General features: G+C 38.0%; 4 protein-coding genes across 8 annotated transcripts; all 4 read right to left on the reverse strand.

Moving 5' to 3' along the window:
- Positions 1-1454: 1454 nt before the first annotated feature.
- Positions 1455-18042, reverse strand: abca5 (ATP-binding cassette, sub-family A (ABC1), member 5). 2 transcript variants are annotated; one of them, XM_057358656.1, is made up of 39 exons: positions 17870-18042; positions 17290-17438; positions 15551-15740; positions 15241-15411; positions 15042-15139; positions 14445-14671; positions 14127-14268; positions 13443-13631; positions 13203-13350; positions 12619-12796; positions 12231-12289; positions 11761-11871; positions 11449-11624; positions 10888-11007; positions 10659-10797; positions 10487-10577; positions 10040-10179; positions 9509-9628; positions 9100-9301; positions 8828-8994; positions 8160-8287; positions 7941-8078; positions 7735-7848; positions 7430-7600; positions 7227-7340; positions 6964-7101; positions 6795-6863; positions 6623-6714; positions 6206-6329; positions 6002-6119; positions 5833-5924; positions 5564-5739; positions 5023-5098; positions 4854-4948; positions 4605-4724; positions 4322-4474; positions 4158-4237; positions 4014-4069; positions 1455-2644 (listed from the first exon to the last, which is right to left on the reverse strand). In XM_057358656.1, the coding sequence occupies exons 1-39, from the start codon at positions 17880-17882 to the stop codon at positions 2504-2506; spliced, it is 5025 nt and encodes a 1674-aa protein (XP_057214639.1). In that variant the 5' UTR covers positions 17883-18042; the 3' UTR covers positions 1455-2503. The 2 variants fall into 2 exon arrangements, 1 of the variants encoding a protein (XP_057214639.1); XR_008964795.1 differs by having other exon boundaries at positions 2601-2644; positions 4151-4237.
- A 748-nt stretch (positions 18043-18790) lies between these two features.
- On the reverse strand, positions 18791-52825 carry kif19 (kinesin family member 19). The gene is made up of 20 exons (XM_057359298.1): positions 52479-52825; positions 51214-51294; positions 31395-31505; positions 31067-31154; positions 29002-29138; positions 26529-26654; positions 26245-26439; positions 24796-24942; positions 24570-24692; positions 24201-24357; positions 23808-23982; positions 23524-23722; positions 22962-23232; positions 22520-22641; positions 22113-22276; positions 21646-21745; positions 21352-21475; positions 20596-20981; positions 20077-20236; positions 18791-19988 (listed from the first exon to the last, which is right to left on the reverse strand). The coding sequence occupies exons 1-20, from the start codon at positions 52515-52517 to the stop codon at positions 19858-19860; spliced, it is 3036 nt and encodes a 1011-aa protein (XP_057215281.1). The 5' UTR covers positions 52518-52825; the 3' UTR covers positions 18791-19857.
- A 775-nt stretch (positions 52826-53600) lies between these two features.
- dnai2b (dynein, axonemal, intermediate chain 2b) lies at positions 53601-58984 on the reverse strand. Its single transcript, XM_057358928.1, has 13 exons — positions 58907-58984; positions 58255-58445; positions 58011-58172; positions 57808-57929; positions 57307-57449; positions 57083-57196; positions 56541-56680; positions 56265-56387; positions 55948-56171; positions 55358-55493; positions 54642-54788; positions 54307-54531; positions 53601-53885 (listed from the first exon to the last, which is right to left on the reverse strand). Exons 2-13 carry the CDS (start codon positions 58435-58437, stop codon positions 53793-53795), a joined length of 1812 nt encoding a protein of 603 aa, XP_057214911.1. The 5' UTR covers positions 58438-58445; positions 58907-58984; the 3' UTR covers positions 53601-53792.
- Positions 58985-59692: 708 nt separating this feature from the next.
- ttyh2 (tweety family member 2) lies at positions 59693-102035 on the reverse strand. 4 transcript variants are annotated; one of them, XM_057359047.1, is made up of 15 exons: positions 101583-102035; positions 88105-88280; positions 77649-77760; positions 70514-70734; positions 69113-69208; positions 68557-68629; positions 65702-65771; positions 65534-65589; positions 64204-64296; positions 63757-63849; positions 63478-63620; positions 62831-63016; positions 62621-62699; positions 62147-62173; positions 59693-61638 (listed from the first exon to the last, which is right to left on the reverse strand). In XM_057359047.1, exons 1-15 carry the CDS (start codon positions 101709-101711, stop codon positions 61558-61560), a joined length of 1635 nt encoding a protein of 544 aa, XP_057215030.1. In that variant the 5' UTR covers positions 101712-102035; the 3' UTR covers positions 59693-61557. The 4 variants fall into 4 exon arrangements, with proteins under 4 accessions (XP_057215030.1, XP_057215028.1, XP_057215032.1 ...); XM_057359045.1 differs by having other exon boundaries at positions 64204-64308; XM_057359049.1 differs by lacking the exon at positions 62147-62173 and having other exon boundaries at positions 101583-102034.
- Positions 102036-144179: the final 42144 nt, after the last annotated feature.

The following is a 144179-nucleotide window of genomic DNA, read 5'->3' on the forward strand; positions in this document are numbered from 1 at the left end:
ACAAGTGCACTATACATAGTTTTCAAAATACAAAATGTGTGGCACACATTATATGCTCGTTGGTTGCATGTTTATATTGCAATAAGATCACTAGAAAAGATTCAGCAAATATGAAATGTTATTCCAATCCACCAGTCCAGAAGTTAACATTATCCTGAATGCAATTTATTTCCCAAACAATTATTTTTGCATACAAAGGGGAGGACTATAGGGGAAAAGAGTGCAAAGCGTTCTAAAATATTGCGTAGTTGTGGCTACATTCTACTGCAAGACACAATATTCACAAAGGGACAACAGTTATATTGCAAATGACACGGTCTAGATAATGCATTACTCACACAAAAAAGTACTCAGATATTGCACTTTGCAGGAAACAATGATCTTGGTTAAATAGATATAGCGTTCAATATAATTAAACGAATGGACAGTGTTCAGTGTTACAGAATCGCTTTATTTACATATATATATGTAAATGCAAAAAGGTACTTATTTCACTGTGTTTGTACAGTACACCAGCCACAAATAGCCATTTCTGTTGTGAAAACTAAAGTGATGTTCTTCTGGTGCTGAAAAGGTGGCTGAATTATTTATCCATTAATGAAGGTAGACAATAGAAGACAACAAGAGTTTGATTACATCACAACCTCTGTTCGGGAAAAAAAGTAGTTAAATGCAGTTAAAATGTCACACAAACATACATCCCCACAACATGCCACCATGGCATAGATTACAATTATTAAGAGCTTATCCACATTTTATTTACACCCTTCTAACATATAGAAAGGGTTGCACATCCTAAAAAATAATTTACCCCAAAAACAAAACAGGAAAGAAATAAATGACCTGAAATTAACTGAAAAATGAATACTGTCCCATCTGCATATCTAGCAAAAAGTGGTTCCACCACCAAAAGAAGCAACACTTGGGTGTAGCCATAATTTCAACACATTTTTTCCACATAAATGCTGTTTAAGAGCAAATAAGGAAAACTTAATTCTGTCCTTGACCAATTAAAATCGAGTGTTGATCAGAAACCCAACATTTAGAAGTCCCAAATGTATATTAATTTGCAATACAAGGCATTTTACTGTTTTAATATTCATTTGTAATATTTTTTATTAAGGTTAAACATTACCTATGTATATTATTTTATACATTTGTGCAATCTCATATTTTACCCCAACAAAAGAGATATTAAAAACTATAATCATTTTTAACTATATTAAAGTTTTATTATTAGTCCGGCAAAAAAAATGTTGCTTGCCATTTTATATTGAACATAAAAGATGCATGTATTTAAAGAAAGGGAAAGAGCCCATTATAAACGCTAGTGTTTCATTTCAGCTTATCTCTAAAAGCTTTCAAAAGATTTACAGTGTGCTACATGCCTATTTAAAAAAACACAAGTGAACTTCTCCAGCAGTACGACATTCAACGCTCAATGTCCAACACACTTTACAGTATCTGCTTTTATTGTTTCTCTTTTAAAAACAAAAACTTCATTCAGCAATACGTGACTAACTGGAGTGCTACATGGGTCAGTGCAGAATGTGGAAACTACATTCCTCAGTTACTAATTGACAACATTAAACAGCATCTAAAGGAAGGCCACCTGACAACGAGACAAAAATAAACAGTTAGTAACGGAGAGAAGCTCTTCACCAGTGTCATGCTACCATCATGATTTTATACCCACTGAAAGAATCGCTGTGAGCTCTTAGCCCTGTGTTTCTTTGGAGAGCTCTGTGTAAAAGCCTGAATCGTGTGCTGGTGGTCGAGAAAGGAGTCATTGAGATCTCCTGGGTGCAGCAAAGACGAAAAGGCTTTCATGCACCTGCAGGGCCGCTTTGCCCAAAATAGGATAATAAAGAACAAGAGCCACCCCTGCATGCTGGTAAATCTGTTGTGCACTGGCATTAAAAAGCTGAACAGGTGTCATGAGTTTCTTCATCTTGTTTCTTACACATCAGATAGAAATCAGTATGTTATGTATATATTAACATTTATCCATTATATAGCTGGAACACAGACTCAAGTTTATACCCATGCTACAGACACCAAAAGCATCATTTAGGCGTTGATGTGAGACTTTGGTACCGTTTCGATAATGTGGAACCTGCTCCATGCAATTACATTTTCCAGTTGTGTATGTGGAGGACGGTGAGTTTATGTCGGGTGAACCTCTTGTGAGGCTTGTGAATAGACGGTATGCATTAAAATGCTCTCACCTGCAGAGAGAGAAATAAAATATGAAATCCCTTCATAAAAGTCACTTTGTCCTAACAGCGGACACGCGAGCCATGTATAAGACTCCATCCGAGAACGTGGCAGTACCCAACACAGGTATCATGGCCCAAACTATGTTCTGTATGTGTAATAGTGGCCATTGGAGTCACCAAGGTCCAGTTTGCAGCGAGTCTCACCAGCGTGAGTCTCTTAAGGCAAAAGATGTCACATACAGACAGAGAGAGAGACAGAAGAGAGCAGAGTTTCAGGAACTGGCTCATAGCTGGTGTACTATGCTGTCTGTGTGGTTGATGGACACGGAACCGTCCAGTCTCAATCTTTGCCATTGAAAGGTAGTGCTAAGAGAGCCGACCTCCTCATCCTCATTCTCTTGCTCTTTAGCGAACTCCATGAAAACCTGCAAAACATGTACATACACTTACACGCGATTTACAGGAAGACGTGAGATAAGTACCTTATCGCCACACTAACAATGATGGAGATAAACAATGAATGAGCATGATATGTATCTTGAATACATATCTTAAAAATCAGTGTTACTTTCTCTTTTTATATGACATGACCTATTTTTGTGCCATCCATTCCCTCAAGGGCAAAAACACATTTAAGAATGCATGCACAGACTGATTGCCTAATGCTGTGGATAACCGGTTATAATGTTGTAAATAAAGTTCAGTTTCTCGCACAGATGAATACATTTGATCTTAAAACATACCGTCAGGAACTGTGTTGTCCGTTTTTGGGCGATTCTCATTAAATCTTGGTTTCAAGATGTCAGACATGATTTTCTTAAACACACTTATATCAACAAATGTTCTTTTTATTCATTAAAAACAAGGTATGACATGTTTAAAAGCATTCATTTAAAAACTTTTAGTGACATTTAAACACAACTCATTTGACAAAAACGGCCTTAAAAATATTCTCATTACCAAAACCGTTTAAAACAGTCAAACCCATAGCAAGTTTTGCTGAAAAATCGAAGCCATGATGCCTCAGCAAGTTTTTGTTAAGCACACGTAACATTCTTTTTAAATGCAGAAAACTACCTGTATCATAATGAGAATGAAAAAAGAGAATATTAAGGTTTTAACTAGAAAAGTAAAGTAATCTGTTAACTGTTAAAAGCCATTTGAAAGGTACTGTCAGATGTGTTTCTTCACATAAAATCAAAACTAATGTTAATATTATTGTGTGTGAACAGAGGGTGAGAATATCAGTCATGGATCCTTCTTTTTTCCACGGTTTCTTCATTTTTATTATACATGAATATTCTGTCAGTGATTGTTTTGTCATTATTTGTATTTTGAGAAAATCCAGTAGAACACGCAATTGATTTTTTTCAGAACGTTTTAGTTTTACTCTGTTTAAATTACAACATATAAAGCATAAATCGGGACGTGTTACGGTAATAAGAATTTCAGCAGAAAAAAATAATAAAATACATACATAATGCATTCCTTAATTAGAATTATGCTTTGTGCAAGGTAGAGAACACAATTATGTTGATTATGGTCATTTTTTATGCGTCACCAAATATTTTATAATTAAAATCTTTACTGCCATGACGTGGTAGTGGTTTCGTGAGAATGACCCATCTGCTTTTTTGACTCTCAAAATGATCGCAGCTGTGGACGCGATTTTTGAATCACAAAGGACCATGGTAACTGTTAGCTATTAGAAACGATGTCAGCCTCATCTTGGATGGCCTAAGAGTGAGCAAATTAATATCAAATTGAACAGTTTTCCAATTAAATGTCACCTACTTGTTCCAGAGTTGACTGGGAGAAGTTGTACTCTTCAAAGTTATAGGTTTGTTTAGCTGTGAAGTAAACATGTTTAGTGATTAACAACACTTCCAAGAAGCAGAAAGTACTCTTAGAACCTGTAATACACCATTTACATCATACCACTCTCTAGCTGGGCAAAAGACTTGGCTAGTGACGTCACATCTTCCGTTGGAATCTTATACACCATCAAAGTTGCAAAACTGCAAAGATCGAAGACATATTGAACATATTGTTTCTCTCAATAATTCAGGTTGATATCTAGGCCACTCAAACCCATATCTCACCTGTCTTGTCGGACAGCGTGTGGAAATATCTTCATTATCTCTTCATGCAACAGCCCTACTTGATGGAGACCCGTAAGCTCCTCCCTGAGATTAATTTCAAGGCTGTATCCTCTCCCAAACTTTGCCTTCAGGTGCTGAATGGAACCAATACACCTGCAGGGGGTGAACACAACATTTTAACATCCCCTATTTTGGTCTAAAATGAATTAAAGCAAAGACTAGCCATTTGTGCTTTTTCATTTTTAATGTTGTTTCGATCTCATTCACACCCTTCATTTCTTACCGTAGCTGACCGGAAACCATGATAGCCACACGGTCACACACAGCCTCTGCCTCCTCCATGTAGTGGGTGGTCAAAAGTGCTCCTCGTTGTTTGTTTTTAAAGGCAGCACGGATCGCCCTCCTGTCAGAATAAAAACCAAGAAATTCAGTAGCATCCCTTATAATACTAGAGCTTAAAAACAGTGAAAATATATCTGCATGTCTATGTATCAACATTTAACTGCAACACAAAAACTAAAACTGTAATTACCACATGCGCTGCTTTGATTTGGGGTCCATCCCAGTGGATGGCTCATCCAACAGAACTATCTGAGGATTTCCCAGCATGCTTAGTGCAAAGCACAACTAGAAAAGGAGAAAAACGCATATGGTAGAGTCTGTTTATTCTCATCAACACTTGATACGTTTTTTTGACTTACTTTCCTCTTTATCCCAGCAGACAGGTTTTTGGCCTGTTTATAAAGATGATCCTTCAGCTCCAGAGCGTTCACCACACTGAGAAGAGTCGAAACATAGGCAATGTAAACAACAATGCTAATGAACTCTACAATGCCAATGGCTGGTGAACTGAGAATATTTGCAGCCACAAAACTACATTTTGCATCGTTAAACCATTTAGTCATACAGGAGACGCTTTTATCCAAAGCGACAGAATATTTTTGTTCTCTAGAAAAAAAAGAATTAAGCATATCGTGTAATATACCACTACCAGTGGTGAGACTTTAACTAAAATATTTGTCATAATAAGCTATTTATGGTAAAGACATAGGATTCATATTTTGACACCATCTATTTTAAAACTTACTTCAATAATTGATTGGTTGAGCTTAATGAATGTATACTATAAAAGGTGTCAAATTGAGAAAATGGGGTTGACCAAGTGTTGGGACACCAATTTCTACACCTTCACGAACAGTGTCAGAACAGGAAAAAGCAGTGTCTTTAAAACAGATCTGGTACCGCTTAATGATGTTCGGGATGTCACGCTGATGTAGGCCCTTCATGGCAGCGTAGACCTCCAGGTGCTCCTGAAGGGTGATTCTTGGCCACAGGGGGTTTACTTGAGGACAGTACCCCACATGCTCCAGGGGGTTTTCTGATGGCTTAAACTCTGTGCCGTAATCCCCCATCAGAATCTGAAAATACAAGATTTTAAAAATGGTTTTGGAGAACACAGTCAGAACACCATATTACTCAGTATTATAACATAAGAAACACTGCACACAAACCTGTCCAGCAGTGGGTTCTGTGTCTCCAGAAAGCATGTGTATGATTGTGCTTTTGCCTGCTCCGTTGGGACCCAGCAGACCCAATACCTCACCTGCGATTGGAGCAAATGTTTTTAACGCTTGCCCTCTCTGACATAATCATTACCAGCTAATCCGAGGTGGATTTTACCTTTGCGGACACAAAAGGAGACGTTCTTCGTGGCCACATTTCTTCTCTTGCTGAGCGAGAAACCTTCTCTCCTGCATTTGTATCGTTTCCTCAGGTTACTCACCACCACCACTGGTTTCTGTGAGGTTATTTGTTTTTAATACTTTATAAGAGAATAAAGGGACATAAGACAGAGGGAGAGAGAGACAAAAAGTAGTAACACACTTCCTCGCAGCACTGACAGGTCAACGCCTCCTTCACTCTGGCTTTCTCCATCTGCACGTCCTCATCCTCGCTTAAGTTTTCCTCTGGGTTCCTCTGAAATTTATCTTTGGATTTGGAGGAAATCCTTTTGGAGACCGAGGAAAAAGAGACTGAGCTTTTTTGTGAGAGATGCTGATCATATCACATTGACACATCATGGCGTCCTAATATTACATTTTCATAGGTAACAGAGGCATCATCTACAGTATAACAAAGATGACACAAGAAGTTAAAAAAGGGAAGAAATATTATTATTGCTGTTGTTATCAAGAGTAACGGACTTTATTAGAAAGAACAAAGCCTGCGTACCAAAACAATTAAAATCTTAGTCTGTCAAAATGACTTAATAGATGCATGATTTATGGTTTGGATTCAGACCTGCAGAGTTGGTCGTTCATCATGATCTTCCCTCCGTATTTGATCTCCAACCATCTTAGAATGAAGAGCAGCAGGATACACTGAATGTACGGCTACAGAGACCACCACAAACATTCAGCGTATAAGAACACATCCTAACAGACTTTGAAAGACGATGAGATATTCAACTCACAGAGATAACAGAGATGAAGAGGTTCTTCCACAAGAAATCCACCTCATGCGTAGACGGAAGAAAGGTGGCCTGAAATGAGCAAACCAGACTTTAACTAGTTGGTATTTCCACTTCAAATGGCATACTATGCATGCTCATATACTTTTATACACTAAACGTAAAGTGTTACCGTGGTAATGCAGTTAAGGCAGCCCATAAGAGGGTGAAGCGGACTGAGGAAACACAACGCGTTGTGCAGAACACGAGCCAAGCCTGTGCTTTCGTTCACAAGAGCCAACTGGACTACGGATGCAGAAACTACACACAACTGTGGAAGAAAGAAAAATACACAAAATGTTTTGATACGCTTCTATAAAAACACTTACTTTTAAGGTCTGTTTTTATTAATGACTGCAGGTTGGAAGTTTGCTGGAGAGTTTCTCGAGGGCTCACCATCATGGAGACCACTGAGAAGAAGTCCCTGTTGCTCTGGACTCTGACAAACATGAAGGACACGCAGTACGTGAAGAGAACCATGGCTGGAGAGAAGCCGATCAGACACAGAGCCTACAATCGGACAAACATAATGAGTGGCGGCGCGTCAATCAATCTTTAAGTGTTCATATCCGTGAGCTCAGGATAAAGGATTTTCTTACCACGGACATGACGTTATGGGAGGTCAGCAGGTTTGTGGAATGGAAGGCAAACAGAGTGGAGGTCATACAGGTTAAGATGAGATAATAGAAGGGAACGTCAATGGCTGCCTGCCCGCACCAGTACGCGGACGGAAGGAGACCAGAGATCCTCAGGGTGGAGCGACACTTCAACTGATGCACAGCAAAGACACATCAGTTATATTAATAAACATGGAAATGTATCAGATAAAAACAAACAAGCGAAACCTCCGCGTATAATAAAAGTGAAACGGCATTTCATTTGGTTTTTTGCAGGCATGCCGTACCTCTCTGTCTCTTGTGTGGTCCATGGCAAAGTAGGCAGGCATTCCAGCAGCCAGCATTCCCAGAATGCCTGCCTCAATGTAAACCAGAGCGTAGGAAGTCTTGTCTGGGATTTGCTAAAATCCAGATGAATATAGTAGCAAACATGTTCAATGCAAAACAGAAATATTCTGAAGTCACGACTCGTTTGTTAATGTAGTTTGCTTACATAGTCAAAAGGTTTGCTCCATGTTCTGATGTGTCCAGTGCCGTTAAAGGCCTTCAGGAGGGCGTTACTGAGAACATTGACAGCCATGGGCAGAGAGTGCACTGTGGTGCTGTTGAATGCTAAAATGTATGTAAAATCCTGTTCGGCGTACAAAGAGAAAGTAAGTCAACATTCCGCAATGATCCATCGGATTCATCGAAAAACGCTAAGGTTTCTCACCTTACTGGATCCCGTCACATTGATGGCAGCACTCACAGGTGCAGAAGACATGTAATCTGGTTTACTCATCATTTCGACTTTAATGTCCTGGGACTCCACATTACGGATGAACCCTGAAATGTCAGAATCTACCACAACACACACATTTCAGATGAACCATATTCAAATTTCCTCAATTATAATTATCAGGGTTTTTCCCGCATATAAAAATTGGAGGCTCCATGCCGCCTCCGACTCTCATCAAAATTATGTTGGGTGTCTGTCTTTCACTCAATGGGACTGTGATTTGTAACTGCAGTTGCGGCATTACGCCACTTGGGGATGTGAATGAGCTTTGCTCATTTAGGAAGACTGATAAATTCAGTTGGCTCTTGCAGGCTAAAAATGATAAAAGCTTAAATTTGATTTTAAACCAATTTACTGTTTGATTGAATTAATTAAATATTTTCTAAAAAATGTTTTATTTAACTTAATTGACCTCTTTTAGAGCTCTTGATAAGTTGTTTTTAAAGTGCTTGTTTATGCCACTTAAAGGTACGGTAGGCCTACACGTGTGCACAAGATCAGGATGGCACCACTTTCGCCTCCTTTTGAGCCAGGAAAAACCCTGATTATGTCCTCAAAGCAGCTTTGAAAACATTTCCTAATTCAAGACTTCTGTTACTGACCGGTGGAGTTCTGCACGAGCAGGCTGGTGGCGTATTTGCGGGGAGCCTCATTGCGGTGCAGTAGGTATATGGGTGAAAACAGTCTTTCGGGAGAGTGAATCTGAATGTTTCCGGTGGCCACAGACAGAATCAGCATTGCAGACAAGAAGGCCAGGAATAGTGTAACACTGGAAAAGAAGAAAAAAACATTTCAAAAGCCATGAGTAAATGGGTGTTGACACCTCTCACACGTGCGTGTAATAAAAAAAAATCACTTGTCAAAGTGTGTTTACTTGTATACGATGGGTTTCCTCTCTCTGTGCAGGCTGAGCATGTGAAGCCAAGCCACTGTGCTGAACTGCTGCCTCCAGAGGGCACGGCCGGTTACTGCGTCCTGCCTGCTGTCAGAGAAGGTGAGCAGCCTTTGATCTGTATCATCCAGAGTGGAGGCATCTCCCTCTTCATCCACATTCTCCTGGTTAAACACACTGTAGTCTACCAATGAGAAAGAACAGACAGAGTCTGCATTAGACATCTGGAAGGCAAGTAAAAGTTTTGTTGCGCTGTCTCGTAACCAGATATAACAAAATTAAATGAAATATTATAAAAAAAAACATTATGCTGGTTCATTGAGAACCATATTTTCATCTTAGCACAGCACATGATCTTAGATAAGCAGGTTCGAGTAGGTGCTCTTCTTACCAGCCTGATCCACCTCTGCTTCTGCTTCCAGACGCAAAAATACATCCTCTAATGTTGTCATGGAGACGCCATAGTTAATCACACCCAGGTCGGGGCGACAGTCCAGCTCAGCAAAAAGCCCTGGAGGGCAGAATGAGATAAGTTAGATGGGTTTTCTAAACACAGAAGTTAACTGCTGTAACACCAGTTTATTATTGGGAATGGATTTTTAAGACCCGAATGCATATAGAAATTTCCATGACTAAGATTTCCTTTCTTATACAACAGCTTTTAAAAATGTTAAGTTCCTAGATACTTCTTCCTGGTCTTTCATGACTGAAGAAACCCTGAACTTTACCATCTCCTGAAGCCAGCCAATAACAGAGACTTCATATACCACGACTACATACTGTATATAAATCTATACAGCAATTATAAACAAATAAAATAGCATCCATAAAACAAAAGAGCATGACACGATCTGTTGCTCTCCGGGACATATGGCAGCGGGAGTGTGGCAGATGGTGACATGAAGGCCAGTTGAAGCGAGACCTGGGAAAGTTTCCATGCTCTCGAAAGGCAACGTGAACGTGAGCTCAGCCTCCTGCTGCCGTGACAACTGAGCCTTGGGAACATGCCGCTTGACCAGTGATGTGATGTTCTCCACCCCACAGCCCTCAGTAACCGACATCCTGCGGGAGGTTCAGGACCACAGTTTTAATTAGAGCTACAGCCAGAAGCCACATAAAAATAGACATACAGAACCAGATATAAATAGACGTAGTCTCAAAAGGGACACATCATGGGGGAAAAAATCTACCAAGGAAGAACTTTAACATTAAAAACATATGGCTCCACGCCCACAATTATGAACCGAAGCGGTTTTTAATAAGCAGTGCTGGACACCGAAATCTAGAAAATAGCAAATACAACATGAAACTGGAATAACATATGGTCCTTTCAAAGTAAAAAAAGCATTGTTCTGAATGTAGAACTGACCTAAGATGATAGCCAACCCCACACTTGGTCTTCAGGTACAAAGAGGAGCCAACACATTTCAACTGCCCTTGAGAAATGATGGCTTTACGATCTATGGGATAGAAAACAAGAGGTGTTTAAGACTGACACACAGGCGACTAATGAAAATGAAGGGGATGTAAAAAAGTACTACCTGCGAGTATATCAGCCTCGTCCATGTAATGCGTGCTGAGAACAGTAACCCTGCCTTCTCTACGGCTCTTCAGTAAGGACCAAACCTGGTGACGTGACACTGGGTCCATACCAGCTGTAGGCTCATCCAGAAGAAGTATCTGATTCAGCCAAAAAAGCAAATGAAGGATGACAAATAAGCACATGAACGATGCTGTCAAAAGCAGAGGTAAAAATGGAAAGACATTTACCTTTGGGTCTCCAAGAATTGCGATGCCCACTGACAGCTTCCTTTTCTGGCCTCCACTGAGGTTCTTCGCCTGGGCGTCCATAATCTTTTCCAAATCTAGATCCTTTAGAACCTGCATTACCTTAGTAAAAAGATAATAACCATTTGGGAGGTTAAAATTCTTTTTTTTATTTATAGAAATTATAAAGTATAAGCCTTTCAAGAGCAGTTATGCTTTCCGCAGATAAGCCACGCTATGTTGAATTGTAATTAGATGAATTGCCAAATTCTCAGTGAAGAACTACACTAGTCATAATTCTGAAGAGAGATCAATCAAAGAAGTTGATACAGAAACTAAAAGCAAAAGTGTACAGCATCTGCCATGTCTAAATGACATCATCAACACTCCTGACGCTGTTGCATTAAACTTAAGATGATTTTTACATTGATCTTGAGAATTACTTGGAACCATGTCATGGGTGGTCAATGCGAAATATAATAGATGCAATTAAATAAGTATCTTGATGCATTAGGGTCAAATATGCTCTTGCAGTGGTTTTCAGATCCACCATGAGTTACGTACCTCACCGTCGATATCAGAGGGCAGGATGCCTTTGATGGCAGCAAATATCCTCAGGTGTTCCACTACGGTGAGCACATCAAAGATGATGTTGAACTGGGGGCATATACCAACCAGCTGTTTCATCTCGGCTCCCTCCGCGATCTCCGCCACAGGGGAGCCATAGATGGTGGCCGTGCCTGGCCGTGAAACACAGTACACAGTCATATAGGAAAGAGAGCAGAGTAGTTCAGGGATATCCCTACTGAACTTAATCAAAATATATATTTATTTGGTGAAACATACAACGAGCATTAAAGCTTTTACATGTCTGACCTTCTGTTGGTGGGCAGATTCCACAAAGAATGTTCATGAGGGTGGATTTTCCTGCTCCGCTGTGACCTAGCAGGGCTGTGATCTGACCCTCATAGATGTCAAAGGTCAAACCTTGAGATCACATGAAGGAAAAAGAAGTCACCTACACATCAGATCAAGACCTTTATAAAACTAGCTTGTAAGGACCAGGCAAGTGCATTATGGGATTGTGTAATTTGGCCATAAGGTTAACACTGAATCCAAACAACCAAATGTACTTTCTTTATACATCTTTGTGATCCTGTGTAAGAAAATACATTGCACTGGATTGGGAATGTCCTTTTTGACTGACAACACAAACGCACCCTTGTTTTTACTTCAAGCTCTTTTTCTCCACTATACAGAAAAACAGTCTAGCTCTATGAACGCATAAATCCTGAGGAGAGGGATGCACACTGCACATTATATGAAAACAAATGAGAACATCTCACCTCTCAGAGCCTCCACCGTGCTGTCTTTATCTTTGTAGATTTTACGGATATTGCAGATTCTAATGAATTATAAAGACAGAAAGACTCGTTATGGATATTAAATTGCAGTTTTGGCAGCACAACACTTCTTTCCTGAAGGACGATGCAGCATTGACCCAAATCTCTTGGTTTGGGATGATTTCAGCACATAACTGCTTTAAAAACCTCTCTTTTTTCCCCAGCCACTGCCTAAATCACTTTATTGTTCTGATCAACGCAATATCGAGTGCCAGAGTAATAACTGCATTCAAAACACTGCTTCAAAAGCTGTACGATTTTTTACCCGTTGAATATATAAATGATCTCTAAGGAAACAGGATCGAATTATTTTTGCGATTGAAGTATGTACCTGATGGCTTCTTTGCCTCTAAACTCTGAGGAAACCGTCTCCACTGACTCGTTAGTCACAGGGGTTCCATTCACCTCCCCTTCATAGACGGAGCTCACCGCCACATAGCGCTTACTCCGCTTTGACCAATAGGACGGCTGCAGGAAGTACAACATGGAGCGCCTTGTACCAAACTCACCTGGGGGCAGAAATTGTGATGCGTGTAAAATGGTCGCGTTATCAAACCATCGAAACTTTGTTTAACTTTGCTAAATTGTGTTTATTCAAAATGTTTTGACTCTAGTGCAGTGGTTCTCAACAGGGGGGCCGTGGCCCACAAGGGCACACCTGCAGACTTCCAAGGGGACCTCAGGATGACTAATAATTTCAAATTAGACAAAATGAGCATTGAAATACATTTTTAAGATATTTCATATTTGTCCATTTTTATATTAATATAAACACTTTTCAAGTTAATATCAAGCTCTTAAATATTTTATTGGGTAGAAATTTTGTGAGCAGGAGGGGGGCCTTTGAATATTGTTGAATACAGTGTGGGGGGCCTTGGGATCAAAAAGGTTGAGAATCCCTGCTCTAGTGGTTACCTGGTAGCACCTGGTCCAGGTAAATGGCTAACAGCAGGTAGAGAATGGAGTCTAGAAACAGCATGACCATAGGAACATAAAGTGGATGAGGACCACTGCGCAGAGAGGAGAACACTGCCCCATCACCCTGAGCTTCCAAATACACCACCTTCACATGTGCAAGAACACAAAATAATGCCTAATTAAACTTCAATGTCTTTTTTCTGCGCCCAGAAACCTGCACGGGTCTGAGTGCATTACCTGAGCGATTCCGATGGAGAATGCACTGGGAGACAGAAGGCAGAGGAGCCAGACTGCAGATTGGGGGAAGTCTCTTATCAGAACGGTGAAGAGAGACAGACAGCCGAACACCACCGTCAGCATGGAGCCCACCGTACTAGCAAACTTGGGCTTCTTAAACAGGGGCGTCAACATGAATGAGAAGAATATCTGTAGGATGAAGACACAAGAAAACATCATCATCTTTCATCAAAAGGTAAGAACTTGCTCCGCTTTGGAAACAACTTTTCGTTTTGGCTGACATCATAAAACATACTGTCAAAGACAGATCCCTATCCAATCAGTTTCTGATGAATACAACCAAGATCTGTTACGTCAATTTTCATTTCATTTAATTAAATCATATTCATAAAAATCTTAACAACTTGGATTTCTGCATACATTTTACCGTTATGTCACAACCCTCTGACATTAAAGAAATCTATACGCAGGCGTCTGCCAGGAAAACGAAAAGCTGAAAACTAATAACGTACTTAACAGCGAATTCAAATTAGCCCACCACTTACATGACTAATCCTCACTGTATGCAGAAATGAATAAAGACATCAAGCCAAACCAGAGGATGCTCTCAAAATCATTTAAATGACTTGGCAACCTCTAATGCTTGGAAATGCAGGATTTGACCAGAGGGTTGCTAGGACTTACAGAGGATATTCCATAGAGAAAGATGAGGAGAAAAATGACAAAGAAGTTGCTGTTGGAGAAGAGCGGGGTGCAGGTTCCTATAACAGCCATGAGAATAGACATTGTCATCACCAGCGCGGCATAGAGGAGACCCCATGAAAGCCTGGTGAACAAAAAAAAACGCAAACAAAGAATAAACGCAAATATTTTATTATGTTTTAAGGTACACATTTTTCTAAAAGATTAAAAAGAAATGAAAATTTTCTTACAAAAAAATACTTAATTACTTATATTTTAAACATCAGCAATGGACAATTTTACATTAAATTGTGCACTAACCAGAACGCAGAGTCATACAATCCCATCATGCCCATAGTGTCTTTAAGTCGCTGCTCTTTTTCAGCGGCCACATTTACAATGAGGAAGGAGACGAAGGGTGTAAACGCCAGCACCAGGTAGATGGAGATGAGGGCATGAGGGAACTTCTGGACCTCTACAGAACCCGGATGTCCCATCATCACAGCTCGCACTTTCAATTCGTTCCAAACCGGACGCTTAGTTTGCATCTGGAGAGGAAAGAGAAAGGGTTTTACAACATAGCTGCCTTGATATCCACTTTGTAAAAGATCAATTTAACACTGCAGCAGAATACTTAAAACAGACATGTTTTAAAGGGGCTTTTACTTTGAAAGCATAGTTATTGTAAATAAAATCTCTGGATTCCAAAAAAGCACAATGGATTGTGCGAAATCGCTACAGAATTCACGCTAAAGGTTTGCACAACCTATAGGATTTATCTCCTACCACAGTGTATAGCTAACTGTATTGCTTGCGTAGATTGCAAAGGTCAAAGTCACATTCATCCCACACCTGAGGCAGACCTAGCCACACAGTATTAACTTGCTTAAATGCAATTCAATTATTCATGTAAATCACCTGTATGATGGCAGCATCAATGAGGGACTGCAGACGTATGAATCCAGAGTACCAATAGTTGCCAGCACGGCAGTTTACATAGTTTGTATAACAGCTTGCTGGAGATCAGAGAACACTTTTTTACTTTTTCTGAATAATTTTTCCATTAAGATGGCCACCAATGAATCAAAGAGGAAGTTGAACAGGGTGCCACACTCACTTATGGACTCCGTGAAATCGCTAGGAAGAGGAAGTTGGTTGTAGGGAAATCGAAGTCGGTACGACATGGAATCCAAAAAGACCACTCCCACATAGCCATCAGGTTCATAGCGACTGGCATTCTCCAAATCTTCCACGGTAGAAAATGTTTCCAAATGAGGCTCGTTCAAGCCTGAGGAATCAAAATAAAAACTGTGACTTATTCAAATACATTAAAAGCCTACTTTACTTAAGGTAGGGCATGTAAAGACGCCTACGGACTGCTCACAGACTGTTGGATACAAACTGTATCTGTAATTAAGGCGACTCACGCAGTTCCCGTATCACCTCCTCCATGATGTGAGTGGTGATATTGTTGATGGGAGTGTAACCGAGACCTTTGAGTGACAGGTCATGTTCATACTCCAGCTCCTTGGTGCTGATGCTGCCGTATGAGACGTGAGGGTTGAGGGTGCTGATGAGGATGAGAAGACCCAAGAGAAGCAGGGGCAGGATCAGTTCCTGTACACAAAAGGAACAGTTCCATCTCCATCAGCAAGAAATACAACATTATACAGAAAACAAATGTTTTTACATACCCTTGACTTAATGCCTTAGGGACATCGTAAACACATGACCACCATGACATGAGTGTACTTTTTTGGTCCTAGATGATGTTGTTTATCGTACCACAATGAGTGTTTCATTTTTTACATAGCAATATAAAAAAGATCCCCAAGAGTACATAACATTCTGGAGATTTTGGGACCCAAAAATAAAACGACCATTTTCTCTACTGCCAAACAATCCTTGGCAAAAAATAATAGTGGATCAGAATATCTGAATTCAACATCTACACTGACTACAAAGATAAAGACCATTTCACCCAACATCTCAGCACACAGCAACGCAACTTGCTTCTATATTTCCACCTCCAGGAAAATCAATACAGCTGTGAATCCGCTTGGCAAAGAGCCCAAGCATGACTAGTGCATAATTTACTTCGGTCCATTCTGAAAGCTTTTAATGATGGATCAAGCTTCCCTTTATAATGTCTGTTTAAAAACGCCAGTGTATTGATGGCAAGTGCAGATATTACCAACAGAAGAAAACACAATCATTAACCGCCTTTTAATTCTAAATGACTCTTATGTGGCCCTTCAATAAACAAGCAGGAGGTTTAAAGGCATTAAATATACATTAGAGAAAGTTACCTTAAATAAAATATACATGGACACGTGAGCAGAAGAATGGAGAGAACGCTGTAGGATGGGTAGGAGACGTTTTAAAGACTGCTGAGCCATAAATGTGTTTGCAAAGACATTGGAATATAATTTCACCAGTGGAAGCAGAATTACTAAACAATAGAATTAGGTCTATACTTCTAGATTTAGGAAGCAGGAAATTGTGTTTAAATCTATTAAAGTCAGTTAGATGATACTTTTATCCAGAGATTCATAGACATACTTGGACAAGTGTCTTGATCAAGACTCATAGCCGAGTCCACATAAAACGTACACCCACAGAACCCAAACAACCATCCTACCATTTAAAAGACTATGAAACTTCCCGAGTACTTTTACAGCTTCGTTTAAAGGTGAGTGGTTTTGTTTCTGCGCCACTGGTGTCACCAAACCGATACTGTAAACTAAAGATCAATTTCACACAGGCTTCCCTGCCTTCCATTGGTAGGCCAAACAGATCTCACCCCAAACTCACAGAACTAGAAAGAGAGAGAGTAATGTTTTGATAGTGCCACCGTTGCTACTTTCCTAGTTATTACAATACAAACAGTTACACACAGACTGAAACATAATGCACCATGTTTTTGCTGATTCCATTGTGGCGTCCTCTTGACATGTCAAACCAACAATCTTCCAGTTACACCACTGCATGGCTAAAAAGCTTAACATGTATAAAATCAAATTTACAGTTTAAATAAACATTAAAAGAAGAACACTTAAATTCCAGAGTGAGTTTGTCACTGTTTCCAGAAAACGCTTTAATAGTGCAACAGATAATAATGCACCCACAAAGGCAAGAATGCATGTGAGTGAAACATAAAAAGCACCTGAAGACTTTGTTGTTTGGTCCTCCATTTGATAAGCAGGTTTTTGTAGAGCAGGCTTCTCGTCTGATGCCAAACTCCAGCATCTCTTCTACTTACTGGCTGCATTCTTCCAGGATGCTTCAGCTGACTGACGCATGGATCAGACACGGCTACAAAACAAAACACCAAACATGTGACCATGCCATACAGAAGAACTAAGAGTAAAGGTGAGTGCAAAGGTATGCACAGATAAGAACGCACAAACATAGTTTATAATGTATGGAGAAGCGTGTTGCCGATTAACTAAAAAACACAGTTTCCAAAATTATTGTTGCATATCCAATATGATTGCGCCCCTGACAGGTTGGTCTTGCTCGCGCGGTTTACGTCAATAACGGCTGTACTGCGTTTTTGCCGTTTCATTTGTACTGGTATATATTCTATAGCTGTTACTGTGTTAGGGATTAACTATTAACGGCAAATACACAAAGTGTCGATGCAATAACGAGGTTTTTCCGTAGCTATCGATGTGTCAACAATAACGGCTAACGCTAACGAGCTAACAGCTACTCCTAAAGCTCAGAAAAGGACGTGTACTTACGTATGAAATACATTAAGACATGTCATTCCGTTCTCCCAAATGCACTTTTTTTCTCCCAAATGTCTTTTACCACTAATATTCCAAATAAATAAATAAATAACAATTAAAAACCAGTCAGATATCAACACTGCTCACGCCCCTGCCATCAGCTGGATCGAGCAAGCAGCCAACCAATCAGCTCCGCCCTACAAGTTCCGAGACTTGTGGTTGGTCAACGTTATGAGAACCAATCACAGGCCTCGGCAACTTGTATTGTGGCGCTGATTGGTCGACAACCGTCGAACTCCACCTGCACCTTCCAAGCGCGACCTACACTGGTGCACAGTAGATCCAACCGTATGTTTTATTAAAATAAAAATAGTTCTCCACATATTTTTTTTTATTTAAGAGAAAAGTCACATATGATTCTGTTTTATTCTTGTTAATTTGAAAAGGGTAAATGTTTAAAATAGTAAGGTTTTGCAGTGAGAAAAATGACATAAAAGAAATTGAATATTGTTAATAATAATGTTACTATTATTCAAAGTCATTATAATTTAAATAAAAAAGTTGAAATTTTGACTATTCTGTATCATTTTTTGTAAAATATTAACACTGACTCAATATTGACATGTAATCTTAATATCTACTGAGTGGAAGTCAAAAAGGAAAATATTATACCTTACAAGAGCTGACAGTACAGTAATGTTGTCAATATTATTGTGATCAGAAGCCTTAGATCACGTCTGAGTGATCATAGGCTTTTATAAAGAAAACATTTATTCAGTACTAAACTGGTTTTGTTTTTGATAATGTATAAAACACCAATCAATTACTTTTAAGTACAAATTTCTGCCTATAGCACTTTTAAAACAGTCATAGCTTCATATAATGTTGATCAGGATACATAATACATACACTAAAAGTGATCAATTTGTCAATCAAATTTATTTTGGTTACAAAAAAGGTATAAAATGAAGAGTAGAAAAGTGTCTATGCACGTTTAATAAGAAAAAATACACAAACTTTGAGAACATTTTTTAAAGTAAAGGCAGCAGTCATTTTTTTCTTTTTAAAAACAATGCATTGAGGGTCTGGACTTGGTCCACGCTTAATGAGGTGGGAGGGCAGGTTGGAGGAAGTGACATCTGCTGTTGGTCCTGTGGAGTTTGAATGAAAAAAGTAATATATGCCACCTCGTCTGGTACTAAGAACTAACACAAACCCATAAGGATTTTTGAAAAGAAAGCTATACCGAAACCTGAATGACAGTAAAGGCAAAATAACATTGATTATTACAGTAAACACAAAATGACATCGGTAATGGAGCAGTGTGCATCATCAGTATCACATTCACAGAAGCCAGACATTTATGAGTAATGTGACAGTACATTCATTGGTGCCAGGCCTGAGGGAGCAATACATTCACAGCCCCCGGCAGCTGAGAAATATATATTGTTCCCTGTGGAATGAGACGGGTATATGTGACTCGTCACTCAAATAAACAAGCATCTCCATTTTACTCCAGTAGACCAAAGTGACTTTTCAGCAATTGTTTTAGCGTTCTTGTCACCATACGGCCTGATATAAATATTTAACCAAAAGGCATTTGAGGCAGGTTTTATCCCCTGTCGAATTACAGTAGTTAGGGAACATTTTTGCATATCATTGTGGGAATATAGTTTTGACATAGATCAAGGCTGCTAAAGTCGTGGCAATTGTTTTTTGCCATTTGTACAAGCCAATACGTTTTAAAAATAAGCAGACATTGCAAGTCACATCCTGTCAGAGAAAAACTACAAGAATTTTAGCAAAACCTCAGAAACAAATGCAAATGACAACCCTGGTCATGCGCTTTTTCTTCCACGTCAAAAAGCTTGATGCCGTGGTACAGTTCTTCCAATGCGATAAAACATTCCACTTGGTCTCAGTCTTATTTTCGAAGGGGATCATTTGTGCGGGTGCGGAAGTCAGGGCGAAACAGTCTACGGAGAAAAGCATGAATACCATTAGTGTTTACGGGTGCGCTGGGCACCCGTCCCGGTGGTGACGTACAGGAGAGGCTGAAGTTGTCTGGTTTGGGGTCCACGCTTAATGAGGTGGGAGGGCAGGTTGGAGGAAGTGACATCTGCTGTTGACCCTGTGGAGTTTGAAAGAAAAAAGTCAACGACACATCAAATGGATATAGAAACATAGTTGGATAAAAATTTAATTACTGGAATTCTGACCTGTTTGGTGGATGTTGTGCCGAGCTTTTGTAAGCTGAGGTTGAGCTCTGTGTTGCGGACGCAGAAGGGGGGCAGGGGGGTGTCCATTGATGTGCATGTGGGGATCAGAAGTGCTGTCCAGGGGCCGAAATCTCTGGCTGGTGTTTTTAGCCTGAGACAGCTGGAGGGTAGAGAAAATTTACAGTTTCTTTAAATTAAATAGAAAAGTATTATGTATTATGTCGTTTTTATTTGTATAGTATTAAACAAATGTAAAACATTGTTCATTCTAAGTTATTTAGTTATTGTTCTTTTTTATTTTAAGCACATTCTTTCTCCTCAATTTTCAGCATATTTTTTTATTATTTACTTTTTCAAGCTATTTTGTATTACAAAAATCTGTTCATTTTGTGCTTAATTAATGAATTAATTGTCATTAAAATAATTTACAATAAAAATTAAATTAATTTAATAAATTAAAATTATAATAAATTATTTTAAAAGAAATGAAAAATGTTATTTTTATATCTGAAAACTCACTGCTTGTCCTGTGACCTCAAATGATCGAGATCTTCTCTTGCGCCTGCGACCCTCAAAATCCTGCTCCCTCTGTGCGGCGTTCTTCACAGCCTGACGGTTCCGTGGCCGCGTCCAGGTGCCATTGGGCACTGGGCCGTCTCCTGTGCTGCTGGACAGGTTGTCGTCAGAGGTGGCGTGGCGCAGCTCTGGGCTGGGTTGTCTCCCACGACGCAGAATCGGGCCTTTGGGGGGAGCATCGCTCAGAGACAGATTACTCATGTGCTTTTTTGGGTCAAGGGGAGACGGCGGAGGGGGTAATCGGAGGGCATCTAATTCCAGGACCTTAGAGCGGCGACGGGCAGCCTTCACTGCAATGTTCTGCACACCCCTTAAAATCTGCTGTCTCTCTGGTGGGATTTAAGAGATTTTGGAACAAATGAGAATGTTTGTCCAATAATTTCCACATAATATTAAAAGACGCAAAAGTCATGCAGTAAAACAATACTCGCCCAATGTTCGTAGTACAAAAAGGCAATACAAATGTTATTTATTGTTACAAATGTGGATCCTCTGACAACATTTTATCAATGGAAAATATGCCATCGTAAATTTATCTAGGATACCACAACTGACCAATCAGAATCAAGTATTAAAGAGAGCTGTGTAATATATATAAATATAAGGTTATAATGTACAGTCATTATAACCTTTTGTCATTATGACTAAAAACACCATCAGAGGATCAGAACGCAGATAAAGGAGCAGAGGAACACTTACCTTTGGGTGTCAATGGAGCGTCTGTGCTGTTCTCACTGCTGTCGGGTGAAGAATCCAGATGACTGCTCATACTGTGACTGAGATGACTGTATCTCAGAGCATCATCCAGGACAGATGGCAACAGCTGAAGAGATATAGACATGAATGAGATTTAATTACAGTACATTCATGATAAATTACAGAAACCAATATAAAGTCAAATATTTTTTCATAGTGATGTTAATATTTAAACAATGCATTGTGTTTGTATAGTACGGGTTTATTATGAACTAATATACTTCCAGAACTTCTCACCTCTCTGTTGCCAAGGCCATTTATGTGAATGGGTGGTGGAGTCATAACTTCAGAGCTCTTCATTTGTTTGTGACTGCTCTTAAATACTCGATTACTGTCTCTGTGAAACCCAGAGGAACATCATGACTTCAATACCAATCTCGGTTATTTAACCTACATTATCTTAAAAAGACTATAAAAAGTCCATTATCACTCACACATCACTACATAAGTGACACACATCACTACATAAGTGACACACAATAAAGCTGAAAAAGTTGAAACATTACATTATTTACATTTGGCAGATGAGATTATCTAGATTCTAAAGTGACTTACAGAGCACTCAAGCTATACATTTTACGTACTTTATAGTACTGTATGTGAATTCCCTGGGAATTAAACTATTGCACTGTTAGCGCAATCCTTTACCTACAGAAACACTACAGAACATCAAATAAGATGAAATAACTTTGCGTTCTTCTTACCCGTCAGACTCGGGGAATATCGGAGGCAGCGTGTGTCTCCTCACTTTCGTCCGACCTTGTCTGTTGTCTGAGCCCAGAGTGCGAACGCTCTCTTGATCTGAATCCATCTCCTGCAGGGGGTCACGACCTCTGCTGGGGAGGGTGATCTTGGGCAGGGAACCCTCCTTGAGAAACATATGTCAGATAATGTGTGAATATGTTCATGACCACAGGTGATTACTGTAATGTCCACACAGTGCATGTACAAATCCTGCATTCACACACCATTTTATCTCTGTAACGTAACAGTATTTTAAAGTATTTTATGAGAAAAGGGGTATGACTCAATTTATTGGATTGTGAAATGTGGAGCCAGCCCTGAATATAAATTTAAAGAGCAACGTAATAATGTTTTTTTCTTCATGTACCTTGAGAGTACGAATAGTGAATTTATCCAAAGCAACGACTCTGTCCAAGTTCTTCTCATCCATTTCCCTCATATACATCTCGTAGAGTTCTTGAAGATGTGGTGGGACCAGAAGACTGTGATCTGCAATAACATATAACATATATAAAACCAAAAGACAATGTGTACAGTACCAGCTATACGTTTAAACAACTGCTCATTCTCTTTTATCAATATGTGCTATTTATTATTATTATTAAAAAAATACTATAGTCATCAAAGCCACAAAAAAGCAACAAAAGCGTGAATTATAAATCAAATTAATAAATAAAAATCAAATTTTCTTTTAGCTTGGATGCATCTGTTGCACGCATGCATCATTGGTCGAATGAATGCAACAGCTGGTTCTGATTCAAATCTGGTCGTGATTCATGTTTCATTTCTGATTCTTGAAAATGACTCACCATCAATGAACTGGCGTTGCTGTTGGATGATCTCGTGGCAGAGGCTCCTGTGCTGCTCGAATCTCTGAACTACCACGTTCTTCTGCCGGATCATGTTGTCCTTTAGCAGAGCGCTGGACTGCATCTCCGCGTTCCCGATCTCCAGTTCGTGGACCTTACAGAGGAGGCACAGCACCTCTCGCTGCTCCTCTGAGCTCACCCGGCGGGGGAGAAGCTCCTCCAGACGCCGAGCTTTCTCCCTCAGCTCCGCCAGACGCTGCTCCAGCCCAGCCTGAGAGGATTGGGAGGATAACTATCGATACGTCTTACATTTTAAGGATTACTATCGATACATCTTAACTTTTATTATTACACTTGGGATTTGAGGTTTGTTCCAATCAGAGGCATCTGAGCAATATCTAGAGACCACAAGAACGTCTCATTTTTTACAAGGCAATTAAAACGTAACAGAAAGAAAATGTGCTGCTCAAACTAAATGGTTTGCTAAAATAAATTGTTTGGTCCCATGATATTGTTTGAGCGTCGGTGCTGCTGCCCCCTAGTGGCTACCAACACACATTACCTTCTGTTTTTGTTTTTTCTTCTGCTCAGCCATGAGCGTAACAAGGTTCTCTCTGGCGATGGCCACCTCCGGCGTCTCTGAGCTGTCCGGCAAAGATTCTGGCGAGTCTGAATCTTTCTCGCTTTCATCTTTATTAAAACTCTCCTTCCTCCTCTCCCCGCGCCACTTCTTTCTCCTCCTAAAGCGTTCCTGCTCCCAGCTGGACACAGAGAGAAGACATCTCAGTTGTGTGCTTTTGGGAGGGTTTCTGAATTTGTGGGTTTATGTGCAGAATGAAAACTCACTCTGCGATCGTCAGCAGGTGTTTGGACGTGTCTATCTGGATCTCCATGTTACTGTTGTCCAGCTCCATAAGGTGTTTTCTGATGTCCATCTGCTGTCTGAATGCATCGATCAGCTGCTCCCGCAGTTGGTCCATCTCTGCTCGACTCTTCTGAGAGGAATGCGCCTGCACCTCGGCTGAAAAAAATTGTTATGCTACACATTTATCGATCTGCAGGAGATCATGTTTTCTTTTATATTTTACAATCACTATTGACACATTTCAAGTTAAACCTCAATGAGTCATTTACTAATTCCTCATTTATATCACAACCTACAATGTAAATTCCTTAAAATGGTTATTTTGACCTCCAAATACAATAGATCCGCATATGAGTGTATAGAATGGATGTTACCTTGAACGTGACGGATATCTGTCCTGTCTGGGTTCGGCTGTCTGCTGGCCTGATCCGCTATCTTTTTCTTCAGTCTCTGAATCTCGCTGCGGAGGTCGGAAATAATGCTGGTGTACTGGGCGATGTGATAAGACACATTCAACAGGTTTCTTTTTACCTGGAAAGACAGAGACAGAGCTGATATGTAACGATCAACTTTTCTAACTCAAGGTGTCTAAAACAAAAGACCACAGAGTTTGAACAGTGATGCACAAAAATGTTTTAGGAAGATGTCTGTGGCTCCTTAAATAAGTGATTTATGAAAGTAAGATACACAAATGGTACAATATCTTTCAGAAATTCTCAGAGGTTGTGTATTTGTGAACGAACCCGTGTGCGGATGCTTTTGGCACGGTCGGCGTAGGTCAGGGTGTTCCGTGAATCTTCGAAGGCCAGAGAGGCGGGGCTTATGTGGGCAATCATCACTGTCCGACTGTTTCCTCCCAGGGAATCCTGTGTAGATCACATGACCCAGTAAAACAATCTCTAGAGATTTGCGACTTAATCTAATCATTCATTTTTTAAGTAAAAATGTTGTGAATCTGTTTGGTTGTACCTTGAGCAGTCGGGTGAGTTTGCTATCTCTGAAGTTGACAAATTTGTTGCCATTTTTTTCACTCAAGGCATTGATGCAGTTCCCAAGCGCGAGCAGAGATCTGTTGATGTGAGCGCCCTCTTTTAACCTCTGACCTCTGTTTTGTGTCTGAAAGACATGAGTAGTTATAGCATTATTTTATCTGATTATAGTGTTGATTCTACAATTCCATGGGCATACTTTAAAAATGTTGAAGAGTCCACGGACGGGTCAGTAAATCCGTTTATAATCTATATATTATAATATAGAAATCATTATAAAAAAAATTCACAATAACAGAGAGTCTCAATTGGTAATTCTGGTATTTGGTATTTTAATCTGATGGTGAATATTTTTATCATTACTTTAAAATACCTTATTTACTGTCCCTGTCAAAACCAAATTTTTATTGCTCAGAAGTTGCTCTTTTTTGAGATTTTTTGTTCTTAACATCTGATGATTTTGAGTTGTTTCGTTTAAGTATCAACCTGGTTTCAGATGTTTCTCATAAAATACAAGAAAAAAAGAGAAATACAAATAAAAACAAATGATACAATTGGTCAAATAAATTTGGGTATGGAGGTGTAAAATAAATGTAGATTTAATGGAAACTCTAATGGCGATTTCTGCATCTTTATCTCAGGACAAATACCTGAGATGGAAAAGAGACTCTTAATTTAATCTCATTTATATCTAGGGAAAAAAATTGAGATATTAAATTGATCTCATCTGTGATTTTTCTAACTGATCGGAGAAGAAAAGAAAATCGTAAACAATATAAGTGCGAGTAAATAACACAATTACATTACAATTACATGAGTTAAAGTAATGCTTCCAGCAGGTGGCGCTCTTGCTCGTCTTATTTGCCGTAGAGGTGTGTAACCGGCTTGTCTAAGCACTCTTGTTTCTGAGCAACAATAACCCCATAACCAGAAACAACCTGATCCGCTGTTTTTGTGCCTGTCACATGCATGTTTAAACCCACGGGGTGCCATGATATCCTCTCATGCTGTGCTGGAAAATGACACTTTAATATGATTCATAATTCCCTTTAATTACAAAAATATACATTGACTTGTGGCAATGTATCACCATACACATAATAACATCTAAACAATCACTTACTGTATATCTAACAACAGTTTTTTCAATTTAAAAGTCGTACATTTCCCCCATGCTTATGACCTACAGATAAATCACTCCTTAATTGTTTTCAAGTCACTGGCTGATATATGATTTTGAATATATTCGGAGCTGACTGCGCCAGCTTTTGTTTAAACAAAGACTGATACCTTCAGTATTCCTGATTATTGAATGTATGGATTGGACATAGATTTCTGATCGCCCACTGTGCTTGTCGAAAGCAAATGACTAAGCTTTTATGTAACTTTCCCAAAGATAAATAGCCCTTAAATCGATGCTCTCACACACCTGTGAAGCCCGCTCAGAGCCTGCCAGATCGATCATGAAGAGCCGTGCGAATCGCACTTCCTGCAGGATGTCTCGACATCGGCTCTGTTGCCGCACGGCCACCTGGAGCACAGCGTGAGACCTAGAAGACGTCTGATTGGCTGCCGTCGGCTCTTGGGTTCTTTGCTTGTTTCCTTTCATTAACAACTCCATTATCTGAGCGAGAGAGAAAAGCGAGAAAAACTCACAATGCAGCTTTAAAAACTGACATTTAGACGTGGATGAAAAGCATTTTTAAAACGCACCTCACGTGCGTTGATAGTGGAGACCTCCGTGATCCCAGCCACCTGTATTTCTCCCTTAGAATCCTCTCTTAGGTCGAGGAATCCAGAAGATGGATTCAGTAAGTCTCGAATCATCTCATTGTAGATCTGCAGCACAAAAATATAACAGACCTTGCAGACCAAAGTTGGACATTTATGCATTTGACAGTATAGAACAGTGAATACAAGCTACTGTTCACATCCTATCAGCCCAAGTGACATATTTCAGAGTAACACCTATTTAACAAAGATTTGTTGTTAGTATCTGTTAAAAATGAAACAAAGTGTCTGTTAAAAATGAAAGAAATAGTGTAAAACGCGTGTTAACTAATTAGATTCAAGAATTTAACAAAGCTATGGTATTAATGTTTACTTTTGTTTTTCCAGGATGTCTTTTACGGCTGAATGTGAACCTTGAGTATTTAACATTTCAGAATATTTCAATAGGCTTCATTCAACCCTGTTTAGAACAAGGCCACATCCTGAACGCTCCTCAAAAACTCTCAATTTAAAGTAAATGCAAACGTAACATTTCATCACTGCCAGTGAGGTCACTGTGATGTGCAGTAAGTGTGTGATAATTTTAGGGTGATGTTAACTGCATGAATAGAAGCCATTGACGGGGGACGGCGAGAAGACCTGCTACAGATACAGATGACGGAAAGAGAAAAACAAAACAGGATGAACTGGGAGGTCTGGACTTAAAACCGCAGAAGCCTAGAATAAAAAAGCTTTCTCTACAGGACGGCACCCCCTCATGCATTTGGACGGCCCAGTGTAAACAGGACTTTTTTAATGTGAGGGTGTAAGACAAGCACGGGACAGGAGAGCATTGTGCTATTTACTGCGAGTTGCTCTTTCCGTGTGTGGACGGAGTGGCTTACTCATACAACCTAAATAAGTCAAATAACCCAAACCATACAGCGTGTTTGTGTGTGTGTGGCATACTGAGTGTTTAAGTGCGAGTGAGCACAAATAAATGTATACGTATGTACAGAGTCAAGTTGTCTGTGAAACTGCCTGATTTAAAATCAGAATGTGTCACACAGGAGGACATGGTTTTCGGTGACGAAATTTAGAAATAGATGAAAAAATGATTTAATAAAATAGACACTTAATGTAAAAGAAATGAATTAATAAAAGTTGTTATTTACTGACAGTCACACCATAGAACAATTATGAGATTTGTCTCAAAAATAAAAAAATCTAATAACAGCAATTTTCCATTAAAGACAAAAAAAGTGTAACCATTTACTGCATTTCAAAATATGACAATACTAATTATATTCATTTTTATCTTGTGTGACAGTGAAAATGTTATGTCAACAACAGATTTATAGTATGGGATAACCTTAACTAAACTAATAAAACAGGGTAATAAAATAGTATGTTGTAATAGAATAATACAGTTCAAACATACATTTTTGCATACTGCATACAGTTTTACACAATATTTATGAAAAGCAATACTTGGCACAGTAGTATACGATACTTGGTAGTATGCCGTAAACAGTATTTATACTATTCCAAATACTCTAAATATGTCTAGGTGTGTATGTCTAATTTTTTGTAATTAGCAAAACTGTTTCGGTGGTTGCTAAGGTGTTGCTATGCAGTTGCTAAGGTGATCTGAGGTTGATAACGTGTTGTGATGTGGTTGCTGGCCCACTGATTTACCCTCTGTATTGTCTCCAAATACAAAGTGTTTCAAACTCACCACCTGTCGTCTGTTGTTGACAGGTGATGTTCATTCAGGTGATGAGTTCACAGGTACATGCTGAAAGCATCTCTTTTATTTCTTTTTTTGAGTAAAAAAATAAAAGTCAAATGTGGATGTAGATGTGTCTATATCTTTTCAACTGTCTTTTCGCTCATATTATCCTGTCAATCAAAGTCAGTTCTGAATCTTTTCCTCAGCGTGGAATTGTCACTTGACAGCATGTTATTTCACCCTTACAATAGTCTCTGTTCCCTACAGAGAGGAGAAGAAAATTACAGCAATATCCGAGGACACAGTGTTTAACTTCTATTCCCGTCCTTTTTGGAATTCCAGTGGACTATTCTTTCTGTTTCAACCTATTTCGACCTTGCACGTTTCCGGGCCGCGTTTTGCCAACAAGCAATTTGTCTTTCCCTTCTTAACGTGACACAGCAGAGCATTTGATGTCTAAAAGTGGCTTAAAGTGCGTTCTCATATCAATACAGCATAGCTTTATCTAAGATGCTGAGATAGTCACTAAGCCAACAAGTTTAGGAGACAAAAGCTGATAACCAGATGTGATATCAGTCGCTCCTCACGGGTGTGTTGATAATCTTATCACGTTACACGTGCGTATTACCCTTTTAAAGATGCTTAAAACTGAATGAGCAATTATTTTGATGTGCGGTTATTTAGCATGGCGAAAGGCCTGTGGGTGAAATATGAACCTATTTAACACCCAAATGAAGATCTCACCTCCAGGTAGGACATTGAGACGCTGTACTGCATGTCATCGCTGGTTTCTTCAATAGCCTTGAAGAGGTCATTTAAGGTGCGAACATAGATACCAGGTTCTCTGTCCGTTCCCAACATAGTGTACGTCTTCCCACAACCTATTCACAAACACACACAGAACCGCAAGTTACTCAAATTTAATAGCTTTCCATAATGCAATGATATGTTAATAATAACAAGATAAAAGACAAAGCAAAATCTTCTCCAAAAGTTTTCAATAATAATAGAAGCTAATTAACAAATCTTCATAAGGATGACATAAGGGTGAGGTACAGATGTGAGATGAGTCACAGGATGTGAAACATGATGTTTACAGGTGGCTTTTATTCCCATGGGCCTAAATAGAGATTTGGTGCCCTCTGAGCTTTATATAGCCGGTGTCACAGACAGGAAGAGTCAAGAAGAGTTTGAGGGCAGATTAAAACTCACAAGTACAAGAGAGCCACACAGACATGTGCTTTCCAGGAATTAAGCTGTTCTCAATTCAACCCAGCCTGAAAACTGGTCAATATAAAACAATAATGTGTGTAAGGTTATGTGTTGTCTATGCTCGGTCTATGCTGTTTGGGCAATTTGCACAGCTTCACATCTGGTCATACTTGTAAACAGGGCTTTGTAAACTGTACTTCTTGTTAGCTTATTGACAAAATGTTAAATGCTCTCTAATTTGTAAGTCGTTTTTGCTAAGTGAACAAATGTAAATGAAGAGTTTGGTTCCAAAAATTATATTTTTTATTGTGCATTCCAATGAATATCAATCAAACTGCAGCTGATTTGTTTTGATTTAAGCCATAATAACTAAAAAAATACAGCTAACAAACACAATAAAAACATGATAACATAATAAAAAACATGATTTTTGTACATTTTTATGAGTTATCTCATTTTGGAACCAAACACTTCAAATATAAACGGACATATTTTAGTTCGCTGAATAAATCCAGAATCCAGAATAAAAGTTTGTGTTTACATAATATGTGTCCGTGTATTGTGCATATTAATTTTGTATTTAAAAATACAAAAACACACATACATTTATATATATATTTATATATTTAAAATTTTAGGTGAACTATTTATATTTACCAATAATTTAAATTACATATAAACATTTATTAATTTTTATATTTTATATATTTCTTAAATATATGCATGTATGTGTATGTGTTTATAAACACAAAGGTAATATGCACAGTACACAGACATATATTATGTAAATACAAACTTTTATTCTGGAAACGATTAATCGCGATTAATCGTTTGACAGCCCTAGTTCATACTTAACATTTTTATTTAGTCTATTTAACATAACGTAATATATAGGACAGTAGTGTTGTCTTATGTGTTGTATTGTCTTATGTCGTTTCATTTCATTATGCACAAGCTTTATATGGCTGAAATGACAATAAAACTTCTCAGGTTTTACTCTAAATGTTGTTCACTTGTGTCTAACAACACCCATTAGTCGTGGCTATACATGTATATAGCAAGACCTTGTCTCGTTGCTTTTTAAAAATGCTTACTGAATAATCATAAGGACACTCATTTCTATTTCTAAACTTATGAAGCTCTTTCGGTAAAATAATTTAGTCATATATATTTAAACAACTTCTATGAGACCTGTGACATAAACGGTAGTCACGGTCAACAAAATGTGTTATGGTCAGCTGTCAATTCAGTGCATGTGACTGTGTTGTCTAAACATCTACTTTAAAAAAAGAAAAAGAAGATCAGGGTGTTGATACGGCTCGACTGTCCTAGTCTTGACTGACTGTCCGTGATTTGAACTACTCACACCATATGACCGCAAAAAATAAGGAAGGATTTATTTATTAACGTCTGAAATAAGTCTTTTATAAACGTTCTGTGTAAACTCCATTTAACAAAGCAAACTGAACCATATGATTCTCTGGCTCATATCCTATCTTATAGCTCAAAATGTATGTATTTTTTCTGAAAAAGCATCTTTTCAAGTGATTCTTCGCAGGAACCACACAGGATAATGTACGGTAATGTAGGTACTGACCTGTGGGTCCGTAGGCGAAGACCGTGGCATTGTACCCTGATATGAGACCTTCAATCAGGCCCTTCGTGGTGAATCTATACACCTCGTCCTATTAAAAACACACAAAACATGTTTACCACAGGCTTTTGTGCCCATCACAGTTTTACATCTGTGGCACATTCAGACGGGTGGACACACTAACGCATCAATGCACATCAAGGCCCACGAATGCCTGCACATAAGCACGACCTTTTTACGAACACAAAGCTTCATGATGTTTGCACGTACACGTTTTTAAATCCACCCGTCCCTACAAACGCACACCCACACGAACACAGAATGGGCTTGCCTGCGTGGCGGAATAATCGAAGCCCACGTCAAACATGTAGGTCTTCTCTCTGGATCGATGAGCGCGGAGGATATCATCTGGATCTTCCATGGGATCCATCAAAACCACCATCTGAGACAGAGGAGAAAACAGCATCGATGAATGTGTGATCTGATCTTTAAATACACAAAATCAGTATTGGGGTTTTGCAGTTCATGCCACTCAGTTTTGAAGATTTGTGCATTTGTGATTACTGCATTTTCAAATTCTGATTTAAAAAAAAGATATATATATATATATATATATATATACATGCCTGTTTACATGTATGAGATCCACCTACAGTGCATTCATTGTAAACATGTCATTCATTTGTGTGTTTAATACTATTAAAGGCTTTGACAGCTCAAGATATACTGTAGACATCTTGTCGTATCTAAAGCCCCACACGTGTCGCAGGGTCTCAGGTGTGGAGGGCCGTTTCCAGTCAGGTTCTCAGAAACACACACCCAACGTTTGATGACCCGCTCAAACACACACACGACTGTTCTCTCTTTGAAGCTTCTCAATTAAAATTCAGCAAAGGAGATCTGACTTTTAAAAGAGGCCAATTATAGCGGCTCACAATGCAAACATACGGTCTCTCTACAAACAGAGGAAGGAGACAAGACGAGGAGGAAAGAGAACTGCAAACAAGACGAAAAGTAGAAAGTCTTTTGCAGAGATTGGACAAAAAATGTAATGATTTGCAGGAAAAGAGTGTAACATTTATAAAATTGAAAACGTTGCAATGATTTTAATTTTTTTTATTTTACTACAGACCTGACATTCATGCATTTCCTTAGATACCTGCTTACAGTAGGTAACCTGCTCACCTTCAGAACACACCTTTATTTACAGTACTCAGTTTTAAAGAGTTTACGGTAAGTTATCGCAGTATTCCCGGCATTGACAGCTGTGGAGTGGCAGTTCGGCCAGTCTTAATGTTCTTAAGATACCAGTGCCAGTATAGTTTACGTGGTTTGAGAGAATGACGCACTGTAATCGGTACTGGATCTCTGATCGGGTTCCACTCACCTGAAATGATCCCTGCTTTTAAAAGCCAATACTGTACACCTGTTTGTTCTCATGCAATGCCACGTTTATGTAAAAATGACCTGATCGTGTTGGCCAAGTAAACAACAAGTAAACGTATTTGTGTTAGTACAACTTGAATGCATTTGAAAATATACTGTACATTTGAATAACTTTCATTGTACTTGTCTAATGTTGGCGTGTCAATTTGTTCATGTTAAACGGTTAAATTGTGATTATTATAGTTTATTGATATTAACAGTTTTTAATGATAAAGATTCATACAAATGCTATCCTTCCGAAACCTCGGATGTCCAAATTCACAGCTTTTCAGAAAAGGGAAAAACACTGTACTTTTTAAATGATCACTGTGTTGTCAAAGTTGACAAGCACTTTTTAACACTTTGTATTGGTTAGATACTTGCAAAACCATGTGACAAACATAAAGGGTGAGTAATAATAATGATTTATGGCATAAAAATCACAAAAGATATGAGGTTTCAAAAGGACAGCAGCGATACACATCTTACATGTACATTAATGCATTTGGCCGATGCTTTTATCCAAAGAGACTTCTAATTTAACTTACAAACAATTTACACATTTTTCCATGCGTGTTCCCTGGAAATCGAACCCGGGAATCCTAACGCAATGCTCTACCGAATGAGCTTCAGGATCACTTTTAAACAAAATTCTGTGCAACAATGTAAAGGTTTAGATTGGCTTCGAGTCTGTGTGCTCTCACAGATAAACATAACATACCAAGTGGATATTCGATCGGCTGTGCCGGGTGTGTCACGACAAACTGGGTGGGCAGAAAACTGATTTTCAGAAAACAGGTTCACTTTAAAATTCACTTACACTCTTAAAAATCAAGGTGCAAGGTTCACAGCGATGCTGCCATCAGCGATAAAGTTCTTTAAAGAACCATCTCTTTCTTATCTTTTTCTATTCTGAAAGACCTTTTTTCGCCTCAAAGAACCCTTTGTGAAACAGAAAGGTTCTTCGAATGTTAAAGGTTCTTTATGGAACCATTTTGACAAAAAAGTTTCTCCTATGGCATTGTGAAGCACCTTTATTTTTAAGAGTGTACTGGCACATACACACACAATGTCAGTGCAGTCATTATGAAAGCTAACAGGCGTATCAGATGCATTGTGGGGCAGAAAGACATTCGTCTTCCTCTGGTCTTTTAATTACTTTTTTCCCTACAGCCACTGTGTGTTCTTGTCTAATCATACCTGTGCAAATAAACCTTGACAACCACAATGAGAGCCACGGAAAAAGACAAGCCGATGTCAGTATACGTTTCATCGATGCCAAGCAACCGTTCCATTAAGAGACAAAAACAGGAAACCAATAAAGTGTGTCCAAATAAAACCGAAGCCTAATTTAAACATGCTTAAAGGGATAGTTCACCCAAAAATAAAAATGGTCATCATTTATTCACCCTCGTATCATTTAAAGCCTGACTCTTTCTTCTGTGGAACACAAATTAAGATATTTTGAGAAATGTCTCAGTGGTTTGTGTCCATACAATGCAAGTGGTCAAGGTCAATGTTGTTTGGTTAGCAACGTTCTTTAAAATATCTTCTTTTTGTATTTTGCAGAAGAAAGAAAATCATACAGGTTTGGAACGACATGAGGGTTAGTAAAGGATACGCACTGAGAGATACAAACGTATTTTGTTTCATTCCATCATAACAAAATATGTTTGTATCTCTTGAGTGCAAATCATTTTGTGTGAAGAAGAGTTTTGTAGATTAACGCACCACAACAACAAAAGAAAGAACAAGAAATGTCCTTTTAAGATTGATTTGAAATCTAAATGCAGTTAAACAGAATATAGCATCAATTAAAAATAAACAAATCCTCAACATATTACCCAAGTATCTGACATATACGTTCAACATTCTTTCAACATTATTGTTATAGCGGTAGCAAAGGCATAAGGGGCGTTTCACATTTCGCATCTTTTCCGAGCACAAGTTCGTTATTTTACATGTAGTATATATATATTACATTTACGCATTTGGCAGACGCTTTTATCCAAAGCGACTTACATTGCATGATACTATACATTGTATCTGAGTATGTGCAATCCCTGGGATCGAACCCATGACCTTGGCATTGTTAGCGCCATGCTAACCACTGAGCCACAGGAAAGATGTACATATATATATATATATATATATCCATACAGCATTTTGTGCGGTTTTCTTTCTTATTTTTTTTTTAAAGACTTTTTTTAGAAGAAAAGAACTCAAAATGTATCACAGCATCAAATAAGCTGGCCTGACCCCGCTAAGAAGAATCACAGATCAACCATCTGAAACCAACTGTCAGGGTCTGAGGTCTCCCCTCTCACTTCCACAAAAAGCAAGAGAGAACGAAAGAGAGAAGGAGAGAAATGAAAAGAGAGAGCCACTAAAGGGCTGATGGCTATCCGGGAAAGCCGTCTTTGGTTTCCACCTGCATAAAAGTCAGAGGGCCTTCACCTGCCAGGACACAAACTGCTTGACTAGCCTGCTGATTAATTCATACCTTCATAAAGGTGACATGACAACAGAAAGACCCTAGTTTTGTTCCCTAGTTTAAAAAGGCAGATAATGAGTGCCCGCAAGCATACCTGCCTGTATAAAACATTTCTCCAAGCCGATGCACAAAAACAAAACAAGCCGTGTGTGTGCAGAATAAAGCCGAGGGTGCTAAAATAAAAAAACTAAAGCACAGTGTTGAAATATTAACAAGCAACGAAGATCAGCCAAGGTCTGCGCAACAGCCTGCTAATGCACCGGCGTGAAATCAATTAGCAATATGGTGTTATTTAAATGAGCAACGATAATGGCACGGTTGTCGGGAGCGACAGTCCAAGATATGCGGACGGATGGAGTTACCAATTATCCGGGGTAAAGATTAGCATCAAAGGGAGGTGAATATTGAGATCTATCCAGCTGATTAAAACGCAGCAGTGGTCGTAATTTATCATAAAGGGGGATGTGTGGCTCCTGCGGGACGTGTATAAAGTCCTGTCAACTCAGCGAGAAGTCATGAGAACAGCTTTTCGTGGACTTCTCAGATAAATACGTTTCACACTGTGAGGCAGGCTAAAAAAGACGATAATTATCTTTTGTTAAAAATTCAATATAGCACAGCAGATATTTAATTCAAATGTATTTCTACTGTATAGTGCTTTCACAATTTAGAAAGCTTCTTTCCGTTTGTTTTGAGAAAAGAAATAAGGAAAAAGCAAAATATTAAATATATATGCAATTACAAAAATACATTTAAAATAATATTATACTATCTATAAAAATAACTAGGGATTGCAATTGGAGTTTAAATAAAATTAGTATATGGTCACGTAGTGAATGCTGAACGCATATACAAAAACGTCAAGTGTCAAAAAAGCTTCAGATAAAGACCAATGTATTCTGAAGAAAAATACTGCGTCATATTCAAAGTTTGACAAAAGACATGTCTATAATAATCTGTATCTTTTTAATATGGTTGCCTGAACCCTTAAAAGCACAAAATAGTCAACAGAAGATAGGAGAAGGTTGTTGGCACATCTGCACGTCTGATACGCAGACGCTGAATGCCAAGCCACGGCTTAGACTGTTTTTCTGTTTGCCCCGGCAGCATTATCCCCAGCGGAGAACAGGGTGGGCCGAATCTTAACAATTAAAACTTTACTCGTTCTGAGAGGTCAAAATTAAGGGAGGAAAGCATGACATGAAGAAAATAAAAAAGACAATGTGACTGCATGTTAAAGGTGCTGTGTTTTTTGGAGGATCTATTGACAGAAATGCAATAGAATATACATAACTATGTCTTCAGAGGTGTATAAAGACCTTACACAATGAAGCGTTATGTTTTTATTACCTTAGAATGAACTATTTCTATCTACAAACACCGCGGGTCCCCTTGCATGGAATTCGCCATGTTGTTTCTACAGTAGCCCTAAACGGACAAACTGAGTGTTTTGTAACATATACGTTATCTCCTTCAGCAAAGAAGCGAAAACGTGACGTCATCTTAGAACTGTGTCAGCCACCGTAGTGCTTCGAAAAGGAGGAGTGAGCGCTGAAGTGAGCCGTTGGTTGCAATTCGCAAACTCAAATTTCATACACTGGACCTTTAAGAAGTTCCATAAAGCTAGTGATCGTGGAGTCAGATACTCATCGTGATTATGCAACCCTTCGGCAGAGAGAGAGAGCGATACGATCCCTCCATATTATTGATTCAGGCATTGTGAAAGAAGTCAGCCATGGTTTAAGAGAACAGAGAGTTAGTTCTCCACAGCATCAAGTATGAAGCTGTGATGTAACACCTCTGCCTCAGCACAAACTAGGGAATATAAAACTGCCAAATCTGAGAGAAAGCGAGAAAGAGAGAATAGACATTAGCATATGAAGTATTTTAAACCAAGATCTTTGAACGCTGATGGCCCGTGGACAGATGCTTGTCTCCCTGTGACCGTCTCTCAATAACAAGCAGTTTTGTGTTTCCCTGTTACCCATAGAGATGCATGCGTGTGCACGCCGGTGATAAAGCATGCATGAATGCAGGTGTGTGTTTGCATCTTTGTGTGCACACGCATGTGTCTCTCCTCCAGATACAATCTCCCCTCCCTTTGTTATACGGTCCCTAGTGACACGCCAGTTGTCATGGCTACGGTGAGGTGGGTGTGGATCAACTCACAGACACCTGTTGCTATTAGCCTGATGGAGACAGGGGGGCTGCTGTAGGGGCCTCAGAGGGGTAAGATACACACACAAACAGGCAGGCAGGGCTGTAACTCACTGACACACACACATTGCAGGCAGTATATCACTGACAGATGGCTTTCCTGCTGCTCGGGCAAGGGTTTGGTGAGAACAGACCCTCAGTGATACAAAGAGATGATGTATTTTTGCTCTAAGAATCCTGTTTTCAAAATCGTGCATCTTCTGTCGTGACACTGTTATCTCTCAGATGGCACGCCCACTAACCACCTGGAGTGAAAACTGGAAGACTTTCAGATTTCTTTTATCTTCTGGAAGTAAGGTCATAGGGATTCTAAAGTACTGTACTTAAATGACTAGTTCGCCCCAAAATAAAAATGTTATCATGTCATTATTTATCTCATGTCATTCAAAACCTGTATGACTCTTTGTTCTGTGGAACAAAAACAGGAGATTTTTTGAGAAATGTCTAAGTGGTTTTGTGTCCATACAATGGAAGTCAAGGGGAGACCCAAAGCTGTTAGGTTATCAAAGTTCTTTAAAATATCGTATTTAATGTTCTGCAGAAGAAAGTCATACAGGTTTTGAATGACATGAGGGTGAGTAAATGATGAAATAATTATCATTTTTGGGTGAACTATCCCTTTAAGATTCTGTTAATACTGCTATTGTACCAGATTTCCTCACACGTTTATTACAAGGCTCTTTGGAATGCTTGATTCTGATTGGCCAGTCGCGACATTTGCAGGTTCGTTATTCCCAGATAACAACCTCTCAAAACTAGTAACACACGGTAACCCGGATTCAGCAAATCATTTTGACAGTTTTTTTTTGGACAAATTATGACATTATATTTACAAATGATTAAACCAAATTGCCTGTTCGTGACATTTGAACATCGTTTCTTACCTTGAAACCGAAAGTAAGCGGCTTTTCCTCACGGAAGGTCTGCATTCGGTAAAAACGAGCTAAACAAATATTTCAAATTCACATTTCATGTCCAGTTTTTTTCTCCAGTTGACGCTCTAAAAGGTGGGTATGATGTCACTGTATGCTTGAGTAAAACTGGAAAAGAACATGATAAATGGCCACGAAATTCCTAAAAAAAGATTAGATAGATAGATAGATAGATAGATGGATGGATGGATGGATGGATGGATGGATGGATGGATGGATGGATGGATGGATGGATGGATGGATGGATGGATGGATGGATGGATGGATGGATGGATGGATGGATGGTAGATAGATAGATAGATAGATAGATAGATAGATAGATAGATAGATAGATAGATAGATAGATAGATGATAGATAGATAGATAGATAGATAGATAGATAGATAGATAGATAGATAGATAGATAGATAGATAGATAGATAGATAGATAGATAGATAGATAGATAGATAGATAGATAGATAGATAGATAGATAGATAGATAGATAGATAGATAGATAGATAGATGATAGATGATAGATGATAGATGATAGATAGATAGATAGATAGATAGATAGATAGATAGATAGATAGATAGATAGATAGATAGATAGATAGATAGATAGATAGATAGATAGATAGATAGATAGATAGATAGATAGATAGATAGATAGATAGATGATAGATAGATAGATAGATAGATAGATAGATAGATAGATAGATAGATAGATAGATAGATAGATAGATAGATAGATAGATAGATGATAGATGATAGATGATAGATGATAGATAGATAGATAGATAGATAGATAGATAGATAGATAGATAGATAGAAATATACAGTATTACAGAATGTTCAATGTAGGTGAATTAACACTTCAATTTGACACCTGCTAGGCTGCGACTTCACATTGCAGTTGACTCATATGCACACACACACACGCACACACGCGCGCACAGACACACGTCACATGTCTTACACACCTTTAATGGCCCCTAACAGGTTTTGTCACAGCTCTGCAGGTGTGATGTCACATTACATTAGGTAGATCAATTTCACACCTTACACATCACTCTCCTTATCTCCCACACCAATGATGTGCACACAAAAATAACTGTAGTTTAACAACGTGACGCAGAATCATTTTTTCTTTTAAAAAAACGAAATCAGACAATTTAAGGGTGTGTTCACATTTGTAGTTCGGTTCTCTTGGTTATTTTGATCTGGACCAAAAATAAAAAATACATTTTAGTCCTGCTTTGCGTCCATACTGGCATTTTAAAGGGATAGTTCACCCAAAAATGAAAATTTTGTCATCATTTACTCACCTTAGAGTTGTTCCAAATCTGTGTAAATTTCCTTGTTCTGATGAACATCGAGAAAGATATTCGGACGAATGCTTATACCAAACAATTCTGGGACTCCATTTTTGTACTATAATTTTTTTGGTTCTGTTGAACACCAAAGAAGATATTTTGAAGAATGTAGGACAGCAAACAGCTCTGGGGCACTTTTGACTACCATGTCATTTTTCTTACTATGGTAGTTAATGGGGTCCAAGAACTGTTTGGTCACAAGCATTCGTCGAAATATTTTTCTCTGTGCTCAACCAAACAAAGAAATGTATACAGGTTTGAAACAACTAGACAGTGAGTAATTCATCAAAGACAGAACTTTCATTTTTGGGTGAACTATCCCTTTAAAGGGGTCATATGACACGGCTAAAACGAATATTATCGTTTGTTTTAGATTTAATGCAATGTGTATACACGATTTAAGGTTCAAAAACGCTGTATTTTCCACACACCGTGCATGTTTGCATCTCCTCTTTGCCCCGCCTCTCTGAAACGTGCAGATTTTTTACAAAGCTCATGGCTCTGAAAAGTGAGGTGTGCTATGATTGGCCAGTTAACCAGTGCGTAGTGATTGGTCGAATGCTGCAAGCCGGTGACAGAAATGTAACGCCTCTTACCATATTTGGAACATCAGGTTCCAAAACAATTGTACTGACAGGTCGCCCACCTTACTTGCGTATACATTTGGGCGGTCTTAGTCATACCACGAACTGAAGTAGATTTGTGGGGGTGTGGTTACACGAGGCGTTTCAGGCAGGTCTGGGTGAGCATTCGCTTCTAGATATAACGCATCTTTTGTTCCGACATTTTAATATTTGAAATTTTACATGTCTAATACATGCATGGGCAACTTATAACACACCAAAGACACAGAAAAACACGTGTTCGCGCCATGTGACCCCTTTAACAGCGAACCAAAAGATATCAAACTTCCGGGTCGTATCTGTAATCACTTTCTGTTTTTTGTTCAGTTAGATGCCTTCGGTACGTGTTGTGTTCATATTTCAATTTAAACCGCACCAGAGTTTGTCTGAACTTACAGTACACAAATAAACCGCACTAACAGAGCTAATGCATCAAACTTCGTTTAATCGAACCAAACATGCAAAATGTAAACACAACCCTTTTGTAAGGTTGCCAAAACACCAAAATCTATAAAAGTTCAAAGGTATGGGTACTGAAATCCTTAACGTAATCTAAAATGCTTAATGTCAATGCTAAATTGGTGTTAAAAGCAAAAAATCATGGTAATGGAAAAAAGTATTTTGTTTTTGGGCATTTTCCACTTTAGATGTATAGGGGAGAGTTGTAAAGATATGAATCTGATTTCATATCTTCGTTGTGATAAGAAACATATGGGTGACCTGTGGCAAAAATAGCCTTTTTGTTCCTCCTCAGAAGCTGAATGAACAGTTCTCAACCTTCATCAAGAAACGCCACCAGCCATGACACTTTCACACAGCACTGTGCTCTGGAGATAATACCGTCGATTCACAGAGCCGCTCGCTCAGACCGCACCCGTGACGTCTACAGACCTGACGTACGAGCCTGCGTCTAACAAAAGATCCGAACGGCTAAAAAACAAACCATGCGGCTCTGAGGCTGTGACCTTTGAGTGGCGTTTTCAAAGCCAAGAGCCGTCCTTTCAGAAGGTGAAAGCTATCTGATGGGCCGGTCATCCCTTCGTTTCACTCTTTCTTTTCACCATCCCTTCTTTCCTTCTCCGACATGGTCCCTCAACAATGCCGTCTCCTCTTACAAGAGCCTCCTCTGTTATATTGCTGCCAACTTGATACATGGTCACTAATGGTGCTTGTTTCTCTTTTTGTATTTACCATAATTCATGTACAGTCCATGGTGTGCTACTCAAGGCTAAAATTCTGATTTTTTTTCAATTGTATCTTAACAATCATCATTCCTGGTGTGAATGGACTTTTAGTCTTGGTTTTGACCACGTGCTTGCATTTACATTGTCTCTGGTCCGAGTAGCGTTTCCTGGCAACTTGCTAAAAACACTATAAAGATTAAGTCCATAAACAATCGTATGCATTCTTTTAACCTCAATATCGTCTCAATATCATCGTTATTGAGTTACCGAGTCAGCAGAGTAACAAACATGATTCTAAAAAAAGGATTGATTTAACACAGGTTCTTGTGCGTCAACAGCACGCACTGATGCATCAGGCCACGTAGAGGCGGAACACATCACCAAATAAACAGGCCCCGACATGCCCGGCAATAAGCAGGAGAGTCGCCAATCCAATCCAAGCAGAGATAAAAATTAAACCGGTAGCGATCACTAAACCATAGAGTATTTGCAAAACAGTTCAAGTCTTGTTGGTAAACAGATAACCAGAAGAACAACAAGGCAATATTTTTAGATTCTTGAGCTGCAAGCCTGTCTTACCAATGAATCTTAAGGACAATAAAATTAAAGGAGGTTTAAAACGACTAGACACAAACTACACACCACACACACATGCGTGACGGCCCGTGCTAATGCATCTTATTTGCCTGAGATTACCCTGGCATTTATACAACTTCACAGCTGGCATGACAGGAGCAAAGAACAAGGTCAGAGGTCACTTTCAGGTCAAGACATGGAGGTTGGCATTGCACAACAATGTGGGACAATGACCGATGGCTGAGACATCACATCACAGAGATTTCCACCCAAAGGCCTAGACAGTTTAAGTGTACTGTCAACAACACTTTTGAACAGAGCGCAGTAAAAGTCAAAGAAAAACAGTGCAGTCTGTACTAACACCAAAGGAGACAAACAAGATTTCCACCCGACACTGTACCATTGGCAGTTGAGGAATTCAAGCTTGGTGTTTTTCAAAGCCTATCATTTAATTTTGATATGTATATGGTTATGTTATTTGATATGCTTCTACATTAAAAAGTACATACACAATAAAAAAATGGATAGGTCACACATGCAGTTCTGATGGCATGAGTCATGTTTTGTAAAACAGATTTATTTTTATATTAACATGAAAATGAACTATCTGGCAAATTATACAAGCAATAAATATTACTTTGAGAAAAAAACAGTTTATTGACATTTTTCTTATTTATTATTTAAATCGTCGATCAATTCAACATATGGGAATTAATGAATTTAATTATATAGCTGTATTCAAATTGAGTTCAAATTCAAAATTTGCCTCTCTATTGCCATTGAAACAAAAATTGCAAAATTGTAGGTTAATTTGCATACTTTTCTTTACGTGGGTTCAATTAAATGATGCCAGACTGGTCTTTGCCACAAATTTGTACCCAACATCTGAACCTAAAAAAAATTGTCAAAATCATATTTTTTATTCTTTATTTTATATTTTATATCAATACTGCAGTTAGGTCGTTTTGTATTAATAACAAAACAAGTATTAATAACTCAAAACATACATCTAACTAACAAACTAAAACATTTTAATAAAAAACATGATTTTTGAAAATATTTGAAAATTTGAGTTACACCCTTCATATCATGATTTTAAACATATTTTTTATGTAAAATTGTATATTTTAGTCTATTTTTAAATAATTATTTTAATTATGCACAAAACAATCTTTGATCATATTGCTGTATATACTAATTTTAAGTAAAACCCTATGCATATAAAAGACATTACAATTATCTCTACATAATAATCCAATTAAAAGAAAAAATCTTCCAAATGAAAACAAAGAGGAACTTCACACTGGGCTGAAAGGGTGCAGCTGCAAGTATTCTGGGCTGTTCAGCTCGGATCAGATGTAATCTAGAAAGTGATGAGTTGTGCTTGGCTGAGCAGGTGCAAACTGACTACATCTCCAATTTTGTGTTCCATCAGCACGGGTCAATCCGACCTCACACAACCTTGTGAAAAAAAAACGTTCCTAAAATCATACAGAAACACGTGTTTTCCCTCACATTTCAAACTGACCAGGAAGACTTGCATCATGGATTAACTTAACATGACGGAAACAGCATTTCTTCAGAAGTCTTATTGTCAAGTATCATCTTTCATTAGTGAACGAACTCCAAACCAATAACGGTTAACTTTCAGGATATCAGTCACATGCACACACAAATTAGACACATCAGCCTGAGAAATATGCTTCTGCACCCGCGGGACGCAAACAATAAGAAAAACACGAGCGATCTTCCTCACGCTCATTTGGGCTAACAAGTGCAAAAGTGCGAGACAAACACGGGGCTCATTATGAATGATCATGCAGGACAGCTGAGAGGTGCTGAGGGACCGGCGACAGTGCCAGATAATACTAAATAACAGCCCATAATAAGACCTCAAAGACCACAATGAGCTTCAAAACAGCTTTATTGTCTAAAACAGCCATGATAACAATGCTGAGGGCTCTTCAGAGAATGGAGGAGTTCAATCTAACCTAAGAGCCCCACATCAATCAATCTATCTATCTATCTATCTATCTATCTATCTATCTATCTATCTATCTATCTAGCTCCAGTTAACTCACTGCGCAAGTTCAAGTCAAACGCAATCCTTTGCAACTCTGCACTAAGGCCATCCAAAACCAACAACACCAGACACGTGGGCCACGGACTTAATAAACACACTAATATGATCACATGTGTTGTTGATAACCAAGCTGTATAAGACTCATAGGGGAGGCCATTGTTTATGAAGTTCTGTTGTGCTGGGTCTAATATTTGGGTTCTCTGGTGTATTGCGCGACCAACAACATATTCCCCCTCAGTGCCGTGGTCATTTTATTACTTGTCTTAATTTCCCTGTTGTTCTCTTTCTCTATTCCTCGTTTGTCCATTATCCACATTCTAATCACACAAACTACTCCTGAGAGATGGAAAGAGAGTAGGCACAGTTGAAGTTATGCCAGACTTTAGATTGTGTAACAGTTATTGAGGGCCTCAAGAGATCTAAGTGACCCAGCTACATTTCACGTACTTGGACCAGAGAATTGGGCACGGTGCTGTGGCATTATTACTGATTCAATGATTAAACTACAAACCATATCGGCAGCAAGGTTATTTTCATGGTGAAACACATGGGACTAAAAATGTGAGGTTATATTTGTCAACGTAAATTTCAAATTGTGTCTACTGTATATTAGCCAAAACAAAAGCCGTACTGTATGCCAACCTCCAGATTATTTATCTAGCTCCATATTCATTGTGGACCAAAGCAGATCTCATGCATACATTACAGACAATCAAACGTTCAATGAGAAGGTCTCATGCTAAGAAAGAACTCTCCATCACCCTGAAATCCTCTTCAGCGTCTCATCAACAGAGCCCACCCTACTGTACATGATTAAGAGAGGAAGAGTGAGCGAGAGAGAGAGAGAGTGGAAGATCAGGTAACCAGTCCAGAATAGTCTGGGTCTGTACAGTACGTAAGTAAGTAAAGGAGGCATTTGTTGATCCACTTAAAGAAGACTACGGCGATCAGGATGAGCGTCTATAAGATCAGACAGTGTTTTAGTTCTACACAGCCACTCGACTTCAAGCTTGTAAACAATCTTTTTAAACACTGTAGTGTCACGTCTGATCATGATTTCAATGGGTTTCTTTCTTCCGCAGAACACAATAGAAGATATTTGGAAGAATGTTGTAAACCGAACAGCGAAGGCACTCGCATTGTGCAAAATAGGTTCAAACTATCTTCTTTTGTGTTCTGCGGAAGAAAGTCATACAGGTTTGAAATGATAAGAGGGTGAGAAAATAGTGGCAGAATTTTCATTTTTGGGGGAACTATGCCTTTAATACCACCTGCCTCATAGCAAGTAGAAAATACATACAAAAAGTTTTAGCATTTTAAAATTGGCTTGTCTCACCATTTATACAACAAAAGATCATTTTTAAAAGTCTGAATTAAAGTCATAAAAACCGAAGAGTGGAAAACTACAACATTGGCTGTAATAGCCCCGTGTACCCGTCCAAAGCTGCTGTACTCCAGTGATGGACATTTACAGAGCCGGCCAGGGTGCGTTCGCCATAAAACACAAATGGAGAAAGTCAACCAGTAAAAAGCCGCGTCTAACAGTTGGCATTTTCCCCAGCACTACTTCGACTAAATCTTGACTGTTGAATGCCGGTTTTGTTTGGAGAACTATTTCTCGGCCGAGCTGCGAGACTATTCAAACAGTGCGCCTGTAAAAGACACCAAACGCTATTCTGTCAGATTCTTCTCTAAGTCTTACATTTATTATTCCCGTACCAAATAACCCTGCAAAAAAGCAGCCGAACCCAGAAAATGTGAACCCGGAGGACGCACAAGGGAGCGCTTTGAAAGCCCATGACCGTAATTACAGAAGATATGAATATCTTTGATCCGTGCTTGAGAGGTGGGCTGGCGGGACGGACGCCGCGAGGGGGCTCTTTCTGTTAATTCACTCTCTCCGTTATAGAACTGAAGGTGAGAGCAATTTGAATCTCTTCACGGACACATAAGCAGGAATCTTGAAAGGCGACAGTAACCGAATACAGAAGGTCCAAAGGGGTGGTTTTGTTGCGCGCAAAGGGGAGAATTTGCCACGTTATCAGGTACGACCTGAGCTCGGATGAATGCAGGCCTTTGTTTACTTGCCAAGGTCTATAAAGGGAAACTTTGGGTTCTGTTCTTCCTCTTGCTTTTCCTCTTGTAGGGGTGAGATGCCCAAGCCACCTGTTGAGGAATCGTATGCAAAAACCCAAAAAAGATGCATCATGGGTAAATATCATCTGCACTTTCAATGCAAACCGGAAGCTGACTCCCTTTTCGTGAACTGTTGGTTTGAATAATCGATCAAGAAATGTACTGTAACAATAATCTCAAGTTCATTCTGCAATAGTTCAGTCGCGAGTTAAAGTTTTGTCATCATTAACTTCCCACATGTCACTCGAAAACGTTTTTCTAGTGGAATACAAATTTATACAGATTTTAAGGGAGTGTCTCAAAAGTGCACTACTGGCATTCATATAACGGTTCATATGTTTTGTTTGAGAGCATCGTTTGGGAGCTCAGAAGACCCACAACCATCAAGTCCATCAGCATTTACAGTCTTTGGCGAAGGGGGACGACAAAAGAGACCCGAACAATGCCCTGACCTTGTCTGTGTGTTGTCATGACGACAGGGCGCAGTTTGTAGGGTGAGTGGTTGAAAACAGAACCCTGCTGAGGAGAGCAGTTAACAACTTTTAAAAGGTAAAGGAGACACATCCCTCACGGCATCCAAAACTCATTCACCGCCAATGTCACCGGGAACATACTGAGTGTGTAATTACAGCCACGGTGATTTCTGACTTCCTCTGACATTTCGTGCTGCCAGTCTCGGTTTAATATCTTTCCCCAGGTCAGCGTTTGGAGATTCAACAGATTTAAAAAATTGAGAAATATCACAATGCATTTCGCCCTATGAGTGATATTTATTATTTGTCCAGTGTTATTTTTAATTACTGATATTACAAAAATGTAGCATAAAACATGTCCATTTTGTCAACAAGGATCCAAGAAAACAAGCAGCACTAAACGACGAGGCTCAAGATGAAGCGTTAATCGTTTATGATCCATAATTCACTTATGTGATTACAGAGTTATGGCTCTGTCACGGGCGCTTATTATAAGGTTTTGTGGAGGAATGCTTAGTAAACATCAATGAATGTGACGACTGTATGCATCTAAGCCCTCAGATAAACATGTATGACGTCAGCGTGGAACGCTATAGTCGTGTTGAACTCTTGAAAGCAAGTCACTGTAGACAGGAGAGGTGCTAAGTTGCCTCATTGATATGCACCATCAATGTATAATGACACACAGGTAAGAACAGGTGAAGGAAAGGTTCAGTCTTCTGAGGGTGTGTCTATACATGTATAAGAGTCTTAAAGGGACAGTTCACCCAAAAATGAAAATCCTGTCATAGTTTACTCACCCTCTTGTTGTTCCAGTTCTGTATACATTTCTTTGTTCTGCTAAACACAGAGAAAGATATTTGGAAGAATGAACAGTTCTTGGCCACCACTGAATAAAAAAGGAAAAATTACAATGGTAGTCCAAAGTGCCCCAGAACTGTTTACTTTACTAAATTCTTCAAAATATCTTCTTTAAAAATATCTTTACAAAAGAAAATCCTACTATGGTAGTCAATGGTGGCCAAGAACTGTTTAGTTACAAGCATTCTTACAAATATCTTTTCTGTGTCCATCAGAACAAAGACATTTATTCAGGTTTGGACCAACTTGGCGGTAAGTAAATAATGGCAGAATTTTTCATTTTTTGGTGAACTGTTCCTTTAAGATGCCCACATGCAGCAACTCAATTCTGAGTTAAAATACAGCACACAAATGATAAGTTTTCTGTTACTTTTAAGGCGCATGTTTATCCTTACAGTATATTGCTTGACAGCCCCAGTCCCCATTCACTGTCACTATATCGAACAAGAGCGAAAAATATACTGTGTTACAAAAAACACATTTCGTGTTCCATGTAAGAATGGCACAAGGGTAAATAAATATTATTTCTTTAAAGTGAATCGTCTAGGTCTGTTGGTGGTTCAAATAATTAAAGCCACACACTAATGCTACTGACCGCCACAGTAATGTGCAGAGGTTAATGAATACCAATTTGTTAAAGGCTTTTACTGCATCAACACAAAGAATTAGCTCATGCTTTGTGAACTATACAAAATGTTATCAAGCCTCTGGTTTTGTTATGTGTTTTGTTAACGAAGCACCATTTCAAATTTATAAGCTTTCAATCATTTAAATAAAGTCTAGCTCAAGTCCACCCATCAGATTCATCAGAAACTTTTGGTGCACCAACGCTTGCATGATCCTAAACCCGTCAGGTGGCTGGAGGTACAGAAGAGCAGGTGGCTGCTGTCTAAGCCATCTAAAGCCCATCTTGATGAGCTCATCCTCTTAAGGTTAACCCCTCCCTGAGCCTCGGCTGTCCAGAGGGAGAACGCCATCGACACTGATAAACAAAAAACATGTCTTACTCTACTTGTGGATGGTGACACCATATGGCAAGCTGGCTGTGAACAGATAAGAAGGGATCTTAGATTAGTTTGTAGGCAAATCTGGAGATGAGGTAGGGGGTGGGCTACATTGTGAGGTTATTTTGTGTTTAGATGGTGATGATTTGGTAGTTTTTGGTAATATTAATTGCAGTTTATCGATCACATTGGGTCTAATTTATTAATTGTGTGTCTTTACCAGAACAGTTCCACTAAGGTTTCTTATAGATTTACGGTCAAATTCAAACTACAAAAATCACAAGAAATGTCACAAAAGCTCCAGGTGGACATCAAATTAAAGAATGTGCATCATAGATCTTAATCTGGAAACTCTTCTGCATTAAAGGGACAGTTCACCCAAAAATAAACATTCTGTCATCATTTATTCACCCTTCAAGTTGTTCCAAATCTCTTAGTTCTGATGAACGCAGAGAAAGATATTTGGAAGAAAAGTACTTCGCCACCATTGACTACCATATAGGAAAAAATACAATGGTAGTCAAAAGTGCCCTTCGACTGTTTGCTTTCCTATATTCTTCTAAATATCTTCTTCTGTGTTCAACGGAACAAAGAAATGTATTAAGCAATCTCACCGTTGGGGTGAACTGATCCTTTAAAAGCTATAACAAATAAGAAAGGAACATTTCTGTGGAACACCTGTTGAAGTAAAGGACACCCAATGAGCGTGAATAATTGGCGTGTGTATATCAGTGTGTTTATGTGTTTTTACATAACTCAACCGTATCATATGTTGGTACTGGTACTTTTGTTCTGTTTGTCCTATACATGATGACTGCACAAACATAATACACAACACCTAAACCTTTCTTTAAAAGCCACTAATCCCATGAGCCCTTGCACAACCAGTTTGTATTGTTAAGTTCTTGATTGTAAACACGAACATATCAGCTGACCCACCACAAGCCAGTGTTATCTATTCAATGATATACTGTATCGAACTGAAAACAAACAGCCACAGAGATGAACGTTTGCTATCCATCATTAACTAGGTAGGCTAATGCGTTTGTTAAAGGTGCTGTGTGTCATTTTTTGGAGGATCTATTGACAGAAATGCAATATAATATACACAGCTATTTATTCAGAGGTGTATAAAGACCTTACGTAATGAAGCGTTATGCTTTTATTACCTTAGAATGAGCTATTTCTATCTACATACATCGCGGGGGATTCACCTACAGTAGCTCTTAACGGACAAACTGCACTACAGAGCGCGTTTCGTAAATACGTTATCTCCTTCGGCAAAGAAGTGAAAACGTGACGATATCTTTTTCCTGTGTCAGCCACCGTAGTGCTTCAAAAGGGAGGGGTGGAGTGAGCCGTTGGTTGCAATTCGCAACCTCACCGCTAGATGCCGCTAAATTTCATATACCGGACCGATAATATTATGTGGCACAGAAGCAGATAGCTAAACACACTGATGCCACGCTGAGGTTTCAGAGCACTAGCTAATTGTCTTTGTGACTCAGACCCTTGAGACAGACTAGCTGAGCCCACTCTTTTCATTCAACTAATACCGGATCTATTTAACCCTGATACCTAGGTTAGCATCTGGACATTACAGCCAATGAGAGCCCCAGAGACACTTAAACTAGCCTGTGATCTTCCTACTATTTTTCCATCAACAAGACTCAAAATTATTTTTTAAACAAAGATTTAAAATTAGACATGGAGATGAATGGACTTCGTGCCATTGAAGAGCACTTCACGTATGACAATATACAGTATATATCATGCATAATATCAATGCAGTTTGCACTAGTGTCACGCAGTACGTCCCTATAGACTGATGATAAGAACCGCCTGCTTAGACAGAAATAGTCTGACTGACATGTAAAACAACCAATCACAGTATGTTTTGTTTTTACATGCTGTCAAGGGCAGGGTTAATCTGAAATAAAAATGGCACAGTCTTTATGAAGAGATACTGTATATAGAACATTTACGTTAAAAAAATGTGCGCGTTTACAGAATTTCGGTCCATTCAAATGTGATAAGAACTGATAAAAGTGGGATTGAAAAGCATCAGTCTTCAGGGTTGTGCAAAGCCACCCAATCAGATTACAGTTTGCTAGATCAAGAAAGTGCTTTCCATATACATCAGATATAGGGTTGGACAATATATTGAATATCAGGTAAATATAGACATAATATTTTAACGATATTAAATTACTTATGAATATCAAATAATGTTCAAAATTTAGATTAATGTGCCAAGGATGACACCAATAGGCAATAGGCACCAAGTCTGTTAAATCTGTATCCCAGTTATTCATCTTAAAAAATACATAAAAAGCAAGCATACCAGTTAACATCGTAAGAATTCCTCTCTGAATAATGTAAGGACTGGACAAAATGTGAAGCTATATTGAGAGCTGATTTAAAGAGGCTCTACACAAGCGCTGAATCACCAGCCTGTGGCCATCAAACCAAGAAAAGCAAAGATCCAGCAAATGGATGAGGATCACAAACACAAACTCTAAAGTGAGCACAAAAGAGGTCCTCAATACAGATCGAGTACACAAACACACACGCACGCACGCACGCACGCACGCACGCACGCACGCACGCACACACACACACACACACACACACACACACACACACATTCTGCACACACAAACAGAGCAAATGTTAAACACCTGGACTAACAGGTACTGTCGACATATACATTTATATTGTGTCCATCTCTCTCTCGCTGACCGTCAGACACAAACAACAAACAAGTTTTACAGAAGGCTTTTCTTACCTGGTCATCTACTTTGTGGGCTATTATAGTGGCGCCTTCCTCCAGTTCTGCATCGCTCAATGGGCGAATTCGCAGGGCCACCTGGGAAATAGAAAAAATGACCACGAAAAGTTTCAAGTAAAGCAGTTTTTTACTTTAGTTTAAAGTTATTGAAAAACAGAAACCGTAAATATGAAGTCTGTTCTTGAAAAATGTTTTACATAACTTGGTAATTTAATGTGATGCTGTTGAACTCGAACAAAAGTCCATTGAATATCCAAATAACTGTTGGGGCCACAGTACAGCACATAAAGGCAGTCGTCACTAACAAGAGGCCATTATGAAACAAGCAATGATGTTTTCAAGGATGGTTCCCTCAGCACTCGGAACAAAAGAAGATAGTAGAGGGCCACTGATGAACACTGATGCAATTTCTTCTCATTACTTATATGTCAAGGACACTTTTGTTTAAATAATGAGGATCAACCACTGTGCATTGACAGCCGGTGATGCAAAGATGCTGAAATTCTAGTAGATTTAATAATATAGTAATTATTACAGCTGAAGGCTTAAAGATATTAAAGCTGAATGTCATAGCCTGATACAGTAATTCTGACATTGCTCATAGTCAATACTCTTGTGGTAAAGTTACCCCTTGATTTCGTCACCTATGAGTGTAACAACCGTTTTAGCTAGTCATTATTATTAGGATTGGTATGATCCGTACTACCCGTTAAAACTCGTGTAGGAAAAGTACACCAACGTACCCCATGTCAATTCTACCCCAACTAAAACACGAATGATGTCTTAGTGGAAAAAGAGAAAGGGAACTTAAACTGCCCCTGTGAATAATTAAGAGGGGGGCAAAGGATCACTAAAAAGCGGGTATTAAGCTCCCAAAGAGCCTTTCTGTCAGACTGTCAAGAGTGATGTCATGTGGGTTTAAATGTAGCCTACAGGCAGTCTGAGAATAAAATGGGAATTTACAACAGATTACATCAATAGTCAATAACAAGCAGCACATTCAACTTAAATAGCCTAATTCAAATATTAACGGACAAAACTAAAACTTTGGAAAACGGACTTCTCCCTTTATTCAGGAATAAAACTAAAGATGTAGCCTATTAAACATTTTATATAGCCTGTGTATTTGCAGAACAGTCTAATGTACAGGTTAGCCTAAATATTATTGACATGACACACTGAATAGTCAACAAACTATCATTAGCATAAACGCATGCCAACAAGACAGATTTCAAAATTAAACGAATATTTACTGCACTTACAGTCAGCTGCTGATCTTTTGATTCTCCGGTGTCCTTCATCGTGATGTTTCGCTCGGTTATTTGTAAACTAAAACACACGCGTTACATTAGGAATGCGCAACATAGCCTACGCCACACTTACATAATAAATGTAACAACTCGCGTGCCAGGTTCTGCGCGACGCTCTGAATTCACCTGCGCTTCACTCGGTCATAGATGATAATACAACACTGAACGATAAAACACGACTCCCGAGACTCTTAAAGCCCTAAAGCTTAAAAGCCCGTGGAGTCTGTCCGGTCCATGTCTGAGCTGGATGTGAGTGTGGAGCTGAGCGCGTGCACGAGCGTGTTGTGTTTCTGATGTCCCTAGAGATCAGACAGCGGTAGCGGTGAAGCGCGCACTCACTGACACGCGTCTGACGCTGCAGCTGCAGGTGAACTTGCTGACTGTGGGGTTTTAGCGACACCTGCTGGTTATGTGAATGTACATAAGATAAATATACAGCCGCGGAAGAATTAATAGACCGTTTACGACAATTTTAAGTTTTTCACAGATGTCATGTGTCTTGTCATGCTCTCAGTGTTGCTGTTGGATGTCTTTATGCCACTTCTGAGGTTTGATTTTGTTGAAATCCTCTTGTTGAATGGTTTCTTAATTTTTGCATGGTAGTATCATGTAAATATAGGCTACTGTAGGGTTTATTCCATGATTTTATATTTGACAGTCTGAAGTAATCTTGCCTTCATGTCATATAAAGTTTAGTCTAGAGATGCATTGTATGAATGTATAATTTTTATTTTTCATTTATTTTTCATCTGATCTGTCAAACATGTCACATCATTGACCCATTTGAAGATTTTGTGTCTCATGTCATGTGTATGTGTATAATGACGGATGTAATTATTAAAATGTATTAATTATCAAAATAATTATTAAAATCAAAATATTGATGGAGCAAATAGGATATGATTATATTTTCCAGAACTCAAAAGCTATATTAAACGTTTCCATTTACAAAATAATCAGTTTAAAACATCTGAAACAACAATGAAATAATTGGACTAATAATAACAATCAGAATTTTTAAAGGAAAATGTATTTTATTTAATAAGAAATTTAATATATAATAAACATAGACTATGGAAAACATTCAGTTTTCAGTTGCATTAATTTCCTAAAGTCACTATAATATTGACCCTTTATACTCTCTTAATACACAAATCGGGTCTCATTGTGTACCATTCATCATGTTAGTCCCCTGCCCTACACTTTGGCTCCAGTCTGATAAGTGCCGCCCACTTTTTCATGGTCCAATCAACTATTAGACTCATCCTAATTCAACATGACACTTTTTCTTCTTGCATAAGATGCGACACCATTAGTTTCATTCTCCTGGATGTTTTTTTCGTCACAAACGTCTTTCTCCTGCAGGGGACAAGAACAGAAATAATCTTAGAACAAACATTCTGGTTGTTGCTTGTTGGAAAGGCCAAAGTTAAACTGTATCAGTTAACCCTGGTCATGCAGGTTCAGACGGATCTTCATCAATCTCAGAAGAGCATTCTGGGTATAGACACAGCAGACCTTACTGGTTTTTCTTTCTTTGTCTTTCACAATAAAACATTTTACCAAGGTTATATATAGAGCCCAGCACCCTTATCTTATTGAAGCAACGGTCCCAACATGAGGTACAATCTGATAAAGCTCCACAAAAGGGGGCAATTTTATTTGACGGGCTGTTTTCAAAAACACACATGACAACATCCATTAAACACACACATACACACAAGCATCTGTTTCTCTCACGTCACCCTTACAAATATACAGAATCAGTCCTGCCACAGACCTTGTCAGTTTCTTTCTCCTGATTCCTCTCGTTCTTCTTCTCGGCTTCCAAAATCTCAAAGAACTCTTTTTCTGCACGGGCGAGCAGCTCCTCCGCAGTCTCCTCCCCGTCACCCTCTTTCACTTCGTCCTCTCTGCTCTGTTCGGATCGGCTGCGTTCCTTCAGACGCATCTCTCTGTGTCGGGCTTCCAGAATCTTCTCTCGCTTGGTCTCGCGTTCAAACATCTGCAAACATCATTTATCTGCCAGTTGACTTTTTTATCCTTTGTTGATTTACAGCTTAAAATATTAAAGAGTGAATGTTGTTCAATGATGTGAATGTGTTTGTGTCTCACCTCTGAGACCAGGGCTTTCTCGTTCTTCTGTAGTGTACACAGACCTGCAGAAATCTCCAGCATTGTCACGGTTCCCAGCTGAGAGCCGCAGCCCAGGAAACGGCCGTTCTCTTGCACCCGGATGCTGTACAGAGCATCATCACAAACCTGTGAGCAAAACCAAATATACACAAATAAACTTTATCAGTTAAATAAGTGATGATGTACAGTCTGTCAGTCATCACATGCTACACAAGCTACTTAAAGGGATAATTCTGTCATCTTTTACTCACCCTCAGATTGTTCCAAACCTGTATAAATGTCTTTGTTCTGCTGAACACACAGGAAGATACCTGGAAGGTTGTCAAATCTAACCCCCTATTGAGTCCCATAGTACTTATTTTCGCTACTATGGCAGTAAATGGTGGGTGAGATCTGACATTCCTCCAAATTTCTTGCTGTGTTCAGCAAAACAAAGCAATGTATACAGGTTTGGAACAATCTAAAGGTGAGTAAAAGATGACAGATTTTGCATGATTGGGTGAAGTATCCCTTCAACAAAAACATAAAAACATTCAGGTATTAATTTGAAAAGATTGACTTTATTAGAAAACTATGCAGTTCAGCGCTCATTGTACAAAAACTGAGAACACAGTGTCCAATCAGAATCAAGCTTTATGCGATCATTTTAAAAGGTACATAGAAATGTTATTTATGAGGAGATATTTGGGACCCACTTTGACACCGAGAGTGGGGTTGTTCTGTTTAAAAAGGATGTCCCACACGTCCAGGGTCCCGTCCATCTTTACTGTGAAGAAGACTGAGGGTCTCACTGGACTCCAGCAGCCATCTAACAGATAGGCCATATGGTACCTGAAGAAATACATCAGAAACACAGCAGTAGTTTGGCATTTACTATGCAATGAAGAAGCCCAAACTCAGCTGATCTAACACTCTTTAACAAACTTAAAAAGAAAAGAAACGTAAAGGTCCAAGTGTGTAATTTTTTGGAGGATCTATTGACAGAAATGCAATATACTATACATAACTATGTCTTCAGAGGTGTATAAAGACCTTACATAATGAAGAGTTATGTTTTTATTACCTTAGAATGAGCTATTTCTATCTACATACACCACGAGTCCCCTTAAATAGAATTCGCCATGTTTTTACTGTAGCCCCATACGGACAAACTGCTCTACAGAGCGTGTTTCGTAAATACGTTCTCCTTTGGCAAAGAAGCAAAAACGTGACGACAAATTTCGTACCATAGACCTTTAAAATAGATTAGAAACTTGGAATAAAATAGATTCACAGAGGTTCTTACTTTGTCCACATGATGGAGGACTCTTTGATGTCTTCAGACCAGATGCGAGCGGTCCAGTCACCCACGGTCAGAAAGTTTTTAGGAAAGAACGGGTTCCGTTGGAGGGCATAAATGGGGCCGTGGTGTCCGCCGTATGTGCACACAATCTTTTCCGCTGGAGTTTTTGCTTTGCGATTGCAAGACACTACAAGGCCTTGCTCTGTGCCTACCATGAACTTAGTGGGCTTGTGAAATCACAAACAACAGAGATTTAAGTTCTCAGAAAAGAGCTAATGCTATGAGCCAAGAAATGAGAGGAAAAAAGAAAGAAAGCTTACCATAGTAGTCTCAAACTCCAGCGAGATGGCACCAAGAGCGTTGTCAAGGTTACCCTTCTTACAGGGGTCCAGCACCAGTCTTTCTGTGGGCTCGCTCATCTTTCGAATGTCCCACCACAATACCTGGTGTAATGTTAGAGTATCTTTCGGTATTTAATCATGTGAACACAATATACAGTATATATTACAGGGTTCAGCATCAAATTCATTTTGAAAGTTTCAGTTTGGTGACAATTCACGACTCGTGTTTGGGTTGTTGTGTTATTGCAAACAGACCTGACCATCTGTAGAAGCGGAAAATGTGTCCATGCCTGTTTTCGACTGTAGCCAGACGACCTTGTAGACAGGATCTCTGTGGCTATGCTCGACGGCAGACATCTCTACTGGCTGGCTCCCTTTGCGTGTGTCCCAATAAGCTGTAAATAGAACAAAGACATGGTGGTAGTACACACATTTTAGAAGTACACAGTCACAAATTTGCTTATTTCTTGCATCCAGAGATGTCATGATGAGACACTAAATACAAAATTCTATTCTATGCATTCAATGTCAAAGTCCATTAGTCCAGCCACAGACTATTAGACCTTGAGCACGTCTGAGTTGAATAAAATAGCCATGTCTGCCTTACATAACACATGCCATTCAGAAAAGGACTAAAGCACTTTTTGCATTAACCATTAATTTGAATGAAGCCAAGCTAACTGCACCACTGAAGTTGCTCAGAAGGTTCTGAGATTTTTCGAAGTCAATTAAATTCAAGCTCAGGTGATGAATCACACATCCATAAAGAACCTCCGGGGCCCGAGGATAAAACTCACCAATCTGTCCATTATAGCCTCCCCCAATGAGGATGTGAGAATCTTTGGGGTTGTACTCCAGACAAACAAGTGGAGATACGGGTTTCAGAGTCATCTCGGGTTTATTTGGGGTTTCTAAAGTTGGAAAAGAAATGAAATGCTGGGTGTTAAGACTAAAATCAGATCAATATGTGACCCTACAGGTATCACTAAATAGCTGCGTTTGAAAGCTGTGCACTTTATACCAATGTCCCATATGTAGGAGTCAAAGCTCATGTTTTTGGGAGCTTTTTGAAATTCCAGTGAAGAGTAGGCAACAGCGAGTTTGCGGTTGTCGTCTGGGTGCCAGGACAAACTGGTGGCTGTGCGCTTCACTTCATTTGGGTCTCTAAAAGAAAACCACATCGCAGAGATTGAAACAAATCCAGCAAACATTATGATTCAATAGATATACGGTTTCATCGGATGCACGCACCTGGCCTGAAGTTAACTTCTGGTCTGTGTTTGGTTATAATATCACAATTTATTATTTATTCATATTTTCTTGAATATGAATTGTATTAAATTAAATTTAAACTACTCAACAGTTATTGATTCGTTGTGGAGGTCTACCGGAAGTTAAGTTTGGGCCAAATAACATTTGATTCGTTTATTGACCAGCCCAACTCAGTTCTTTCTGATAATGTCAGAACAACCAAATGTTTGTCTTTTATTTTGCCTGGCTGATATATTGGTCCTTTGTTTACCTGAAGACATTGATTGTCTTAGCCAATGGCTGTTCGTCGGATTCCTCAAATACCTCTTCAGCTTCAAAATACTGCTGATAGATGTCAATGGCATTGTTCTGCTTGATACAGTGTTCCATGAGCTACAGAGGGACGAGACACAAGAATCAAAGTCAATTTATGACTCATTGCTCACTCCTAGTGTAACATACTTTATGACTCACACTAGCAATCTGCATAATGGTGTTCTGATAGTGCTCATCTTTCTCCACTTTCTTCCTGTAGCGGATGGTCGCCTCCATGTCCTCTGGGTTGAGATCTTTGTGCCATCCACCCTCCACATGGTTTATTCCTCTTGATTCAGATTCGAAGCGCTCTGTGTTGACCTGAACAGGCCGAGTTATATACACGTGTTATATTAACGTTATACTTAAATATATTTTTGCCTGTGTGGAATGGCTAGCTCACCTCATGTTCAGACGTGTCCTGGGCACACTGTATGGCTACATCACATGGATCTCTCACTATGAAGTTGGCAGCCAGGGAAGGATCGGGCAGGATGTCCACATGCAGCTCGGCAGGTCTGTCTGAAAAGTTACACTGGCGGCCAAACTCACTGCGCTTTTTTGTGTATACATACACAATCTCCATATTGAAAGCTTGAGAAAAGCGAAAGTGCGAGAAGAAGGTGCAGACAATGTTGGATCAATAAAGGAGCAGAGAGAAAAGAATAACACACTTAAATGGAAAATCAAAAGACAGAAATTATTGTGAGAAGTTAACAATTGTGTTGCTGTAACAAAAAAATACAACTGCAACAATAATGTAAATATTTTTTAAAAAGTGTTATACAGTGAATTATGTAGAATATTACACCTTTAGGTTAAGATTTTTCGTCATTTGCTGTTTAAAAACACTAATTTTTATCATTTATAACCAAAGGACATCACATAAATATAAATAAGGTCTTTAAAACAGATAAGTTACACGTGAGCAGTTAAAAGAGCTGTAAGTTAAGCCATAAACAAAACAAGCGTAACATATTAAGGCACGTCTTTTACAGCCACCCATTAAACTATTCAGTTCTTTATCTCTTTAAAAAGCCATTTTAATATCTTACCCGATTTCGTGTTTTGATATTTTTACGTGTTTAGTTCACAGGGTGAGTTTATCGTATCCTAGCAACAGCGGCGCACGTGACGTCGCACGTCAGGGAACGTGCCAAAATTATTTTTATGGTCAAAATGTTATATTTATATTACACTGTCCCTAACTTTCCCTTAAAAATAAAATTGAACTTTTATTCATTTCGATTTTGAAACAAAACGGAATCGAAAACCACGAGATTCTGTAAACACCGTGTGAAGTAACTTAGGCTGCTCCCCCTGGTGTATCATTTTTTTGTTATTATGCCTCTTTTGTGAAATATTTGTAGCATATGTCTATATATTTTAAATGAAAACGTCATGCATGATATAATTACATTGAGGAAAAAAACCGGATAATGCTAATTCTAATTATGCTAACTGCTGTATGATTAAAATATATAACGTTACATCTTAATTCTATTTAGTATAAAGATGGTACGAATGTGGTTTTAATGGAGTTTCGTTATCGAGAATAAATAGATTGATTGAATGAACGTTGTTTGCTTTGCTCAGGTATAGGCTACTACAACAGTTCGACAATACAATCGATAGAGGGCGCCAAATAACCGCTGCTCATGGAAATAAACTTGAGACCTCCGGTAAAAATACTACACAAACATGTGCTTTAAGGATTACAGCGAGTAAAATTAAAATTCCACTTGTTATTCTTTGTTTACTTTCAGTTTCTGTGCTAAAGGAATTACAAGTGTTCAATATAATGACGAGTGTAATAAAGCTTTCTCACACAAAGGTTCAATTCAGTAGTTTTATTCACCAGGTTTCTGTCTTCTAAATTAGACAGAAATCAACCACCCCTCAATGTCTTTAAATCAGTACTGCCCATGCATCCCAAGTATTAAAATAAGTTTGAAAACTGTATTTAAAAACAGTCTAACTAGGCAATAAACAAGACTGATGCCATGGACCCCTTTTGTAATTGTAAGACATTTTGAAATCCACATTAAATCCAAATGAGGACACATTGCTTTTCTGTCCATGTAGCTGAGTTTATCATCAAACAAGATACTGTGGCACACCAGAATGGACCCCAAAAAAGTAAAATTACACAAAATCTGTTATCATACAAGTTACAGTATTTACAGCTGGTCAGGTTATTACAAAGTGTATATTCTGCTATTAGACAAACATTTGCAACATGGAGAGTAATTGGCTCAGTGTGCTAGTCTAGACATAGAGGTTTGTCATTACGACATACCGGAAATGAGGTTGGTATATCACTTGAAAACACGCGAAACACCTTAAGGGTCACTTTAAACCCCCAGTGAACAGATTGTGCTTTAAAATGCCTGCATGACACAATAGCTTTTTTTTCATGCCCAATCCCTGCCATTCATAAAAACAACACAAAATTGATGAGAAATCAAAATAAAGGGTTTAAAGAACCTGTGAAATCTTAATGTGACCTTGTGGCTTTAAATTTGACATCTTTAAGGACATCTGAAGGAACAACTTGTATATTGCGTTTGTGTAAAATGAATTGTATAAAATGTTTAATGTTGTAGAATGTCCCTCATCTGACACTAGCTGACTCTGACAGCAAAGGGTTTGACAGGAAATAAATCTTGTTGATACGACCCCCTCGTTTCAACAGCAACACGTATTTAAACACATAAAAAAGAAAGCTGTCATGTAAATTCATGGGATCTTTAAGAGGCACAAAACATGCTTCCATTCTTGGGCACATAAAATATTCGGGTGGGGGGAGAGTTTCACTCAAAATAAAGAGATAAAATACAGGTACATTAGTATCTGTACGATCATCCGTCATAAAAAATGATGACATAACCATAAAGTTCATTCTGCACAGTAATCAAGACAGCATAAAAGGACTTTTCATGAGCAACAATCGCTTCGAAAAGTATCAAGCAAACCTACTGTTTCACCATTGGCATCCAATGGACAGAATATTCAGCCAGTGTCCATAATGATACATTTATTTACATTTTTTTTTTAACAAATGGCTAACCTTTTTTAGGTTATGTATTAGGTCCTGTAAAATGTGTTCAATTTTCTGTGTTCAAGGCAATAGAGCTGTTTAGGCTTTTGTCTAATAATCCAGAAAATAATGAGAAGTTAAATTTGTGATTACCGAAAACTTCACGTCTTGGTCTACAACATTAACATGCATCACATTCACATTAGAATTATGACTGTATATCCCAGGCATGACGGTGTAAGTAACAGGTTTGTCTACACATTGACTTCATGCCTAAACAGCTCTATAAGGAAGACCAACAGCCTACCTGACTGAAACATACATAATATAAACATACAAACAAAAGTTATTTCAGCACCTCACAGTAACGTGTCAGTAGATGCACCGCACCATCAGGATTAGTGACAATGCATTGCAAGCACCCTTGCAAACACATAAAAACACATGCGCGCGCGCACGCACGCACGCACGCACACACACACACACACACAGAGAATCAGTGCTCCTAAAATGATGTTCTTCTCTCACACTGTGGTCCGGCGAGTCAGATACAGTAAAACACAAAAAGGGGAGCGCACGCATGCTGGCATTACAGTTCTCCGTGCGTCCATGTTACCGAATCAAGCCAGGGGAAACAAGTGGATGACAGAGGGACGGAGATCAGTTCTATGCCCGGAAATCCTCCCCGAAGTGTCTGATCTGGTCCTCAGTCATGGAGAGGTAAGTGGCTCTCATGGTCGGAGAATACTGTGAAGAACATACAGTAAGAGCAGAGTCACAGACTGGCACCATTTAAAACATTTAGACCATTCAGTCAAATCAGAATCAAGTTCAATGAAAATGAAGCTTTGTGTACGTTTTTATAACGTTCATGAAGCTTAACTATTGTAAAAAAAAGGGTAACAAATGACAAATATCATTTTTTCCTCTTTTTGACTACTGTAGGTATGGCACACATGAGGATCCTACAGACTAAATGCTCAGCAGAGCTAATGAAAGCATCTGTAAGACATGCCGGTGGTCAGAAAACACGAAATATATATCATAACATCAGACCTCTCACCAATAGGAGGTATACAGAACAAGTGCGTTAACGTACAACGTATGGGTGTGTCCATGGTTCCATGCCGGGAGTAAAACAGGGAAAACATCCCACACATCATTTATGTAAAAAACAAGAGGTGAAATAAAAATTAGGGGGAGGATTATAGAACAGAAGGACTGGGGCATACAGTAATATCATAAGATAACTTACGCTGTTTCTATATGGCTGTGAGTAAAGCTCCAAAAACAAATTTTATTTCGGTTCAAAGAGAACAAAAAGAACAGAAACGTACAAACAGAGAAACATACGAACAAACAAAGAAAAACGCAAAAGAAGCTATTAGCAGAAGATAGCAGAAAAGCTATAAAGGGACAAATAGAAAAATTATGGCAAAAATAAATCGTCAATAAATAATAATCAAAATTGACCCTTTTTGCCTTCCACGTGCGAAGGTTTTTGTTATCTAAGTGCATAACGTGTTTTCACAGCTTGTGGGTGTTCCAAAATTGACTAGTGATGTCAGTCAAAAGGAAGATTACGATTCACAGAAGATTAAGATTAGATTTTGATTAAGGTTCCAAAAACAAACAATACTTTTCTTTGAAGGAACTGATGATAGAGTGTAAATAATAGTGTGTGTGTGTCTGGTCATGAAAAAGGCTTGACCTCTGGAACCCAACGCACCGAAGGAGGAGGAGATCCTCTCCCGATGAGAGGCACATTTTCATAGCGCGGGTTTCCACCAAACAGCGCAGTCTGGTTCCTGAAAAACGAAACGGTGAAAAATGAGAAACTTAAATGGAAAGCAAACTATACGTTTTATCAAACATTTACAAATATCTATTTGAACAAAATACAGACACGCATTAAGTTGACAATGTGAGCGTTTCTTACATGTACTCTGAGACGGGGGCGTTGGAGACGGTCTGTGTCTGTGTCGGGGGGTGCAGACTGGTCTGGCTGCCAATGCTACTACTGTAACTACCAAAACTGTGCATGTTGACCGGATGCGACGTCGTCATTCGTCGGCTCTGAGGGTTGAACGGGTCCCCATCATCCATGTCATCATAATCTCTTTCTCTGTGTGGGATGAAACGGTAGCATTGAGTTGGTTTACAGTGGGCAAAAAAAGCATATAGACGAAGGGATAGTTCACCCAAAAATGACAATTCTTTCGACATTTAATCACCCACATGTCATTCCAAACATGTATGACTTCCTACTTCGGAACACAAAAGAAGATATTTTGTTGAAGGTTGACAACATTTCACCCCTGTGACGTCCATTGTATGGACACAAAACCATGGAGACATTTCTCAAAATATATAGTCATATACAGGTTTTGTATGACATGAGGGTGCATAAATGATGAAAGAATATTCCTATAGAGTTTACCTGCAGCTATACTTAACACACCTGCTCATAACTCTCAACCAAACCACAAATATCTGAAATATTTTTGTTATGCCTAATTAGACTTAATTACCCCAAAGTCAATGTGATCAAATGCATTTCAACGCTGCGTGTGTCTGTGCATGCACCTGTTGGCGATCTGCCGCCATGCTCTCGGGATGGCACACAGCATGATGGAGAAGGCCGTAGCAGCCAGCAGAGAGAACAAACACAGATACAGTAAACCCTCCACACCATCATAACACACACCCATCAGAGCATCCAGGTAGTCCTGCAAACAAACACACACACGATGAGAGCAAATTTGAACATTCCAGATGAGATTTGAGGCTAATTCGAGAAATCTCATTAAGCTCACAGCTTCATTTAGATACAGACTGGTATGCGTGTATGTATGCGATCACAACCTTATTGAGTCCCCTGCAGTCCAGCAGGGCGGTGAGCTGGTGTAAACTGGCCTCTGAATTATTCAACAGATGCTGAATGTTCAGTAAATCCCTCTGAAACAACAACCATAAACAACAGCTATGGACTGACAAAAAAATCACAACATTAAAAAAAGGAAAAAATGATCACAGAATCACTGTATTGCAGTAATATGAATCGAATTACAATACCCATTAAGGAAATTAAAATAAATTAAATAAATAAGTCAAGGATTTGGACAAATTTGGTGAAATGCATGTACTGCATGTCGTGAACAATTTCCCATCTTTAAAGCATATTTTTGAAGTATATTAAGTATAGTATTTTTGACCTTGATGTATTTTCATGACATTCATTTAAATCTGTATTATTATAATTGATAGATTAAATAAATAATTAACGATTAACTTTCAGTCGTGCACACTCACCTCTGCTGTGGGAAACAGAGGCACAGCAAACTGTAGAAGACCCTGAATCTGCATCTGCATGGTGGTCAGGGATCTCTGGAAGACAGTCAGGGACTGCAAGACAAACTGATTCAGGATCAGTTCCTTTTGTTTAAGGGTTATCAAAGCTCAAAGGCTGTGCACAGCAGGTTCAATGCAACATGCAGTATCACTCTTCACCAGCAGAGGGAACTACACCATCCACACATGAACCACACTGTCTGACGTGATGATTTATAATAGTATAAGGATAACATAAAAGAACTGATAATAATAGACAGGTACATTTCATAAATACAAATGAATAAATAAAAAACTATAGAATGAGCTTTCTAGTAGTAATTTGTCAAATGTGCATTTGTAACAAAGCAAAAAATGCTCATGAATATAATGGAAAGGGACCCGAATGTTTCTTTGTGAGATTCACAATAAGCACACAATTATTCTAAACTGTTTTATATAATCAACTCTGAATGTGTAATTTCTCTTCTTGTGTTTAATGGAGCGATTCACTCAGAACACACCGAAAGAACAAGAACACGTGAAACAGAAGAGCCATTCAACTAAACAAACACGTCTGAGCGACAGAACGAGAGATTAAGAGACCCGAGCGAGACCGAACACACATGATGAGAAATCAAACCAAGATGGGACCAAGCAAGGACTATGAATAGAAAAGGGGTTATAGTGCGAGTTGTTGTGTAATATTGCATGACTATATGTTGTAGGTTGTTTTCGCAAGCTGCTGTTTTTTTTGTTTTTACTTCATTTAAAAATACATGTTTTTATTACTTGCATTAGGGAATGAGCAAAGATAGACAAATAGACGGATCAGAAAAATAGAAATGACAAAAACATTGTGTATCCATGTGTGTAAAGGTTGTGCTCCTAAGCTGTTGTTTGATCATCTCTGTTTCTCTTACAGATTCTATGGATCCTGAAAAGATGTCAACAGTTACTCTGAAACGGAAACTATAACTGAAGTGAATCGAGCAGTGATGTTGGACACTGGCCTTTAACTGCCCGACCTAAAATCCCTGAGAGACGCGCCGAGACAGATGAAGTGAGAGAGAAAGACTCAGGGATAGAAAGTCGCAGGACTGCAAGATCAATCAATCAAATGCAGTAAGTGACACAGATGGGAATCGAGAACCTGTTCGTACTGGCTCAGTTTCACATCCGAGTAAATGCTGACTACACGGGCATAGGTCATCATTCGCAAAGAGAGCAATCCCATAATGCATTGCGACAAGCTCAGAGAAATCATTTGTATGAATGGCAATTGTGTAATCATTTCTATTAACCATAGTACCTGTTGAAACGGGTTGGGGAGGGTCTGACTGCAGTACAGGTAATAGTGCACAATATCTAGAAAGAAATGAGTGAGTATATTATAAATAAATCAAAACTCTTTTATTACTTTGGATGTTTAAAGTCGTTTATAATAAACTATTCGCGCAAGGACAAAATATCTACTCACCTGAGCTGATGACATCTTTCGTCTGGTTCATCAGAAACTTGTCAGGTGAAACACAGAAATCGCTTGTACCCTAGACCGCAAAACCCACATACAGAATTTTTAAAAAGAGTTTGGGAAAATGCTTTATACAGTACGGTTATTGCATCTGATGGGTGTGTCTTCTACAGCAGTGGTTCTCAAACTTTTTCGTTGCAAGGCCCCCTTTGTGTAGAGTGCATCGCTTTGCGCAGACCCCCAAATAAAAAAGTATAATCTTAAACTTAGAATTTGAATTAAACCAAAACATATTCAGTTAAACAATGCTGAAACATCAATAATTTTAGTTGGTGGTCTAATTTTTCTGATGTTTGATTGCATAAAATCTATGATGCATTTCTATATTTCATAAAATGCCAGAAAATCTATGCCCCCCTGGATCCTTCTTGGGGTCCCCCAGGGGGCCACGGTCCCCAGTTTGAGAACCACTGTTCTACAGGATATTTGGAGCTACATGAATCCACACATACAGGAAATACACAGCGACACAAACACCCTGTGACCTTCAGAATAAACACACGTGTCCAAACAAACACCAGTATCTGCATGACAGGAAGGAACATTTAACATGTGCCAAGACACACACAAACAGGCAACAGGAAACATTGAGGGTCTCTGTGGAAATATGATCTTATAATGTCTGTTTAATGTCTGAAAAGAAACGCCAGAGCACACGCTCTCACACATCATCTGTACACAAACATCCTCAGACTGTGAATGAAACATGTTTTTGTCAGACATGCATTTGAAAACAACTATGACATTGTTTCTTCTATAGACAGTTTCGGCGGCAACAACATAAACAAGCGTTATGTGACCCAAACTTAACTTCCGGTAGACCTCCGCAAAGAATCAATAACTGTAATTTTATTTATTACAGTATACATACATTAATATGAATCTAAATTTTATATCAAATAAATTGTTATATTATAACCAAACACAGACTGGAAGTTAACTTCGGGCCAGACGAGTGCATCCGATGAAACCGTCTATATACTGTAAAATTCCCCAATGTGAGGAGATCTCCATCCAGCCATGTTTTCATTCTTTTTCATTTAATGTATGGATTATTGCATTTTGTTAAATTATGTAATTGCAACGAACAGCGACAGATGAGCAGAAAAAAGTTGGATCTGTGAGGATATGACAATATTCAATTTATATTCAAAAACTGGTTTTCACAGCAATGCCATACAACCACTTTTGTTGCCCCAAAGAACCTTTTCTAATATTTCTAATAATCAATATTTTTTCATTCAAATTTTTTTTCATTAATTCCTCTCATTAATCCCCAATTTTCAGCTTTTTCCAGATTCTGCAAGGGGTGTGTAAGCTTTTGAGCAGCATTGTATATCCTTAAACATTTTTAAGAGTCTCCACCATTAGACAACTGGGGCTTAAAACTCCAGCCATCCCTTGCAAAACTCTTCTATGTCCCAAAACACAGAGTTTAAAGTCAAATCCCCATCCTCTCCTGTGGCGCAATACCTTGCTTTATACGCTATATTAATTCATTAGCTATGAAGACAGGATCAAAGCCCACGTGCTTCTGTCTATCGCCAGGAGGAAACACGAGTTCATTACAGCGTACCGAGCGTGTCCACCGACACCGAGAAAGTATCAGATAGATTTCTCACTTAATGAGCATCTGATAAGGGAAATATTTGCTACATTGATGAAAAACGAAGCACAAAATCTACATGCTGTGTTCCAATGTGTGTATATTCGCATGCTAGATTGTTTTAGACTGTTTGGTCATGCTAGGCGTATAATTGGTTTGTGGGTAGCGGTACATGGGCATGCAAAAGCAATTAAAATGCTAGTTAGAGTTATAAGTAGGGGAAAATAGGAGCAGGTGAGTGAGAAATAGTCGAGAAGTGAAAACGGAGACGATTTAGAAGTTAAATGAATCACACTTGGGCACAAAACGTTCATATTGGCAATGCCCCTGGACTGCAGTATAGCTCATAAACCATAAAAAAAACCCAGTCTATTTAAACATGTTTGCAGTTGCACGGTTTTTCAGCATTAGACGAGTTTTAAAATGTGTCGAGAGACCCCGTGTCGAGTGTCCTATTCATTCCACTGCACTGCATCTATCCATTTTTAACAGGAAAAACACTCTGGATTTGGGTGAAAGTGGTTAAAGGAGGTTTAGAAAGTGCTTTTAGGGAGCAATTTTGACTCTTCTTACATGTTTCGTTTATATTCAACAGGACTGAAACAACAGGATTCTTCTACAGCATATCATCCTTTAAAATAAACTTAGTGAAAATAGGCTAGAACGATTTATTTCTGTACACCAGAAAACATCAGAGGCCATGTGTGGATTGTAAAATACGAGAAAGCCGATGGCAGTTTTACATTCTTTGCCCTTTTCACAAATGCCCAGCATTTCCTCTTCCTGCATTTATGCGGTTTAAATCACTGCATTTCAGTCTTTTTCTTTTACTACCGCACACACACACGCACACACATCAAAAGAAATACATTTGAAGTTTATCGCCTCCCTCGGGCAAGCAGACAGCAGTTGACTGTCATTTGTTATGCTTTGCCGCATAATCAAGCTTTTGATATCAATAAACTCACTGTGACCAGCCTCCTAAAAGTCCTAAAACCATGCACGCACGCGCACACGCACACGCACTGCACATACACATCTGTGAAGGTTTCTTCAACTATAGACCTTAAAAGGAGATTTTATTATATTTGCATTAGCAAGAAAACCTGCCTGACGTCTCTCCTATTGACCTGAAGTCTCAACATGTCTGATGATGATGTCATCAAGTCATGACTGAACATCAGCTGAAACTCACCACTGCAGTGGCCACATCCGCTCCAAGAGACGCCCAGCTCAGGATGAGAGTGAGAACACCAAACACCATCATTCTGTACCATCAAACACGATAAGAGAAATATCACGCGTCAAACCATTCACAGCGTTGACTGGGTCATGAACAAAAAACAAAAACAATGCAAATAATAAAAACAACCAAACATATAATTGTGAAACACTGGGAAATAATCATTTTTTAATGTTGTTAAGACAAAGCGGCCAATCAGCTTAAAAGCCATTCAAATTTCCATGACGTGCCTTCTCTATAAAAAACATCTAGAGAAAACAAACATCGCCAAAGTTTTCTCGTTTATTTGCATAAAACTATTTTTGTTTGAAATTTGGGGGAAAATATCGCCTCGACTTGTTTCTGTCAAAATCAACCATGCATGCAAGAGAGACAGGAATATTCTCCCACTGACCTTGTCGGACAGATTTTGTGACCCGTGAACAGTTGTTGTCATGTATTTTGTATCATTCTTTGTATAAGCGAAACTGAGCTCTACCCAGTGTGATGTAACGTTTTATGAACTCACGTGGTGAGCAGCCAGCGGGATTGTTTCGCCAGGCCGAGACACGCAACTAGACAGATAACCAGATCCAGGATCAGAATCAGCAGGTATGTCAACCACCTGCAGAGAAAAGTCACACTCAGAAAACACTAAACAACAGATGGAGGCTTTTGTACGCAATGAACAAACAGTGACATGACAAGAAACTGGCAAGAACCATTGAACACAACTTTTGAAAGTGCCACCCTCATGTCTTTCTTCTGCAGAACACAAAGTCGTATTTGAAGAATGATTTGGGAGAGTCATTTACATGTTTTGAATGACATGGGGGTGAATAAATGATTTGTATTTTTTGTAAACTATCACTTAAACTCCTTTTGTGTACAGTACTTGGCAATAAAGTGTTCTTATGCTTCGCAGAGCTACATCTGCACTTCAGTTTAATATGTTTTAATGTGTGCTGGTGTGAACACTACGGAAAGCTTTCCAACTCTCAAAATAATCCATAATAGATGAATGTGTTCTATAGATATTAATATTTCATACACTGAAACCTGGTCAGGGAATAGCTGGATGTGTCTCTTCCTATGAACTACACTTAGACACACACACACGCAACCAATGTTGTCAGTTATGTTGCGACATCATTTAACATCTATGTACCATAGATTACAGGACGTCAAATCCATAATTTCTGTGATACACAGTACTGTATCGACTCAAATATTTCACTTTTCACTCAAACGCTCTTATAATGTAAAAAGTCCAATTTAAAGGGATACTTCGGTCATCATTTACTCACCTTCAAGTTGTTCCAAACCTGTATAAATTTCTATGTTAAGTTGAACACAGAGAAAAGTATTTGGAAGAATGCTTCTAACAAACAGATCTCGCCCCCCATAGTAGGAAAAATTACTTAATAATTGTTTTGTTCTGTTGAACACAAAAGAAGACATTTTGAAGACTGTTGAACACAAAAGAAGACATTTTGAAGACTGATGAACACAAAAGAAGACATTTTGAAGACTGATGAACACAAAAGAAGACATTTTGAAGAATGTACAGCAAACAGTTCTGGGACACTTTTGACAACCACTGTATTTTTTCCTACTATGGTAGTTAATGGGGGGCAAAAACTGTCTGGTTTCTTCCAAATATCTTTCTCTGTGTTCATCAGAACAAAGAAATGTTTACAGCTTTGTAACAACTCGAAGGTGAGTAAATGATGACAGAATTTTCTTTTTTGGGTGAACTATCCCTTTAATAGGCGACATGCAATGTATGAAATATCTAATATTTCATAATGCTTAATAATAACTGTGTTTTTACACAAGACATTTTGCAGTATAGTATGTCCAGATATCATGTGGTTTCACGGATACAAAAATAACGGGAAACTCAAGATGACGGCTCCCATCTCATTACCTGTAATACTCCATGTAAGCCGTCTGATCTGCTATGGCAGCCAGGTCTACTTTTGCTTTTTCCCAATCAGGAAGTCCCAGGAGCTGTTTAATGACGTTGTCGGCCATCTGTTGCATAAAATGCAGCGTCTGAACGAAATCTCCCCGTGCTGCAAAGATCTCATCCAATCGGGACAAGTGATCTTTAAGGCCGCTCTGCATCCCTCCCATAGTACCAGTCACCTGCGTGGGCAAAAAACTCAAAATGTTAGAGATGCCAGAAATCCTTTGGTTGTGAGAAGGGGATATGCAACACATGAACTAACAGATTTTTTTTGTGCATCCTAAAAAGTCGACACTAAAAGCATTTTTAAAGCAATTATAATAGACAGCCTATTTAATTGAATCCTATTTTAAATGGATTCATCTGCATTGATTAAAAATGGCACTGTAAAGCTGTTGTTAAATGCAGATGAAAACACACCACACACATTCAACAATAACACTGCCAAATTGCTGCATTGCTTGGCAGTCCACAACATAAAACAAACAACATACAAACAGTCTAATAAGCAATATTATTTGACAAAGGAGCTGTTTATTTCGAGAATTACACACAGTAAATAACACGCTATATTGAACGTTTTGTGTTTATGTTGTCATGTTATGTAAGGTGTGATTTTACCAAGCATCTTGTGGCGCATTGCTCCAAGAATCAGGCCTCTTTAGCACTTAATCAAAAAGCTTTCAAGCTTTTTCAAGTTCATTTGACTTCAATAAATTGTGTTGAACGGTCATACGTGCATGATAAATGAACAATACATGTTTGGTAACACACAATCAACATCGTAACAAAACATAAAAGTGCTTTTAAATAAAAAAATGTAATGTTAGTGTGTTCCTGTTTTAGTTAAAAGGCAATGAGGAATAAGACCAATGCACACACTTTTTGTGTTAAAATAACACAACTATATTTTGTTGGTTTTAACACAAAATGTTTAAGGAAACACATTTTTGAGTTACTTTTAACTCAACCTTTTGGGTTCTCACTTATTTATTTAACACAAAATCAACACAAAATGAAGTCATGATATGGATTAAAATTCCATAACACAAAAGTGCTATTTAACACATTGAAAATGCTGAAAATTTATGCTGAAAACAGTGTATCTGTCCGAAAACCCATATTTTTATTAATGACTTTGTGCTTGATTTCTCATATATTGACTCTTTCACAAGTGTTTCTTTTTTCAGGCCATACAGGTGCATGCATATACTGCACATTCAAAATGAGAAAAAAACTAATCCAATAAAATTAGGGGATTTCCAAGCAAAAGCTCCATATCCTGATTCCTGAAACCAAATACTGATGGCTCAGACTAAATTCCCAGCAGACCTTCTTCTGGTTATGACATCACTGCTAAACAACACAGACTGATGTCATACCTAACACCGTGAGAAACTCAGCCCAACATTGTTAGCCTAGTTTAATCGGAACCCAGTGTCTTCTCTGAAAATGAGATTTAATCTTCACAACAGAGCTGCATTGTCCTGAAATCTTTGATTTTCTTGAGACACAGAATCCTTGATGTTTCAGACTCCGTACGGAACACTGAACACATCTTGAATGTTTCTTGGCAAATATTTATTGCGTGGCCACATCTGCAACAATCTTGGCACCATTTGAACTCACAGGGGTTCAATATCTCTGCCCATCATTCAGCTAATGAACAAAGCCCGATATCCGTGCGGGATTTCTTAAGCCACAGCTGTACTGCATACGAGGAAGCGGTTAAGATAGCAGATTTTTTTCCCTGCGCCGCGGCTCTAATTGATTGTCTCTGGTTTCTGTAGGCGCTGTGCTTTTGCAATTAAATTTGAATGGAAGAGCTGAAGCGTGAAATAGAGCACAAGCACTAAGTGCCTGCTCTATATCCAGATATGGATTTCTATTTCTCCATTAAACTAGTAGAGAAAAAAAACAGTACGACAAAAATGAGGTAGAAGGAGAGATGTCAGAAACAGCGTGATGACCTTATAGCTCACAGGTCCTGTCCTAATAACGCCTGCGGAAATGTCAGGAGGTTTGCCGGGGGAACTAGTTCAGAGGTTCTCAAGATAGCTACAGAGAACAAATTGAACATAAAAATCAAACATGGAAGATGACTTTAAAGGCCTCAACCCACCGCAACAGCCTCGGCTGCTCTAGACTCTGTTATATCCTCTCTTATACTTTTTAAAGTTGAGTTGTTTAAGTTCAGAGTTTTGGGTTAAAACGAAGAAGAAAAAAACATAAAACCTTCATATCAGAAAGTGAGATATAACAATCATATCCACTTCATCCTGAAATGCTTCAGCGAATGTTAGATTAACTTTCTGCCTTGCAGATGATGGATGAACTGATCTCGGCTTCAAGTCTACATTACTGTCATCCCATTTTCTCAGAAATGTGGTTATTTTTTGGTGTTATGTTTCAGTGAGCATATGGTTCTTTGAAATGGTAAAGATTCTCCACCAACAATCAGCAAAAACTTTCAAAACTATTTTAAACGGATGCTTTAGGAAGAAAACTTGTCTTGCATTTTAAACAGCTTTGAATACACAAACAAATTCTGAAGCACACACAAAAAACTATTTACTATTCTAGAAAGAAAGAAAGAAAAAGAAAGAAAGAAAGAAAAAGAAAGAAAGAAGGACAGACAGAAAGAAAGAAAGAAAGAAAGAAAGAAAGAAAGAAAGAAAGAAAGGAAGGAAGACAGAAAGAAAGATGGAAGGAAGGAAGGATGTAAAAAAATAAATAAAAGAAAGACAGAAAGAAAGAAAGAAAGAAAGAAAGAAAGAAAGAAAGAAAGAAAGAAAGAAAGAAAGAAAGAAAGAAAGAAAGAAAGAAAGAAAGGAGGAAAGAAGGAAGGAAGAAAGGAAGGACGCAAAAAAAGAAAGAAAGAAAGAAAGAAAGAAAGAAAGAAAGAAAGAAAGAAGGAAAGAAAGAAAGAAAGAAGGAAAGAAAGAAGGAAGGAAGGAAGGAAGAAAAAATGAAGAAAGAAAGAAAGAAAGAAAGAAAAGGAAAAAAGGAAGGAAGACAGAAGAAACAAATGAAAGAAAGAAAGAAAGAAAGAAAGAAAGAAAGAAAGAAAGAAAGAAGGAAAGAAAGAAAGAAAGAAAATGAGGGGCAGACAGCAGGTGTGTAGAGCACTGTGGCTTATAGTCTAATCCGAAGTTCACAACAAATGTGAACAATCACGTTCCACGCTCTTTATTACTCACGAGAAAAGATCGTTATTTTCACGTAGCCCGATTCGTGTCATTCGCACCGCCTGCCGCAAGTTCGCGTCTATACGCGTTTTTGCATTGACTTTGTATGTAATTTACTCGCGCAAAACGCTTACTTCGCGTTTGGTGTGAACCCAGTATTACAACTTGAACCCATACAAAATCGACCCTAAAAAACTCGCTTTTTTCTTGTTTTTGAGGGAGTTTGTGTTTAACCCTAGACAGGAATAATCACAAATGCGCATTTTTTTTTATCTACCCTGTCAAACATTTTATTCACTTCTACTCACTGAAAACCCAAACTTCAAATGCCTAAACTTGAGGAAAAATCCTTGTTATAGTTAAGAGGCTTGCATGGGTCCAGAAAAATGCAATCTAGCCATATATACAAATAAAAGTGACTAAACATTGTCCCTGATCCTCAAGTGCCTCTCTGCAAGCCAAACAGATTCAGCGGCGATCTCACAGTTCATTTGCAAGCACAGAGGGAGGTGGTAAACAAGAGACCTTATGGCCCAGAACCAATAAAGCCCAAACCCAAGCAGTCCACTCAACACGCATCCAAAAACAGACACATTCTGTGGATCACTTCTCCTATCTCATGTTCTCTTGACTCCCCTGAAAAAGCAGCCCAAACAGCGAGAGAACAAAAAGAAGCAAGCATGCATGTGTGTACGAGAAAGAACAGACATCTGCGTGTAATGGATGCCAAATTAAATCATTGTTTTCAGGCAGACAGGCACAACCATTGAAGAGACTCAATTGGGAAGTCGAAGGTTTCTGTGAGTGACTTCACCGAAGGCCTTTGTTGCAAGGCCTTTTTATGGCTAATTATGTGCAATGCATGCTGGGATTTCAGACCGTCTGAGACAGTGGACACTTTGTACCATTGGAGAGACCTGCTCTCAAAGGAGCGTCCAAAAACGAAGTGAGGAAATTTGTTTAAGGATCTCTGCTATTCTCAAGGGCTTATGGTAAATTGAGCTGATGCTTGAATAACTTAAAGGAATGGTCACAAAAAGCGAACAGTTTCGTCAAAGAAGAATGATTTTACTAACACAAAGAGTATATATATTTTTTGAAGAAATATGTTTTTTGTCATACAACCATATTTCAGGGTCTGTCAGTCATTGACAAAGACAATTCCAAATGCAAATACACTGTAAAAAATGTTGGTTTCACTTAACAAATTTAATGTTGTGTTTACTCATATTTTTAAGTTGATTAAACTCGAAATTAAGTTAAATTAACTAAAAAAGGCAACCAGGTAACTTTTTTAAGTTGAACCAACAAAAAACAAATAACTTTTTACAGTATAGAGGCTTAGTCCAAATATCAAATTTAACTACAAAACCACATTTTGTAAACCTCTCCTGAAGCCACATGACAACTTTTACTGAAGAACAAAATAAAGTTGTATGAACCGCTACACGATCTTTCAGTTTTCACAACATTGCAATTACATTACAATTACATTGAAAATCGTTAACATAAAACTTTTGCATTCCTCTTAAAACAAATAACATCACTCTTGCTTTAAGTAAACAATTCTAGTAAAACGATTTACATTTTTGGATGAACTGTTCCTTGAACTAAAGATCAAAAACATCTAGTGCCTTTCAGCCACATGACATCATTTTTTCACAGCAAAGATCTCTTATCTCTAAGGCAGATTGCATAAAAATCACATCATTATTATTCCCTCAAACTACAGTTCCTAGGTCAGTTTTGCCTTTTGGCTGCTGATGAATCGTACAGTGGGTTGAGGGGGATCGTGTTGACCTCGGATAAGTGTGTCTGACTCATAATTCTGAGTGAGACAGAAACAGATGCATTAATCTCCATTAGCGCAGATGGAGAATTAAATCCTCTACTCCAAAAGTACAACTATAAGTGTGCCTGGCACTTTACTCCTTTAAGTTTCATCCAAAACCATCAACACTTGGCCAAAAGCTCAAACAACAGATGTAAGCGATCGCTGGTGACCTACTGCCATGTTTATGGTCATCAAATCAATACAAATGTTGTTAAGATTCAACTAAGATGGATGCATTTGGCATCAGTCACTATATAGCGGTTGCTGATGATGTCATCGCATGAACTGGGCTAACATGCAATGGACCGTAGTCAGGATAGACAACATATTTAATTTGACCTGAATGTGGCTGCGAGGCATAGAAGATAGTCTTAAAGGCCTCTCTTACTGAGCGTTCCCACCAAACGCGACGTAGTTGGACGCTTGGACATTTTGAGTTTACTCGCTTCATTCGCGCGTGAAATTCGCGTCATTCGCGCGTGAAATTCACAACAGACGCAAGCTTGAAAAAATAAAATGGCGGCCGAAATGCCCGTTGGAGCATAGTTTTGTATAAATGTAAGTTTCATTTCCACTTTCAACAACTTCTGATTGCATTTCTAGCGAGAAATTAGTATTGTAGTTTTTAAATATGTGATTAGTTATGCAAAGACGCTCTCTGTTTATAATTCAAATAGACTTCAGTTGCGCTGCTTATCTGTTTCTCTGGGCTGCCTTCGTGCACAGACGCTGCACGTCACTACTAGAGCAAGCTCCTGATTGGTTAACGCGGCGTGAATTTTCACCAAAGTTCAGATTTTTCAACTTGCGCGAATCACGCATCAAACGCCCGAAACGCTCAATTCGCACGAATCGCGTCATTCGCGCCGCAAGGAGGTCTATAGCGTCTTTGCATTGACTTAACATGTAAATCACTCGCGCTTAACGCTTCATTCGCGTCTGGTGGGAACACACAGTTAAAGGTGCAGTGCGTAAAATCTGTGCCAAAACAATTTATTAATTGCAAAACTATTGAATAAATATTTTTTCACTCCGTTGTTCAGGTCAATAGCAGAGAAATGTAGTTAGTTTAGTTAATATAACCAAGCAAAAGTTATCATTGCTTCTGCAGTCCTCCACTCAAGAATAAAATGGCTAAAACCCGAATCCAGAGTCCCGAGAGGCACGATCGGCTGCGTGAAATTGGCCTGTGAAGCAGGATTAATGGTCTTAGTGTCACTGTCAGCTCTACGCATTTAAATCACAAAAACTGCGACGGATATAAATAAGGCTCTCGGGTCCGTCTGAAGATACAGGAATTTGGTTTTGTTCGTGCTCCAGCCTTCGGGGCCGTGAAAGGGACAATGACTAAATGAAAAGAAGCCTTCACAACTATACAAACATAAAAGGCTGTAATAACCAATTTGAGGCATTTTTCTACAACCACCCCAAATCACAGGAACACACTGGGAGTAACATACACGGGTTGCCAGATCTCCGGTCAAACACCAGCTCTCTTTCAATGTTATACGGCAACTTGAGAACATATGTTAACATCTCAGTCCATTAGATTCAAAGTATTTTGTCAATCCAGAGCCTATCAGAGATGCACACACTCCAAGTTCACAATCTCTCAAGACGTGCGGTTGTATGTACTGTACTGTAGATGCATATGTCTTCAACTACGGTCTGACTTTTGTAAATGGATGTCAGAGAATCAATCATGCAGGCAGTGGGGGGCAAATGAAAATTCAGAAGAAGATTGTTGGAAAAGTCAAACTACCTGCATATGCTGGTTAGGTAAGTATTGAAGCGTTATTTTTTTCAACAGGGCTATAAGGATACACGGACCATCTGGCTGATGTTTGGTTGTGAAAAGGTGCAGAAATATTTGCAGGGTGCGAACGTAGCATCAGATCACTTTCAGGGTGTGAAATTGGGTTGGAGAAGCCAATGAGATGAAACAACAGACTGAATCTACTTACAGCCTTATCTTGAGACAACACTCAGATTATTCATTTGACAGAGAGTCAAAATCTGTCTGAAATTTTGTTATTTATAGTCTGATCAAGGTGGCTATATTTGTACTTACCAAGCTGTCCACTCCTGCCAGCGTGTGATTGGCGTTGTAGAGGGAATAGGTCAGCTGGTACACCCCATCATTGGTTTCGCTGTTTCCATAGAAACCCACTCCCACGGCAATACTGCGAAGTCACAAGGTGAAAAGTTACAATTAGTTACAATTAGAGTTCCCACACAGCTGTACGCTCTTAAAAACAAATGGTGCTATACAGCACTAAAAGTTGTTCTCGGCTCGTAATCATAGGGGAACCACTTTAAGTGCTATATAGAACCATATCTTGGTGCTTGAGTGGTTCTTCAGAGGTTCTTTAGGATGACTGAGGTACTATATAGAACCGCTTAAGAACCATACAGCACCGTTTCCGTATAAAGAACCTGTTAAGCCCCTGTATGGTTCTTCTATATAGCACATCAGTCATCCCAGAGAACCGCTGAACAACCAATCAAGCACCAAGAAATGTCTCTATATGCGGTTCCCCTATGATTACTAGCCAAGAACCATTTTTTTGTAGGAATAAACTATGCATTTATTGTGCTTTATGCATTTAAAATGTGCTTGTAGACATTAAATGCTTGGATGTAAAAGTGTCCTCAAGTAAAAAGGCACTCAATGATAAACACACCAATCCATTCTGAACCCAGTTTGTTCTATAATTCACCATATAAAGATCTCTAAATTCACAGTCGCTGAGAAAACGTCATTTCAGAAAATGTTCCTTGAACTCAGCTAGATATGGTTTTAAATTAAAGGAGGGCCATATATAACTCTAGCTAGGAAAATAAAGGCAGCGTGGTTGGATGGGTGGTGCATGCGGGGCACATGCAGGTCTTTAATATTCAGCAGAAGCCGTGCCGAGCCAGAGGGTAATGTTCCCCACACAGAAATAACATAAGGGTTGAGGAAATGACAAACAAGATGGTGCCTTCTGCCAGCACAGCATACAACCACGATAAGAGACAACCAAGTTATGATGAAATGATACCAAATGTATTTCTGAAATGCAACTAAAAGAGTTTAGAAACACAGTACAACCATAAATATTCCTATTTTCTTTAGGAAACTACTACACAATTCACACGGCGCCAAAATATATTGACATTTCATTCTTTTTTGACCTTCTATGTTCTTTTCTGGTTTTAGAATCAGTAGAAGTCTAAACCTCTAAACCTTCCAGAAAATACACAGGAACCTACTGGAAAATGTATCGCAATATAACAAATAATACATTTCTATATGAAGAGTTCAGATGCAAAGTCCTCTTAAGAAGCCTTTTCGTTTAAATAAGCATTTTTCAACAGGCTCCAACACTTACTTTCAGCAATAAATGCAATTTCAGACCGGTCAGAGAGTGGTATTTAGTGGGTTTTGAAGCAAAATTATTAAGTTAACGCATACAATGCGTGGAGAGCATTCGCTCAACATCGTAATCTCATTTTTGACTTATAGAGGGTTTTGAATCCGAACTCTTCATATATTGGGACCAAGTGGTTATATTTTGAATTATATGGAAAGCAAGACGGAACAGCAGCAATTCATGTGTTATTTAACATATTAACAATGTATTTTTTCAAATATCAATTTATTTAATATGACGACATTTAATAAATAGGAGGAAAATATTTTCTATTATCTGACACTGATGGAATCAACAGCAATAAACAACATTTTGAAAATACAAAAATCCAAGACTTTTATTAGTCAAATGTGTGTTCCCTGCGAGCACATGAACAACATTTTAATTGATCTGACATAGGTGTTGGGGTTAGATGACATGACATCACTAGGGTGTTGTTGGTGGCTTCTTTCTGGGTCATTTCAAAAAAGCAAATCGGTTTTACAGAACTGCACATTTAGATCCTATATTTTACAACAGAACATATAACGCATAATGTTTCCCAACTCTTCTTCAAACCTTTATTCGGGCTCAGACATCTAGTAAACAGCTGGCCAAATCAGACAACTGTCTGAATGTGTCTCTGAATGGAGATTCAGTGCCAAATATGACATTGCCAAGCCATCTGCAATATCAAAGAGTCAAATTAATGACCGCGTAAATCTTTGGCATGGTCAACAGAGACAAGCTTGAGACTGAGATTTTTAGTGTGTGAGAATTCAGTCCTCCACCCCAACCAGCAGTCTTATCACCAGTGGGAACCGGAAGGGTCATGTATAGAAAATATGATGTCAGTCCCATCGTCATTCTCGGTATTTGGCTCATTAGCCCCCAGAGGCCCTGAGAGGTTATTTGTGCTGGTCATATTTCAACAACACAGCCCAAGAAGTGGTTTTAAGGTGCTGATGTCATATCCTGCATTGCATTGTTGAAACAAACTGGCCTTTAAAGTCGGTTCTCCTTTGTATTTTACATGAAGTCTACATTTGGGACTATAACAGGCAGACTAATAATGGAATCAAAGGGAAAGTTTGGTTGAAGAACAGTGATGGATTGTGGATGATGCTAATGGTGCAGAACTAAGAAGAGCCTGCAGGGGGTGTCTGCTTTTGTCTTTGTTGGTGAAAATAAGCACACACACACTTAGACAAAGAAATAAAGAATACACAATACTTTGCAGCAATGGGCTGTCCCACGTTGCTTTGTTGATGGTACATGGATGGCAGAGGAGAATGTGTGTGGTCTCGACCAGGCGATTTTATTAAAATGACAGGAAGAGATCATTCTCATTAACAGAACACTCTCTAGCTAAACTGCATTACTCTTCATCTCTGTTTTAAAAAGCGCTTTGTGGAAAAAAGGCGAAAAAAGAGCTTCCCATCACCCAAAATTATGGATATTTATGTTTCTCTAAAAATCCAACCCATAACCTCTCCAATGGTCTACCGACTGAGCTACAGCCGACTGAGAACAGCTAGAACAACAATGTTGAGTCTTCAAAATAGAATCAAAGTGCTAATGCTTCCACAATGACCATAGCTCTTTTACCTCTACATGGTCCGAAAGAGTGCCAAAAAAGCTTTGCTCTGGCCTCAAAAACTACATCTGAAAATACCAGGCACATAAATAATAGCTAAAAATAAGTGACAGTGTTTTTATCAACAAGAGAGGAATGGAGAGAGACGGTAAAGTGTTTTTTTTAATGGAAAGTCGCACATAAAATGTTTCTGTTACCTGACAGATCTTAATGAAATAAATGTACTGAAGTATCACCCGTTTATTTTACAGCACAAGACTGTGCACACCATCAGACACTTGATTTAGCCAATCAGAACGTCCTTATTTTTGTAAATATTATGGCAAGCCGAACATCGAGAGCATCGTTCTGAAGATGCTCTTTGTTTTTGACAACTAAAGAGTTTGTGCTAAAATTGCTTGCTGTTCCATCATCTCCAAACATCTCTGTGTGCATGTATGCTTTTGAAGGGGCGGGGTTTTAGAATAAGGAGGTGCGGCTAATTCTCAGGCACTCTTTGGAAAGGAGTACATCTTTTTATAAAGTGCTTTGTCTTTAAAACTATAACAGAGCGATAATTTACATGTCATCTCACCTCCTTTTCTCACTTTAATTTTAACACTCCGTGTTACTAAACGAGGCATCTTTCAGAACAAGATTCATCTGTCACCATCCTCAGACATTTCTCTCCCTGAGCGGCAGCGGTGGATTTTTAGTTCAATCACCGAATTTAACCACGGGCCTTTAAAATGACAAAAGCCTCAAATACTGTAAGTTTGGGTTGGGATGGGTAGGCTTGTTTGCTAAAGCTACAACCATCTGTCACACCATCTTGGTCTTGCATGATTCATTCCAACATGACTTATGAATACCACGGCGACTCCAACTTTATGCCACAATTTCCTGCTTCATTTAGTTATTAAAAACAGAAAAAGACCAAAACTAACAATATTAACAGCCATTGATGATTTTTATATCATATCAAGTTTGAAATCACAAAACATTCGAACTAAACTATACAGTTACATTATTTTCAAGTGCTTACACTCAGGTGCTTTACGATGCCATAGAAGAAAATGTTTTGTCTATATGGTTCCATAAAGTACCTTCAACATTCAGATTTTAAAAGGTAAGAGAGAGATGGTTCTTTGAAGAACCGTTGACATCGCTGTAAAGAACCTTTTAAACCCCTTTATTTTTAAGAGCGTACCTGTGCTTCAACACATATTGAATCGCAACTCATATTCAAGGTATCATGATCATATACAGTAGCACAAACATGACATTTAATTTGGGGTATTTTCTGACAAGACAAGATCCAGAACACAAATCATTGCTATGAAACTCATACACAGTTCTTAGCTCAGCATGTTTGCTTCAGTCATGAGGAACAAATTAATGAGTAGCTAATGAGTGCTAATCTAAAGTCAGTCATTAGCAATCTGTCTGGGTGTCCTGAACGGTGGGTGACGGGATCGAGACCTGGCACGCGCATAACAAAGCTGCAGATGGTTTACAGATGCCAGATAGCAGGTGTGCGTGTGGCAGAGAAAAACAATCTTTGTTTGAAAAAACGTCCGGCTGTGAGATGCACGGAGGTCAGCAATGACACGCTTATCACACAATGAGTGAGAGCTGCACGCATAACAAAAATATATATACTAGAATAAAAACAATTCATGCATAAATCAAAATGTCATTGTTTACACCCCACTATGCAATTCCATATAGTATTGTTTCTGTGCAACACAAAAATGAGGCATTAGGCCGTGTTCACACTTGACTTATTTTTTGACAAGAAAAAGTTGACAATGGTGCTTTTGTAGTAAAAAATAATGTCCCCAGCGTTGTAGTTACAAATAGCAGACGGCCATGTTCAAAGATAGCATTTGTGCACGAAGGCAGCTTAGAGAGACAGGCTTCATAGGCAGCGTAATGGGAGTCTATTTGAATTACAAACAGAGCGTCTTTGCAATAACTAATCACATATTTAAAAACTACAATACTAATTTCTCGCTAGAAACGCAATCAGTAGTTATTGAAAGTGAAAATTAAACTTACATTTACACAAAACTATGGTCCAACGGGCGTTTCGGCCGCCATTTTATTTTTTTGAGCTTGAGCCTTCTCGACTAATCACGTTCCTCGCATGTTGTTATGGAAATGACAGGTCTCTGTCATTGGTTAGCTGTGAAAAAGATGCTTGACGTAGGGCGTTTTTCCCCCCAAAAAAGTTCAACTTTTTTCAACCTCAAAAGATGCTCTGAGCTGCAGAAAAAGACGCTGGCATTTAAAAAAGCGATCAGTTGAAAACACGGTTTACTCCATAGGACTATAATGTAAAACAGTCGCTAGCAGCTTCAACAAAGTCAAGTGTGAACACGGGCTTAGATGTTCTTGTGCTCTTTTCTATAAATGTAAGTGATTGGTGCTGTTATCAAAAAAATCGTAAATATTTATACAAATATAAAAGCAATTTTGAAGAAGTCATATACACACACACAGTGGCATGGGGAAGAGTAAATTATGTGGTATTACTATTCCTTTAAAACAGAAGCCTGGAGATTTTACCTAAGATTGCCATTTTTGTTTCAAAGAGGAAAGAAAGTAATTGTAACAGCACAGAGATGAGTAAACACTGTCAAAGTTTTCATTTTCTGGAGGGACTTCAAACAAATCCTACTTTGAAATGCTCCAGGACGAGTCATTACTGGTGATTTATTAATTACATTTTTTCTTTAAATCAAAGCGGTTCATCTTTTCATGTTGTGATCTAAGGGACTCTTGTAAAAAAGCCCTACATCATTATCAGCAACACAAGCTGCACATTAAGGGAACAACTCTATGGCAAAGAAGCCATTGCCCAGTTCCTATTCAACAATAAAACAAAAAACAGGACAGAGAACTCATCCTGTAGACTAGGTTTGTCCAAACACATAGACGTTTATCACCTCTTTAACATCATCATCATCATCAAAACCATAATTTAATAGCAAGTTGAAAATTAGAAGAAGTTAAAATCAAAAAAATATTTCACAAAAAACAGATCTCAAGCTGCTCAATCCAATCCAACTTATCGGTGGCTGATTTTAGATTCTGTCACCAATCAAGACACACCGGAGGGATACAGGACCCCCAACATACCACATTATTTTACTTCGCATGACCCAGGGACCTCACAGAGATACCTGTACAAAAATTGACATTGAGACAAAGTCATTTTAACCAGATGAGTCATACACTAACAAAATGAAGGTGCTTAAAAGGTTCTTCACAGTAATGCAATTCAGTCAAAGATTCTTTAAACAACCATCTCTTTCTTACCTTTTTATAATCTAAAGCAGTGGTTCTCAAACTGGGGGCCATGGCCCCCTGGGGGGCCCCAAGATGGATCCAGGGGGCCACAGATTTTGTGGCATTTTATGAAATATAGAAATTTATCATAGATTTTATGCAATCAAACATCAGAAAAATGACACCACCAACCAAAATAATTGAGGTTCCAGCATTGTATAACTGAATAAATTTTTGGTTTAATTAAAATTCTAAATTTAAGATTATACGTCTTTATATGGGGGGCCGCAAAGCGATGCACTTAACACAAAGTGGGGCCTTACAACAAAAAAGTTTGAGAACCACTGATCTAAAGAACCTTTTTCGCCACAAAGACACTTTTGTGAAACAGAAAGTTTCTTCAGATGTCAAGATTATTTATGAAACCATTTAGATAAAGACTTTTCTATGGTTTCGTGAAGCGCCTTTAGTGTAGGTTTTCTACCAAACCATATTATGAAATACTTCACTATTTGACTGCACAATACATTTCTTTAGGGATAAACTTAATAGGTTTAGTAGTTAGAAAAACTTCTGAACAGAGACTTCTGAGCATTCTGGCATGTGCTAGAAACCACATTAACATTTAATGCAGATGAAGTGAACCCTGCTGATGCAGTCTGCCAGTTTTAGAAATGTTAAATAATAGAAGGAGAGGTTTGGAGTGTAATTCAAAATTTCCAAAGATGACTGTAGACTTAATTTGATTTTCATAAAGAAGATGATAAGAGTTGATTAGTTCTATTGAAGTTTCAAATAAATACTTTTAATTTTTTCTACATTCTTTCTTAACAGGACTACGGCAATACAAACACTTCAGTCAGCAGGTACAACAAATAACAAAAAACTTAAAATGACGAATTTCATCATTATATAGTGAGAACTACAATTTTATTGTCATATGAGTTAAACTCTTTTGAACTTGAGCATGTGTTTTACATAAAAAAGTCAATTAAAATGTTTTAATCACATTTACATGTACTGTAGTATTATTTTTCAAGTAAAAATCTTCTCAGGCATTATGTGGATATTTTAACCTCAGGTTTAAAACATGCACACGATGCCACCCAAAAGTGTTGCCATTATTACAGGCCAAGCAATATTCAGCTCGTCTGTGGTGTTAATTTCTGGCCCCATAGACATACACAGACGATAAACTGCTTTGGCCCCATTTGCTGCGTTGCGTCAACAAATCTGCCACATTTCAATGGTTTATGATCTACCTGGAGTCCAAAAAAGTTGTCACTTTAGTTACTCAGAATATCATGTGGCGCTCATGGCAAGTGAAAAGCAGAAAAAATAACACAGCACATATCATTTTCATGCAAACACAGCTAAACTTCCGTCAGTCGGGTAAAGCGGCATTGATGGGCATGCTCTATCTCTCACGCGCGCGCGTGGGCGAGCTCTTTCGCTCGCTGATGACGCATGGGCGTGCTCTTCAGGGAGAATTGTCCAATAAGGGACTAGGAACCCTTGTTACAAAATGGGAATCCATGTTCGAAAAAAACTTTCCGAAACCTGTATGAACCCTGGCGGAGTGAATCGAGCACAGAAATTCAACGTTCAACTCGTTTTTTGACAAGGTGACCACGTTAAGCATGTCAGAATGCATGAAATGGTCTGTTACCCGACCTTTAAGTTAGTATTACGTTTGTCTGTATTCTAAATCGATGTCTGTTTAATGTCAAGATAAGGCTGCAACGCATGTATCCGAACATACAGCAGTAATTGAAAGAAACCCAGGATTAATAAATTAATATAAAATGTATTACGGTATCACGGAAATGCTAAGATTATTGTTTTAACTCAAGTATTTCACTGTATAAATGTCATTCTCATCAGCTGTTACATTCCAAATTCCTGATGTTGAACTCATACAATGCTTCTGCATGTGACCCAACAGTGGGCTCTGTTTAACCACAGAAGGCTTCAGAATACAGACAGCCCTGACGCTAACTCAATATAAACGCAGATGAGTGTCATGGGATTAAGAGAAAGTGGTTTCCTAATGAAATAATGCCATTCATATAGGACACAACCCACACGGATTCAATTGAGCACTCAGCATTTCTTCTGCGTTTTAAAAAGTGTGGTGATGATGTAACCGCTTATACAGTACTGGAGCTGAGAGTAAAATAAAATATCTTCCTGCAGCTAGTACTAAGTTGACCAATTAAAGGTAACATCAATCAAAACTAAATAAATCACCCAGAAAATGTGTCATACTGTATGCTCATGGGATACAAGAAGAAGATTTTATTACTCAAAAAAGCTAAAGCACTTTGTTTGTCAATGTAATATAGTTCACCTCAGAAAAAAATCTGCATTTTAAAAGACTCATGCCACACCGAACTCCTCCATTAAGCAACAAGAACATAAGCCATTTCAAGGGCTAGTTGTTTTAAAAGTGAATGCCTCACACTCTTAATGGTCCAGGGAGGTAGAGAACGCTAGCATCTCGCTCAACTCAAAAGATCAAAGGCCTGTCCCGGGACGCCCAGAGTTATTCATTCCCCTTGTTTAAGTTCAAGAAACTAGTCAGACTGTGAGTGTTCCCACAACCCCTCCTCTCATTCAGAACTGATGGACAATGCGGACAGAACAAAACTGGAGCGTTTCTATCGCCGGTCACAGGAATGCAGACCGCTCTCTTCGCCCAAGCACGGTTACCAGAAGCACCCCAATGAACCATAGTGTTTGTTGAGTGGAAAAATAAACGAATAAGCCAAGACCATACAACCTCAAAGAAACTGTGAGGAAATCAAAGTGTGTGTGTTTGACAGAGAAATGCTAAGTTTATTCACTAGATTTTCTGTTATGTTAGTTTCTATAATTCTATAATGAAAAAAAGACAGTCATTTTTTATGTTTTACATTAAGAAGGAAGATTCAAGTTCTGACTGTTTACATGAACTCTTGAACTCTTAAAAAACGATGGCCAACAATGTGAATCCTCATGATGATGTGAGGAACAATTTCAAGGCTGTGAAATTGTGCTTTTCACATCAAATATGATCTCATTCTGTATCATCTTTAAAAGTCTATTTTTTAGCAGTTTATTCATTCACTGGCATCTCTTCGTAAACTTGTCTGTGTCACAGGAACGAGACTGAACAGTATGATTTCTGTAGACAGCGAAAGGAAAATGGAACAGCGATGAAGGTTTGACAGCTATGAGCTAATTTGCTGAGGGGGATTTTTTCTTGTTTTTGCCACGCTGATGACATGTTTTTTTACCCATCAATCATTCAACATGACTGTGACAGATGACAACAAAGCTAAAGCTCCAATTCCTGATTCAAAAAAGATTTCTGATTTTACAGAATTTGCTGTGTGTGATATTACGGAGGATCTATTGACAGAAATGCAATAGAATATATATAACTATGTCTTCAGAGGTGTATAAAGACCTTACACAATGAAGGGTTATGTATTTATTACCTTAGAATGAGCTGTTTCTATCTACGTACACAGCGGGTCCCCTTGCATGGAATTCTACATGTTGTTTCTACAGTAGCCCTAAACGGACAAACTGTTCTACAGAGTGCGTTTCGTAAATAATATGTTATCTCCTTCGGCAAAGAAGCGAAAACGTGACAACATCTGTCACTGTAGGGCTTCCTAAAGGAGGGGTGAGTGGTGGACTGAGCCATTGGTTGCAATTCATATCCTCACCGCTAGATGCAGCTAAACTTCACAAACTGGACCTTTAAGGGAGCAAACGGGATCCAGTAATTGTAATGTAGTAGCACGATTACATTGAAATTAGTTGCTTGTATTTTTTCTTTAAACTGCTGAAAGAGTCATTAATAATACATTTCATTTTCTAATTAAAATCACTTTTGATAGTTTTAGCGATTAAAAAAAAAATTAAACGTAGATTTGAACTGTAAACCTTTAGTTAATACAAATGTATTCTACACACTAGGAAAGAAAAAGAAACGAATACTGTAATTTTTGTTGTTTTTTTGTAAAATGTTTTGGACTAAGGTAAGTCTTTTGTTATGTAATTATGTTGAATTTCAACGGAACTGTGTCCAATTTAATTCAATTCTCATGAACTGAAAGGACACCAGCTTTTAATACCTGCCAGGGACAGCTTAAAAAAACAACACATCTATAACCCCCCAAAAATCTCTCATACGTTATTACATATAAATGCTTAACTACACCTGCAGAACTGGTTTATCCTCCCAGCATGAGAAAAGCGGGTGTACGTACCAGCAGATGAGCCCTGCAGCAACTGCTGCCCACGTGACACAGCAAGAATTGGACTTCTTACTTTCTTCTTCCTCCTCATCTTTTCGACAGCAGCACAGACAGCTCAGGTATATCGCCAGGCACAGCAAGTTTACACCAAGACCGGCCGCCGCTACACAACCCAGGAAGATGAGAGACTGAAAAAGACAGAGACAGATGTGTCCTAGTTAATCAATTTACCTTGGTCTTGAATCAAAGGGATACAGAATACAATTTGAACACATTTAATGCAAACATGCTTCACGTAGCTGTAACATTTAGCTTGTAGCGACATGTCCATCTGTATCATCTGTGACTTTACATAAGCATCTTGTAGCAGCAGAATGAGGTGGTGACCCCCGAGATGTTTTCCAGAGTAGAGACAGAACAATACACCGATAAGATAGAGGTCCTTTCAGGTTTCAACACTCGGTAATAACTTTACAGGGTTCCAGTTGATAGATGCCGAGCTATTTTAGTCCCTCAGCCTTTAATGGGGACACTAGGTATTGTGTCACTGCCAAGGTTTAGTACTACACACACACACACACACACCATTAGTAGGATGACCATATTTTTACTGCATGCGTATTTTTGTGAAGCAGATGAAAATAAATGGAGACTTGAATGCATGGATTTGTTTGAAAATTATAATCCAGTTTAGCAGTGCATTATGTACTAAGGGCATTACGGTCTGTAATTTACCCCCAAATATGTTTAGCCATAAAATGGCAAAAAATTTGGACTATTTGACCTCTCATGCATCAGTCAGACAGCTTGCTAGTACTAAATTGAGTTCTCTCAATCTCTCAACTCTCAATGCTGTTGTAATGGGCATGTGTTGATGTCAAGCCCTGGTTAAAGGTCTGAAAACCAGAAATGTATAAAAGCATTAAGCAAAAACATAAAATGCTCGATAGGACAATTATAACACAAAGCCACACGCACACGCGCACACACGCCATATCCCATCATGCTCTTTGCTCAGAAGGGGATGCAGAAAGTAGGGCAGCTATAGCAGGCAGCTCAGTCTCTGAAGCTACTTCTTACAACACATCACTTTCACTGTTTACTGTCTGTGTCTCTTACAATCTACATCCTCTACTTCATCCTGTGAGTGGTGGGCCATTCCGAGCCATCTGTTTCACTGCCATCTATTAACTTTGAGACAAACGAGTCAGCCTGTTTACCCACAATTCCATAGGAAACATTCATCTGCAGAAAGAGAAAAATCTTTCAAACCACAATGACTTTTTTTCAGTGTCATCTCAGATTCAAGCCCTAATTCTCTTTTATAGTAGATTTACTATACAATCCTGATACCAATATTTAGAGAGCAGTATATTTATTCAGATCGATAGAAATCATTTGGAACATATCAAACTATTAATATATTTATTTAATTAACAAATGTAATCTCGTTACATTCATTTAGGCATTTAGCTGACACTTTTATCCAAAGCGACTCACAAGAATTAGGAAAATAATACTGCGATATCTGCCTAAATATTATTTGTTATACTTATTTATAATTTTATCAGATATTATAGTATTCACTTTTCAGATATTATAGTATTTATAACTATTAATATTTTCATAATGCTATTATGAAAATATTTCAGTAAATTTAAATAAAAAAAATCTGCCTTATTATTTGAAAAATTAAACCGAAATTGAAAATATAACCTCAGCAGTAAAATGAAAAAGAGTACAAATAAATAAATAAATATATTTTTAATTAACACACATTATATAGCAACATAAATAATAAATAAATAAAATTATAAAAGCTCATAAAAATTGCTAAAAACTAAAAATGTGCATAAAAATATAAAAATAAAAGCCAATTCAAAGTATTAATAAAACTAAAGTAAAACATTCTTTTTACAACTCTTACAGTACACTTACTGTAGATATCCACCTTTAATTTAATATTGGCCACCCACCTGTCTGGTTAATAAAATCAACATTGGCTTTTGAAAAACACATACCAGTTGTTGACCTACTAACCGTTACATACAACTATGAATTATTAGACATTTAATCACATTCCAACAGCATTTAATTTCAGTCAAATTCTCCAAAAACAGAGTTCTTTGTCTAAACCCCTTCCTCCACCTCTGAGGATGGAGAATTCCCACAGCAGTCTTTTGTGAAGGACAAACAACGGGGGCTGATGAAGATACAGTAATGAGGAAGTGGGGGGAGGAGGGGACAGATACTGCCACAGGGGGGTAACATAAGCGGGGATGGGGTACTTCAAAATGCTGTGAGAGGGTGTGTGGTTTAGGGAGGCATCTGTGTGTGCTTGTGTGTGTTTTGGGGGGATGCTAATAAGCACAAGGAGCGAGGCAGTTGGTGTGAAAACATGGGAGAAAAAGGACTGGCATCATGTTTAATGCTGTTGGCCAGAAACAACAGAAAATAAAAACCCTGACACACAAATAAATATCGCTACGGCAACCGCCAAGTTCGCTCTCCCCTTGTAGTCAAGTCCTGGCCCGGGACAAATGAGACAGCATGTGACTACATGGCTGGAATTACCCATGTCAAGTCCTGTGATTTCCCTGAACTACAGGAGAATTTCACATCAGTATGCTTAGATGTCAATATTTGATGTGAGGTCTCTCTTAAAGTTTTTAAAGCATTTTTAAAGATGCTTTTAGAACCAGCACATCCATAATGGTCCATATGGGCACATGAAAAGTAAAAAAATATAATAACTTAATTTAATGTTCTATGAAGTGCCATCTTTTCTCCATTTGCTGGGTATTACGCATCTGGTTTGTGCATTTTAATTCACAGAACTCCTACAAAGTATGTTGTCTCCGAGAAAGACGTGTGTCATATAATGTCTATAATAAATTGCATATTTCCCTCTGGACTCGGCTAACAGAGGTTACTGAAAAAATAAACAGACGGTTCAATATATTGAACCACATATTCTCTATTAGAGTTAATATTTCATATAAGTGCTGCCCACTCAAAGCCACAAAACTCCAACTACGACAAGCTACAGATTCTGCCATCAGTGAGTGACAGGGATAGAGAGGCTCAGAGTGAGTCAGAGAGAGACTGATGGAGAAAGAAAAATGACTGGGCTATATGATGTAAACAAGACTGATAGGCAGGGCAGAGAAAAAGATTGCTTATACTGTATGCATATGCTACAGAGAGATAGAGATAAAGAGAAACAGAGATAGAGACAGAGAGAGATGCATTTAAAACCACAACAACTAAGGCCATTAAGAATATAATGAATAGTTTCAGAATGAATTTAGAATCTGCTCCAAAAACACAAACAGCAAAAATTGTGCCACAGCCTTATCAGGCCCTGACAATGTTCTCTCTGCCACAAACATACAGACATGCAACAAAGTAATGGAATAATTATAATGAATTGTCAATTCATAAAATGGTCATATTCACAAATACCGTACAAGCACACAGAGGATGCATTAACCCATGAATAATGAAACCCCTGTATTATGCTCTATGGTGGCAATAAAGAAGAATTATTTACACTCTCAATCAATTTCGATCCATACATAATCCTTTTTATTCTAACACGCGCGTGCACGCACACACACCAGTGAGAGTAACAATGTAGGGCTGATTTTCAATTAGCTGCTGTTGGCCTTTCAGTGTGTCCACAGGTCTGAGCCGCAGGGTTTCCACGAGTGTTTACCACTGCATTTCTAGCCATTTTACAGTCAAGTCAAAAATTATTATACAAAATCCATAATTACAATCACAATTTTTAAATCCAAACTGAACGCATATTGTTGTGAATAATGCATTTCATGTTGACCCCTGCGGAGCTCGATACTTTTCGATGCTCATTCCAACTTGTGTCAGAAGAAGACAGACGGATGGGTGGTGAGACTGAGCGAGATAGAATAAAGGAGAGTGAAGAGGTGGGCTAAGAGGAGGCAGAGTTGGGGAGGGAGGTGTGAAAGAAAAAAACGGGCGGGGTACAAATCGGGGATGAAAGAGGCTCAAACCGAGGATTATGGGTAAGGAGTGGCGTTGAAGTCTCCAAGGAAAAGGACAAAAGACAGAGTAGCCCACGTAAAGGCAATTTCTACCCATCATCACCCGCAACCACCCACTGCATGTGTCTGTCACAGAACACTGCTGTCTTTTTTGAGAAATGAAGTATTAAGCATCTTTTTTACTCAATATAATGTTTAATTGAAGCCTTAAAGACATACTGAAAACTGCTCATGTATTCAGCATGTGATGAGAGAGACATTTGTACTGTATATACGTTTAGCATTCTCTCTCTCACAAGACTCCTGAATGGAGATTTAGTGGCACTTGCTGAGGTAAACATTTCTATTGTTCATACTCGGAGTTTTGAACATACTTTACCAAAACATTAGGTTTTGTGCTACAGAGATTATACCTTAAAATGTGACTTTATGAGGAGTCTTGGAGGTCTAAGCAATTTGAGTTACTTCATTGCCAGACAGATAATAAACGAGTGCATAAATCCATTGGACTTGTATTGTAAAGGGGACCACAATATCACGACTTGGGCCATTTATCAAAGATCATTAACTAAACATCTGGAACATCTTGCGTAACACTCAAAAACATGCAAAAAACTACTCCAAACATCTTGTCAACTCCCGGAAAACAAACCACAATATCCTAGCAATGTGTCTGCAAGTTTTGAACAGGCGAGAACACTAACAGTTCAGAAAATATAAAGGTAATAATAGTTTACATTAACTCTGTAGAATAAGGCTGTAAAAATTAAAATAAATAAAAAAGTTTCACTTAAAAAAAATATATGACAAATTTCGAGAGATAACATTTTAAAACATTATTACATTAAAGATCAAACTACAAAGTCAATATACATACAATTCAAGAAATCAGTAAACTTACGCTTACGCTTTGTGATTTGATAAAAGTTTATAATGCCTTATAAATGAAGTTACTAAAATTCACATAAAGAATGAACAAACTTATTTTTTGCACTTACAATGGCCAGAAAAAAAAAACTAAAATGCATCTCACTTAGTTTTCTGTTTGGAAACCGATACAAGAATCCAATGTCAAAACGATTTTGTGCAGCACAAGTCGTTCAGATTATGCACAAACGTTTTTCACTGTTCAACACAAACAGTTCAGCGATTCAGTAAACAGCTCTGTGCTGTTCTTTAAAAAAAATTTTTTTTTTTAAATTGATTTCACATCCACAGAAACATCAAACAAATACAAATAGAGCAATTGGGAAGACATCAAATTGAACCCATTAAAGAACACAATGCAATATACATATAAATCCACAACTGCTCCAGACCGTTCAGATGATACCACAAGTAAAGGCAAAAAACAAAAACAAATATATACAACAACAACAAAAAAATAATATCAACTAAATAAACAAAAAGGACACACAGAAAATCATAATAATAGAAAATGATCACTATATAAACTTCCAGACTCTCCTCCCCATGCAGCTCTCTACTTTAATCTTAAGTGTCTGCCCTCTGGACACCCTTAAATAGGAGTCAACTAAGTATTCTGTGCTGTTCTTTGGCTTACTTGCTAGTGCATCCACAATACACAATATTTCCTCCGGGGTCATTGACATACAGATCAACCTGTGCTTTGCAGGCTTGAGGCCTGGAAAAACAATGCTTCACAAGCCCCAATAACACAGTCGCCACAAACAGGCTTGTTATAAAACTAGATGTGAATGAGCAGCCACAGATAAAGCCTTTACGCTTTGAGAAACAAACAGAGCAGAGTCAAATACTGTTTACTGCCCGAGGGAAGATCTCTACACAGAGACAAACACCAGAGTTTGAGATTCTTACTGCAGGCCCAGACAGAATATTACAAGTGCAAGTAGCCTCATTTCCAGAAATTCTATAAGGCAGCAATATGCAAGAATGTAAACCGACATGATAGTGTTTCAGTTTACATGATCAGCTTGTTTGAGTAAGTGATATAACCGTCTATAATAAAACATCTAAAGCAGGTTCCCAACCTACTGTATATACATGTACATTCAGCAACCCTCACCCCATACACAACATTTGTAATATAAAAAGCCACGGAAAATTAAGAGGCCATTCCAAATTTTCATTCAATCAGCATTTCTAGATGTATTGTGGCCGTTCCAGTCCGGTGTCTGTTGAATTTCAGTAAAATCAAACCTCAGGAGTGACAAAGTCATCCAACAGCAATGTGAAAGACGACAGCATGACAAGACATGAAATCAAGGTCATCATAGAAAAAATATTTTTGAACTTTTCTTGAAAACATGTAGAAATATGACTGTTGTATTGCTAAACGTGAATGTGAACTTGTTTTCTTTGCAGTATTTGAGGTCAGAAGAAATGCAGAGCCTCGTTTCTGTTATTTTGACATGTTTCTCCAGTTTTCATTTTATGAAAATAAATGCAATCAAACACTATTTTTATTTGAAATTTCGGAGAAATGTTGTTAGTAGTTCACAAAATGATTTTACCAAAACACACAAATAGTAAAAAAAATAACTTTAAAATTGTCTCTTAATTTTTCTGCGGCTGTATGCTATCATAACATTAGTGATCGCAATTGAGATTGATCTCCAATAAAACTAAAATTTAGGTAGGTTTTGTGGTAAGTGTCTATTTGTTCATTCTGTTTTTTATTCCACTCTTTATTTTTTTCTGTTATGATTTTACCGTGACATTGACAAGCATGTAGGGCTGCTCGATTATGACAAAAAACATATTCACGATTATTTTGGCCAATATTGAGATCCCGATTATTTAACACGATTACTCATTAACTTTTAAAACAACATAGAAAATAAATAACTTTGCTTTTAAACTGTGAATTCAACTGAAAAATAAATGTAAAGAAATAGCACAGCTGAACCACTGTAAAGGAAAGGGGTGCGCTGTGGATTCATACCACAAGAAAAGAGAGGATCCTTGCAAAATGAAATGTGGCACATTTGTAATTGTTGATGGCCAAAATTGACGATTACAATTAATTTTCGATTAATTGCAAAGCCCTACAAGCATGGAGAGAAAATTATGTAAGTCGCTTTGGATAAAAGCGTCTGCCAAATATGTAAAAAAAAATAAAAATAGACCCTATCTCACTGAGCATGCGGCACAACTCCTTGTCCAGGCCCTGGTAATCTCAAGATTGGACTACTGCAATGCTCTCCTTGCTGGTCTTCCTGCAAAGGCTATCAAACCACTCCAGCTGGTTCAGAATGCAGCGGCACGTCTTGTCTTCCAACATGCCCAAAAGGGCTAATGTGACACCCATTTTCATGAATTTCTGTATTTGGCAAAAGTATGCAAAATGGGATTCACCCAATAGTGGCAAGATTGCTTTTATTGGAAGTTCCGAGCCAAACTTTAGCTATGTAATGATGGTCACAGCAGGTGGAGAACAGCTGTGTTCTCTGGGAAAGAAATGCACTCAAAGGAGTGAATAACATGCCATATTGACATCATCAATCTTATGATCACATCTACAACTTCATTCTCATGTGCTATGAAAGGTAAAGAATTGCATATTTCTTTTGAGAAATCTGGGTCTATACACCTTTATGTATTAAGAACTGTGAGAAATGCAGTCAGTGAAAATATGAAAGCACTTCATATGTATGCTAATTCAATATAATGTTTTTTTCCAAGGGTTTCCAAACAGTGCCAGTGAACAATATCAATATAAATGAACTTCAGTGCTGGTTCATAAAAAAACCCAAGAGCTGCTACAACTGGTGTTTTACAGAAAAGCAGCGGCAAGACTTTAGGAAGAACCTCTTCAAATCTCAACGGAGCCGTCACGCTCACTCTTGCCTGTCTTTGAAAGGGAATGAGGGGTTGGGGAGGGAACCTCGGGGGGCTTTTCCAACACAGTGCACTTGGATGAACCTCCCCCCCACCCTCACAGCTGAGAGAACGTTAACTTCACCCAAATGACCTGCTCTTCTTGAAGGGGGAAACAGGAAGGAGAAAATAAAGATGTCATACAGTATTTGAATTTTATACATACAAATAAACAATTTCTGTACAGGCACATGCTTTAAAGTCTCGGCAACAAGAAGGTTATTCAACATTTCAGGAATCGTCACTATATGGGGCAAGTTGTCACAATGGAATCAGCCAGTAAGAGGTCTTTTAACCAACATTTCAACAATTAAAAAACAGAGGTTATCAAACAGAAAACATGAAAAAGTTAACATGGGAAAAATATGATTTATATCAAATGTCAAAATCACATTTGTGACAACCAGCCCCAGTCTCCCCTTTTTATTTTCCTTACATCCGTGTACAAATATATTTTGTTTGTGTTTATTTTACAGTTTAGTCAGACACAGACTGTCTAAAGAAAGAGGTCACTTCCCATTTCCAGTAAGCTCTTACTGGGAGTGTGAAATGAAACAACAGCATCCTCCTACAACGAGTCAAATCCTTCACATGTGTTACACACTGTGAGGCAACTCAATCCTATCTGATGGAATACAAACCTTATGAAATCGAATCCGTTTAGAAGAAATGAAACTAACATCGATTAACATGCACAACACATCTCAAAGACATGACATTAAAACACTTGCAGTCAGGATCTTATGATTAGCCAATAACTTCTAAGCATCTAGGTCATCATCTGGCCACTGATCTCGATCAGAGACCGATACAAAGAAAGGATGACTATGACAGGCAGGGTTTGAGGAACAGCACAAAAACACTATTCACTGACACCCATGCCCCCCTCCCTTCCTAACATTTCTGACCCGAATACCACAAACTGACAATCATCTTTTCTCTCAACATAATTTCTACTGCAAAAAGTCAACTGAGGAATGAAAAATCCTTAAAGGTGCTGCGTGTCATTTTTTGGAGGATCTATTGACAGAAATGCAATATAATATGTAGGGATGCACCGATACCGATACCAGTATCGGTATCGGCCAGATACCAAGCTCATGTACTCGTACTCGTAATGACACACCGATACCAAAGACCGATACCTCAAGTGACATACATAGAGCCCTATGATTTCCGCAATGTGGAAAACGCAGATGGGATCGAGGAATCCAGGCATTTCCTAACAAGAAATTAGCGCTGAACAGCTAACAGCTAATGTAACAGTTAACGAAATATTCAGATACTGTTTAAATATGTATTCAGCTTGTTTTGCGTTACCATGTGTGAAAGAGTGGTGCGATTGCGTGTACTGAACGAATTGTGCTTGTGAAGCTTTCAGCGCCAGCGTTTCACTGCACGAGGACACGAACACATAAACAAACACCATTTGCGGCGATCCGTCAAAATAAAAGTCCGGTTAACTTAAACAAACGCGCTTTGCGGTGTCCCGTCAAAATAAACGTCCGGTTGACTTGAACATGTTATAATACACTCACATTTTACCACACCACCCCCTTTAAATATTTTATAATCCGACAACAGAGTATATTGTTTACTTTAGTAAACTGAAGTAAATGTGCTAGTAAAATTGTGCTACTTATCATAAAAAATAGAACTTGATTAAAAAAATAGTACTTAAATTAAAGTAGACCTAAAAAAAAAAGAAAAAAAGAAAATGTACCAGTAAGATACTGGTTTATTAACATTATTGTACATTATACAGGCATCGGTTATAGGTATCGGCGAGTACCAGAAAAAAAATATCGGTACTCGTACTCGGTCTTTAAAAAACGGTATCGGTGCATCCTAATAACATGCATAATTGTGACTTCACAGTAGGGCTGTGACGGTGGCCGTGACAACCGCACCACCGCGGTGGTAAAGTGCCATGACGGTGGTGAACTTCCACCGGCGGCGGCGGTAGTGCACGTCACTGAATAGAAGTGTAATAAAAATGACAGTTGCGATAAGGATTGCTATTTGTAGCCTTTGAGTTGTGGATGGTTTTAATTAAAAGATTTTACATTAACACAGAAATTATTGGCATACGTTTCCGTTGGTGCATTCGAGCGTGGGCCTGCACGGCAAAACCCAGGTTATTCTGTGGGTGCAGCAATGTATCTTGTTGTGTCAGTCTCCGTAGTGCTTCGAAAAGGAGGGGTGGAGTCGTTGGTTGCAATTGCCTTACCGCTAGATGTCGCTAAATTTCATACACTGGACCTTTAAGTAATCACGGCATTAATGTTGTTGTAAAGCAAACTGTGGTCTTCTGACGTGTAACTAAAACTTAGTACAAGCATTGTCATTTTATTCGTCGTTTGAGATGAATATTCAACATTTAAAACTTGTACAGAATATTTAGATGCATTCTTGGCATTTTGGGTGCCGAGCCGAAATGTTAAAGACACTTCTGACAGAAATGAACAATAGAAGCACAGGGTAAATTCCAGATATATTTGCTCAAATAAAATCATAAGGCATTTGATATTTAATACATTCCCACAGGACATATGACTCACAGTCAGTTTTGGCCTTTATTGAAACATTGCTTTATAACAAAAAAGCAAGCGTTTTCATTTTTGAGTAATCACTAAATTGATTGGCTGAGGTGCAAAACATTAAAAGCACAGATCCAGCAATGACTCAGTGCTTTCTAGATTGGCCTAAATTTAAATTCCTTTTTCACTTGATGCTCATGATTCTAAAAAAGCTGATTCACAAAACGCTGGCCATTAAACGGCTCCTTCCACTTCATGTATTTACAGGGGATGTAAAGAGGCCTGTTTGGTCTATAAAAAGAAACAAGATGAGGAGGGAGGGTGAATTAGAAAAACAGAGAGAAAGAGAGACGCGATGGGAAACAAAGCCAACACAGATGCACAGAAAAAAACAAAGTGGAAAAAGACAATAAATATGGAGATGTACAAAACTGGATGTTTTACAGCCACCGGGATGGAAATGTGTTACAGAGGCGGCTCAGACATAACAGATCCCTTATGACTCCAGATGTCTGCATGTTTTCTCAATTAAATGTTTATGTTTTGTCCGAGTCGGATGAACTGAGATCACGTTCTCGAATTTGATGCTATTCTACATCCTCCGTTCTGAAGAATATCAGCGGAATGATTGACCCTCGAGTTGTTCCAAATCTGAATAAAGTTCTTTGTTCTGATAAACACAGAAAAATATTTGCAAGAATGCTTGTAAGCAAACAGTTCTTGGCCACCATTGACAACAATAGTAGGAAAAATGACAATGGTAGTCAAAAGTGCCCCAGAACTCCGAATTCCTACATTCTTCAAAATATCTTCTGTCGTATTAAACAGAACAAAGAAATTTATAAAGCTATTTTTCCTACTATGTTAGTCAAGAACCGTTCGGTTACAAGCATTCTTCCAAATATCTTTCCCTGAATTATTCAGAACAAAGAAATTTATAGAGATTTGCAACAACTGGAGGGTGAGTAAATGAAGACAGAATTTTCATTCTTGGGTGAACTGTTCCTTTAACACCCCAGTAACTACACAGCAAAACACTAAAATTCATTCACTCAACCAGACATCATAGCAACTGCAAAGGAATACCTTGGCAACAACCCATAACACTCTAGCTTTGTGGCATTGTGGTTTGGTACCACTGGCATTACAGTCAACAACTGCAAGTAAACATAACAGTCTGTGACACAAGCCGTGTGAACCAAACAGATGCATCCTCTGCCTGGGATTTGGGTAAAAAAACAGCTGCTAGCAATTCAGTCCAGTAGGAAGTGGGTGAATCATATGGACGGATGCCCTGTGACCCATCTAATGCACAAACTTGTATTCGCTCAGGCATAGCCTGAAGAACGCATGCCGATTGGGTCTCTCTCGACATGGGCACACTCATTTTACTCACTGGGGTACCAGGTCTAAACATTGAGAAAAATGTGTCTACTTACTAAAATACCGTCTACAAATTATTATAAGAGATTTAGTCAATTCAGTGTGACCATTGGGAAAGTCCTTGGAATATGACTTCGTTTGGGAACCAGTCAGCATTTGTTCCTGAAGCTCAACTGGTATCTCGGCAGCAAACACGTCACGGGTTTAATTTCCAGGAAATACACACACTGGAAAAAATGTATACTTTGAATGCGCTGCAAGTTGCTTTGGATATAAGCATCTGCCAAATTTAAAAAGCATTTGTTTGTTTTGGCACAAAAATGGTACATTAACAGAATAGAAAGCTAGCAAATTCTTCACACAAAAAAACAACATTAAACATTGGATCTTTATTAAAAACATATTACCAGCCCAGTGCTCATAATAAACTTAATTAGACCGAAAGCAGCGGTCTGTCGGCTTTGCACAGAGCTCATATTCACCATCACCCCAGGCCCGTCCCAAAACCCCTCCAGTGCACAGAGATCATTTCTCTCTATATTAGGAATCGAAAAGCAGCGTCAGCTAAGCGTTTAGATTCACAAACAGGGGAAAATGGATCGTGAAGTGTAATCCCCGAGGCCATCTGTAAACGGCCCGTGTCGATTCAGATATTGCGGAGGACGCACCTGATCTCGCTCTGTCAGCTCTGCCTTCTAGACCATCTGCCTTGATGGAAACAGACAGAAATGAGCACTCTGCACCCCCTACCAACCCCTGCCCGTCCCATTCAATCTCTAATGCACTGGACGCTGATACAGCTCAGTGGAATAACACATCAGCGCAGGCACAAGTGAAGGTGTATATGGGATTTAAACAACTTTTAGTCTGGAAAACATGTTTTAACAGCTATACAAAGTCAGTTCTGTTTAAAATGGTTTAGGTTGTGGTAGTGGTTTTCAGGCTTCAATGACCATGAAGAATCAGTACTGGACAACTTTTGGACCATGTGGGCAAGATATTGGTGTTTTTCATCTTGCGATGAAGGAATTCTATGAATTTGGCAGATGCATTTATCTAAATCAACTTGCAGTGCATTCAAGAAACAATTGTACCAGTGTTACCTGAGAGCCAAATCAATCGAATCTAATCCAAATCATCAAATCAGCCATTTTAGAAGGAAATCCCGCAAATAACCACTTGAATTTTGGCAATTTAACATTCATGTTCTGTTGAGCTCGATTTCCTTTTGGTTTGCTGTCACATGGGCTTCATCACAGGAGGACCCCGATCAAAACGTCAGTGCTGTGCATGCAATAAACCGATAGTCATTTCGAAATAAACTTGTTAACTTCACAAAGTTTTGAACACTGTAGATAAATCTTTTAAAACGTTTTCACCACACGAGGCAGTAATGTTACTTCTATATTAGAGCAAGACAGATCATGCAATAAACACATTCACAAACCGACACAATCATAAAAACCGTGCATTTGGATTGCGTCATTTAAGATTTAAGATAGGGAATACAATGTGAAAACATCGTTGAACAACACGGAAGACTTCTGAAATATCATTCAATAAGGACGTCACATTCATTAGTTACTTTCTAGGTCATTTAACTTTATCAGAGCTCAGAAGAATCAAGTGCAATGCGTATTACCACGATAGCTCAGTGAAAGGTATGAAGTCGAATACTGACCTGCTGGTAGTTCTCGTCCTGCGGTTTAAACGTGTGATCCAGAGACTGAAACCTCAAATTCACATGAGGAAACTGATTGAGCCAGTAAGTCCACCATGGAGCGATATAATCGACCCGAGCAGAAGACATTATCCAGACACTGTACGTGTCCCAAACAGAGATGAATAAATCACTTTCTTTCCCAGATAAAGACGGTCCGAAAATTGGGTGTTTCTATCCCGTTCACACTGTTCTCAAACAAAAGCCATGCGTTTAGACCTCACGAGGATTTATGACAGACACAAAAGTGCTGAGAAGGTACGTACGAAGGTAACAAAATGTTTTCCCCACAGAGCAGCCCATAGAAATGAACGGAAACGTGAAATTACTGCATTAAATCCTGGTCTCGTGCCGACCCGTCCGCCGCTGCCATTCCTGCGCGTCGCCGAGAAGTCCGTCAAATGAGAGAGAACTCGGGAGCGCGCTTAAATGGTAAGACAGAGCCACTTCCATTGGTATTGTTTTTGGCGGCGGCCTAACAGTATAAGGAAAGAGATTCGGTGTTGATTTAAAACAGCCTTGCCACTGAGGTTAACTGGAAAATGGAATAAAAGACTAGTTTTAAACGAAACACACATAAGTGTTAAATTGAGACGTTCATGCATAAAAACTGACGCAATGCTGCCCTCTGGTGGACAGCTCATGTAAGCTCCAACCAACATCGAATCAGCACGTAACGTAAGATCAGTTTGAATTAAAAAATGTATCAGATGAAGTGTAAACTGAAGCTTTAAGAGGTGCTTCGCTGGAAAAGGCGTTTTTACCTTCCAAAAACTCCTCTTATAAAAACCTTTGAGTGTATGGTGAAGAGCAAAAATAGTTCTATGGCATCACTGTTGTTGTGGGACCTTTTTAAAAAGTTCGTTTATTTATATAGCACAATTAAAAACGGCCACGGGCCGACCAAAGTGCTGTACATGTGCAATAATACTGAGAAATAAAAACCGGTTATAGACTAATAGTAAGATTTTTTACTCAATTCTAAAATATATAGGGAGCCAGTGAAGTAGTGATGTTACGTTCTGAGCCGAGGCTTCGGAGCGTGTGTCGAGAAATCCTGGAAGCTTTCAGTGAAGCGCGTATCGAGGCTTGAATCGCTTTAGACCAATGACGTCATAGATGACGTCTGAAGCCTCGCTTCCGCCTGAGTGGTTCAGTAAGCGGTTCGAATCTTGCCGCAACATTTTTACAGCTATATAAACCACAAGCACATTCACTGCCCTCTGCCCAGTTAAACCCAGACACTTTCCAGTTTTAGAATAATATTGCCCCTTCTGCCTATTATGACCAAATAATTGACTTACACACATTTATTTCAAGCCAATAAGTTAATTACAGTTATGTTATACAATAATTATATTATATACCGCCAGAAAATACACATTATATTCATATAAATAGATTAGTCTATGTGGAAATTGATTTTTTTTTCTTCACCGTTATTTCTTAGCCTAAACTGGCGCAAAATACAGTGCATCACAGACCACATCAGTAATGTATCTGCTTGTTGTACCCTCTTTGGCCACCAGATGGTATTGTGAGCAAATGAAGCCTCGAGAAATGAACCCTTTTGTGAAGCACTTGGCTAAAAAGCTTCACGAGGATTCATCTCGCCACCACTACAGTGAAGGGATCTCAGTATAGGGGTGGCATGATCGAACTTCCTCTTTCCCGTCAGAAATCTACCTTAGCTTATATAAAAGTGCAATATTTAACACAAAGCACCTTTTATTTGGAAATCAATCATTATGATACAATTAATGTTGTTATTCAGGGGTTCCCAAACTTTCAGGAATCCAAACATATTCTAAAATGTGAATATGAGGGGAAAATACATGCTCATACGCTTTTAGTTTAATTTATAACGTAGTGCAAGTAAAAAGTGAGCATACTTCATGTTCTGGTCTTTAGGGTAACATCGTTAAAATGAGCATCTCTTTAAAAGAAACCGACCTAATTGTATGGGGCTCTATTAATATAAGTGTGTAGTGTAGTGCAATACATTGCATTTACCTCTAATAGTGTAATAAACCAATTCAAAACCAAAATCCTCCATTAACATTAGCTTATATGAGAGACAAGAACAATTGTCGTAACAAAGTGTTGATTTTCCCAATTTTATTACAACATTTTGTACAAGAGAAACATCTACTTCAGCTCTTTCACAGCCAGACCTGAAACAGAGGAAAAACAGGCGCAATAAATTTTAAATCTTAAATTAATTAAGAGATTTAACATTACAATGCCTATACTAACACAAACATTTCAGGAATGCCTTAAAGCAGACACGCACACATCAATATGTAAGTGTCAGTGAACCAATAGAACTGAAGTTTCAAAGAGATGCAAAACTCCACATTCGGCTCATTATTTCTCTAGCAAGTGGGAAAATTCACAGAGGGCAAAGATCAGGCCCAACGTGCTTGGACCACTTGCACACTTCTCAAATGTATAAATGTACTGCTAATTCAACTCTTAGGTCAATGATAAATTCATTTCTGAGGCAAAAGTGCTAAACACAATATTTAAACACTGAGCTAAGATTTGTTATTAACCTTGAAACAACAATATTACATAGGCAACATCTTTGTGCAGATTCCAACATGCTCTAATGTTCAGTTTAAAGTTTATAGCGTTTGTGGGCTCTCACCAGGTGGCAGGGACTGCTTGAGTTTCTCAGCCTTCTCTTTGTCTGTGATGACCAATGTGTACAGGTACCTGCTGCAGCGCACCTTGAACTTCACATTGTCCTTGTTCTTCTTGATCTTGACAGCTGGTTAGATTAAGAATCATGAACATACAATCAATACAACTGACATTTCATTAAATACTACAGCAGGGATATACCGAAACAAGTAAACGCATCACTAAATTATATCTGTAACTAGCAAAAGTTTGTCAAAGTGTCAAATATTGACATTTCTGACAGCTCATCAGTTGCACTTTTATAAAGCATCATTCATATCAGACGACATCACTACATCTATGACAACCACCCAAAACCATTAACCCTATTATATAGGGATGTTATATAATCATTTAAAACTCAACTTACACTTGGCATCCTTCCTCCTTGCTGTAAGCAGGAAATCTTTGATTTCTTCAATTTTGCGTGGCTATAAAGATAAAGAGCATATGAATGAGAAACATCAAATCACACGCATACATGAGACACAATACATAAGTTTATAGAAACTCTTAACATAATTAATCCAAGAAAGCATAAAATGCGATATATTCAAAAGAATTCCAAGCGCAAACGCCTACATTCAAACACACATGCTTGGAGATCCCATGGATGCCATTAGTTAGATCACAACAGAAGATGAGAAGTCGTGCATAATGGTAGTATAGTATTAACATTTTTATAGTTTATCTACAATTCTTATGTGACGCAACCCGTTAAGACACAAAACAGCACAACCTGCAGTTAAAAAATGTTAGCAAAGCCGCGGGCTATAGCAGCATTAGCCGTCCTTGTCCTCAACTTTATAAAGCGTAATTTAGTAAAACACATGACAAACATGGGAACAACACAACACCAAAAATAAAATGAAGTTGAGGTTTATTTGTTTATAAAATAGCACGAATGCGAATAGAAACAGATTCTCACCATTCTGTCACAGCTGCAACTGCACCCTGTAATACGGCAAAACACACTTTATTATAACATTATCCAACATTGGTTCCAACAAATAATTGGCTTAATGGCACATTTACACTTATTATTCGACACGTTATGCGTTTGAAACGTGTACGATGAACGATTGATGAAGATTTAAATGGATTTATTTAACGGAGCTAAATTGCTAACACTTACACAGCCTGCGAGCGAGGGGGGAAAAGGGGCGGGACTTCCGCGGAAATGCGTAATATAAACTACCTACGGCGGCTCAAAAAGGACATTTTGATTCGGACAAATCAAAACTAACAGCGACATCTAGTATTGTGGCGAGTGAATTATTCTATTAATGAAAAGTTGGAATTTGTTTTTTTATATGATCCTGAAAATCTTTTGATCGGAGGGCGTTGACTTGGTGAATTCAAATATCAAATATTACAGAATATATACCTTTTAATTTATTGTTAGTATGCTTCAGCATTCACATGTAAGAGAGCAGAAACTCATTTAGATTTCTTTTCACAACATATCTTCATTATGATAATTGATCTATTAATACATTTTATTTATTTAATCCACACTGTGATTGAATAATTATTCATCTTATTATGATTACATTTACGTACTTAACAGACACTTTTATCCAAAGCACATTTATTCAAATTCAAGGTATACATATTTTCGATATGTTAACTTAAGCCCATGACCGTTTTAACACAATACCCACTGAGCTACAGAAACATGAACATTATTATGCAACATTCATTTGCCTTCCTCTACAGAACTTAACTTTAAAAGTAATGCAAACGTTATAAATAGAGTTGACTCTTCAAGCATGAAAATGAAATGCACATGCGCATACGGTGTGTTGAGATGAGGTTTTCACATCTGCCACCCAAGGACATCCATAATTCACACATATGGCTAAAATATCGAGTGAATTTCACCCCATACATAAGTTTCTTGAGTGACATCTGCAGGCTCTCCACACTTAATTACTAAAGGTAGACACCACTGCCCGTTCCACTCTAATTACTGTCCCGTAAACTCATATGTGCTTCGGCCCACGTAGACGGCAGAGGGCAGATCCCATGGCTCTGTTCTTTCCACCGCGCTGAATGTTGATGAGGTTTATTTGGCTCAGCCTATCTGCTGCTTTCATTCGGGGGAATTTATTAAAGCGTGTCTGACCTCAGTCAGGAGTTAACAAAGGTGAGTGCAGATTGTGCATTAAACCTTAAAATCCGAAAGCGCATATTTCAGATGCATGATGAGGTGCAAATCTATCCATCTGTTCTGGATTATAATGTACAAAACCTTCTGTGTTTGTATTTCAGTAATACTCGCTTGCAGTGACACTAGATGGCAGGTGATGCTCGTGAAACAGCGGAGAGAGGTATGAAGGTGAGGAGAGATGGCACTCTCTGACCACTTATTGAGCCGGTTTTTGCCATAAAACATTTAGGACTTGACTTCGTTCTTTAATTCCAAAGACGTGGAACAGATTATCTTTGGTTAATATACTAATAATGAGATTTCATTAGAGATGTAGGCTGCATACTGTATATATTGAGATCAAAAGAGCTAAGTAAGGAATAAGTTGCCATGGGAAATGTCTTTCTTCTTTATTCAAATCTATTAGAGCAGCTAAGCCCAGCCTCCCACATACAATCAGCAGCATAAAGATGAATTTAGTGGCTATTATTTTTTAAGTGATCAGATTTTGGATCATAGCTGGCAGTGACTTAAGATATGAGTAACAATCACAAGAGCTACCTGAATTAGCAAGGACACAGCAATGCATTCAAAAATTCAAAACCTAGCAACCACATAGCAACACCCTGGCAACCATCCACAACACCAAAGCATCTTGATGGTAAATTTTGCAAATGCTACTCACATTTTTGACATAAAATGCACCCTTAATATATTTGGCTGTTCCATGAACCTCCACAGAACTTCCACAAACCCTTCTGTTGCACAAAAGATTCTTAATATTGGAAAATGGTTATAGACCATAAAAGAAAGAAAAGTTTTTTTTAGAACCAAAAATGTTTTATAGCATCGCTGCGAATAACCCTTTTAAGACTTTATTTTTAAGAATATGCAAAAATCTAGTCATGATCTGAATAATTTAATAATAATGTTCACCTATACTGGATCTTTAAATCCTCCGTTTAAGTAATAATTCTTTTTTTTTCATTTGTGTTGTAAATGTAAAGACATATTTTTTTCACACTAAATGTTTAGTTTTTCTTCTATATGGATAACAGATAAAAAAGAGAAAAACAAATAATAAACAATAAGTAAATAAAATAGATGAGATAAATGCAAAGTTGTTCTATTGTATATTTTTATATCATATCTTTATATAATAATCTTTATTATTTCATCTGAGCTAAACCAGTTTGAATCAGATAAGACCAGCAAACCACCCCCTATGCCATGCTTTTTTATTTCTGCAAGGAAATGTTTTTTTGCCTTCTTCTTTTAGTTTTTAAACAATAATCTATGAGTCCAAAAAGTAAATAAAACAAAATCAATTCACACATCACAGCAGCACGGGGCTTTCACCCATTCGTCTTTCAACTATTATGTGTGCCAAGTTTGCAGGGCTCATTTTGACTAACACAGATCATAGGTAATCACACATATTCCATCACTCAGCCATTCAGGTGAGACAAACACGAGCTTCTCTGCATGTAGCCAGAAGAAATGTGGAACTGGCCAAGCATCAATCATGGTTTGGATTCTGATGAAACCATAAATGAGAATAAGAGGTTGGGTTCATCCAGCCGTCATTAGTTTTGCTCAACCTAATTTCATCCGTAGCGCTGTAGGGCTGCACTGGAGGGTAATGTACATTTGGAGAGAGAATAAAACAAGAGCTCTTCAGAGCGGGTACAGAGCTGCTGGCTTTGACATAGAATCACGTCCAATGGATTTTTCAGTCTTTTAATTATCTATTGGGTTTGCAAAGGGCCTGCTGGGGATTTGAAACTTCAATATGCAACCAAATCACATGTAAGTGCTTGTGGACATCTATGCGAACAGTGACTTTCAATCCACAGAAATATATTTAAATCTAGTGCTTAATTTACACGCTCCTTCTGGCCAAGGAATTTCACTCATCTTTTTATGCATTATATGTATTTGATCCTGTCATATCGATTTATAAACCCTGGATTATAAAATGTTTTGTGAAAGCAATCATATGGTCCTCATTGGATATAAAGGACATTATTTTACACGACAGAGGGCCGTTTTGAACAATTTTCACAGTGATAGAAATAACAGACCAATCACAGCTTGATTCAAGCAATTCACCAGTAGATGAGAAACGTTCACCCGAACATCTTCTTTAGTTTGTGCAATGTTGTCGCTTTTTTCTATGTAAGGACAAGTCCTTTGTGTGTTTAAATTTACATTGATATGTATGTCACATATATCAGCAATACCATAGGAAGAAGAGAGAGAGAGAGAGAGAGAGAGAGAGAGAGAGAGAGAGAGAGAGAGAGCTTTTACTGACAGGTGGAAAATAAAAACGGATTTATACTGACACCTAGCTGCGTAAGTGCTGCATCTAGCACAACATTTTTTTATTTCGTCACTGATGACTGGATTTTTTATTACATGTAAATTATTTTAAACAGATGTTTCAAAGTGTCTCATGATTTTTGTAAAATGTGTAAAACCTTTTAAAGTATAAACGAAAATACCAAGTGGGAAAATCCAATACCAATACCAAGAGAGACAGACACTAGTAATATCTTCAGTGTATGAGTTTCAGGGTATGAGTTTCAGGAGAGATCTCAACAGTGTTGAAAATCAGAGTTAAAGTCTACAATCAAAAATCTAATACTTCAATGGGAGCTCAAACATCCAAGACACTTCTATTGTGTGTAAACAATTCATTTGATTTGTCTCATTTGTGTGTGCTTTTTTCGCCAAAGAATAGATGCATATAGGTCTACTTAAAATGTATGGACCATGAGCAACCCGAGCTAATTTTTTTTATGTCTTGCATAAAGTATTGCATCACTCTAACCTCCCACAAGTCCCACTGCCATTTTTCTTTTTCCTTCATAAATGGGTATTTTCTGAAATTCAGCATCTTGCAATCCTTTTCTCAACCTCTCACCATCTCTTCCCGTACGACCTGTGCCAAACCACCGCTGTCCATGTATGCCTCACGCGCCTGCTTTTCTTTTCCTGCCATATGTGTGAATGTCAGCCTCAGCACCAGTCTTCCAGAATTCCTCACTTTGTCAGTTCTGGTCGACAGCAGGGTTCTTTCAGCTGTCTGTGGCATTGGACAGCAGCGTTATGTTGTCTACACGTATTGTGTGAGAAGAGCTGGCCGCACGTCGACAAGCCGCTGAATGTATATTGTATACGCTCTTGAATTTATATTAGAGCATCACGCGCACTAAACTGACACGTGCCGAAACACTTGATGATAGACTTTGGCACATTTCATATCTTTGTAATCCATTTGGCTCCATCGGAGCCTAAAATAAGATGAACATTTCTCTCTCTAAGTCTCGGGAAGATTGTTCTACTTATGAGAAAGTACAGTCCTAATAGATTCAGACAGCGTTCAGTCCTTTTCTCTTATATTGAATGACTGTCGTGCATCTGAGCGTTTCCCTTATTACCTGCAGCGTAACAGCTGATCCAGCAGAATTCCATTTATCAGAATTTTATATTTCCGTATCCATATTCACATTAAACCTTATAGTGGATCATTACTCCTCGTAAAACCACGTGTCTTCTGGGATCTCTTAGTTTTCCATAATTGGACAATGTATTACATTATAGCAGGGCATAAAGCGCTTTCTCATTTCCCATATCCGAGTTTATACAAAAACGAGAGGGAATTTGTAAAATATTACCACTTTTTTTAAATGTGTCACTTGTGTGTGGTGGGATAGGGCCTAAGCAAGGACAGACAAAGAGGGTGTGATCACGTTTGCTTATATTAGGCTATTTTTTGTCCTTATGTAAAACTTTAGGCTACAGCGGCTTTCAAATTCACATTTGTTACTCATTTAAAACTCGCCAAGGATCCATAACGGAAAGTACACATTCTCAGGATTTTAATAGCTACAAACTGAACAGTTGTAAAAATGTTTCCTTGTAGTGCAACGTCAAACATCATTACCAGAAATAATGAAAGCGGTGATTCTGACATTCTGTTACTCAACATGGCACAAGGGGTTATTCTGCATTTTGCGGTTCCCCGCTGCTCTTGTGAGCCAGTCAGAGTTCTGTCTCCATCATCTTCAAGCCAAGTTGAACTTTTACCCTGTTTTACACAGCTGCACTGACACATTAAATATTTATGGTCTGAGAATGTTATTTACCAGCTAACAGACTTTCAAGATTTACCTCATAAAACAACCAGAGCAACGACCTTCGATTCACACACAGGAACTCAATAAGTTTGTTGATTTGATTTGTTTTATTTTGAATTGTGTATTTTTTGTGACTCTGTAAATTGTTTGTTTGAGTGGCCTTGCTTGGCCATTCAACAAGATCGTGAAAGAATCAGATGAGATATAAACTTCAGATCTGTGAGTGTGTACTTTGAAAACTTGGCAGATCTGCACAGTGTGAAACGTCACTAACATGTAAGATCGCGGGTGTCTGTTTCTTAGGAAAAGAACATATAGTTTTGTTGTTATGTGTGATGATTTTTCTGTTAAACAGTACAATAAGTTACTCATGCAATAGGGCCCAACACCTTGACTCTCCAGCACAAGAAAGATTGAAAGATTAGACTTGAGGTCACATCACTTTTCTGCAAAGTTTGTTCTGTTAGCAATGAACGGATGAAGTCAGAGGTTTTGAGAGATGAAGTTCGTTTCCTATTATCAACATCATGTGCATTAAATGAAAGCTTTTCCAGTCAATAAAGGTTCTGGGACCAAGGTCTTATATGCAGGTGAGGTAAAGAGTTCAATGTCATCTGAAATCTTTTCAGCAATGAGCCATTTACAAACACAAGCCTTCAAAACGAATGTAAGTCGAGGAAAGGTCTCCAATATTCGCAGAATTATAATGTAATCTGTTCTTAAAGTGGCTCTTAGGTATGACACAAGGATCAAAAATAAGCCAAAAATCAAAATAAGCCACCTTTCAGCGCAGGACAGCAGAACAGGGACAACATTGTCGTCAGACCCTTGTAAAAAATAAGCATCCTTCAGCTTTATTTTGTTGAATATACATTAGTTCAATAAATGTAAGCACACTTTAAGTGTTACATTTAAATGTAGTATACTTCTAAGTGTACTATTTCAGTACTAATTAGGACTAAATTGGTTGACATTTTAGTTTATAAAAGACACTTTAAGTGTAACATTATTAAACTCTGAGAACACAGCTAGTTTGCAAATATATTTTCCATTTGTACTGCAGCTATACTGCAAGTGATGTCTGCTGATAATTTACTAGTTTATTATTCTTTTTTGTTTATGAAAGTACACTTAAAATAAATGCAGTTACACACTAATTTAATTGTTATAGTGCAAGTATACTTAACACTATGCATACAGTTTCATATATTTATTTTATTATATTTGCACTTATTTTATGCTTAAAATACATTTGTACTTGAGGGTACTAATCTGCTATTAGTCTATATATGAACTTAAAATTGAAATTTATATGCGGTGTGCAAAACTGTGTGAAAAAATATAAAGCAGATTGATCAATCAAAAGAGTAAACACAATAACAAGCCAGAGAATACTTTATTTTACTTTTAAGACAAAACGTACTTTCAGTCAGTAAAAGTAATTTTATTTATATTTCTAAGAAGTACTTTGAAAGTAGACTGAAAGTGTTTTCTTGTTTTCAGTTTAAAAGAAGTATACTAAAAGCACACATGAATGTTTTTTGGAAGTGGATTTGATAAGAGTATAGAAACCCTATAGCCTCATGTATACACACTCTTTAGCCCCCTATAAATAATGGAAGACAAGATGACTCCTTTAATGGAAATGAAAGTCATCACAATTATGTGGTTTTGATATACAAAGTATATTCCAATATATATCAGATGTATATCACCCAAAAATGAAAACTCTGTCATCATTAACTCACCTTCAAGTTGTTCCAAATCTGTATAAATTTCTTTGTTCTGATGAACACAGAGAAAGATATTTGGAAGAATGCTTATATCCAGACAGATTTGCCCCCCATTGACTCCCATAGTAGGAAAAAATACAGTGGTAGTCAAAAGTGCCCCAGAACTACATTTTTCAAAATGTCTTCTTTTGTGTTCAACAGAACAAAATACTACTATGGGAGTCAATGGGGGGCAAGATCTGTTTGGTTACGCATTCTTCCAAATATCTTTCTCTGTGTTCATCAGAACAAAGAAATTTATACAGATTTGGAACAACTCGAAGATGAGTAAATGATGACAGAATTTTCATTTTTGGGTGAAGTATCCCTTTAAAGATAAAAAGGTTTTAAAGTAGAGTATAGAGAAGTAACTTCCAGAAAGTGGGAAGAGCAAGAACAAAGTTATAGCGCTGCTCAGCGATGCAGATTCAGAGTAAACAAGCCATTAAGATTCCACAGTTGTATGGTCAGAGACATCTAGTCAGAGGTTTGCGTTGTTAAATATGTATAGTTCAGAGATGTTCAGGGCATATTTGATTAGGATCTGGCATAGCATGATCAAACTGCTGATGAGTTGAAAGAAATAAAAAATGATCGGACATCAAAAATGAACCTCAGAGCTGCATGCATTCCGTGACATGACTCTTAAATACCAGCTCGGACAAAATATACATAATTCTATAATCCTTATAAGAAACATCTGATTGAACGTTTTATAAAGCGAGTGGTTGCATTTTTCATTGGGTTTGAATTTCTTTTTTTTTAATTGAGTATCTGCGCATAGTGAGTGTTTATCAACAAAAGAAATTGAGGAGTTGATGAAGAGAGGAAATTCTTCGGAACATAGAGCACTGGCTATTAGCTTCCCTTAGCTGTGGATCCACATCAGCAATCTTACTGATCCCCGAGTCTAATAACATCTATTTATGGATTAAACTCAATTTGGATTGTGTTTCGGTCCCACCACAAAGTCACACTTGGTCTCTCTCTCACACGCACGCAAGCAAACACACACTAACACTGAATTAATATCCTTGTCTTTTAATATTGAATTGGTTTGTAGAGCAGTTTGTCAGAAGGTGTGTTAGCAGTGACACCTGTAAGCACAGATGTCTTTTTTAAAGATGAAAATATAAATAAATGATTGCGCTATTTCATTAATTTTGTTCCATTTTGCTTCTATAAAGTTCTTTAAAAGCTGATAAAAACAGAATGAATTAACAATAAATAAACACACATTTGATCAACCTCACAACTTTATATTTACAGGTGGCAACACATGGAAACAACACTATTGTTGTTTAAAGTGACAGATCACACAGAAATAAACATTCTGTCATCATTTATTCACCCTCATGTCATTGATGACCTGTAAATGACTCTTTATTCTGTGGAACACGAAAGTAGATATTTTGAGAAATGTCTCAGTGGATTTGTGCCCATACAGGGGAAGTCAATGAGGTCCAGTGTTGTTTGGTCATCAGCATTCTTCAAAATATCTTCTTTGGTGTTCTGCAGGAGAGAGAAAGCCATACAGGTTGTCTTTAATGCGTCTGCACTCTAAAAAAATGGTGCTATATAACACTAAAAGTGGTTCTTTGCTCGTAATCATAGGGGAACCGCTTTTAGTGCTATATAGCACAATTTTTTTTAGAGTGTGCCGTATAATTAGTCAAAAATGGAAAAAAGATTACCTAGAGTAAAATTGGCAATTGATGGAGTTATAGGGAGGGAAAGATAGAGATTGAGACCAAGGACGCTTTACCAAGACCATTAATCCAATGGAAACTTTTCACAGCGCCATGTGAGAAAGTTTTGTGATGGAATAGTGATTTCAAGGTGATTAAAAAGCCATTACAGAAACGACTCTCTCAGGTAATGCGAAAGGTAGTCATTCCAAGCCTTTCTGAAAAGTGTGGTAGGGAAGAGTAAGCATTAAAGAAATGTCAGTTATAAGATGAAGATATTATGCAGGATTGCCCTACTGAGAATGCTCCCTGCGGAAATACTCAGTCTCTCCTAAAATAGACTAATCCTCTACAATTGATTATTCTTGTGTCTGATTTTGTTCGTTTTTATATTCAAGCTTTTTTTCTGAGTCATATTTTAACATATTGGGAAAATAATAAAAAAAGCTTTTATTTGATCAAGAGCAGCATATCATTTTGGATTTGAATGGATGATTTATTGAGTGTGGAAAGGGCTTTCCTAAAGACATTGTTCACTACAGTTTTTTGATTGCCCTTTTAGGAACAATGTAGTGTAAAAACATATACGTATATGTGAGAAAATTGCAAAAAAATAAGAACCTTCCCATTTTATCCCTTGGGCGCATTTGCACGTACAAGCGCTCGACTGAAAAAATGTATCAGATTTGTCTAAAATGTTAACATTCCTAGACTATTTGTTTTATAAAATATGTGAGAAAAAAGCCTGGCCATGCAGAGTATGCTGATACAAATTTTTGAAGATGTTTATTTATTGATGTAGTTACAGCAATAATCCTCTTCTGCTGAAAAAAATCTTGCAACATTTTGTTGACATACAGTACGTCAGAGGATTAAATGAAATTTCAACATCTACAGTATAAATTATTCTAGTTTTAAAACTCAGAAGCAAGGGAAACCGAGAAGAGTTCATGTGCCCATCTCAGGGATGTGGATGGAAATGCAAATGTATTCAAATCTAATAGTTTGATTAAATAACACTTAGAGAAGCACTGCCAACACTGATTGTCCAATAATGAGATTTTCGCCATTTCTAATTATAGGAAAATGAAATGAAGTTTTTTACTGTTAATTTCATATCTGGGCCTTTTGATTCCAGGCCTCATTACATATGTACACGACTACATCTCATTCGACATTAGTTTAATTAAAGGTTTTAAATTCATCTTTAATGACTTGTGTCATTAATAGATAAGTGAGGATGGAGAAGAGAAAGAGTGAACGTGCACATCTGTCCATCACTTCATTAGCCACCTTTAAACGTAAGAGGATACTGAGTTCAGAAATGGAAAATTAATTGAAGTATCTAATTCAATTTCCTTCCTCATTTCTCACTTTGATGAAAATCCCTCAGGATCTTTGGTTTTGTATCGCACACGTCCTCAGTCGTCGCTATTAAACCTGCTCACCTCTATTGTATCGCTGGACCTTGTGTTCTGACCTGCTGAAACCAAATTAAAAGGAAACAATGGGGAAGGTTTGTAGTGCGGGTTCTGAAGCCCCACCCCTAACCCCACATCCCTTAAACCTAAAGTCACCGGCACGAAACAAATCGTACAAAAATGTACAAAAAAGATCATACGAATTCATACAAATGAGCTAAAATGAGTAAAATAGTAATATTTTTGACTATAACATATACAGTCTTCAATGGGTTGCTAATGCAATATTGATTAGCTTTCCTGTAGCTCAGTGGTAAGAGCATGGCGCTAACAACGCCAAGGTTGTGGCTAAACAAATGTATAGGATAATGCTTTGGATAAAAGCGTCTGCCAAATGCATACTGTAAATATAAATGATTATTTCATATTTCAAACATTGCTTCAATTGCTACAACTGTTATTCATATTAACTAAAAACCTAGATAACTCAAGATAACAAATATATCTATAAAACACTGTATATATAATGTAGAAATACGTATATACAAAAACGTATGTTTCAAAGTTTAAAAAAGAAAAATATACTGGACATCGTAAAAATTCCTTTTATCCCTCAGTCAGTTTTTGCTGAAAACCTCTCACAAAGTGACAGGATTAAAATTCTCAGAAAGAGAGTTTTACTGCACATCCCCTGAATAAGTCATCAATCCATATGGTTTTTGACTCGAAACATTTTGTGTTAAAAATCCCACTTTCCCCTACAGACAGAAAAAGAAAAATGAACACCACTTCGAGTCGCACCAATATTTAGCATTTAAAACGAATGAAATTGCAGTCATTAGTCATATTGTTTCAACTCATCCGATTACATTTCAAATGAAAGAGCTTTTTGCATCTCAAATGTGTCCTATAAAGCCCTCGGTCTACCTGGATAAACGGAGACTAATTCCAAGAGCTGGTTTCTCTAAATCCTGACATTCATCTCAATCCAGGAATGTGAGATCTGCCAGAGGTTTCTCAGATGGCTTGTAGCTCTCGCGTCCTTCTCATTGCCAGCTGAATATCTTTTGAGGAGCTTTGGGTGAAAAATAACAGCCGTGGATTGGACTCGCCGCAAGTGGCAGTGTTTCCAAATCCAGATTAGCAGGCTGTGTGTGATCATTACCCAGCTATACATGCACAGAGAGATTAAACCACAGCATGGCTTCTGGAGGAAAGTTTGGAGGCAAATTTCTTCCTGAGGCTGACTAATGTGTGTTAAACTGAATTAAAAAGAGAAGCACGAGGGAGAACTTAAATCATCTGCAGGGTTTGGTCTGTTGCATTATGGGAGGAGTGATTTATTGATGTTTATCTCATCATTGTAGACCCCACTGTTTGCATATGAAAGCGTTCTTTGAATGTCTCGAGTAATAAAGAGTGCAAAAGAATGAGATATTTTATAGGCCTTCTCATCCAAATTCAAACTGCCTTTGGCCTGACGTTTACATCTAGTCTTTTTATATACATCTCTAATATTATTTATCATTTTCTGCACTTTGAAAATGTTTTGCTTTGCTTCTTAACCTGCCTAGAAACTGTTATGGCTCAGATGCTCTTTCTCAAATGTTTCTTCTGAAATCGTTTAAAATTGTAGAAATGAAAATGAGCCAATTGTTAAAATGCTTTAAGAGCGTGGAGCAGTCAAATTAGATTATAAAGGTAAAATAATCTGGATTTGGGTCAATTTGATGAGAAATGTTTGAGTTCATATTGAGATCTTCAATAATATTGACTTTCGATTGTAGACTTGGCCAATAAGTTCAGTTTTAGTCATTGTTGTGATCTCTTTTAAACTTTAATGTGAGATATATTCCTCTTTTGCTCAGGAGAAATATCTGAGACGCAGAAGACAAAAGCAAACGTTTCCACTTGCACTCCATTGAATTTCATTGAAGTCTAAATTAATTTGATTTTAAAGAGTTCTTTCTTACGGTGAACATAAAATACAACAAAGTGATCTTATTGTTGTTTTTAGAACATAATCGTATGTGCATATACACTTACGTACTATCACACAACAACCAATAAATCGGACACATAGACAAAAATAATGTAAAAGTATTTCAACAGCGAAAAGTAATTTACAACATTTTTTGTCTTCCTTATCTCCTAACCCAACCACACACACACATGCGCACACACCATGACCCCCTGGGTCTTTGAATATGTCTAACTTGAAAACACCACGGTGTAATGGGACACTACCAAAGAATATTACCCGTATGGCTGCTCATTTCAAACCATGGTGGTGTGGAAGCACAAGATCATTAAACCTCCATTTAGAGTGTCAACATAATGGCTTCGGTCCTGTTCGGAGGAAAAGAGAGCAAATATATAACAGGAGGCATGGGAACTATGTACGTAAATGAACCAGAGAAAGGCCGCGGTGCAGCATTGAGAACGGAGGCCACAGGTATTCCCATCGGCTGTGAATCAGTCCACGGTTTCCTTTAGGAATGTCTGCACGGAGCAGCTGTTCTGCTATCATCTCATAATGAGAAAAGGCTTTGAAGAGATAGATATACGCAACATCGCCTTTAATATACTTACACTTTAACCCTGGTGGTGATATAACTGCAGACTTCAATCTGTGCTGCTGTGACATTAACAGACTTGTTAGGCATAGTCTGGATTTGTTTGTGTTATGTAATTGTATAATTGTGAATGTTAATAAATCTAAACACACTTAACCCATGGGCTATCTCACATCCTGTGGTATGAAGACAGCAAACTGTGAAAAAAATAGAATCAGAAGGTAAAGAAATTAGATGATTTTGGCCCGAGGCGAAGCAAAGCAGAAGAGATGAGCTTGTTTGAATCTTTCATGGCCAAGATGAACCTTTTTGAAAATAAATAGAGGAATAAATATTGCCAAGGGAAGCATAATTTCTATTAAGGTTTGATTCTATACCAGGGTTGGATTTTAAATTGACCACAGAAATGGGACCGACAGAAATGCACCTTATTTTAAATGAACCCATTGAGGAATTTCTGAAGTCATATAAGTTTTGCAAAAAAAGTAAAATTCAAAGTTTGATTAATTGTTAAATTAATTGTATAGAAAAACATGAAACAAATAATTGAAATGTTAACATTAATTATTAATATTACAACCTTATTTCAAACGGGTTATGTTATTTACTAAACAATATTATTTTGTATTTTACATAATTAAAAAAATATATTATTATTAATATGATTACTATTATTATCATTACATATTTTAATTTACATAATAACATAAAAAAACGAATTGTGCATCCAATTTTAAGCTCAAATTAAATTACATTCAGAAACTGAGTTGCTCCGCAAAAAAGACATTTACAATTTCACGATTGATTTCTGTCGTCTGTTCTCTCTTTTCTGACCTCATCTACACTCCCTGAATGAGCAACTGAAACTGTCACATGCATAAAGACCGTATTTATTAGATTTGTCATAGCCGTGTCAAATGTCGTATCCAATAGGCAGAAAATGAGTTTCCTGATTGCAGTGATGTTTGCATTGTAAAACAGAGGAAGGAAAAGAGTTATTCAGAAGGACTAGTGTCCTTTTTGAGGTGAACGGGCTCAGTGGCTCTCTCTGTAATAGTGTTATCTCTCAATACAGATGCCATTTTGTGTTTGATTTAAAAAAACAAAAGTCAGTCATTGACCTCTAAAGTACAGCAAATCAAAAATGACTTCAGTCGGTGGCATGCAAAGAATATAAATGCTGCAAAGATTTTAATAATGATTCATCACCATGTCATAACTTTTTTGGTAACTTTTATAAATAATATGTCTATCATAGACATACACAACACATTGACCTCTGAATCATGTTATTTTGCTTTTAATCCAGGAAAAAACAAAGCTCTCTCATTTACTTGGATATGAGGGCACTAGGTCTAAAATGGCTAATATTGGGTAAAAATAGTTTTTTTCTGAATGTGTTGCTATATTCATTTCTTTCGCCTCATCCATATTTCATAGATATTTCTCTACTGACCTCACCACAGTGCATCATGGGATTACAACCTATGCAAAATAAACATGCAAAACTGTCTGAATTTGAACAAAACTATTTGTTAAGGCAGCATAATTATGCTTACATGTGTAATATCAGTTTTTCATTTTCTTGCATATTTTTCTTTCATCCATTTTGGACTCGCCCGGCTGTTTTCTCACTTTGGCTTCACACCCATTAATCACTAATTGCATTAGTCACGACAGAAAATAGATTTGCCCAATTGCATTTTTGAGGGAAGAAAATGCACAGGCACCAGATAATTTCATTATAATTGTTGCAGAGAAATTGAGTTTGTGAGACAGATTGTGGGACCGGGGAACTGTTGCTGCTTCACCTACAGTTTTACTGACAAGAGTCTCTCTCTCTCACACACACACACCCACCAACCCACGCACGCACGCACGCAAACACACACACACACACACACACGCGCACACGCGCACACACGCACGCACGCACGCACACACACACACACACACGCGCACACACACACACACACACACAGGCTTTGGTTGACTATCCCCGTGGGGACAGTCCATAGGCGTAATGTTTTTATACTGTACAAACTGTATATTCTATCCCCTATCCCTAAACCTAAAGATCATAGAACACTTTTTGCATTTTTAGATTTGTAAAAAATATTGATCTGTACAATTTATTAGCTTTTGTTGCCCCTGGGGACCTCAATTTTGGTCCCCACGGTGACACGACTCCCCATGTGTTGGTGTGTATTCAGGTTTAGGTCCCCACCGGGATATACAAACATGAACACACACACACACACACACACACACAATGGTCTTCAGCAGTAGGAAGGACTCTCTCACTCTTTGTGTCTGTAGTGTAAGGTTTTGGTGGTATTTATGATAATGTTTGTGTGTGTGCACTGTATATGGAAATGTTTTTTTGGTGTTTAGAAGTATGTTATCTCGCGCTCTCACACACACGCATGCATACAACTTACATGATGTTACTGTCCTCTTAATGTAGATCAATGGCCCGATATCTGCTGCCAAGTAGAAAATTCCAATCTTAATTGCAACATCTGTTTCCATTAGCGCTCAATTTGTACTTCACTTTTCCTTCCCCAAAACCATTGAAACGTTCATCTTTGCCAGACGTTTCCTGCTGACCTGATAAATTATACATTTGTTATTCGGATCATTTTCTATAATAACTAAAAGAGGGATTCTGCAGCAACACTCCAAACACTAACCAGCTTTTTTAAGAGTCAATTTAAGAAAAGAAACTAAATAACAGGAAAATAACTTTAAGAGATATGAATATTTATTTAATTTCAATAGATACTGCAATAACATTGTTAGTGTGAAATATTTTGGCCATGATAGAAAGAATCTAACATCGTTACAGCCCTAATAAAGTTCAACATTCTTTAGAGTTATACAATAGCTTTGTGTGAGGAATAGAGCAATAAACAGAAATAACACTTTTGTTTAACACAGTATCACTGAAGCTCACTACATTAGGTTACACTAACAAAATAAGATGCTTTCAGATGAAGTAGACGCTGAGAGGTTGAGTAGATGGATCTTCATCTTCTGGGATTCAGACAGAGTTCACAGAGATCACAGAAAGCAATTCACATACAGGCCGTGAGCACCGGTCTCAAGAACATAATATGACCCGGTCCCTGAGTTTTCTCACACATGGTCTTGTGTAGATAATGCTATAACGATGATGGGCTAGCCCAGGAATCACATGACAGAAAGAGGGGGAAAATAACTGGCACCATGAAAGAAAGAAAAAATACAGTAAGAATTATATGCAATAAAATGTTGTTCTGTAAATCGATATTAATTGTTGGTTTGTAAATCAATATTAATTTCATTTGACTAATAGATGGCTGAGCCAGGTTTTATTATTAATTTGATTCATTTATAAATAATTTTTGAAGATATTGTGCCTCTGTACACTAACGATTTTTTTTATAATTAAGTACGCGCTATAATCTTTAAAAATCCAATTACCAACCCAAAACTGAGAAGACCATGAAGTGATGACAGACTTTAGACATCAATAACATTTACTCGCTTATATCTAAAATACAGATCATGCATTCTGTTTTTTTACCGTTCTGTTCACTTTCAATCATTTTGATTTTAAAGGTGCTGAGTGTCATTTTTCAGCCACTGTAGTGCTTCGGAAGGGAGGGGTGGAATGAGCAGTTGCTTGTAAAACCTCACCACTAGATGCCGCTAAATTTCAGACACTGGACCTTTAAATCATTTAAATATCCATTCTGATTACTACTCAAAAACATTCTGTCGGCCATCTTTGTCTTGTAAACCACTTCTGTGGATTAAATAAAAAAACATCATTTTAAATTACTTAAAAAACTAGGTTGATGCGTTATTGTTTAAAGCCACAATATGGAATATTTGGAACACTAGATGGCGCACTTTCGAAACAACAACAAAAGGCGAAGCTAAATGACGTTATGTAGGAGAGTGGAATTATGGGACATGTCGTTTTAACCATCCAGAGGCGTATGGAGATCGCCCATAATGTTCACGGACGAGGTAATAAATAAATTTTATTTTAAGTCATCGAAATGAATTAGCATGCAAGAAACGTGGAATGTAATGCTACGTTAGCCCGCGACTGATATTGGACTTCAATTGATTTGGTAGCGTAATGCTACACAGTTTTACCTGTTTAAAACAGTCATACAGTCGTAGTTTAAAAAGTAAATTGGAACGAACCCACAGCATTTACAAGTAACGTTATTGGCTACATATTTTTGTGCGACATATACTGTATTTCATAGGGTAACTGCATTCATAACTGTTCAAATAATCTGTGCATGAGTATTTCGTGTACAATAAAACAAATGTGCTTTCCTGTCTATTAAAACACATGCGAGAGCGGAGTCTCTGTCGAGTCCAAGTTGGTCGCGCAGCTCTCTCCATTTAGAAAAAGCCACGCCGATATTAATCCTGGTTTAATCTCTTCGTTTGTCCATAAGCCTGCTTGCCTCATTTGGCCTACGTTTACACTTTTTTGGGTTTCCTTTACTCGCCAAAGAGTAATCGTGATCCATAATAACAGAACAACAGATGCTGCGTCCCAGATGCTGTATAACCACTTCCGCATTTGCGTGTTGCGTAGTTTCTACAACCGGAAACTGAGGGTGGTGCGGAGCAGCAGATATTAAGTCACTGATATGCGAATTTCTCTGGATTTGCACATTCTTGGGAACATTTGGGATAATGTAAGTACACAACTGCATGAAATATATCACACTGTGCAAGTGATTTTTGGATCTTTCATAACAAAATTCTTCCATAATGTGGCTTTAAACAGTAATAGTACAGAAAGTAAATTAATCAATCCAACTCAATTGTAGAGCATTAGCTTGCAACGCAAAGATCATGGGTTTGATTCCCAGGAACCACACAGATTGATAAAAAATGCAGAAGGAATGGAATGTAAGTCAGTTCGGCCAAATGCATAAATATAAATGAATAAATCTTTGATCGGGCTTAGGCACTTGTGGAAATCAATGTTTTGACACAGAGGTCTACAATACATTTTCAAGCATTTACACCCCAACAAATGTGGTTATAGAATTTATTTACAACAATCAGTTTGTGATATACAGTAAGCACAAGACGTGTCCTTAGGTGCTCCGTAATGTAAGCCGAATCATAACTAATGTCACGCCGGCATTGTCTAAATCAAAGAGCTCCTGGGAAATCTATACTGAATGTCATGCTGTGTATCTGCTGACCTTAAACTTCAGCATTTTTCTCTCTAAAATGCGCTCGCCATTTTTTCACTGCCCGCTTGCCAGAATCAAAGCGTTCCTGTACGTAACTGCTGTTGTCTGCACATTTTCCCAGCTCCATCTCTCTCTACTTATTTCAAATTCTGATCACCAGAGTAATACAAAAATTGCTTTAAATTTTAAGCCCAGGGCCAATTTATACTTAAAAAAGTGCATGTCTCTTGACCGAGACTTATTACTAGTCTGTTTGAGCAGTGGTCTGTCTGTGTGATTTTTTTTTCTGGGATAAGATGGCAGTTTCAATAAGGAGCTCAACTCCTTCACAGCCTGTGGGGACTAGCAGGGGAGAAGGGAATAGATTTCATAAGGGAAGGCCGAGCTCGGGGCACATGAAACGCAGGCTGCGCGTTTGCAGGGGTGAAATAAAGCTCTTTTTATTCTGGTTTTCTTGCTTGGCTTTTCACTGAGGATGCTGAGTAGCACTTGTGAGATGGCTGACAGAACTCAGAGATATATAATGCTTTCCAAATAACATGATAAACAGGACCAGCGTTGGATGCCTTCCTTTTTGAAAAACTAGCTTGTTATAATGACAAATAGTTATCATTTACTAGATGCTTTTAGACACTGGACATGAGAGAGCATTTACGTTTTGTTTTATAGAAAACTGTAACTTGCTTGTGTAAGATGTTATAATCTATTTTCCTAATAAAGGAATTATGTGGCTCAAAAGTAATAAGTATATCAAAAAGAGCATTAAGATTGATCACATAATTTTAAGAAGAATACAACAAGAATATAAATGCTGCTACTTAGTTGAATCCATCATTTTATAAAAAATGTTATTCAACAATTCCCTATTTCTGTGCGGTGCACTTTTATGTTTAGACCTGAAATAGTACCAACATAACAGTTCCATACACAGGACGTCAATGCGCTTTGACATGATTTTAAATGAATAAAAAATGTATTGCTGAGAATATATACAGTACGTACCATCTGGAGACTGTAGACTAGGCTGAGGAAAATTGCTTCTTTTCATATTTCTATTCCCTTTTCAGCTCATGATTAACCTTCAACTTTCCGCATTGTGCTTGGTAGAAGTAATTTCAATGAGACGGAGAACAACAGGCTGTCTATAACATTAAAAAATAACTGACATGTCTGTAAAAGATGTTTGCCATTTTCATATGAAATTCCTCATTCCTGCTAAAGATCCGGTGACTCCGTAAATTGAACACTAATGGAGATTAATTGTGCGTGGATAACAAAGGAAAAATAGTTAGTCAGGAAAATTATGGTGTATATTTTCCCACGGAAAATGAAAATCATGAATCTCTTTAATCTCAATTGTTTCTCCTGGACAGCACTGAGATTACATGAAGAGGGATTTTATGGCTCCAGTTTCTAAAAATGAAACAAGGACCCCACTGGTTCCTGTAGTGTTTCAGAAAATATCTTAAATGGATAGTTCACCCAAAAATGAAAATTCCGTCAACATTTACTCACCCTCGTCATTTCAAACCTGTATGACTTCCTTTTTTCTACAAAACACAAAAGAAGATATTCTAAAGAAAGTTGGTAACCAAACAGCCCCGGCACCCATTCACTTCTTGTATGGACACACAACCAACGCAATTGAATGGGTGCCGGTTCACAACATTCTTCAAAATATCTTCTTTTTCAAAATATCTTCTTTTGTGAAAAGACAAGAGGGTGCGTAAATGATGACAGAATTTTCATTTTTGGGTGAACTATCCCTTTAACAAAGACTTTAGCCATGCCAGAATTTGCCCATTTGTCTGTATTTTAAAGTCAGAGCTGTCAATATTAAATATTTTTCATCAATTTCCTCCCAAGAGAAAATTACATTTACATTAGCGAATGTTTTTAATTCAAGCTCATTTACAAATGAGCAACATCACAATCAATTTGTCAAACAAAAGCAACAATATTACACTGCACAGATTCTTGTTTTATAATTATTTACCAACTGGTAAATGGATAATCAGATCTCATCTTTCCTGCTGTTGCATGATAGATGCTGGCATGATAATTACTCCTTACATGTTTATTTATCTTCCAGTGTCTCATTTGCCTACTGTAAATGATGTTGACGAGTGAGCACGCGCTCATGCACTTTCCATGTTTTATGGGGACATTCCATAGACGCAATGGATTTTATACTGTACAAACTGTATATCATATTCCCTACCCCTAACCCTACCCTAAACCTAACAATCACACACAACTGTCTGCTCTTTAAGATTTTCAAAAAAGTTAATTCTGTATGATTTATAAGCTTGTTTCCTCATGGGGACCAAAAAATGTCCCCACAAGGACATTTTGTCCCCATACCGTAGGGCTTACCCCCCCCCACACACACGCTATATGAAAGCACTCACATTAAAGTGTAAAAAAATGGTTTGCCTGTGAATTAGATTCAGAGACTGAGAGGACATTGGGGAAACGCTATCTGAGGAAAAGTTCCAATGACAATTTGAAAGCTAATTATATTTGCCCTTAAGAATCAGAAAAAGTAGCAGAAGTGTCCAAGTTGCCTGCGCTCGGTGTACAAAGAGTGAACGGATATTTCCTCTCTCTTCTTCCTGTGAGGTAATTACATAAATCTAGCCGAGTTGCTGTCAACGCTTCATACGATATTCATCATTCTGAAATTAAAAAGGAAACATTTTGTGATGACAAGCATTGAATGTTAGACTGACAAAACCTTTAAAGGTGCAATGTTTGATGTTAAGGAGAATCCATTGACAGAAATGCAATATAATATTCATAACTACGTATGTCTTCAGAGGTGGACCTTACATAATGATGTGATATTTTTTTATTATGTTAGAACTAGCTATTTCATGATACTGTGAGAATTTAATCAAGCTATAATTACGGCCCTATGAGAACTGAATAAATCACCACACTCCATGACAGCCTCCACAAAGTTCATTTCAAAGTTCACGTGCTTTTTAGTACAATTAACGTATTTAGTTTTGACCCTGTTATGCTTAATCCATCTCCGAATGATGCGGCTTGGATTTTATTCAAAGTACATTTGCTTTCACCACACAAAAACAACATAACACCAAAGTATGACCATGACCCTTGGCATATTTACATAAATACACCTGTTAATTCATATCTGCACGCTTCTGTAGAATGTATAAAGAGGAATGTTAGATGCAGAAGGTCACGACAGAGGGCAGACGGCATCTGCATAAAGCATGTTGAGTCGGAATCAATAAGAACAAAATCTGTAAATCGGCTTTGCATCGTCCCCCTGCTTATGAGCAGGGAAATCACATCACGAAACGCACCCGGTCTGAATCCTTAAGAGCTTCCGCTCACCTTATTCTTCTTTATGCAGTTTTCATCCGTAAGACATGACCTCTGCTTATCGGTGGAGGAGAGATGCTTCATTTGCACCCCATCTGAAAACTGAAGAAACGCAAAGATTAGGTCTCAAAGGCGCCGACGGCTGTTGAATATTGCAGGAAGTATTCAATTAACTATACGGATACAATGAAGGATATCCGTCACCATGACATGCAGAAGTTGAAAAAGTACAACGCAGAAAAAGTTCAAGAGGAGGCGGGGGAGCTGATTTGCGAAATAATGGCAGGCTAGGCTGCTTTGCGCAATGTCAATTTTCAATCTTCGTCTTGAACTTCACTCAAAATGGATGTACGGTCGTACATTGGTACATCAAAGCTTTGTAGTATCAGATTTATGTGCATAAGCTTTGAATAATAGACGATTCTCCGTTTTTTCTGCGTCGGAGAATGGGACGTGACTGCAGTTCTACGCAAATGGAAAACTACATCACAATAAGCAAAGAAAAGAAAAGCATGTCCTCCAGCTGTTGTTTTAGCGTATGCTCTGATAATGATTCTGCAAATGCATATTGTTTATCCTGAGAGACGTCACGTCAAAAATTCAAAGCGGTACGGATCGCTCACGTCTCCATAGGAACGGGGCCCTTTCCTGACTTCTCATTTATTCAAGTGCAAACTCATCTGAGCCGTCTCTCTTTTCTCATTTTAAGCCGTTAGAAAGTGGAGAAAATGAAGAGCCTTACTGTGTTTAAAACGGCTCTGTGCTGATTGGGTTTGGATTTACTCATCACATCATGTGATGGAGGGGAAATATAATTTCGGCTTTTAATTCTTCCAGTAAACAATGAGAGAAGTGAGCTCTTGTGAATTTTTGGGGGCCGAAGTGGGACCGGTTTGGAGACCCCCGGAGGTCCTCTGATGGAGCCCTCTGATAGGTCAAGGACTCTCTGTGGGGCTATGAGTGTGCAACTATGGGAAAAGTGGTTGACACTTCTGACCTGATATAATCAGTGTATTTACATTTAGAATGAGAGCGAGCGAGAGAGAGAGAGAGAGAGAGAGAGCAAAATTATACGAATTTACAGATGTTGTCGTGCATATTCACAGTATGCATATTTCATTTGTTTACGTATAACCGCATGTTATGTTCATAATTTTTTCAATATTTTTCTCAACTGCTGAAAAAGAAATGTTCTCCTCTCTGCATTTGATATTAAAATACAACAAGTCAAATAAAACGCTGCAGAGAACTTTGAAAGAAGTGAAATCATTATCTAAGTATGATGTCATATCCGTGCTGTAAAGACAGATGGATCGCAGCGCAAATGTTTTCACCTACATGTCACCTTCACTTTAAAAAATAGCAGCGTTTGATGAAACTCTTTCGGAAGGTGTTGCATCTTCTTGTGATCAAATCAAGCTTAACCTTGTCTGATGATTTAAAAAGAGAAGTGTTCAGTGCTGGAGGGGACTCTACCTGCAACGGGTTATGAGATGAAAACTAAAGAATAAATCAAATAGTCAAATAGAGTTATACTGCTCCATTATTAGTATGCATAACCTGACTTTTGACAAACGGCATAGTGCAAAGTCAGGTGCACATTTATTTTTTAGGACAAGAACAACAGGCAATAAAGGACCACCCGGAGTTTGTTTTACAGGAGGTTTAAGGTTGGGTAAATAGAGAGTGAAACATTTGGGTTCTAGAAGTAAAAATAGAAAAAAATAATACTCATTCAAATCTTAATATAAATTAAAGAGTTTATTTGCAGAAACAGTTAACTCTGTTTTTATTTATTTTCAAAATGTTTTTTGTGTTTTATTGTTTTAATTAGCTGTATTTTTTGTTGAGTTATCATTACTTAAAAACAACCAGTAAACTGCAGTTTGATTACTTGTAATGCATGTCAAAGAACATATTTTTTATGTTTTTCAAGACTGAGTTTGTTTTTGTAAATGAATACTTAATAAATAAATAATTCATATAAATTTATGTTTGAACATATTAAGACAGACCTTCAAGAAGTTCTGATGACTAAAACTGCCTAATTATTTGTATACATTTTTCAATACTTTAATTATAAAGTTGCTTCTTTTTTGTATTTTGTCAGAGAAACAATCCAGATTTCAGCTGTAAAACCGAATTCAACCTTTTGGCCTTTCTTCATAAATGGACTCAAACTATTTCTGCACACGAACAAAAGAAGTACAAGTTTCCTCAGAAAATGTAACTTCCCCTCCATAGTAAAACGAAAAGATCCTTCCAAGTAAAAATCTTTCTCAAGACCAAACATTTTCATATGTCTGATCTGAAATAATATCCAGTTGTCCTGGCAACCGACGTGACAGTCAAATCCCCTGGTAACAAAATTTTTTCGTGCCATCACATCCAAATAGCATCAAATAGGTGACCTCTGTCGAGAGAGATGACCTCACTGTCAGTAGGCCCCAGCGTGCTGCTAAACGCGGTGACAGGTTCTATTCCATAGCCTGCCATCACAGTGCCATTAGCCACGTCCATTCTGCGTGTATCCGGAAGACAAATGGGCGGCACGATGCATCCCATCTCCAGTCTAAAGGCTTTTATTGCCCCGCGAGGGGTCTGCTCATGACCCTCACTGTTAGTGTGGTCAGTCAGTGATGGGGCCATTAGTAAAGCCTCAGTGCAGAAGCTCTCTATGTGCCGGACTAAAGAAATTACTGATAGACAAAAGTAGTAGATGAGGCTTACCAAATGTTAGCAGTGCTCACCTGAGGCTCTCACGACACCCCGTGACATCATTTTCATGCAGTTCTAGTCATATGACCAGCTCAGGTGATTGGCTCAACAAGCCTGTATCTACAAACTAATTGCCAATTGAATGAACGGGAATGCTAACAAATCACTTTCTCCAGTTATTGTTGAGCATTGTTGTTTCATATTTTTCTTACCTCATTTCTTCAGCTCTTTGTCCTCCTGATCTCTTTCCCCCCGGACGCTCAGCTTCTGACCCTCCCGCTGGGGAAAAACGAGAAGCTGGGAGTTGCACAAAAGCAGTAGAGACCTATTAATTTCACACTCGCAACCTTCACGCTAAGCCGACAAGACAGCCGTTTAATTGTGCTAACCTGAAACCCGCTAACCACTCACATTCTCTAATGACTTCGGCAGAGGAATACCGAGAAGCCCCTCACCTTTAATTCATTAAAGCGGGAGAGGTCCGGAAAACACTTTCTCTGCTCTGACTCAGTGTTTTCTCATTCTCAACACTGGCCGGCTTTTCATTTTTAATGCAGAAATGGGACAGAGTTCAACAGCAGGGTCCTACATGATCTGGCAATCACGGGTGGCATTGCACGGCATCTGAAAGAGCCAGGGGCATATTTCGTAAGATTGACAGATTCCGGAATACGGTACTGATTTTTTGGACACATGACCACCATGGCCAATGCCATTCACATTGGCTACAATTTAGTTAGTGCTATAGTGAACTAAACCGCATGCATCTCTGAAAATCCAAATCAAGGCTCTTTGGAAAAAGTGACTCTTTTCAGTGACGCATCCTATGACCTTCCACATACAGCAAACCTGCTCACTGAAGCTGAACATAATAACTATATAGAACATAAAGCCATAGACTCTGCGGACCCCGAGGGACCACCATCTACAAGACTTACTTTGGTACATCTCTTAGAGGACTGGCTTCGACACAGCCCTGAACAGCTCACATTATTAAAACAGTCTCAGAGGGCACGGAGGGATTCACAACAGAGATGCCTGGAGCACAGGAACAAGGGATAGATCTCACAGACAGCATTAGAAGAATGCGAGAGGGGAATGTTCTCTTTCCTCTCACTCCTTCAGGGGCATTTGCACTGACAGCCATTAAATCACTGGGGGTTGCCAAGTCGCTATATTGAGATGTTAGAGGGCATCGTTACTATACAGTACCTAGATACGTTTCTGGCTGTTCAAATACAACCCTCACAGGAAAAAAAACATGATTTCACATGTTTTTGACATGTCACTACATTTCAGTGTGAAGGGATTCATGCAAAAATTCTGCAAATGTATTAAGTTAATTTTTAGCGGTCTTTAATAAAACTTTTTAAAAATAATTTAAAAGAAAATTATGTAATTGTTTGGACTGTTGGAGTGGTGGGGGTAACTGTCCCAGGTTTTGATTTTTTTGGTAACGTTTCACTTTAATGGCCAATATATTTGCGGTCATTCCACAAAATTCTGTATATTTGGAAATTGTAAACAGACATTCATTTCAGCTCTTAAAAATAAAGGTGCTTCAAAAGGTTCTTCAATGCCATAGAAGAACCTTCAACATCCGAAGAACCTTTCTGTTTCACAAAAGGTTCTTAGTGGTGAAGAAGGGTTCTTCAGATTATGAAAAGGTAAGAAAGAGATGGTTCTTTAAAGAACCTTTGGCTGAATGGTTCTTTGTGGAACCAAAAATGGTTCTTCTATATCGCTGTGAAAAACATTTTAAGCACCTTTATTTTTAAGAGTGTAGTTACCTGAAGTACTTTTAATAGGTAATCAAGTTATCATGATTATTTTTTACATGTTTATTTTTTCCAAATTAAAATGGATTTTATGGATTCATTTTCACACACACACACACGCACGCACGCACGCACTCACGCACACACACTTTTATTCTGGATGCGATTAATCGCGATTAGTTGTTTAACCTTTCTCTCATATATTTATGCAAAGCATTTATTCGATTTATCGATTTATTTAAGCATTCATTAAATAATTAAGATATAAGTAAGAGTTTAAAAATAAAAATGCACATTGATTTATTTGATTATTAACTCCAACATTTTTCGCTGTTCTCTTGAAATTACATCTGGACAAAGAACCACGAGATGTTGTGACAGTAAACATGCCAATTTCACTGGGGCACTGTGGGTTCTCATGACATCCTGTCACAGTGGGAGGTTTGAAATGCCTCTTTATGTTCTGTATAAAAAAAGCTTACAGAAAAAGACTGCTTTCTCACGATTCCATCCAAACATATGCAAACTATGTTCCTACACACTCATCGCCAACAGGAGAGAGAGAGATCTCAGCTTAACTTCTTTAACAACCACACAATTTAAAGCGCAGAGTAGTACTTTAGAAGTAGCTTGGACTGTCTGCTTTTATCATGTTTAAAACTGGCATGCGGCTCAATAATGCCCTCTGGGTGACCAGTCATATGTAATTGGTTTAACCGAGCGCTGCCTTTGATTAGCTGTGCTGTCATTATTCTGTCCTGCTCTGCATTCAGTTTGTATTATTGCAAAACATGTTCTATAGCACTTGCGCTAGTTTGTTAAAGATTTTATTTGGCTGAAATTGAATAGACTGTTTCAGCATCAACAACATTAACATGACGCGGCCCAAACTTAAAGGTGCTGCCTGTAACTTTTTAGAGGCTCTATTGACAGAAATGCAATATACACTGAACAAAATTATAAACGCAACACTTTTGTTTTTGCCCCCATTTTTCATGAGCTGAACTCAAAGATCTAAGACTTTTTCTATGTACACAAAAGGCCTATTTCTCTCAAATATTGTTGACAAATCTGTGTTAGTGAGCACTTCTCCTTTGCCGAGATAATCCATCCACCTCACAGGTGTGGCATATCAAGATGCTGATTAGACAGCATGATTATTGCACAGGTGTGCCTTAGGCTGGCCACAATAAAAGGCCACTCTAAAATGTGCAGTTTTATCACACAGCACAATGCCACAGATGTCGCAAGTTTTGAGAGAGTGTGCAATTGGCATGTTGACTGCAGCAATGTCCAGCAGAGCTGTTGCCCGTAAATTGAATGTTCATTTCTCTACCATGAGCCATCTCCAAAGGCGTTTCAGAGAATTTGGCAGTACATCCAACCGGCCTCACAACCGCAGACCACGTGTAACCACACCAGCCCAGGACCTCCACATCCAGCATCTTCACCTCCTAGATCGTCAGAGACCAGCTACCCGGACAGCTGCTGCAACAATTGGTTTGCATAACCAAAGAATTTCTGCACAAACTGTCAGAAACCGCCTCAGGGAAGCTCATCTGCATGCTCGTCGTCCTCATCGGGGTCTCGACCTGACTGCAGTTCGTCGTAACCGACTTGAGTGGGCAAATGCTCACATTCGATGGCGTCTGGCACTTTGGGGAGGTGTTCTCTTCATGGATGAATCCCGGTTTTCACTGTACAGGGCAGATGGAAGACAGCATGTATGGCATTGTGTGGGTGAGTCATAACCCTAACCCAGCCATTGACGAGGAGTGGAGAAACATTCCACAGGCCACTATCAACAACCTGACCAACTCTATGTGAAGGATATGTGTTGCACTGCGTGAGGCAAATGGTGGTCACACAAGATACTGACTGGTTTTCAGACCCCCCGGACCCAGACCTCCCCGGACCCACCAATACAGTAAAACTGCACATTTTAAGGTGGCCTTTTATTGTGGCCAGCCTAAGGCACACCTGTGCAGTAATCATGCTGTCTAATCAGCATCTTGATATGCCACACCTGTGAGGTGGATGGATTATCTCAACAAAGGAGAAGTGCTCACTAACACAGATTTAGCCAGATTTGTGAAAAGTATTTGAGAGAAATAGGCGTTTTGTGTACATAGAAAAAGTCTTAGATCTTTGAGTTCAGCTCATGAAAAAAGGGTGGCAAAAGCAAAAGTGTTGCGTTTATAATTTTGTTCAGTGTAACATACAAAACTATGTCTTCAGAGGTGTATAAAGACCTTACATATTGAAGCGTTATGTTTATTACCTTAGAATGAGCTGTTTCTATCTACGTACACCGCGGGTCCCCTCGCATGGAATTCGCCATGTTGTTTCTACAGTAGCCCTAATCAGACAAACTACAGAGGGCGTTTCGTAAATATGTTATCTCATTTGGCAAAGAAGCAAAAACGTGACGACATCTTAGTTCTGTAGTCTTCGTTCTTTCTCTTGGAAAGGGGGGCGGTGGAGTGAGCCGTTGGTTACAATTCACAACTTCACCACTAGATGCCGCTAAATAAACTCCACATTAAATCTACATTGTCCTATAATTTGACAACCATGCTATAATGTTCATTATAGCTCATACTTTTCAAAACACTAATAATAAAAATAGCAATAATGAAAAGTTATATATAGAAACCTGTCAATAGTGTTGTTAAAAACAATGTGAGAATAAAATGCTAACTTAAGAATCATCTTTAAAAGAGTGTCATAATAAAGAGAGGGGATCATTTTTTGTAACAACAATCTTTCCAGCACCATAAATACAAAAAGACAAAGACAAATAAAGGCTCATTAAGAACGTAAACATCCACTCAAGTTAATACACTTCTGCATTCTCAGGACTCAATTCATTAACCCATCTTCATTTTCACAAATGGGTTTATCACAGAGAAAAACGTCTCACTGTGATATTTATGAAATGTACACCACAATTCTTCATGTCGACTTTTCTCCTGTAGTCCTGTATAGATGCTTGCATCATTTTGTACATGCGTGCTAGTGTTGTTGTGCATGTACAGCCCTCATGTTTGCAAGCCAGCTTATTTATTTCTTTCCTTTACCCCAGCCAGGCTATGGAATCAGTCCTATTGGCTGTAATCTAATTCTCTGACATCTAAATAAATGACCCCCCTGATAGAGAATATGCAGAACGATCCGTCAAGCAGACGAATAGGCTACTGTGGAGGTGAAATAAAGTACTGGGCCCTTTTAAATCAATGACAGGCGAAGAGAAAAAAGGCCACAGTCTGTTGTTACTAATGTGTTCCAAGCTAATGGCCTGACAAAGACTAAACAGAACAGTGAGGTGGAGAGCGGCGGAGGAAGATTAGCAAGCTCCATCACAATGGACTACTTGCACAACCTCTTCCGCGTTCTTCTCGATGCGGCTCAGTCATTTCCGGTAGCCTATGTACAGGACATGCAGAGATCATGGTTGATCATTTATACAGTATTTATTGCACGGTCACTTGATTAAAAACAATAAATCCTGTTGGTGACGTTAACTTGCGTTAATGTGGCTCTTTATGACGGATTTTAAATGAGCTGAAGTTCACCTCAGTATATATTTAATAAACGTATACTCAACTCCCGAATAATAAAGGCGATGTATGCCCCAAGCAGAAGTCCATTGCTGTCCTAGACGCGTTAGTCTCATTCGTAGATTATATTTTATACGTGTTTAACGACAAAAACATACAACAAAATACAATATTTGTTAAGTTCTATGTGGATTTTGAATAAAATTGATGTTTACTTGCACTAAAAATTAAAAATAGCAATGTGCAGATAAAGCAGATTTAATGGCAAAGAAAATAATAATACATTAACTGCGTGAGATTTTGTGGCATTTATCCTCAAAGCTTATAAGTACTTTGTACATAAGCCTATATATTGACAAAAATTGCAATAGCGGATGGATACATAGGATTACATTTGTCAATGAAATGATGACACAACATAGTGATTTAAACAATTAATAAAAACGTGTTGCGTGTGTTGGTCGGGTTCCTGCACTCTCACGCATGAAACACTGTATTTGAAGTCTGTGCTGATATTTTAGTCTCCTCATATCCTTCTGTGATATGCATTTGGTGGTTAAATGCCTGCAACGGACCTGTGTGTGAGGAGAAATGGTGAAACGCAATCGTTCTTCAACCATTGCTTTCTCAGATTGGTTTGTGTTGCATTTTTTTCTTTTAAAGATGATATACCTAGTGATGCTTAGAATATTTCTTCTTATGTTGCTGATAATGTACGTACTTAAAAATCTTAAAAAAAAATAGTTTAGGTTTCATAGGCAGCAACAGGCCATTGTAAACATAGCCGGAACCTATTGAGCCGTCATTTGAAGTCATTTTCTGTTGACACACTTATTATTTTTCTCCAACATATGAGAATCATGATAAAATAAATGAACAAGATAAACACAAATGAAACAATGGAAATTAAATATAAAAATATTTAAATATATTTATATTTAATAATATAAATAAAACATAAATTTAAATGAATGATATTAATATATATACATCTAAGTATAAATATACTTAAAAATAAGTTGAAATTGCTTAACTTATTTTAATGTGTTGAAGTAATGTAAAGAAAGCTGAAATGACTTTTAAAACCAAGCTGTTTGTACTTAAACATTTAAAACAGAATTTATACAATGAAGAATTTATTTCAACAGTATATATATATATATATATATATATATAGTATAACATTATATTTAATTATATAAAATATATATAAATATTTCACATAAATTAATATGTTAATATACATTTTATTATCTCCAATGTTGCAGAAAATGTAAAGAATTTTTTTTTAAATCAAAAACCTTTCAACTAATTTCAGACATTTAAGCATACAGTATGCCTTCTGAGTGAAAGATGTATAAGGTCAAGAGAAAATGTTCACTCAAGTGGCCCGAAACTTTAGAACGATAGCGTAGGTGCATTTATACTATTATTAAAAACTTGTCAATAGCTGTCTGGGAGTATATCAAATAACATACTGTACTGTACATCACTCACCATACTTTATAGGACCGGTTATCTTTAAGTATTACACAATTAAACATGATTTTATGAAAAATAAAACTTAAGAGTGACCTGTTGCTTCAGCAGAAGGATAAATCATTTAGCCTTCAAAGGTTCAGCCTTTAAAGGTTTATACGTCATCGTAAAAAAAATGGACTGGATTTTTTTCACTCTGAAACTACACGGTGGGGCTCTGGTTTGCTAATTGGATGATTTTAAAGTGAAAACCTCCATCTTTGATCACAGATTGAACATACACTACAAATGATTAGACTCATCAAAGGGTTTATTTGGGACAAAGAATTTCGAGACGAGTTCGGACCTTTTCAAATTCCAAGGACATCCTCCATAAGGAAATCAAAGCTCCGTAAAGGAAAGAGTCATTGAACAATCTGCAGCCCTATACTGTATTAAATTATAAATTCTTGTGCTGGCTAACCTGTGAGGCTCTTTGCCATCTTTCCATCCTTTCACTGTTTAGTCGCCTCGTGTTTTGAAAAGAAGCCGGGACTGTGTGGGCAAGAGAAAGCTATACGTAAATGAATGGGCGGCTCAGAATTGGGGCTAAGGACACTCAATATAAAATGGCTGTGGGTCAGTTTGTTATGGGTTCCACTAGAAAACTTAAAGAGAACTGCAGAACTGTTTGTCACATGTAGCTGTACTTGTACCTCAGCCAATAAACAGGTGAAGGAAGTTTTTCTTTATGAATATTTATTTCTTTTGATGTAAGATATGCTTGAAAACTTCTTGAAATGGTGATTGTGAACTTTTTCTCAAAAAGTTCTTCCATTTTAAAATGTGACAGCTACTCGCAGACTGAGAAGGCTGTTACCCATAATCTTTAAATGATAATTTTCTTCTGTATTTTTATAGTAGGAATGCTCAATTAAACTACTCACATGAAAAAATACTGCAGCATACTTTAGTATTTCCTATAGTAATATGTAGTATAATGTATAGTGTAGCATATTACTGCTTCACTTAAATGTTATGTTACTGTAATGTTATTACAAACTTATTACACGGTTCGTTGTAATGCTTGATTCTGATTGGCCAGTCGCAAAATTTGCAGGTTCGTTATTCCCAGATAAAAACTGCTCAAAACTAATAACACACAGTAAGCCGGATTCTGCAAATAATTTTGACAGGTACAATTTAACATTACACAAAAAATAAATATGACTTTTAATAACTTATATGACATTATATTTACAAATGTTTAAACCAAATTGCCTGTTTGTGATATTTGAACGTCGTTTCTTACCTTAAAACCGAAAGTAAACGGCTTTTCCTCGCGGAAGGTTTGCATCTGTAAAAATGAGCTAATAAAATATTTCAAATATTTCTTCTCATTTGGCAAGTAGCCGTGTTAATAACTGCAATAACAACCGGCTGCCTGCACATGATCCCTTACATAACATTAATTGTTAATGTTTGCCACAGTAGTTTGTAGTATTAACTATAGTGAATTGTAAACTGTAGTAAGTATCTTCTTTACAAGTAATCTGTAGTATACTGTGGTATAGCACAGTAACCAAGTTAATGTAATGTCATGTTAATGTATACCATAGTATTTCGTAGTATTAACTGTAGTTAGTATATTGCAATATACTTTAGTATTTACTATAGTGATCTGTAGTATACTGTAGTATATTAGAGTAACTTTAATATACACTTCAAGTTAATGTTATGTAATGCTAATATATACCGCAGTATGTTGTAGTATTAACTACAGTGAACTGTAAACTGTAGTAAGTATACTGTAGTAGTACCTTAGTTTACTACAGTAAGGTTCAAAAACACTATAGTATCTATGAATTGTACAACATTTTAACATATAGCACTAAATTTTACTTTATTATAATAAATACTGAAGGATACAACAGTACTTTTACATCTGGGTAAACATTGCTAGCATTGTCATATGAGCCGAAATAAAAAACTACAACCATTAACAATCAACAAGGTTGCGGTAAATGTGTGGCTAAGTCCTCCTTAACATTATTTAAATGCCCAAAACATGTACTAGTGAACAAAATTCACCAGTATGAAGAAATAAAGTGACAAATGCAATTATAAAATGTACGGATAAATTATAATAACATAAAGGGTTCTTTCTGGGCATCGGCTATTAGCATACAGCCAAAACACAACTGGATTAATGCATCCGCGAATACTAATGTTACATCTATGATGTTCGCTGAACTTCTGTCATTATTCTTTTAAAATTAATGATAACGGTTGTTTTTCCTCGCATCTATATTTAGCGGTCGGCACTCAGACCGTAACTATGCTATTGAGTCTGGGCGTAGGTCATCGGGCCTCTTCTAATTGTCCATTTAGTCCTTATTGCCACGCTGTCATAGTCTAATTGGTAAATGGGGTCCGCGAGTCAGAAGGATAATTGAAAGTGAAGGGTGTTTACACAACAAGTGCAGCCGGAGACTAGCAAGAGGATACGCAGAGCGAGTTGAACCGCACCACGCGTGCTAATGAAACATCTTGATCTATTCCCGGTTTACTTAAGCCTGGAAAAATATAAAAAAGTTTGGTGGCATACTAACCGGGTTGTTAAATGCGTCTGCGCCGTATTAGCACGTATGAGGTGATGCATTTCCTATGGATGAATGCTACAGTGTGCGCTATGTATTATTCAGTGCATTGTTTATTTCTTTTTTAAGCGAAACCGCTCTGAAGTCTGCCACACTCAGTGGGTGCACTTTCTCTCTCTGTATCTCCCAAGAGCAGATAATTTCATGTTTTTCCCAAAACGCTTTAAAAAAACCCAAAATGTCAGTCAGCATTAGTGGAGTCATTTATATGGTGGGGTACACTTTATATAAAATAGTTCTCTTCCATTTTCGGCTCCAGCAAGAGGTGAGAATAGTTTTAGTGACCCAAAAGTAACAGAAATAAATTTAATTTACTTTCTTTACTAAAACATTTGGCACAACGCAGAGAAGATTTGTGGCTACAGCAATGTTCCCGATTATGCTAATGTTCGCTTTAATTTCAACCTGACAACTACCTAAAAATAATCATTTAAAGATTTTAGGAATTAAATATTGTTATCCTAAAGTTAGATTCCTCTCAGCATCTTATAATAGAGACCATTAAAACCATTTTTTTTTGCTGGGATCACATAAATACATGCACTTTCTCAGATGCAGGTTTGAATCTGGCCTGCAGATGTAAGGGTTCAGATAAAGTTCAGATAAATTATTTCCACGCCTTCTCATTAAAAAATATAATAAGCAAAATTAAAACGCATGACTATGTGCATCGATAATGATTATTTGCGACTATGGTGCTTTATGCATAATATTAAATGAAAATTCTGTTATCATTTATTCACCCTCTTGTCATTTCAAACCTGTATGACTTTCTTTATTCTGCAGAACACAAAAGAAGATATTTTGAAGAATGTTGGTAACCGAACAACAGCGGTACCCATTGACTTGCATTGGTTTTGTGGCCGTAGAAGTGAATACCGCTGTTTGGTTACCAACATTCTTAAAAATATCTTCTTTTGTGTTCTGCGGAAGAAAGTCCTTTTAAACTGCAACATTCAGTTTTATACAATATTTAACGGGGGGTCTCTGCACCATCTATCCAGCAAAAGGTCTTTGACTTAAAAAGGATTGAAAACTCTTAAATCTTTGGCAGTAAAAAAGTGTCAAGAATTTTTACAGGTTCTGTCCTTTACAATCTCGCTGCTGCGAGTCACCAACGAAATATTATTTTTTTATGTTCATTTCTAGCTCTTCACTTAAACTTTATTCACACACAGTAAAGACTGCAACCTCTCTGCCCCCCCACAGGTTTTTAGTGCTAACTACAAGTTTAGTTTTATGGACAACCTCTCATTCTTGAGTGGCTTGACTCCAGTCATGGTACCCGGGTCAGTGATGGATTTGTGTAGGATAACCGACACAAGAAAGGTGAGAACTCAGAGTCGAGTGAGTTTTATCATTTCTTTGCCCGCTCTGCCTTCTGGAGGTTCAGTCTGATGGAGATTATGAGTTTGTGAAGAAAGCCAGTTGCCAAAGGACCCTGGGGAACTCCTGCCAAATAAACGCATTAAACATCGTTTACTTGTCATAAATACATTTCCGTTCTGTGAGTGTTGTGACAACTTATCACAGCGTGCACACGCTTCGCACCAAATCTTGTCTGGAGGTGACAAGGAAAGGCTGCATCTGTACCAGCAGTCGGATGCAATGGCTGGATGGCTTTTTAATGTTGCAAAACAAACCGTAAACGGCTAATTGGACATTATTAACCTATTGCTTCGAGAAAGTTATCATTTAAAGTAGAGTGTGTGTTTGTAAATAAATATTTTTCCCATTTGATTTTATGGCATTAAAGAGCTTCAAAGGTCCAATGTGTAATTTTTTGGAGGATCTATTGACAGAAATGCAATATCATATACATAACTATGTCCTCAGAGGTGTATGAAGACCTTACAAAATGAAGCGTTATGTTTTCATTACCTTAGAATGAGCTGTTTCTATCTACATACACTGCGGGTCCCCTTACATGGAATTCACCATGTTGTTTCTACAGTAGCCCTAAACGGACAAACTGCTCTACAGAGCGTGTTTCGTAAACATGTTATCTACTTCATCAAAGAAGCGAAAATGCGACAACATCTTTGTCCACTGTCAGCCACCATAAAGTGCTTCGAAATGGAGGGGGAGGGGTGGAGTGAGCCATTGGTTGCAATTCGCAACCTCACAGCTAGATGCTGCTAAATTTCATATCTCCAAATTTTGCCATAAATCACTATTATTACTCAGCCTTTATGTTTGTCACTGGGTTTTGCAAATATCTAACAAATAAAAATGATTAAAAAGTGCTTGACAACACAGTATTTCATCATTTAAAAAGTACAGTGTTTTCTCCATGACTATGGACATCCAAGGTTTCGGAAGGACAGCATAAATATATAAAGATTTAAACACTCTGTCATCATGGAAAATGGTCAAAACATTTTCAAATGTTCAAAGAAGCTAGAGAATTTTTTTACATTTTTACTAACATGAACATTAAATGGTTCTTTTGTGAATCGATATAAAACACAAAGCACATTCTTCATGCATAGTGTAAATGAAAAGTGGTTGAAATGAGATTGTTTCACTCAACCATCTCTTCTCCCCATCTTTAGTATCCTCTAGGGCTGAAACGATTCCTCGAGTAACTCGAGTAATTCGAATACAAAAAATCATCGAGGCAATTTTTGTTGCCTCGAAGCCTCGTTTAATCCATTTAACTACAGTACACACGGAGCACTGCGTTTCCCCACGGACCGTTATTACTGACGCACAGCCCGCTAAACTCTATTCATGTTACAGGGCTCTTCACACACGCATTTTAGTCTGTTCACAAGCTCACATGTATTTCTCATGCTGATAAATAACTGATAGCTTATTGAAATGGTGAACTGCTATTTTACTTAGTTTTAGTCTATTTTGCGAGTGAAACTTGTTTTCCGGCTGCATTGAGTCCATCAAAGATGCCGAATCATGTTATTTACACATGTCATCTGTCTGTTCTGCATGTCTGAGTGAATGAACTGCACAGTTTAACATGCTACAAGCGTGATGCTCATGAATTTGTCTGCGCTTTATGAGGACATGAACACAAGAACTTCATCTCCAGAGTTGCTCTGAGAGTTTATTTCAGAACATTTTACTGAGTGAAGCTAACGCACTAAAAAATAAGCGTCTTCCGACGACCTGCCAAAATAAAAGTCTGGTTAACTGTATTTTTATGTGAACAAATGTATTACTATTTTAAAAAAGAAACTAAAACTAATTTAGATAAACTAAATGCATCATGCATAAGCTGAAGTGAGTTGTTTACCTTTGAAATTATTCTTTCTATTTTTATTAATGTTTCTTATTTATACATTTGTATTAGGCCTATATTGCATTTTGAATGTAATGTGGCAATGGAATGTACTAAATGGGTTTAGTTTTCACAGATATTAATGTATGCAATTTCAGCAATAAATGTTAATTTTTCAAAAAAGGAAACAAATTAGTTGTTCATTTTAAGAGACCTGTCTTATTTTCTCTTGTATATTTAGGGTTGCTCTTTAATAAAGAAAAAGTACTTATTATCCGAATACCCGATGGAAAAATCAGTAGAATACTTGAATACTAAAATAATCGATAGCTGCAGCCCTAGTATCCTCTCACCCATTCTTCATTCATCAGACCTGATTGTGAAGAATATCACTTCATCACAATGTGTTAACAGTTGCTGGAAACAAATAATACAGAAAGCTGAATTGCTGATCGACATGTCTGTCAAAGTCTAAAGAATAAACAATTATCAACAACAATTGGATTTTTAGATTGAAAGTACATTATGGATTAAGCAAATTGGTTTAAAACTTCCCTGTCATGCTGGACATAAAAAATAAAAACTGAATGCATAATTTTGTCGTTATTTACTTGCCTTTATCCTTTTTCAAACTCTTTCTTTTCCTGCATGGACACAAAAGTTTTAACACTGTTTCTGAGGTGCTCTCTTGAAAATAATGAGAGTGAATTGGAACAAACCCTGCAAGCTCCTGAAATAATGATTAAAGTTTCATGAAAGTAGCTTCTACGTGACCTGTGGGCTATAAATCTTATATGATCATCACACCATGTTTGACATTAACAAAGCCCAATGCCATTGGTTGTCGCATGCGGTGCAAGTTAAATGTCTGTTCCTCACACAAAGCTTTATGGTTTCAGAAAACTTGGAATGAATTGCACACTACTTTTGATATGTTATATTATTTTTATTGTGTTATTTAAGCTTGCTTTTGTTCCTTTTTATTTGTATAGGGCATTTTGTTTTAGCGTCTTTTGTGTTCTTCTAAAGAAAGTCTGGGAAGGTTTGGACTGACAGACTTTTATATCGTAGATGTTTTTGTTACATATAAACTTTGCATTTCAAAGCAAGTGCTGGTGAGTCCACAGCAAAGTTTTATAGCAATCACCTTGACTGATGCGGCACCCAGACGCTGTGTTGTTTCAACCCATGGTTGGGTAGAATATGGAACAACCAAACTGTTGTTTAAAGGGACAGTTCACCCAAAAATCTAAATTCTGTCTTCATTTACTCACCCCCGAGTAGTTTCAAACCTGTATAAATGTCTTTGTTCTGATGAACACAGAGAAAGATATTTGGAAGAATGCTTGTAACCAAATAGTTCTTGGCCACCATTGACTACCGTAGTAGGAAAAATGACAATGGTAGTCAAAAGTGCCCCTGAACTGCTTACTTTCCTACATTCTTCAAAATATATTATTTTGTGTTTATCACAACTTGTATCACACAGTGTTTATCTTGCTTTTCTTCATTTGAATGTTTGGCATTCAAATTGAATAGTTATTCACCAATTCTTGTCTTAAATATTTACCGTCCTCCAAAACGTAACCAAGCATTTTTCTCTGAATGTACTGAGCTCTTGACACTTATCAGTGCAAGTTGTTCAGCTATTGTTTTAACTGGTGATTTTAATATCCATATAAACAAAAAATTGCAATAATACTGTCTGTTTTATGGAAACATTAGAGTGTTTTAATCTCACTCAATATGTCAACTCCCCAACGCATAAGTATGGTCATACATTAGACTTGGTTTGTGCTACAGGTGTGTCTATTGACCAGTTTGAATGTACAGATGTATCATGTATAAGTGATCACAAGCTTATTACTTTTAATGTGTTTCCACCTTCTCCACAGACAACCAATGAGCATGTAATCTGTTTTAGAAAAATCAGAGATATTGACCTAGACACTCTTATACATACTATCGGTGAACTACCAGCTGTGACCTCCATTGACCAACATAATGCTGTCTTTACATCTATCCTGGATGAGTTTGCCCCACATGAAGAAACGTGTTGTTTCTTTTAAGAGATCTTCTCCATGGTATAAGCCTGAGCTTCGTGAGCTTAAGGCAGCTGGTAGGCAGTTGGAGCGAC

The sequence above is a fragment of the Triplophysa rosa genome, linkage group LG18 (assembly GCF_024868665.1).
Source record: "Triplophysa rosa linkage group LG18, Trosa_1v2, whole genome shotgun sequence".
Lineage (NCBI taxonomy): Eukaryota > Metazoa > Chordata > Actinopteri > Cypriniformes > Nemacheilidae > Triplophysa > Triplophysa rosa.

Coding starts and splice junctions, on each gene's coding strand:
- abca5 (XM_057358656.1), bottom strand. Junction 10,578..10,658: donor CGAGGCTGATATACTCGCAG/GTAGTACTTTTT, acceptor TCTATCCCATAG/ATCGTAAAGCCATCATTTCT. Junction 7,102..7,226: donor TCTCAGTGGTCTCCATGATG/GTGAGCCCTCGA, acceptor TTTCTTCCACAG/TTGTGTGTAGTTTCTGCATC.
- dnai2b (XM_057358928.1), bottom strand. CDS start 58,437: ATGGAGATTGTGTATGTATACACAAAAAAGCGCAGTGAGTTTGGCCGC. Junction 57,197..57,306: donor CTCCTACATATGGGACATTG/GTATAAAGTGCA, acceptor TTCCAACTTTAG/AAACCCCAAATAAACCCGAG. Junction 56,172..56,264: donor TGGAGTTTGAGACTACTATG/GTAAGCTTTCTT, acceptor TGATTTCACAAG/CCCACTAAGTTCATGGTAGG.
- ttyh2 (XM_057359045.1), bottom strand. CDS start 101,711: ATGTCTTCTGCTCGGGTCGATTATATCGCTCCATGGTGGACTTACTGG. Junction 77,761..88,104: donor GCTGCAGGGCTCATCTGCTG/GTACGTACACCC, acceptor GTGACTTCGCAG/TATTGCCGTGGGAGTGGGTT. Junction 61,639..62,146: donor CACAGCCATATAGAAACAGC/GTAAGTTATCTT, acceptor TGTTCTTCACAG/TATTCTCCGACCATGAGAGC.
- kif19 (XM_057359298.1), bottom strand. CDS start 52,517: ATGAAGGACACCGGAGAATCAAAAGATCAGCAGCTGACT. Junction 31,155..31,394: donor TCGATTATTCCGCCACGCAG/GCAAGCCCATTC, acceptor TGTTTTTAATAG/GACGAGGTGTATAGATTCAC. Junction 23,723..23,807: donor CACCTGCTGACGATCGCAGA/GTGAGTTTTCAT, acceptor CTCTGTGTCCAG/CTGGGAGCAGGAACGCTTTA.